The sequence below is a fragment of the Gossypium arboreum genome, chromosome 13, assembly GCF_025698485.1.
Source record: "Gossypium arboreum isolate Shixiya-1 chromosome 13, ASM2569848v2, whole genome shotgun sequence".
Taxonomy (NCBI): domain Eukaryota; kingdom Viridiplantae; phylum Streptophyta; class Magnoliopsida; order Malvales; family Malvaceae; genus Gossypium; species Gossypium arboreum.
In genome coordinates, this window is record NC_069082.1 from 10,938,123 (window position 1) to 11,082,301 (window position 144,179).

The 144,179-nt window shown below is 32.7% G+C and overlaps 8 protein-coding genes, 2 long non-coding RNA genes and 1 pseudogene across 16 annotated transcripts; 6 read left to right on the forward strand and 5 right to left on the reverse strand.

The window, feature by feature from the left end:
• Positions 1 to 35,086: 35,086 nt before the first annotated feature.
• Positions 35,087 to 35,867, forward strand: LOC108462222 (secreted RxLR effector protein 161-like). Its single transcript, XM_017762199.1, has 3 exons — positions 35,087 to 35,203; positions 35,338 to 35,452; positions 35,509 to 35,867. Exons 1-3 carry the CDS (start codon positions 35,087 to 35,089, stop codon positions 35,865 to 35,867), a joined length of 591 nt encoding a protein of 196 aa, XP_017617688.1.
• Positions 35,868 to 38,325: 2,458 nt separating this feature from the next.
• LOC108463091 (serine carboxypeptidase-like 34) lies at positions 38,326 to 42,455 on the reverse strand. The gene is made up of 10 exons (XM_017763035.2): positions 41,823 to 42,455; positions 40,521 to 40,628; positions 40,342 to 40,437; positions 40,161 to 40,253; positions 39,959 to 40,047; positions 39,479 to 39,772; positions 39,260 to 39,396; positions 39,071 to 39,163; positions 38,872 to 38,980; positions 38,326 to 38,725 (listed from the first exon to the last, which is right to left on the reverse strand). Exons 1-10 carry the CDS (start codon positions 42,127 to 42,129, stop codon positions 38,576 to 38,578), a joined length of 1,476 nt encoding a protein of 491 aa, XP_017618524.1. The 5' UTR covers positions 42,130 to 42,455; the 3' UTR covers positions 38,326 to 38,575.
• A 5,689-nt stretch (positions 42,456 to 48,144) lies between these two features.
• LOC108461374 (uncharacterized) lies at positions 48,145 to 51,194 on the reverse strand. Its single transcript, XM_017761208.2, has 4 exons — positions 50,924 to 51,194; positions 50,591 to 50,685; positions 49,905 to 50,161; positions 48,145 to 49,281 (listed from the first exon to the last, which is right to left on the reverse strand). The coding sequence occupies exons 1-4, from the start codon at positions 50,951 to 50,953 to the stop codon at positions 48,476 to 48,478; spliced, it is 1,188 nt and encodes a 395-aa protein (XP_017616697.1). The 5' UTR covers positions 50,954 to 51,194; the 3' UTR covers positions 48,145 to 48,475.
• A 15,018-nt stretch (positions 51,195 to 66,212) lies between these two features.
• Positions 66,213 to 69,351, forward strand: LOC108462223 (cytochrome P450 86B1-like; annotated as a pseudogene). Its single transcript, XR_001867930.2, has 2 exons — positions 66,213 to 67,580; positions 68,753 to 69,351. The product of XR_001867930.2 is annotated as a cytochrome P450 86B1-like (transcript).
• Positions 69,352 to 71,060: 1,709 nt separating this feature from the next.
• On the reverse strand, positions 71,061 to 73,628 carry LOC108461545 (uncharacterized). Of its 2 annotated transcripts, none has more exons than XM_017761413.2 (6): positions 73,239 to 73,628; positions 72,893 to 72,942; positions 72,338 to 72,435; positions 72,034 to 72,132; positions 71,565 to 71,737; positions 71,061 to 71,431 (listed from the first exon to the last, which is right to left on the reverse strand). In XM_017761413.2, exons 1-6 carry the CDS (start codon positions 73,401 to 73,403, stop codon positions 71,345 to 71,347), a joined length of 672 nt encoding a protein of 223 aa, XP_017616902.1. In that variant the 5' UTR covers positions 73,404 to 73,628; the 3' UTR covers positions 71,061 to 71,344. The 2 variants fall into 2 exon arrangements, with proteins under 2 accessions (XP_017616902.1, XP_017616901.1); XM_017761412.2 differs by having other exon boundaries at positions 71,565 to 71,752; positions 73,239 to 73,581.
• A 5,213-nt stretch (positions 73,629 to 78,841) lies between these two features.
• LOC108461779 (60S ribosomal protein L44) lies at positions 78,842 to 80,284 on the forward strand. Its single transcript, XM_017761711.2, has 4 exons — positions 78,842 to 78,987; positions 79,531 to 79,710; positions 79,897 to 79,971; positions 80,064 to 80,284. Exons 1-4 carry the CDS (start codon positions 78,985 to 78,987, stop codon positions 80,121 to 80,123), a joined length of 318 nt encoding a protein of 105 aa, XP_017617200.1. The 5' UTR covers positions 78,842 to 78,984; the 3' UTR covers positions 80,124 to 80,284.
• Positions 80,285 to 81,235: 951 nt separating this feature from the next.
• On the forward strand, positions 81,236 to 83,698 carry LOC108461647 (ATP-dependent Clp protease proteolytic subunit 2, mitochondrial-like). Of its 3 annotated transcripts, none has more exons than XM_053024111.1 (3): positions 81,236 to 81,973; positions 82,639 to 83,095; positions 83,557 to 83,698. In XM_053024111.1, the coding sequence occupies exons 1-2, from the start codon at positions 81,673 to 81,675 to the stop codon at positions 83,082 to 83,084; spliced, it is 747 nt and encodes a 248-aa protein (XP_052880071.1). In that variant the 5' UTR covers positions 81,236 to 81,672; the 3' UTR covers positions 83,085 to 83,095; positions 83,557 to 83,698. The 3 variants fall into 3 exon arrangements, with proteins under 3 accessions (XP_052880071.1, XP_017617037.1, XP_017617038.1); XM_017761549.2 differs by lacking the exon at positions 83,557 to 83,698 and adding an exon at positions 83,191 to 83,542 and having other exon boundaries at positions 81,245 to 81,973; XM_017761548.2 differs by having other exon boundaries at positions 81,244 to 81,973; positions 82,639 to 83,698.
• A 675-nt stretch (positions 83,699 to 84,373) lies between these two features.
• Positions 84,374 to 87,531, reverse strand: LOC108461802 (uncharacterized). Of its 2 annotated transcripts, none has more exons than XM_017761739.2 (3): positions 86,853 to 87,531; positions 86,570 to 86,700; positions 84,374 to 85,384 (listed from the first exon to the last, which is right to left on the reverse strand). In XM_017761739.2, exons 1-3 carry the CDS (start codon positions 87,072 to 87,074, stop codon positions 84,577 to 84,579), a joined length of 1,161 nt encoding a protein of 386 aa, XP_017617228.1. In that variant the 5' UTR covers positions 87,075 to 87,531; the 3' UTR covers positions 84,374 to 84,576. The 2 variants fall into 2 exon arrangements, with proteins under 2 accessions (XP_017617228.1, XP_017617227.1); XM_017761738.2 differs by having other exon boundaries at positions 84,374 to 85,387.
• LOC128286701 (uncharacterized) lies at positions 84,719 to 86,773 on the forward strand. The gene is made up of 3 exons (XR_008277323.1): positions 84,719 to 85,721; positions 85,823 to 85,884; positions 86,480 to 86,773. It is a non-coding gene; the product is annotated as an uncharacterized LOC128286701 (long non-coding RNA).
• Positions 87,532 to 102,939: 15,408 nt separating the features above from the next.
• Positions 102,940 to 109,701, reverse strand: LOC108461183 (nucleolin 1-like). Of its 2 annotated transcripts, none has more exons than XM_017760917.2 (25): positions 109,440 to 109,701; positions 109,280 to 109,325; positions 108,997 to 109,166; positions 108,617 to 108,745; positions 108,338 to 108,457; positions 108,130 to 108,249; positions 107,920 to 108,042; positions 107,709 to 107,831; positions 107,496 to 107,618; positions 107,140 to 107,262; positions 106,942 to 107,040; positions 106,741 to 106,857; positions 106,546 to 106,653; positions 106,368 to 106,472; positions 106,133 to 106,201; positions 105,634 to 105,702; positions 105,419 to 105,547; positions 105,250 to 105,330; positions 105,056 to 105,147; positions 104,866 to 104,983; positions 104,304 to 104,392; positions 104,097 to 104,187; positions 103,921 to 104,012; positions 103,476 to 103,783; positions 102,940 to 103,341 (listed from the first exon to the last, which is right to left on the reverse strand). In XM_017760917.2, the coding sequence occupies exons 1-25, from the start codon at positions 109,470 to 109,472 to the stop codon at positions 103,310 to 103,312; spliced, it is 2,709 nt and encodes a 902-aa protein (XP_017616406.1). In that variant the 5' UTR covers positions 109,473 to 109,701; the 3' UTR covers positions 102,940 to 103,309. The 2 variants fall into 2 exon arrangements, with proteins under 2 accessions (XP_017616406.1, XP_017616407.1); XM_017760918.2 differs by having other exon boundaries at positions 106,368 to 106,469; positions 109,440 to 109,700.
• Positions 109,702 to 142,288: 32,587 nt separating this feature from the next.
• LOC128286700 (uncharacterized) lies at positions 142,289 to 143,162 on the forward strand. Its single transcript, XR_008277322.1, has 2 exons — positions 142,289 to 142,330; positions 142,949 to 143,162. It is a non-coding gene; the product is annotated as an uncharacterized LOC128286700 (long non-coding RNA).
• The last annotated feature ends 1,017 nt before the right edge of the window (positions 143,163 to 144,179 follow it).

The following is a 144,179-nucleotide window of genomic DNA, read 5'->3' on the forward strand; positions in this document are numbered from 1 at the left end:
ATGCCTGGGTTAAGCATTGATATTGCGGTGCATCGCGTCCCTATAAAAGATGAGTGCAAGCTTGTTCAATAGAAGCTTCGAAAGATGAGACCCGATGTTACAGTAAAAATTATGGAAGAGGTCAGGAAGCAATTTGATGTTGGGTTCTTGCAAGTTGTTAATTACTCAAAATGGGTAGCCAACATTATCTCCGTCCCTAAGAAAGATAGGAAGGTGGGGATGTGTGTAGATTATAGAGACCTAAACAAGGCTAACCCAAAGGACAACTTCTCGCTGCCCCATATCGACACTTTGGTGGATAATACGGCAGTTTACTCACTATTCTCTTTCATGGATAATTTCTTGGGATACGATCAGATAAAGATGCATCCTAAAGACATGGAGAAGACCACATTCATAACTTTTGGGGAACTTTTTGCCACTCAGGTTGAAGCATGTGGGAGCAACGTATCAAAGAGAAATAGTAACCTTATTTCACGACATAATGCATAAGGAAATTGAGGTTTACATCGACGATATGATCGCAAAGTCCCGAACAAAAAAAAAGCACATACAGGTTTTGAGAAAATTGTTCTTGAAGCTGAGAAGGTTTCAGCTAAAGCTCAATCCAACAAAATGAACTTTTGGGGCTAGGTCAAGGAAGCTGCTCAGTTTCATAGTCAGCGAAAAGGAAATTGAGGTCGACCTTGGCAAAGTCAAGGCTATTCAACAATTGCCTTCGTTGCACACTCAGAAGGAAATTCGAGGTTTCCTGGGAAGATTAAATTATATTGCCCTGTTCATTTCACAACTAACTGAGAAATGTGACCTCATATTTCTCCTTCTCAAGAAACGTAACCCAGGTGTGTGGGATGATGAGTGCCAGAAGACCTTTGACAAAGTTAAACAATATTTGTCTAATTCTTCAATGTTAACGCCACCAACTCCTGTTAGGATATTGATATTGTATTTGACAGTATTTGATAATTCAATGAGATGTATGCTCGGCCAACACGATGAGACAGGAAAGAAAGAAAGGGCGATATATTACCTCAATAAGAAATTCACTAAGTGTGAAATGAGATACTCGCCAATTGAGAATCTATGTAGTGCTTTGGTTTGGACCACTCGAAGATTGAGGCAGTGCATGTTATACCATATGACTTGGTTAATATCGAAATTGGACCATTTAAAATATATGATGGAATCAATTACTTTGAGTGGAAGGATGGCCCGATAGTAAATTCTTCTTTCTGAATTCGATATAGTTTATGTGAACCGGACAGCTGTGAAAGGGAGTGCAATAGCAGATTTTCTAGCCAGTAGAGCTTTAGAAGATCATGAGCCTTTGAACTTCGATTTCCCTAATGAAGATCTGATATATATGGCAAATACCGAAGAAGACACTCCAGAAAATCTTCCTTGGAAATTGAATTTTGACGGGGCAACAAATGCCGTTGGTAATGGAATTGGGGCCATCCTGATATCCCCAAGTGGAGATCATTATCCATTTACTTGCAAATTGGATTTTGATTGCACAAATAATATGGCAGAATACGAAGCATGTATCATAGGAATCTGTGCAGCCATAGAGCATGACATCAAGGTGCTAGAGGTGTGTGGGGATTCTGCACTGGTGATCTATCAGCTCGAAGGCAAATGGGAAACAAGAGACCTAAAGTTGATCAACTATCGAGAGCTAGTTCTGGATTTAATTTAGGTGTTTGATGATGTCATTTTTCGTTACCTCCCGTGAGATAAAAATTAGATGGTTGATGTCTTAGCCATGTTAGCCTCTATGATCAGAGTAAATAAATGAGAGGATATGAAGTCGATCCAAATAAGTATTTTTGAGGCTCCAGCTCATTGCTACAATATCAACGAAGAAGAGGAGAGAGATTATTATCCTTGGTATCATGATATTCTATGATATGTGAAGTACCGTAAATACCCTGATCAGGCGACTGAAAATGATAAGAAAACATTAAGGAGGCTACCTAGTGACTATGTCTTAGACGGAGAGACCCTGTATAAAAGGAGGAAAGATTAGGTGCTGTTAAGATGTGTTGACGCTGTTGAAGCCAACGAAATCTTGGAAGAAGTCCACGAAGGTGTCTGTGGGATGCATGCTAATAAGTTCACAATGGCTAGGCAAATCATGAGATTCGGGTATTACTGGTCCACGATGGAAGGATATTGTATCAATTATTCCAAGAAATGCCATAAGTGTCAAATTTATGGAGATAAGATCCATGTGCCCCTTCATCTTTTTATGTTATGACTTCTCTGTGGCCTTTCTCAATGTAAGGCATGGACGTCATTGGGTCGATTTTGCCAAAGGCTTCTAATGGACATCGATTCATTTTTATAGTTATTGATTACTTCACCAAATGGGTAGAGGCTACTTCGTACGCCAAAGTCATAAAGTCGACAGTCAGCAAGTTCTTGAAGAAGGATATCATATGTCGATATGGCATGCCAGAAAGGATCATATTTGACAACGCGTTAAATTTAAATAATAGCGTGATAGTGGAAGTTTGTAGTTAGTTCAAGATCAAGTACCACAACTCGTCACCATATCGCCCGAAAATGAATGGGGCAATTGAGGCGGCTAATAAAAATATCAAGAAAATCATAGGGAAAATGACTGAGACCTATAGGGATTGGCATGAAAAGTTACCATTTACTCTCTTGGTCTATCGAACATCTGTTAAAACATCTACGGGAGCAACACCTTACTCATTGGTTTATGGGATGGAGGCAGTTTTGCCCATCGAAGTCGAAATTCCCTTTCTCCGGGTTTTATCAAAATTGAGGCAAGACGAAACAGAATGAATCCAGTTTCGGTATGATCAGCTGAACTTGATTGAGGAAAAGAGGTTAAAGGCTATCCATCATAGTCAAATGTACCAGAAGCAAATGATGCGAGCTTACAATAAAAAGGCTCGCCTCGGAGTATTCCATGAAGGGGACTTGGTATTGAAGCAGATTCTCCCTATGCAAAAAGATTTCAGGGGAAAATGGATGCCAAACTGGGAAGGACCCTATGTGGTAAATAAGGCTTTTTCTGGGGGGCATTGATATTAGCGGAAATGGACAGTAAAAGCCTTCCCAACCCAATAAATTCGGATTCAATCAAGAAGTACTTCACCTGAAAAGGGAAAGGCCAAGGCGAAAATATGCAAAGAACAATAAAAAAAAAGAGAAAATGAGAGGTCGATGTGAAAACCCGTAAAGGGCGCCTCGAGACCAAAGGGGTTTTGGATTGAAAACCCAAAAAAGGCAATTCAAATTTCGATTGAAGATGGGATATGTGATAATCTGCTATGCTAGAATTATCAAATAGGAAGTATGCTACGTCTTAGGGCATCAACAAAGTACTCTGAATTTCCTAGGTACATGTTAAGTTCAAAGTGGTCCTCAGAGAGCCTGTGCGGAAAAACTCAGACTGTGATATTTGGGGCACTTATTTGTTTTCTTCCTTACTTATTTTTGTATCCTGGCAATTTTTTGCTTTCTTGGGTTAATTCATTCTTTTCATATTTCATTCCTAATAAATTACATTTTTATCCATTCTTATAATCTTTTTCAAGCATTTCGTATTGAAATAATGATTAATGGACTAATAACACTTTTACAAAAGAAGTTCTGCATATTACTTTAAAAGCTTCTAAAAATATGCAAGAACATAAAGCAGGGCAATTATTTAGAAATCACTAGGCCTAAGGAGCGAAAATATTTGAGAAGAAAACTCCAGATTTTCTGTCAGTTGAACAAATACGTCAGGGATACAATCTAGACAAGTAGCAAGCAATAATAGCTCAAACGTTAAAAAGGGCATTCTCATGACATTCCGCATTTATACATATATCATTCATAGCACATCTAGTTAGAAGCATTTGATTCATTCTAATCATAGCATCCTAGTCATTAGGTATAAACATAGGCCTGTAAAATCGATTCTACAGGATGATGCAGCAAGTTTGGTTAAAGCAACAAATCTCTACTAGCCTTAACCCCCTAAGCAGTAGGGCAACAGGCTAAAAATTACAGATATTATCTCCCTAAGCAGTAATGGAGTAAATCAAAGACGATAAGCCTTAACCCCCTAAGTAGTAGGGTAACAAGCTGGAAATTACAGATATTATCTCTCTAAGCAGTAGTGGAGCAGATCGAGGACGGTAAGCCTTAACCCCCTAAGCAGTAAAGAAACAGGCTGGAAATCACAGATCTTATCTCTCTAAGCAGTAGTGGAGCAGATTGAAGACAGTGAGCCTTAACCCCCTAAGCAGTAGGGTAACAAGCTGGAAATTACAGATCTTATCTCCCTAAGCAGTAGCGGAGCAGATCGAAGACGGTAAGCCTTAACCCTCTAAGCAGTAGGGTAACAGGCTGAAAATACATATCTTATCTCCCTAAGCAGTAGTGGAGCAAATCGAGAACGGTAATCCTTAACCCCTTAAGCAGTAGGGAAACAGGTTGGAAATTACAGATCTTATCTTTCTAAATAGCTAAGCAGTAGGGAAACAGTTTGAAAATCACAGATCTTATCTCCATAAGCAGTAGTGGAGTAGATTGAAGACAGTGAGCCTTAACCCCCTAAGCAGTAGGGTAACAGGCTAGAAATTACATATCTTATCTCCTTAAGCAGTAGTGGAGCAGATCGAATACGGTAAGCCTTAACCCCTTAAGCAGTAGAGTAATAGGCTAAAAATTATAGATCTTATCTCCTTAAGCAGTAGTGGAGTAGATCAAGGACGGTAAGCCTTAACCCCCTAAGCAGTAGGGAAACAGGCTGAAAATGATAGACTACCCTATCTCCCTAAGCAGTAATGGAGTAAGTTGAAGACGGTGAGCCTTATCCCCCTAAGTAGTAAGGAAACAAGCTGAAGATTACAAATCATAAGCAGTAGCAGAGCAAATTGAAAACGAAATTCCTATACCCCTGAAGATGCAGTGGGTTAAGGCGAGGCTACCTGAAGAAAGGAAGCATCAATAGGTCAAGACTCAGCAAGACCGGATAAAATTAGCCCTTGTAAAATCTTTGCTCCATTCTTGTTACACGACAATAAGCAAAGAGAGGCAGTTGTAGGGCCCAATTTAGCCTGAGGACTGTAAATTAAAAAAATCAAATATAAAAGTCCAAAATTACAGCTTAAAAACTCAGGCCCAAAACCTTAAGCCCAACCTAACCAATTACCCAAACCCCTAAGCAAACCCCAACAGCCCAAAAAATAAAAACAAAAACCTTAGCATCCAAACACTTTCAGCCGCAGCAACCAAGGTAGACTCCAGGCACCTCACGTTGTACGCCTCTCCGCGTCGTGTGCTACTCCACCACGCCACATCAATGGCCCATCCGCGCACGTACCTTCAAACATATGAAAATAGAGTGTAAAATGGCTATAAAATCCAATATATGATTTTGTAAAAGGGACGGTTTTTTTTTACAGATTCACGATAGCAAAGAATACAAACACAAAAATCAGTAGCAATCAAAGATCGAGTCTCAGATTTAGAAGGTTGTTTTTCCAGTTTTTTTCCCTTTTTCACAGTCGCATTTTTTTTACAAACAAATTTTAAATAAAAACTGAGAAAGAGGGGCTTACCTAGGTTCACTCCATGGACCGTCAGCAGAGACGGAGGTGCATGAAGCACCAATGACCTCCATGGCAGCTCCTCAGAGCAGGGTCGAAACCTTAATAAAGGAATGGGGGAGTGTTTTCTTTTTAAAAAAAAAACTGAATGGCCAAATTAATTTTGGCAAAATTTTTTTTATTTATATCACCTACAAAACGGCACCGTTTTGTGCTTGAGGTTTAAGCGTTTAAACGACGCCGTTTTAGCCCCTAGGATCCCCGAGTTGACCTGACCCGGGGAGGATCCGCACGTTTTCTATTAATGGGGCATTTGCGCAATCAGTCCCTCCCTTCTGCGCTGTTATATGATTAGGTCTTTTACCCTTTTTTAATTTCGCCCAGAAATTTTGTGAAAGCTTCATTTTGGCCCGTGTTTAAATGCTGCGTTTAGGGATCTGGGGCAATTTTGTTTTCAATCCCCGCCCATTCGCGCGCGTTATGATTTAGCCCTTAGATTTGTTGTAATGTTCTATTTTATCCTTTTAGTTTAATTCTATTTCAATTGAGCTTTTTTCCATTTCAATATGTTTATATATTTTCTTTATTTTCCTTTATTTTCATTTTTTGATTTTTATTTCATTTGTCTTAAATTCTTTTTTATATTTTTATGTTTTAAAGACTATGTAATATTTAAATATTCTTATACATTTTTTTTGTATTTACACATAGTTTAGTTTTTATATAGATGTATTATTAGTGATATATTATTTTATGTAAATATTCTTCCTTTTAAAATCTGTTCATATATAATTTATTTCCTAAAACTGTATTTTATTGTTTTTATTATTTTATACACTTTTATAAACTTATATTCTAATATACCAATTCTTTATACTAAGTTGTTACATGTATTATTTCGTATATTATTTACTTTATAACATTTATTTTAAAATTCATTAGTACATTGTTATTTACTTTTATTTTTCTACTTATTTTAAATTTTTATGTCTATTATTTGCTTTAAACTCTTTGTATTGTTTGTATGGTAATATATTTTTCTTTCCTATTATTTATTTTATTTTATTTTAAAACCTGTTATATTTCATTTTGGAATTTTCTCTAAATTGACTTCTAATTCATTAGCTTTCGATTATTAATGTTTGTATTTATATGATATATGATATGTTAACGTACCTTAATTTGTTCTTCTATGTTTTTTTCGTATTATTTATTCTTGTAACATTATTGCCGCATACTTTTATCTCATGTTCAATACTATGCTCATATGTTTGTTGCATCATGATTTTAAATTCCAAATTTTCACCAACTTCAATTGTTTTTTTACCTTGAAACAAACCAAACAAAAGTGCTTGGAGACGGTTTCATAATTGCCTATTTGAAAACTCCTCAAAACAAGGTAATGTTTCGTGTTTGGAAATTCGAAAAATTGTGTCCTAAGATGCTGGGTTTCGAATTTTTCGTTGGCCAAATAACGGAATACCCTTTTAAGATTTCGTTGCGTGATTTGGAAATCATGAGATGATCTCAGTTTTTGGAGGCTTAAAATATCATGTCCTAACGTGCTGGATGTAATATTTTATTTCTTTGGAACGAGTGAATCTTAAAATCCAATTCGAGTTGTTCGCACATTTTTAAAAAGGGATCGTATTTTAACATTTTTCCTTCAAATTTTTAGACAATAGGACATTAATTAATCAATTGGTACCAATTTTGGGCGTTACGAGGGTGATAACCCTTCCTCGTGCATAACCGACTCCCGAACCCTTTTTTCTCGAATTTTGTAGACCCAAAATCATTGTTTTAATAAATCAAAATGTTTTATTAAAATGATCAATCTCAAGGTGATCCGATCACACCTCGAAAAAAGATTGGTGGAGACTCCGTTTTTTTTATTAGGTCGACTTCCGTTTTTCAAATAAAAAAATGGTATCGACATACTAATTTTTTGTTCTTCAAGAATTTTTCCCGATTTTATCGTTTGTTTCATCATTTCAATCTTGTATTAAGAAGAAAAACTATAACTGAACACTACACTGCACTAAAAAATTCTTAAAAAGTTCCCAACTACAAGCTAAAATTTTGCATTCATTGTAGAAATGGAAACTACAACTCGTATTTATAGATACCCCCAACTGATCAATAATATGATCTAAACCCGAAAAGTTAAGAAACGAGACGAAAACATAACATGAACATGATACCATACTCAACACAAATATATAAAAACTAACATTTAGGCAAAGAAAAAAGTAGTAGCCTCAACCAAGAACAAAGCAAAAAAGTAGGGAGAAACAAGCAACAATCACTATTTCAGTTCCCAAATCTGAAAAACAAGTGATTGTTTTGCTCCCAAATCTGAAAACATAAGGTTGAGAAAGAATTTAATTTAACTTTCAAGGATAAAAAAGTAAAATAATAAATAAAAGTATAAGTATTTTTGTCTGTTAAAAATACCCATTGTTTTATTAGGTTGGACTGATGTTAAAACCTCTGGTCAATTTTGAGGCTATCAGTGTGATTGAAATAAATTTCAACGTACTATTGATGATGATCCAAACAGACTATCAGTGAGGTTAATAACAATTATCTACCTCAATTGCACCACACTGGCATTAAATGCCAAACCAAAGGAAGCCTTAAGCAAGCCACATTCCTTAAAAATCAAACCTATTTTAGAGCAGATGGAGGAGCCACCATTCAGTCCAACAAAATTTATTCAACTTTATCCAAACGGGCATGATATAATTTTATAAAATCAAAATTAATAACTTCAAAACTTTTTAACTATTCCTCGTCAATTATAAATAACGATGTCACCAACAATTCAGCCAATAACTTTTAGATTTCTATGTATTTGGCATTTTGTATTTTTCTTTTTTAAATTCCTTCTCTCTCCGCTTTTTTTTATTTTTATATATATATTTAGACATTTAAGAGTGAATTTTTTTTTTCTAATATAAAAGAAAGATTAAACTAAAACAAAGAAAAATAAGGTCGCAGTACATTAGAAAGATAATCATGCAAAGATTGAAGGACTTCATTCGAAGGTTGCATGAATATAAACTGGTCCAAAAGTCTTGAGAACGTCATTTTTGTCAAACCATCCGCTACCTTGTTGCCCTATTTGAAAACATGTATTAACCAAACTGTCCAATCACGTTGGAGTAGCTCTTTAATGTTATGGATCAAAGATAAACTATGTTGTTCTTTTCTAGTTTCTTAAATTGCTTAAATAGTTTCTTTACCGTCTGTCTCAAGAATCATTTTCTTCAAGCCGAGACTCCACGCTATTAAGAGACCATCAAGCATACCTTAGAGTTCAGCCATGAACATCAAATAACTTCTAATATTTCTTGTGAAGCCTACAATCCGCACTCTAACTTGATCATGGATTATTCTACTTGAAGTAGCACTCCCTAAAAGCTGACACACAGCACCATCAATATTCATCTTTTTCCATCCATCATCTGGTAGTTTCCGTCTTTAATTTCTCACATCATGCATTATTGTTATTGCAAAAATGAAAGGTTGTAATTCTAAACAAAGATAGTATGGATTATCACCAAAAGCGCAAGATGAAATTGATAAAAATATATTGAAGCTTAATAGTAGTAGAAATCCAGTTCTAAACAAGCATCATGTAAATATTAAATAATAAATACTTCATTTTTCATTCATTTATGCGTTACACTATATAATTTAATTTTGCATCATACAAAAATAACTAGACTACACTTCAAGTCATTCTAAAATAGAGTTTATTTCATTTTAATTATTTTAATTTTTTAATTTAATCACTCTAATTAAAATAATTATTTGAACTAATTAATATTGTTAAAATTTTCATTAATTCACAAACGAAATACTGACATGACATTTTTCTAAAACTTTTGACTAAAACTTAAGATTTATTTTCCTTCTCTCTGAAATCGACCTTCTGAAGCACCGAACTTTTTTTTTTTTTTTTGGCTGAAGCGACTGGATTGTCTGTATTTATATTTATTTATGAAATTCTTATTTTCTAAAAGAAATCGCACTTCCTTTTTAGCCATCATTCCCACAGTTCAATAGAGCCAATTTAAACCTTGAATAAAAGCTCCATGAATTTGTACCAGATCCACCTAAATTGCTTCCTTTTATCTTTCCCACATATCATTCAATGGAGTATCTGGGGCTGGTAGGTCTCCAAACCTCTAAAATGTAAAATCGTTCATTTATATCTTTTAAAAATTTCAAAATTTTAAATTAATAAAAGTAGAATTACACTTTTAACATTTAAAAAAATAATTTAATTTAATTTTTAAAAATTATAAAAATATAAACTATTAAAAATTAAAATTTAATTTCCGCCCTCTTAAAAGTAAACTTTGGCTGCACCTTTGATTCTGCTACTTTGATAATTAAAAAAATGTCCAAAAATAAATTACTATTTAAATAAATATATTATATAAATATACTTATGAAAATACAAACAAGTTTTTCTTCATTGGGTTGATCCATAAACTACTGAAGGTGGAACTTTAAAAGTTTGTAAGATCAATACAATAATAAAGAAATGTGGGATATCCAAATCATTCATTCACTATCTGTTGCATTAGCTTCAGTTGTAGCAATTATGATATATTTGCTTTTTCGAAAATATGGAGATATGTGTCTTCCATTCACGAACCTTTGTATGTTAAATCTTGCACTGCTTCTGTTTGCAAGAAAATGTTGAAACCATTTAGCAGAAAGTTAGGGAGTTCTGATCATAGTTGAACAATCATCTTAGTTAAGTATGAATGTTGAACTGTAACCTCCTGCCCATTCATAGAAGAGAAAGAAATAATATTTTAAATTAATTACAAGGAGGTTTTTAAGCTTTAGTAAAAAAAAATTGTCAAACAATCATTTTAAATTGAAAAAAAAAAATAGCAGTAATATGTTCAAATAATTTATTAATGTGTCACATCAATAATAATAATAATATGTTAAAACAATTATTTTTAATTAAAATAACTAAATTTAAAAAAGTTACATTTAAGAAAATAACAACACGACTCTTGAGGTTTAATTTTGTGTGTACCGGTGTAACAATGTAACCTTCCAATCTTGGAGCTTGACTTTTGGGCTTATTTTGCCCTACATTACTCAGCATTATGTATTTTCTTGCTAAGTCCACTCCATTTTTATTATTGTATTCCATTGGTTCATACAAGGATGAATGGCCCCATTTCTAGTTTAGCCATTAACACTCCCAACAACACTCTTCCCCTTATCCCTTTTCGATCCATTATTTTTAGCTGCAACATCCTTATGTTCCGGATTTAACCTAGAGCTGGCCTCCTCCCGATTCTCTCCATTATTGTTGTTTGTCCTTGAATTAGTGCGATTTTTATCATCCAAATTTTCTATTTTGTTAAATTTAGAATTTCCAAAATCAATGACTCGGCTCCCGCTTACCAACTTTGCCCCATCCTTGTCGGTCGTCTTCTACGTTTCTCCACCACCATCCATGAACCAAAATTCTCTTTCTCTACATGTTGTTGTATTGTTGGTTCCGGTTCATTCGGCACCTCTTGTCCATTAGCCATCATTTTATCCGTTGTCGTGGCCATACATCTCTCCCTTGTATGTCCATAGTGTCCACAATTGTAGCAAATGTATGGGAGAGATTCGCACTCCACCCTTTGCGTATGGTTTTCCACACTGATCTTCGATACCAAAGGCCTAGTCAAATTGAAACACACTGCCAACCTAGCAAATTGACCTATCATCCGGTTTTTAGTATTATCATCAATCTTAACAATCCATCCAATAGATTCACCAATGGCCTTCAGAACACTCTTCTTATACATGCAACCCGAAAAGCGAACCCAAACCACCAACGTCGAAGGGAAAATCTCATATGTAGAGAACAAAGGAGTCCACGATTGAACTATAAGGTATTGCCCAAACACCACCTATCGTCCCTTGTTAGAATTAAGTGACCCAAATTCTTATTTAAATAAAATACGATGGAAAATAAAATAAAAGTAAAATCCATATAGAACTAGACTTCTTTTATTTTATTTTAGAATAAGGTTTTTAAACCTTATTAAACTCCATCTATTTTATATTGATTAGGATAAGGTGTTTCAATCCTACTAGAATATGGCTTTGCAAGCCTATAAATAGACATAGTCTATTCCTCTTGTATTTGAGTAAAAATTTTTCGACATAGTGAATTTTCTTCTCTCTCCCCGTGGTTTTTTTCCGAAAGGGTTTCCACGTAAAATTTATGTGTTCTTTATTTTTATTTATTTTATTCTATTTTATTTTTCACAAATTGGTATCGAGCTTAGGGTTATTCATCTCGATCACGGTAATGGCGTCTTTGAAGTATGAAATTTATTTGTTGGATCGCAACACCGATTTGCGTTGTGGCAAATTAAGATGCAAGCAATTCTTGCAGATGGATCTAGAGGATGCCCCGCTAGGATAGATAAGATGCCTTCGACATTAACAGATGAAGAGAAGAAGCGTAAGGATCGAAAGGCATTAACACAATTACATCGCATTTGTCCAACGAAATTTTGCAGGATGTGATGAAAGAGAAAAGCGCCATTGCATTATGGAAGAGGCTAGAACAAATATGTATGTCGAAAACTCTAACAAGCAAGTTGCATATGAAGCGGCGTCTTTATGCTCATCGTTTGGAGGAAGGTGCGTCGTACACGAACACTTAATGTTGTTTAAAGAAATTCTCTCAAACTTGGAGGCCATGGAGGTTCAAGATGATAAGGAAGATCTAGGGTTGATTCTACTTTGTTCGTTGCCCCGTCTTATTCAACCTTTAGAGACACGATTTTATATAGCGCGAGTCTCTCACGGTTGATGAGGTTTATGATTCTTTAACCTCGTATGATAAGATGAAGCATCTTGTGGTTAAACCCAACTCTCGGGAGAGGGTCTCATTGTTCGTGGGAGACAAGACCGGAATGTTGATGATGATCGTGGTAGAACACAGAACGGAATCCTCGTGGTAAATCTAAGGGTAGATCGAAATCTTCAAGCAGAGGTAAAACTTGCAACTTCGCAAGAAGAAAGGGCACATTAAATCTGAGTGCTATAAGCTACAAAATAAGATTAAAAGGGAGGCTGCGAATCGAAGGAAAACAACCGGAAAATTCGGTGAAGTTGATGTTGTAGAAGACTACAGCGATGGTGAACTTCTAGTTGCTTCATCAATGATTCTAAAGTAAGCGAGTGGATACTTGATTCAGTTTGCACCTTCCACATGAGTCCCAATCGGGATTGGTTTACAACTTATGAAACGAGATTCTGAAGGTGTTGTTTTGATGGGAAATAATGCTTCATGTAAAATCGCGGTGTTGGAACAATTAAAGTTAAGATGTTTGATGGAGTTGTCGAACACTTAGTGACGCGCGGCATGTTCCGAATTGAAAAGAAATTTAATTTCGTTGAGTACTCTTGATTCAAAAGTGCAGATACAATTTGAAAGTGGGGTTTTAAAGATTTCAAAGGGTCCTTGTTGTGATGAAAGGGCAAAGAAAGATTGCCAAGTTATATGTTTCTGTGGTTCTATCATTCATGGTGATGCAATTGTCGCTTCCTCTTCCTTGTCGATGATGATATTACTAAACTTTGGCATATCGCCTAGGGCATATGAGTGAGAATGGCATGGCGTAATTAAGCAAAGAGGACTTCTTAATGGGCAAGGAATTTGCAAACCGAATTTCTGTGAGCACCTTGTGTTTTGGGAAGCAAAGAGAGTTCGATTCACTAGAGGAATCCATAACACGAAGGAAACGTTGGAGTATATCCATTCGATCGTGTGGGGCCGCCCAGAGTGCCTTCGAGAGGTGGAGCTAATTATATGCTAACCTTTATTGATGATTTTCCGAGAAAAGTTTGGGCGTTCTTCCGAAGCGAGAAAAGCAATGTGTTTTCCACATTTAAGTCTTGGAAAATTATGATTGAAAAATGACGAAAAGCAGATAAAATACCTCCGTCATGCACAATGGCTTAGAGTTCATTCGATGAGTTTAATAGATTGTGCAAGTCGAAGGGATCATGAGACACTTGACGATTCGTCATACTCCACAAAAAGCGGCGTTGCGAACGAATGAACGAACGATCATGGAGAAGGTTCGATGTATGTTGTCAAATGCCAACTTACGAAGTCATTTTGGCGTAAGCGACCTCTCTGCATGTTTTTGATCAACCGATCTCCATCCGTTGCCATTGAGAAAAAGACTCCACAAGAGGTATGGTCCGGTAATCCCGCTAATTATTCGATTTAAAGATTTTTGGGTGTCTGCGTATGCTCATGTTGATAATGGAAAATTGGAACCGAGATCCATTAAATGCGTTTTTCTTGGTTATAAAGTGGTGTAAAAGGCTATAAGTTATGGTGTCCGAAAATAGAAAAGTTGTGATTAGCAGAGATGTTGTTTTGATGAAGCGCTATGCTACCTAACTTATCTCTTAAAGACTCTTCCAATAAAGAAAACCAAAAGCGGTGGAGCATCAGATTAATCTGAATCAACTCCTCAAGCCGTACAAAATTGAGAATAGAGTTGCTTCTTCACCGCAATACTCTATCGCCAAAAGCAGGACAAGAAGAGAAATTAAACCTCCAAAGAAGTATGCCGAGGTTGATCTAGTTGCTTATGCTTTAAATGTGGTGAAGATATAGATGCGAATCAAGAGCCATTTAATTATTACGAGGCGATTAACTGTGAAGACTCGAAAAGTGGATGTTTGCTATGCAAGAGGAGATGGAATCACTCCACAAAAAGCAGAACATGAGATCTTGTAAAACTTCCTAAAGGTAAAAAGGCATTCGTTGTAAATGAGTGTTTAAAAGAAAGAAGGGACTCAGGGAGTTGAAGAACCGGATATAAAGCAAGGCTTGTTGCAAAGGGTTACTGATCAAATTCGGAGTGGACTTCACAGATGTGTTCTCTCCAGTTGTTAAGCATAGTTCGATTCGAGCTTTGCTTGGTATTATGGCCATGCATGATTTGGAGCTTGAGCGGTTAGATGTAAAAGCGCATTTTGCATGGAGAACTTGAGGAAGATATTTACATGCAACAACCAGAGGGTTTTATAGTCTCGAAAAAGAGGACTATGTTTGCTTGTGAAAAAGTCCCTTTACGGTTTGAAACAGTCACCAAGACAATTGGTACAAGAGGTTTGATTCCTTTATGACTTCTCATGATTTCAAAAGAAGTAGTTTTGACAGTTGTGTCTACTTTAAGAAAAATGTTGATGGTTCTTTTGTGTATCTACTTCTTTATGTTGATGACATGTTGATAGCGAGAAAAGATAAAGAGAGATAAGAAAGGTTAAAGCCCAACTAAGTGAAGAATTTGAGATGAAAGATTTAGAACCAGCAAAGAAGATACTTGGTATGGAGATTCTCGAGATAGAAAAGCAAGTAAATTGTACCTAAGTCGGAAGGGTACATTGAGAAAGTTCTTTCGGAGTTCAATATGCAGAGTGCTAAGCACGTTAGTACTCCTTTAGCGACCCATTTCAGACTTTCATCGGCCTTATCTCCTCAATCAGATAATGAGATTGAGTACATGTCACATGTTCCATACTCTAGTGCGAGAGGATCTCTCATGTATGCTATGGTTTGTTCACGTCCGATTTATCATATGCATCGGTCGATTAGCGAGATACATGGCGAATCTGGTAAAGAACACTGGAAAGCGATTCGATGGATTTTAAGATACTTACGAGGCACTACTAATGTTTGCTTACAGTTTGGAAGAACTAAAGATGGAGTTATAGGGTATGTTGATGCTGATTTTGCTGGAGACCTTGATAGAAGAAGATCTCTCACGAGTTACGTCTTTACAATCGGAGGTTGTGTAATTAGTTGGAAAGCCACTTTGCAAACTACGATCGCTTTGTCTACCAATCAAGTTGAGTACATGGCGATTATCGAGGCTTGTAAAGAAGCTATTTGGTTGAAGGGACTATTTAGTGAACTCAATGAAGACCTTCAAATCAAGACAAGATTTTGTGACAATCAGTGCCATCTTTCTTACAAAAGATCAAATGTTTCATGAGAGAACAAAACACATTGATATTCGGTATCATTTTGTTCGTGATATTATTGCTCGTGGTGATATTGTTGTGAGCAAAATTAGCACTCATGAAATCCTGCAGATATGATGACTAAGTCACTTCCTATAACCAAGTTTGAGCATTGCTTAGACTTGGTTGGTGTTCATTGTTGAAGTTAAACCCTTAAGGGGTTTTTGGAAGAGGTGAAGAACTTGTTTATTGAAAGTTCGCGATGAAGAACTTGTTCATTGAGAATTTGTGTCAAGGTGGAGATTGTTAGAATTAAGTGACCCAAATTCTTATTTAAATAAAATACGATGGAAAATAAAATAAAAGTAAAATCCATATAGAACTAGACTTCTTTTATTTTATTTTAGAATAAGGTTTTAAACCTTATTAAACTCCATCTATTTTATATTGATTAGGATAAGGTGTTTCAATCCTACTAGAATATGGCTTTGCAAGCCTATAAATAGACATAGTCTATTCCTCTTGTATTTGAGTAAAATTTTTCGACATAGTGAATTTTCTTCTCTCCGCCTCGTGGTTTTTTTCCGAAAGGGTTTCCACGTAAAATTTATGTGTTCTTTATTTTATTTATTTTATTCTATTTTATTTTTCACATCCCTCAACAAGAACATTCGAATAATCATTCTCAGACATGAACTTCGCCATATAGTAATCATTCTCAAGATCCATTAGCTGGAAAGGTTTCGTGGGATTCCGTTGTGAATGAACCTTATTAGTCAACGCATGGAACCCACTCTTCCTCCCAAAAAGTTTCAAGATAACCGTTTTTTACATGCTCTCATCTAGTAGATTCCATACCCGGTCCAGAAAATGGATCAAAGGCATGACATTAACCACTCCTCTTATTACGTCCCCCTCATGTAGTTCTATATCATCATCCTCAAACGCCTTATTCTCATAAGTAGAAAAACCGTTTTCTTGTATCAACATATTTCTATAAGAAGTACGATTCTTCTCCACCCCTGCCTCAGTTACGCCACCTTCATCAGGTGGTTCATCCTCTCGTAATCATACCTTTTTGGTGGCACGACCACCTACTTGTGTTGCCTGAGGTTGGCTATTATTCCCAGCGTTGCTCACTACTAGTATTCTTTTTTATAAAAATCTATATAAACATATTTAAATTATTATATTTATAACATGATCCATATTTTTGTTGAAATAATTTAATAAGCTATGTTATTGTAGATTATATAAATGCATGACAGTTGTGAACTATGCTTCTTCGTATATTTCACAAACGGTGAAATAAATTGTTTTTAAATAATAAATTTGATTTAAATTACATTTTTTATCATAAATAAATGGGATTGAGAATGATTATAAACACCATGTTATCTATAAAGAAAGAAACTATGCTTAATTATAAGGAAAGATGAGTACCTTAGCAAGAAAAGAGCTCACGTGGAAGAAATGAATGGTGTCCGCTATAGAAACAGCGAGTAAGGCACCGTCAGTGAAAAGAGCAACAATATCAACCTTGCCGATGGGAAAGTCAACCAAACTCAGCTTTTCATCATAATTGGTGTTCCCAATTCCTTGAGTCTCTCTAACCACAATGACAACTTTATTTTTCTCCCCAACCAGGAACCTTACCCATTCACATCAAAAATGATTTTAATAAAAAAGAAATTGGTAAGAAATGGAATCCACCAGATATGTTAATAAAAAAACAACTTGCTAATAGGAAGATCGACAAAACTCAGCTCTTTAACACTAATTGGTATTCCTAATTCCCTAGTCTCCTTAATCACAATGACGATTTTATTTTTATCCGCCACCAAGAATCTTACCCATTCACATCAAAAAAATTTTTTATAAAAAGAAATAGATAAGAAATGGAAGCCACCAAACATTTTAATAAAAAACAAGTTGATAACGGGAAGGTTGACCAAACTCAACTCTTCAACCCTAAATGGTGTTCCCAATTCCTTAGTCTCCCTAATCACAATAACAACTTTATTTTTCTTCGCCACCAAATATCTTACTCATTCACATCAAAAACGATTTTAATAAGAATAACTAAGAAATGAAAGCCATCAAACATCTTAATAAAGAAAAAAAAAAGTAAACCATATATAGGATAAGGAAATGGATTGTTTAGATCATAACTACAATCTATTTCATATCTAACCGGCAAGAATCCACCATATTAATCAAAGAAGAAATATTTAATTTCTATTATATGTTACTCTTCACTTCATTGATTTCTTTTCTACTGACAATTTTCAAATTTCAACAAGTTGGGACGAGGGGAAGAAAAATTAGATTTTAAGTTTTATAGCCTAATAGCTTAACAAAGAAATGCTCAAATAACCCTTTTGCAGCTAATAGACAAATTTTCTAGTTATTTCAAACTTGAACATTGAATTAGGGCTAGACTTTTAAGATCATATATATAATATTACAAGTTACGACAGTAAATTAGAAAAAAAAATTGAGTATAGCCTCTTAATTCGACACTTAGCAATCCATATGAACGGCACCTATTAGCATTTAGCTATTAGACATAGTCATAATTTGTAACCCTTACATTTAGTGGAATTCATTCATTATAATAAAATAAACAAAATAAATAGTATACAAAGGAGAATATTCTAATAATTCACATAACCTTAAATTACGTTTACAAAATAAATTAAATAATAATGGCCAAAATTAGCTTAGGCTAAAGTTTTGATTAACAAGTGACACTCATGGTGATAAGCATAGTTAGCTTTCGTTAATTTTACATTATCACATAACATACTTTTAATGGAATAGTAATATATTTTTATACGGTTATGCAACATATGTCCATAATTTAATGGCATAATAATTTATTGCTATATTTTTAAAGGTTTAAATTACCCATAATTTTTGTTTTCAAATTTATTAATTCAATTAAATTAAAAGATATATAATCATTTGGGTAACACTTGCTAGTTGTATTATATGTTTCTTTTACTTTTACACTGTTCACCTTATATATATATTCTCTTGTTATTTTCCACCAATGTTTTACTAATTTTTCTCATGCTTTTGAATATGGTGATTTCAGCCGGTGTAAATGAACAATGTCAAACGGAATTGGACTTCAATGAAACTATGGAATTCAAGAGTTAGCAATGCCAACCAGAATTAAATGCAATCTGTGACCTTTTTTTTTCAGTCTTTCTTAAATTTAATTATTTTACTTATATTCTCAAAAGTATATTTTATAATTTTTTATTGATTTACATAGATTCGTGCAAATTGAATATTCATCTCCGAATACCAAAAAAAGAATGAAAAGTAGGTGTGCAATGGGGCGTTACAATTGCATCTTCATCGATCAAGTGCATATGAGAGGAAGGTTCATGAGGTGGAAGATCCACTTCTTGTTCGGCTGGATCACTAAGTTCCGTCACATTTGTGTTAGCATCCCTCTCCTCTTTCTCTTCTTCAATGTAACCTAATGCAAACCCAACTACTAAGGTTTTTTCGCTGTGGAAGTTCCCGCTCCAAACTTAAGTTCAAATCAAAATCCAACCCGCATGGATAAAGTGCTCCAAACATATCTACAACATGACTAGATGAAGCTGGAACATTAAGTAACATGTTCCCTTGCTCAACATCACCTAGCGGTGCATAAAAGCTCCACTGCATTATTCTCAAATGAGGAGTGTGTTGCCATCATCGTTTCAACATCATCTTCAACCAATTCAATCGGAGCATAAACAATTGGATATGTCATAAGCCTATAAAATAGAGTCCCACAACAAGCGACGATTTTCCTACTGATTCTTGCCTTCAGTTCTTCTATTTTGATGCTCTTATTGAACATCATTTTTGACAGGTGTCTCGAATTAAATACAGCATCGTTTTCAGTATAGTGAACTCATCTATTGTAATGTACCACAACATTGAATTTATAGTCCATTTTCTTAAACCAACCTGCACATTCAAAAAAATAACAAAACAATATAAAAACTGTATACAAATAACATTATCAACTCCAACAGTGCAAATTATTCAAATTAAAAAAAATTAAAAATGCAACTAAGAAAAGAAAACTTACTTCAACAAAACAAAAAGTAACTTACAAAGAAATGAACTTGTGAGAATATTTCTGGGGGAGAAATAGAGGTCTAACACCCCTAACCCGTCTCCATCTCTAGATTAGGGTTACGAAACATTACCGAATAATTGAAATAATATTTAACATCATAACATTAAATAAATTAATCTCATTAAAAACCTATCAAACATATTCATTTGGTCTTTAAATTGCGCCTTCGAGGCCCTAAAAATAGCTTAGAAGCAATTTGGGACTAATTTGAAACAAAACAAAAGATTTGGGAAAAAGTAGCAAAATTTGAAAATAGGGGCCACACAGCCGTGTGGCCAGGACGTGTGACATAGCCTAGGCCGTGTAATAATCAAACAAAGGGACACACGGTCGTGACCCAGCCCGTGTTTCAACCCATGTAACTCACTGAGTTGGGTTACACGGCTGTGTCACAGGCTGTCTGCCAGACCATGTAACTCTCTGACTTGCGACACATGGCTGTGTGCTAGGCCCTGTAACACACTGACTTGATACACTAATAATTAACAAATGACACACGTCTATGTGTGTCACACGGCCATGTGACAGCCCATTTCACAGGCCGTGTGATCCAGAATTTAACCCTAAAAATAAGTCATTTCAAGGCCAAAACACATCTAGCCATCCATCCCATTTGTGCACACATTCAATTGACCTAAGCATCATTCAAACACTTATAAACACGCCATTTCAAACATCCTATTTCATCTAACCAATATGCCATTTAAAGGCACCACAAATATACCAAAACATCATTAACCAAACAAATCAATATAACCATACTTTATGCACAAAACCTAGTTCATTTTTCTACCAAATGATATCATATATGACCATTTACATTCCATCACAAACATACCAAAAAGAATCTTATATACAAGCACTTAAGAATGGCCAAAATGACCTAACTTGTCAAAGCTCCAAAGTTCATCAAACCAAACATAAACTTCAAAAGTATATACATACCAAATCAAACATTAACACATTCATGAACTACCATTACAAAAGGTCCTATACATGCCATTTATAACCTTGGCCAAAATACTAAAAAACTACCGAAATGGTTGCTGGATAGTGTGATAGATCTCCGACAAGCTTCCAACTGATCGAGCTTCCGATAATCTATAAAATAAAAGAAAGTAAATACGTAAGCAATTAGTTCTTAGTAAACTTGTGTAAACTAAAACATAACTTATCATTTCTTTAGCACAAACTATAGAATAAGCATAATATCATTACCAAGACCAGAAGCTCAGTAAAATCCTATACAATAACCATCAAACTCACAAGTTAGTAAGTTCATCCATGATACATATGAGTTCAATTATATCATAAGTAGATTTCATAAGATACAACATTTAACTCATCAACATTTTCATAAGATCATGAACCATTTCATTTGTATAGATACCATGCCATTTCCTTTACTAACTCGTTGAGGAATCGAGAATTACATCAGATACTCAAGAATGCTGACACATAGTGTGCCTTTCCTTATAATTGTAACCTTTCTTTTTCAATAATGCTCATACAAGCTGTGCATGGGCCTACTCACACGAGCTGTGGGTCGGAATGTTGGCTACATAATGCTGCTCACATGAGCTATGGAAAATCTACAACAAATGCAGGACTTCAGCCATCGGTAGGACATTCAAGACCAACACTCGAAACATGAAATCCCTAATGACATGTCATTCTTATCCTAAGAATTCTTAAAGTTTAAACAGGATTCATTATCCGTTAATTACTTAAAACATAGATACATAAACATTTTCAAGCCCGTTTATATTAACACAATATAGTATGTGATCAATTTATCTATCATTAATACGATTATAATTCATATGAACTTACCTTGATAACTATGGTTGTAAAAGTGAAGTTGAAAATTCCTTGAATTAAGTCCGGTTGTTATTTATCTTGATCTAAATAGATAATTTCATTCAATTAAGTACTTCAGGTATTCAATTCAATTCAATCCATAATTCATATTTTATGTAAAAATTACAAAATTACCTCTAATATTTTAACTTTTCACAATTTAGTCCTTGAGCTCATAAATTGAAATTTAACCATTTTAACCTAAACCCATGTTAACCAATTCTACTAGGGACCTTGGTACAGCCCATAATTACTAACATTTCACAATAAAGCCCGTGGATTTATACTTTCAACAATTTAATCTCCATTTCAAAATTCATAAAAAATCATTTAACAAAACAAGTTTGTTTTACAACCAAGATTAATAATCTATCAAATAACTTCAAAACCTATTCAAAAAAAAACCATGGTAAGTCCCTCAACCTTTAACAATTTTGCAAATTAACCCCTGGGCTGGCTAGATTAAGCTAAAACAAACATAAAAACATAAAAATCATTAAAAACGAGATAAAAATCACCTACTATGCATCAAAAGGAGCTTGGCTGAATATTTCTTCCTTTCAGCAATGGAGATTTGGTTTTGAAACAACAAAAATGAAAAAGATGATGATTTTCACTTAATTAAGTTTATGTTTATTTACTAATTTACTATTTTATCCTTACCGTTAATTAAAATTTTCAATTAAACCTTGTCCATAATTATCTACTAACTTAATTATGGTATATTTACCATCTAAGTACATTAAATTTCCTTTCCATAGCCATTTACCCCTTTTAACTAATAGAAACCCACTTTTGCAACCTTTACAATTCAGTCCTTTTTACCTAATTAATCTTTTAAACTTTAAACTTTAAATTTTCTTAACGAAACTTTAATATGAGCTTCAAATAATCCCGTAGACATTAAATAAATATTAAAATAATAAATACTCGTCGAAATTGTGGTCTAAAATCACTATTTTTTACACCACTAAAATTGGGTTGCTATAAGAGGAGGTAGTCATATAGAATACATTGAGGTGTTTTCGTAATTTTATTCTCAATTTTGATATCTCAAAGTCTAAAATTGTCACTTGATCTAGCGATTTCATAAAAAATAATTTATTAAAGCACCATGTAGCGTGATGTTGTTGGGGATTGGAGTTTTGTTGAAATGAGCAAACCAAATAAAAGTTTTTAAAATTTGATTTTTTTTGCCAAATGGATACTTCAATTGAGTGCAAAAAATGATTTGATAGCGCCCTTAAACTTGTAAAAGTGAATTTTTAAAATAAAAATATTTTTTATATTAGAAATGACACATGTCAAAGCCAGGTGAAACTATCTTTTTTTATATCTCGAAACCATGCAAAGGGGAACTTTTAAAATAAAAAATATTTATATGATATAGAAATGACACATGTCAAAGCCGAGTGAAATTGTCTTTTCTTTCATATCTTGAAACCGCTATGTAAGGAGATACTTTTAAAAAAAATAGTTTTCTAATCAGAAATAACACGTATTGAAACTAGGTGAAACTGCCACATGACATGGATGTTTCACCCGATTTCAACATGTGTCCTACTATCACAAAAAATATTTTTTACCAAGAAATCATGAAAAATTATGTGAGAGAAAATTATAATATTTTTAAAATAATCTAAAACATGCCATATTTTTAAAACTACAATAATTTTAATAAATTGAAATAATTTACGAGTACAAAGTATAAAAATATCATAACAAATAATAAAATCTAACAAAAATAGAAAAAGAAAATTTAAGGTTTTATGTATTAATGATTTTCGAAGTTAGAGAACTTGAATAAGCTTGTTACGAGTTAAAAAAATGAAATCAAAGATGGTGCGTAGCATTTTAATGAAAACGGAGTATATAAGAGTTTTATTGAAACGGGGCATTTTTTAGCTAAGCCAATAACAGATAATCTGGCAGTAACCAACTTTCAAACGGTTTTCTTTTCTCTTTCCTTTTAAACATTTCTGTTGTAACCAACAAGGCATGAAATGAATATAGTACAAGTTTTGTTCCTACAATTTATCTTTTTTCTCTCTGTGTTTTCTCTCATCTTCGTCTCTCTCGATAGTTTTCTCTTTCATAGTTTGAACGCTAACAAAGGTATCAGAGCTTTTTTATCACGATAATCAGTGAATGAGTAACTACCCGCGTACAAAATGAGGTTCATTTGTTGCAGCAAGAGGTGGAAAAAATTTAGGCAGAGCTCTCCAAATTCGATGTTAAATTTGACGCAAAACTGGAAATCGACTGCATAGATTTAAGGATGAGTTTTCAGGAGAAATTAGATATGAACTTCATCATCATAAATCTGAGCTTCACGATTTTTTTACGCAATATTTTGGTAGTCCTTCTGTGCCAACTCTTGCTATTATTCAAGACCGAGGAAATGGTGTTTTGGGAAGACCACCCGCAGGGCTCCCTCCAAAAGAACCCCTTTAAGCTTCTCTACCCTCAGTAGTTCCTACTTAAGTAGGAGGGTCTTAAGAAAAGAGTTATAGAGCAGGGTGCCCTCGTTTTGATGGGACAGAATTAAAGCTTGGTGGTCTAAGTTGAAGTAATTTTTGAAATAGAAGCAGTTCCTAGGAATGACTGAGTTCATATCATAATGTTGAACATGGAGAGTCGAGTTCTTAATTGGCATCACTTTCATGCCCTAAAACATGGAGGGTTACACATGCTAGATTGACTAGGATATGCGATCAGTTTGCGAGAATGTTTTAGCTCAAGGAAGTTCAGAGACCATATGTCAGAACTAGTAACCTTAAGCAATAAGATTCTATGAAGCATTTTAATGATTTATTTGTAAGCCTGTTGAAATAGATAGACTTGCTTGAACAACATGCTTTAATTATTTTCATTAGTAATTTGAAACATGATGTTAGAAAATATTTACAGTTATTTAAGCCTCAAACCTTAGTTGATACTTTTCATTTAACCAATCAAGTGGAGGATATTTTGAACACTTCCTTGGGAGGGGGTTTTGGTCTGGCTCGAATGTTAAACAAAATGTTGCTTCAAGTAGAGTTGCTTCATTGGTTACATTTGGAGCTCCTATCACTGTTACTACGGGGTCTTTTAAAGGAACTAATGGCCCAGAGCATCCTCTAAAGGAATTAGTCCAGCTCTAATGATTGAAAGGAAACAAAAGGGGTTATGTTTTTGGTGCACAGCCAAGTACCATATTGGTCACAAATGTCTCAAAGGGCAATTATACCAAATGTTGTTGGAATCTTATTCTGATAGTTAAAAGTAGTTATATCAGGAACAGTTAAAAGGAGTTGTAGTAGATGGTAGGTGCTTAATGACTAGAGGAACATGTAGGAAAGTTAAGTGGGAGACTCAGGGTTTCTAGTTTGTCACAGATTTCATTTTGTTACCTCTAAAAAGGTATGATTTGGTCATTGGAATAAATAGCTACTCTCACTAGGACCCATCTCCTAGAATTTTGGGTCATTAACCTTGCAGTTCGATTTTGGTGAAAGATATTGCACCTTGCAAGGTATTCTTCCTGGTAGCATACATGTCATGTCAGCAGTTCAGTCTTCAATATCTTTTTCCACTGCTGATAAGCTCTTATGACCTTGCACAATGCTGATGACTTCAACTACCCCATTATTCATACAAGCAAATGGCCTTAGCTTCATGAAAACATACAAATACTTTTAGATGATTTTTCTGACATCTTTGGGATCCCTATAAGCCTGCCTCCAACAAGACCCTAGGACCATAAAATTCCCTTAAAGGATGAGAATGTTGTGATCAAAATACGACCTTATAGATACCCTACAATTTAGAAGGCTGAAATAGAAAAGGTTATTTAAGAAATGCTACACACTAGTGTGATTAGAGACAGTACAAGCTTTTTTGCTTCACCTATAGTTATGGTTTAAAAAAAGATGGTAGCTGGAAGCTTTGTGTAGACTACAAATAGCTCAACCAACTAACCATAAAAGATAAATTTTTCATTCCCATCATTGATGAGTTGTTGGATGAGCTAAGTCATGCAAGGGATTTCTTCAAGTTGGACCTCAAGTTAGGATAATAAGGATAAATTATGTTGATATCCACAAAACTGCCTTCAGAACACAATGAAGGCATTATGAGTTCTTGGTAATGCCTTTTGGGCTCACCAATGCCCCATCAAGTTTTCAAGCACTTATGAATGTCATCTTTATGCCCCTTTTGAGAAAAACAGTGTTAGTCTTCTTCTTTTTTTGACATTTTAGTATTTTTCAGCAAGCTAGGATGAATGCATAAAGCACTTTGGGGTGGTTTCCAAATCCTAAGGCAATACACAGTTTTTGTCAAGCAAAGCAAATGTTCATTTGGGATTGAACAAGTTGAGTATCTAGGCTATGTGATAGCACGAGGTATTGTAGCCATGAACAAAGGGAAAGTGGTATGTGTTGCGAATTAGCCTACACCCACATGTATTAAGGAATTGAGGAGTTTTTTAGGCCTCACTAGATACTATAGTCATTTCATCTGATATTATGGAATTTTGGCTAGACCACTTACCAATCTTCTTAAGAAAAATGCTTGGTAATGGGACAATCAAGCTACCATTACATTTCAGCAGCTGAAAGATGCTCTACATTTAGCACTTGTGTTAACCTTGCCTAACTTTTAGCTAGAATTTTGCGTGGACACTGATGCCTCTAGGTTTAGTGTGGCAGTTGTTCTCTAGCAACAAGGCAAACCAATAGCGTTTTTTAGCAATGGGTTGGGGGTTAAACATCAAGCATTGTCGATATATGAGAAAGAGATGTTAGTTGTATTGATGGCAGTGAGAAAATGGCATGCATATCTAGTGGAGAGGCACTTCAAGATTCGAACTGATTATCAAATCTTGAGGTTTTTATCAGACCAACAATCTATCACACCATTTTAGCAAAGGTGGGTTGCAAAAATGTTAGGTTATGACTATGAAGTTATTTACAAGGGTCGAGCAATTACTACAGTTGATGCCTCTTCGAGAAACAACTCTATTAAAACTGCTCAGGTTTGGCAAATGACTAGTGTTATTGTAACATCCAGAAATAGGGCCTAAATGGAATAGTGGTTGCGAAACCATAAATTTGAGGTTAAAAAAATTATTTTGATTACGTTTTAAGGTTTATTCATTGATTGAATAATTGTACGAAAATTTCATGAAGAAATTTTATGTATAAGTGCCTAATTTGATAATTAGGACTAAATTGTAAAATTAGCAAAATGTGTGTTCTAGATAATAAAGGGGATTTAATTGAAATTGGATCTTAAAGTGGAGGTCCTTATTTAGTAATTCGACCATTATATTTAAGTTTGGACAAAAATAGGCAAGAATAGGACAAATTTGAAAGAAAAGCCTTTAAGGGCATTTTGGTCATTTAGTAATTAAAAGAATTAAAAAGGGAAAATAAAGTCAAAATTGGTCCATCTTCTTCATGGAGGCCGAATACAACATGGGGGAAGCCATGTTTAGGGCTTCCAAGCTTTCCAAGCTCAATAGTAAGTCCGTTCTAGCCTCGTTTTTAATGTTCTTTACGTTTTTAGAGTTCCGGTAACTTGATTTAGCTTATTCTAGCAATAATTCATGCTAAGGTTCATATTTGGAAAAATACCCATAGGTTAAATGTGTTCATTTTGATGTTTTATGGTAGAATATGAAGCTTGAAATTATGTTAAACAACTTTTGCTAAGCGATTTTAAGTGAAAACGAGTAAAACGACATAATCGGTAAAAATACCTAATGTTCATAAGTACATGATAGAGTAAGAATTTGATGTTTCCATAGAAGGGAAAAATGTTCAGCATGTCATAAAACATAAGAAATATGGATAAATTTTAATTTCTGAGCCTAAGAGCAAAATCATAATTCTGCAAAGGTTTAGGGGCAAAATTGTAATTTTGCCAAAGTTTGAGTTACGGAATGTTTTGAATATTGCATTAATTCAATAAGTTAAATATGATGTTTTAGATCCCAGAAAGTGAGATTTGGACCTAAAACGGGAGAAAAACTGAAAATCGGGAAAGTTGGTAAAATGGTCGTTTTGGTATAGAGGTAAGTTTATATGTTTAATAAGCATTTAATTATGCATATTTGAATAATAAATTGATATTTTGGCCATAAATACTTTAGCATTGAGTTTAGAATATAATGATTAATGTTCGATAATAATTCGATATTGGAAAGAGAACTTGTATCATTTATATGTAAGACTATATTTTGTATTATGGCTTTGTATGATAACAAGAAAGTATTGACTAGCATAGTTTGATGAGAATAAATTAAGTTGATGATATGATGAGATTGAGAATGTAAGTATGTAAGTTGAGTAGCATTTTATTATTATGCAATTATTGTTATTAGTATTGTTATTATTGAGTTATGCGACTAACCTTGAGAATTTGAGCAAGTATGTTTCAGCTATGACTTGACAAGGCATTGATATCTCAAAGTCCATGGTTGTACCATGGCAATTAAGGAAGAATTGATGGAAAATTCCATGTTCATAACATGGCATTTAAGGAGGAATTGACGGTTAAGGATACCATGTAAGACCATGTCAAGACATGGCATTGGTAAGGCAAGGATCCCGTGTAAGACCAGGTCAAGACATGGCATCGGTATTGATTAAAGACTCTATGTAAGACCACATCAAGATGTGGCATTGGCACTAAGATAAGGATACCATGTAAGACCATGTTTGGAATATGGCATTTGGTAAGATAAGGATATCATGTAAGACCATGCCAAGGCACGGCATTGATAAGTTCTATAAGGCAAGGAAATCATGTAAGACCATGTCAAGACATGGCATTGATGAGTTACTATAAGGCAAAGGCCCAATGTAAGACCATGCCAAGGCATGGCATTGGTGAGTTCATAAGGCAAGGATACCACATAAGACCATGTCAAGACATGGCAATGGTAAGTTCAAAAAGGAAAAGGTTCCCGAGTAATCCAAAGAGTAAGTAAAAGAAACGACAAGGTGAGAACACGAAGAAAGAGTACAGGTATGCATTTAAGGCTTATTTAATATTGATATTGTAAGCAATTGAGATTATCAAGTATTAAGTAAGTGATGAGTTTTCAGTTATGCTTGTGACACTTTATGACATGATTGGCAATATGCCTATATTATGAAAGAGTACTCATGTGTTAAGTGAGATGTTGCAGGTATGTTAGCAAGCTATTAAGTAAGGTGTCTTTTTTATTCTGAGACTTTGGTAAGGTTACCAATGAGTAAGATGGGAAAGTAAGAACTAAACATTATTTAAGCAAATTATGACAGCATAGTAGTAAGCTAAATTGATTACTAATGCTTATTATTTTCCATGTGAACTTACTAAGCTTTATAAGCTTACTTCTTTCACTTTCCCATGTTTCAGAATACTTAAAAGCAAGCTCGGTTTGGAGGTCGTCGGAGATCACTTCACACTATTGACTATCAAGTTACCAAATGGGTATCTTCGTTTACAAACGTTCTAGTTTATGACATGTATAGGGACTTAGCCATTTTGTGTGTATGTCCTTATGATTGGATAAAGAATGGCATGTAAATATTTTATAATGATTAGCTATTGAAATGGCTAATGAAGAACATGTTTCGGTGTTATGTATGCCTAAATGGTAGTTAATACAAGGAAATCATTAAAAAGTGAAATTAGCATTAAAACAGTATTGAACAGCAGCAGTGATGTGAACTTGAAAAATCACCAAGAATAGTAGAAATAGAATTAAGTGATGAATAAGATATAGAATTAAATCTTATTGATTCTATTTTCATATGAAAAAACATAGTAAGTAAAAAAAGTGTATATTAAGAGATATTTGAATTTTAGTGAGACTGGGTTAGAGTGATTTCTAAATCCCCTATTTTAAATTTATAAATTCACTAAAAATTTTTCAAAAAGAATTAGGAGTTATAGTTTATATTTTTAGCTTTCTTAGTGAATCTACTTTCAAGAGAAATAAATGGCATGGTTATTTGAATTCTTTACAGGGAGAAAATTTATTCGTAGTGAGGAGAGGTCAGAGTAGTCGAATAGTGCAATAGGGGAAACTTTAACTAATAAAATGTACTAATTGGCTAAACTAAAAATTCTGGAAAAAAAATTAGTAAGGAGATATATGAGTCTAGTTTTAGGAAAATTTCACGAATTTAAATTTTGAGTTTTTTTACTCAAGTTATGATTTATTTAGTTACTATGATACAGGTAAGCAGTTTTATAAGGAATAATGAAATAAATTGTTTTGATTTGTCTAAGTATTCGGAAAATTTTTAATGTTCCTGGTTTGGTCCCAAACCGTTTCAATTGCATGTTTTAGGGTCTCGAGGGCCCTTTTTAGGGACATATTGAATGAATGTAAATAAATTAATTTTAAAACCAAATTTTATGCCCTGAATTAGTAAGTTAAGTCAGGTAACGCCTCATGCTCGACTCCGGCGACGGTCTCAGGTAAGGGGTGTTACAGTTACCATGATTTTTATTTACTAGGTAAGATACAAACACTTTACCAATCTGACTGCAGGCTTCAGAAACTCTGTGAAGAGGTTAAGAACAAATTTGCATCATCCTTAAAATACACCTGGGATGGAAGATTTTTTAGGAGAAAGGGAAAGATTATTGTAGGTAGTGATGGGGATCTTATGAGGGCCCTATTCTAACATTTTCATACAAGTGTAATTGGGGGACACTCGGGTGTACATGCCACCAGAAATTGCATAGCTTCAATCATCTACTGGAAGGGTATGACTAAAGATATGAAGCTTTGGATCAGGGAATGTTCACATGTCAGAAATGCAAGTCTGAGACTGTGGCCAAACTAGGCTTACAGCAACCATTGCCAATTCTAGACAGGGCATGGTCTTCAGTTAGCATGAACTTCATAGAGGGGCTCATTAAATCCAAAGGCAAAACTATAATACTGGTAGTAGTTGATAGGCTCACAAAATTTAGGCATTTTCTAGCTCTAGCACACCCTTACACGGTGATAACAGTGGCTCAAAAGTATGTCTCATATTTTTAAGTTGCATGGGCTACCTAACTCAATCATTTCAGATAAGGATAGAATTTTTATCAATAATTTTTTGCATGACTTATTCATGAGGGTGGGAACTAAAGTGCACTTGTCAACAGCCTATCACCTAAATTAGATGGGCAGACAGAGGTATTAAATAGATGTTTGGAGAGGTATCTTTGCTACGTGTCAAGAGAGTGTCCTGGTGACTAGCTTTAGTGGTTACCTTTGGCAGAGTGGTGGTACAATTTAACCCATCACTTAGCCATCCATAGCTCACTATGTGAGATGTCTATGGCCAACCTCTTCCACACCATAACCCTTATTTTGTTGGTGCCTCCAATAGTCATGGTTGATAGGAGCCTACAATAGAGAGAAGCTGCTAGAAAAATGCTGCAGTATCGTCTTAAACAAGCTCAAGATAGAATGAAACATCAGCCAAATAAGCACAAGAGTAAGAGGCAGTTCAACGTGGGGGATTTGGTCTACTTGAGGCTACAACCTTATAGGCAGCACTCAGTCAAGAAAAGATGGAACCAAAAACTATCCCTAAAGTATTTTGGACCATTTCCAGTGGAAGCTTGGATAGGGAAGGTAGCATGCAGGTTGTAGCTCCCTCTTGGGTCAAATGTACACCCTACTTTTCATGTGGGAATAGCTCCTACCCAAGACAGTCACCTGTAGTTGACAACAATGGTGCCTAGGCCAAAGAATCACTGAAGTTCTAGTAGAATGGGCTGATTCTTTTCTGGAGGACGGTACTTGGTAACCTCTCAAGCAATTGCAAAGCAAATATCTTCATTTTGATCCTTGGGGCCAAGAATCTCGACAGGGAAAGGGTAGTTGTTATGAGTTAAAAGATCAAATAAAAAATGTTGTATAGCATTTCAATGAAAACGAAGCGTATAAGAGTTTTATTGAAGTGGGGCATTTTTTAGCTAAACCAATAACGAACAGTCTAGCAATAACCAACTTTCAAACAGTTTTCTTTTCTCTTTCCTTTTGAGCATTTCCTTTGTAACCAGCAAGGCATGAAATGAATATGTTAAAGTTCACCACCAACTCAATTAGTGGCCTAAATCTTGGGCATATCAGCAGATGAAATATTCAAATTAGTTTCAATAAAGTTGTTAAATGGTTAGCTAAAATCATGGTTTAATATTTGATTGTGATTTTGCTTCTAAGTTATCCAATTTTTAGCTAAAGTTGTAGTTTCACCCTAGATAAAGGATGTAAATCAGTGAATAAAAAGAGTCTTAAGTTTTTATTTTTCATTGAGTCTTTTATATACAATTCATAAAGTGTTATTGAGTGAGTTTTTTTTGGTTTTTTTCCATAACAGATCTTCCCATTTAGTCTAACAGTGTGGTATCAGAGTCAGGTTCGTGAAGATAATCATGGTTGATTTTTCAATTTTTAGAGCAGTAAAAAAGCCTAATAACCAAAATTACAACACATGGACAACATGTATGAAGTCTTACTTGCAAGCTCAAGATGTATGGGACATTGTTAGCGGAGATGAGCCTTCACCATTGCCTCAAGAAGCTAACAGCTTAAAAAAGTGGAAGGCCAGTGCAGGTAAGGCTATATTTGCAATTAAAACCACTGTAGAGGAAGAAATGTTAGAGCATATCACAGATGCTGACACACCAAAATAGGCATGGGACATGTTAGAAGAACTTTTCTCACGAAAAAATTACACAAGGCTGTAACTCTTAGAAAATGAATTGTTATCAATGAAGTAAGGAGATTTAGCAATCAACCAGTACTTCACTAAGGTAAAAAATTTATGCCAGTGAGATTTCTGAACTTGATTCTAGTTCTTGTATTGCAGATTCTAGAATAAAAAGAATCATTATTCATGGATTGAGACCGGAGTACAGGAGTTTTGTTGCTGCAATTCAAGGATGGCTAACACAACCACCGCTTGCAGATTTTGTGAATTTGTTGTCAGGTTAAGAGGCTTTGGCAAAACAAATAGGTGGAGTCTTAATCAAAACTGAAGATGTGGCGTTTTTTAATGGAAAGAGCAAAGAAAAACCCAGGTATAATGTTAGAAGTAGACCAAGGAAAGATGATGGCAAATCAGAAAGTCGTCATGGGAGTTCTCAATTTGGAGAAATTCAAAAGCATAGCAACTACAACAACCGATTAAACCAGAGGAAAAAGTTTGATGGTGATTGCTATAATTGTGGCAAAAAAGGTCACATGGCCAAAGATTGTTGGTCCAAGAAGAAAGTTATTGAGAGTAATACAATAACATCTAAAGAAGATGTCCAGAGTTATGATGAGTGGGATGCTGAAACATCATTTACTGTGGAAGAAGAAGACTTGGCACTCGCAGTAACAACTTCCCAGAAGATTGACTACAAGAACAATTGGATTGTTGACTCTGGTTATTCTAATCACATGACTGGTGATCAAGAAAAGCTTTATCGTGTTGTGGTAACGGCTAACAACTCAAGGTTACCTATCACCAATGTTGGTAAGACAACTATCGTACCTTGATTTAGTTCTGATCCAATGTCAATTCAAGATGTTTATCGTGTACTTGGCATGAAGAAAAATTTATTATCTGTGGTACAATTAGCATCTATAGGCCACCATGTTTTGTTTAGTCCACAAGGTGTAAAGGTATTCGAAAATGTTAAAATTTCAAGAGTACCAACAATGGAAGGGAAGAGAATGGAATCTGTCTATGTGGTGTCGGGAGAAACTATTTATGTAGATAAAACAAAGAAGAATGAGATGATAGATTTGTCGCACGCAAGGCCTGGACACGTCAGCTATTACAAGCTGAAAGTTATGATGAAAAAGTCAATGTTAAAGGGTCTTCCTCAACTTGAAGTGTGAGATGATACTATTTGTGCAAGATGTCAATTCGGTAAGGCACATCAGCTGCTATATGAAAAATCAAAATACAAAGTAAAGGCTCCGTTACAGCTAGTTCATTCTAATGTATTTGGGTGTGTCAAGCAACCTTCAATTAGTGGGATGTGCTATATGGTGATTTTTATTGATGATTTCTCAGGGTATGTGTGGGTTTTTTTTATGAAAGAAAAATCAGAAACATTTGACAAGTTTAAAGAATTTAAAGAAGTAGTTGAAGCAGAGGTTGGTAGAAAAATTCAATTCTTACGCACAAATAATGACGGGGAGTACATATCAGATGAGTTTTCTACCTATGTAAGAAATAACAAGATTCATCATCAATTCACATGTGCCAACACGCCATAGCAAAACGGAGTTGCCAAAGGAAGAATCGATATCTTGTTGAGACGTGCCGGAGTATGTTTCATGCAAAAAATATACCTGAAAGATTTTAGGCGGAATGTATAAAGATCACTTCTTATGTCATTAATAAACTCCCAACACCAAAGCTTGGTTTCATCTCACCCTTTGAGGTATTATAGGATACTAAACCTGCTGTTGGTCTTTTTCGAGTTTTTAGGTGTATTTGCTATGTATTTGTTCCAGGTTATTTAATGAGTAAGTTTGATAAAAAAGCAATCTAGTGTATCTTCGTTGGATATGATAACCAAAAGAAAGGATGGAGGTGTTGTAACCCTGTGACTGACAAATGCTACACATCATGCAATGTAGTGTTTGATGAAACTTCTTCTTGGTGGAATCCACAACAAGTGAAGTTTCCAAATTCTGAAGTAAAAAAAGATCAACCCCAAGAGAAAATAGAGGAGCAGTTTCTTGAGATACAACCAAGTCCTACAGCTAATGATGAAATTGGAGACAATGAAGCTGTTGAGACAACAACAAATCCTTGGCGAAATGGTGTTCATCAGAGGCAGGAGGCCGAAATCAATCCAAAGGGTAAAGAAAATTCACAGCCACAACTTAGAAAATCAACCAGATTTCGTAGGCAAAATCTGAAATATGCTAATGTAGCTGTAGTGGACGAAAAACCTTTGGTCGAGCCAACAACTTATGAAGAAGCGACTCAAGATTCTGAGTGGGTAAAAGCAATAGAGGAAAAGATTGTTGCATTGAAACAAAATTAGACTTGGGAACTTATGTCACATCCACTAGATGTGAAACCCATATATTGTAAATGGGTTTATAAAATAAAGTATTGTCCTGGTAGATTAGTTGAGAGGTACAAGGCTCGATTAGTTGTAAGGGGATTTTCACAACAATATGGATTGGACTATGAAGAGACATTTAGTCCAGTGGCAAAGACTGTTACTATTCGAGTTCTTTTGGCTCTTGCTGCTAGCAAAGATTGGAAGCTGTGGCAAATGAATGTGAAGACCACTTTTTTGCATGAAGAGTTAAATCGTGAAGTTTACATGAATCAACCCATTGGATTTGAGTGGAATTCATCCTAGTTATGTTTGCAAGTTAAAGAATGCGTTATATGGGTTAAAACAATCGCCGAGAGCATGTTATGGTAAGATTGCTAAATTTTTAACTCAAGTTGGTTATATTATGGCTCATGCATATTCTAGTTTGTTTGTCAAAGTTAGTGAAGGGAAGTTGGCAATAGTGTTGGTATATGTAGACGATTTGATAATCACTAGAGATGATAGTGAAGAAATCCTCCAAGTTCGACAAAACTTGTCAGTCCACTTTCAAATAAAGGAACTTCGCCAACTTAAACACTTCTTGGGGCTAGAAATTGATCATACAAAAGAAGCATGTTTCTTTGTCAAGAGAAATATACAAAAGATTTGTTGTAGAAATTTGGAATGCTCAATTGTAAGACCATCACTATACCAGTGGAACCGAACACCAAGTTTTGTGCTTATGAAGGGAAAGACTTAGAAGATAGGTTGATGTATCAGCAACTTGCAGGTAGTCTCATTTTCCTAACTTTAACTCAACATGATATTTCTTATATTGTTGGGTAGCGAGTCGATATATGCAGAACCCCAAGAAACAACACTTGGAAACAGTTCGACGAGTTCTAAGATATGTGAAGGGTACTCTTAATTATGGTCTTCTATATAAGAAAGGTGAGGCTTGCAAACTAGTTGGTTATTGTGATGCTGACTATGCAAGGGATCACGATACACCATCAACCACTGGCTCTGTATTCAAGTTTGGTTCAGGGACAATTTCTTGGTGTAGTAAAAGACAACCAACTGTGTCCTTATTGACAACAGAGGCAGAATATAAAGCAGCAACTATGGCAACCCAAGAAAGTACATGGTTAGTGCAACTTATGGAAGATTTGCACCAAAAAATTGATTATGCAATACCCCTCTAGACTCTATTGTGACAACCATTCATCTATTCGTTTAGCAGAAAATCTTGTGTTTCATGCAAGGACCAAACATGTGGAGGTGCACTACCATTTTGTTAGGGAGAAGGTGTTACAAGGAGAAATTGAGTTGTCCTATGTCAAGACTGATAACCAAGTTGCAGACTTGTTCACGAAAGGCTTGAGTACAACTAAGTTGGAAAAGTTTTTCTCACAACTTAGGATTGTGAAAAGGTTTAGAGTTGTCGTTGAGGGGGAGTGTCAAAGTTCACCACCAACTCAATTAGTGGCCTAAAATCTTGGACATATTAGTAGATGAAATATTCAAATTAGTTTCAATAAAGTTGTTAAATGGTTAGCTAAAATCATGGTTTAATATTTGATTGTGATTTTGCTTCTGAGTTATCCTATTTTTAGCTAAAGTTGTTGTAGTTTCAGCCTATATAAAGGATGTAAATCAGTGAATAAAAAGTGTATTGAGTTTCGTTTTTCATTGTGTCTTTTGTATACAATTCAATAAGTATTATTGAGTGAGTTTCTTTTGATTTTTTTTCATAGCAAATCTTCCCATTTAGTCTAACAGAATATAGTACAAGTTCTCTTCCTATAATTTCTCTCTTTTCTCTCTATGTTTTCTCTCATCTTTTTCTCTCTCGATAGTTTTCTCTTTCGTATTTGGAACGTTAACAAAGCTTTGAACACCCAAAACGACATCGTTTTACCTTAACCCAATTCGACCCAACCCGTCCGGCTAGGATCCGCTTGTTTTTAAGTGGAAGGGTTATTTGCGCTTTTGGCCCTTCCGCTTTTTCATGGTTATGCAATCAAGTTTTTTTTTAATTTTAATTTTGGCCCTTTAATTTATTTCATTTCCAATTTAGTCCCCTTGAAGCTGTGCGTTTTGGAGGGAAAGGATTATTGCCCTCTTAGTCCCTCCATGTTATTCGCGTGTTCGAATATGTCCTCCTTTTTCCTTTTTATTCCAAATTTGCCCCAAATTTCTGTTTTTAAGTCCAATTTAGTTCTTTGTTTAATTATTTAGCTACTTTATTATTAAATTAATCAATTTTATTATTATTTTCTTTTACTATAATTATCATCATCATCATCATCATCATCATCATCATCATCATCATCATCATCATTACTATTGCTATTATTTTTATTACTATTATTATTACTATTTTTGTTATTATTATTATTACTATTGTATTATTACTATTATTTTATTTCCATCTATATTTATTTTCTTATTCTAGTACTATTATTATTTATCTAATTTTATTTATCTATTTATATTTACATTATTATTATATTTTATGTATTATATCTCTATTTATATTTATGTATTAGTATCTTTATTTTACTATTGCTATTTTTCTATATTATTATTATTAGCATTATATTTATTTTTTACTATTTTTATTATCTTTATTAACATTATTTCTATCATTTTTTACTATTATCATTATTATTACTTATTTTATTAAATATTTTCTTATTTATTTGCTTTTTATTTGTTTAAACTCTTTTATAGTTCATTTTTATTATTACTTTTGTTTTTAGCCTTGTCTTCATTTATCTTATTTTTATATCTTTGCTCATTTTATTATTGTCGCTCATATTATTGCATCTATTATTATATTGTTATGCGTATTAACACCGTGATTCGTGTTCACATTTTTAAATTGTGTTACATTAGTCCTTGCTCGATACATAAAATTTCATTTTTTTTAATAATAAACAATTTTTCGTAATTCAAGATTCGAAAAGTCGTTCCCTAACTTACAGTGTTTTGATTTTCTCGATAAATCCGAACATACGAATGTCTTTAAAAAAAATTTAAAAATAATCTCGGTATTAAGAAAAATTGTATTCTAACTTACAGAGTATGATTTCTTTCAAAAATTGAGAAAATCAAATATCTTTCAAAATAAATAATTTCGGTGTTTATTCTCGTTTTGGGGATTTAAGATATTGTGTCCTAACTTACGGAATATAATTCTTTTCCTCGATTAACGTGAAATACGCCATTTTATCAAAAAAATTTAAAATTTAATTAAATAATATTTTAACAAAAGATCATACTTTTAAAATCATATTTTAACAATTTTGGGCGTATCGAGGGTACTAACCCTTCCTCGTGCTTAACTGACTTTCGAACTCATTTTCTAGATTTTGTAGACTAAAAATCATCTTTTCAATAAATATAAATTTTTGTTAAAACGACTAAATTACTAAATGACTCAATCACACCTCATCAAAAAATATTAGTGACGACTCTTATTTTATCGTTTTCATTTTTAAAATAAAGTACCTCTTTTTTCGAAAAAAAAAAAAAAGGTTTCCACATAAGCAATTATAATCGAATGCAATCATCATCATCAATTCCAAAGGGTTCGTTGGATATTATAATCGAGACGCTGTTTTTAGTTCTAGAATACTATATAATATGCTTTCATGGTTTTCTTATAAAACAACTGAAAATGGCGATTTTTTTTTTAAATGACATTCCTACAATCCCAAGGAAGATGTCGGAAAAATAATAAAAACTAGGAGGATGGAGCTTTAATTCATTTCAAAATGTGCTTTCACTTTATGCAATGGATGAAACAATGCTGTACAAGTTTCATGCCAAGTAAACCCTTAACTAAAAAAGCTAATAAAAAAATATTTCTTCTAATTCAACCCAAAATAATGCATGCAATAATGACCTAAAATGGTTTGTGTGGCAGTTTCTTGTTGGCCAGGAAATGCTTAACCAGCTGAAGTGCCTGCTTTGGCTTGAAACTTGGAACTTGATGACCAGCTCCTCTAATGGTGACGAAGGTAAGCCCATCATACTCGATCATCCATCCACCAACCTGTGACATTTAAAAGGAAGTAAATTGAAAACCAGGAATTATTCCGATTCATTCATGTAATCATTTTTAAAGGGCGATAATCAGTAAGCATCGGTAAAGGCTATTTAAACTATATATTTTCACATGAAATAGCATAGCAGTAGCACCTGTTTGTTGTAGGTGTACCAAGCTGTCCATTCTTTACTGGTTTTTAATCCAAGCTTTTTGAGGGTTAATCTAGTTGCAGTGACTGGAATTCTCCCATCAGCATCTCCACTGCAAATAGGGGAGGAAAACGATAAACCAAAACTAAAGTTCTACCATGAAAGTTCATTTGTTTTCTCAAGATAATTGAGAAAATTTTACCTGAAAACCCATATGCGAATGCCTCCTGCTATAAGCTTTCTAATTGTAGGAAGCATAGATGCTGGTGAATCCCTCCAAATTGAGATCACATCACTGCAGACAAATAAAAAAACTCGAATTTAATGTATTTGTCCCAAGGTGGTTGATTAAAGTTGATATTTGGTAAATGGGAATGAATTTTGATAATACCTGCAATGAGTCCATGCATAGGACATATTGGTAACATTGGCATGAAGTGCTTTTTGAACATCTGGCCTATTGAAATAACTCTCTGTGTAGTCAGATGCACAAGGGTCGTATCCTGCTGGTGTTTTGTGCCATCCATCCTGCAGGAACCGGATTCGATATAAATTGGGGATATGTCACAAGCGGTTAACCCGGAGTTCAATTTAGAAGTTCGAAACTTACAAATTTGGACAGTATCTGAGGAGCAATGCCTTGAATTGTCCGGCGTTGTCTGCTACTGCTACTTTTGGAGTTGATAACACAAATAGGACTATACAAGCTGTACATGTCGATGATTCTGTATACGGCAAAGTAATCATCGAGGGCTTCGTTGCAATCCTGAGTTGAATTTTCACTACTAAAGTTGCATTTGACCTTAATATTGTTGTAGACTCTGTCAGAGATCACTGCATGATCCCATGCATAATCCACCATCCCTGTTTGATCCGTTTCATCATCCAACAATGTGTTCCCAATCTGTAAAGTTCATTATATGTTATTAATTATTTTATCTACTCTTTATTCTACAATCAAACAGTTCATTTTCCATTTGGACATAATCTATTTCAACCGGATTCTACGTATATTCTAAGATGCATACCCTCATTCGATACCCATCCGAGTTAATGACAGAAAAGAATGTTAGTGCAATTAAACCCTTACCATAATTCCCTTGATATTTATGTGATCTGACTTGGGAACATGCTTGTTTTTGTAAAAAATGACATCGGCTAGCTGTGGAACATAATGCCCTGAAATTTCATTAAAAACAGTACAAACATGGTTAATGAAGAAAGCTATGGAGCAACTGGATCAAATCAGAGGAAAATATAGTATTATGTAAGAGAAACATTGCCATTCATACCAGCATAGCTTTCTCCAGCAATGTAGAAATCATGGGACTTGAACTGTGGGAATCTTTTGAACCAGTTCACAAGAAATGCATAGGAATCCTTAGCTAAACATTCAAGAAAACAAGGAATAGTCAGAAAATTGAGATTTATCTTTAGAAGTTTTGTTGCATTAAAAGGGTTCTTTTTCTGCACCTGTAATTTCATCACCAAGTTCTTTGATGTCTCTGCTAGTGTTGGTATATGAAAACCCAACCCCAACAGGAGATTCAACAAACAGTAAGTTGGCAGCTGCATGGGAAAACAAAAAGAATTAAAAAAAATTGAAACAATACTCAAATTACATAGTCACACACACACACACACAGATATACCTTTGTTCCATCTATGAGGGTTGAGCTTTAGTGTTTGCTGGTCTTTCTTAGGGAAAAAAGGTCCCAGTTCCTCTGCCTGTCCATAACCAATTGATGAACACCCAGGACCTGCAATTTTAATTAATTTTAAGCTTTGGTAAAAGATGAACTGATTGTGGAAAGATAAAAGGAGTTATTTACACCTACAATAAATAGTTTCCGATTATTATATGGATTTTCTTTACCAGTATAGTATTTTCTCAAAATTACCATATTAAATAAATTTTACATTGTAATATATTTTAAATTATTTTCTTAATTATTGACTATGATATTTAATATAAATGTATTACTGTAAATTCAAAGTATTTAAGTCTATTTGATAGAAATGGTGATAGTGATGATTATTGTAAACTGACATATTTATATTAGTAAGGTTATACTTTGCGGGTAATAATGTACCAAAATTTATATGTATATAATGTTGTGAACATGTTTATAATAAAATAATATAAAATATTAGATGACTATGCATGAATTATTAGATTTTTTTTTTAGAAAAATGCCAAAAGATGACAATTTTGACCAATGTGAAGATAGCAAATAAGAAGATATTTCGTGTATCATGTAGTAATGGTCCAAGCGAAAGAAAGTTACGAGTCAGGTCATGGCCAAATCCATAGAGACTTGAAAAGGAGATGTGATAAAATCAATCATAAATGTAAAAGCCAATCCCAACATGAGCCTCATCCTTGGGAATTGGATAGCTAAATTATTGTCAAATTATTAGTTTAGTGTTTCTACGTCACTCAAATTTGAAATTATAGTAAACTCACTATATGAGTGAAATGCTTGTAACAAAATTATAAAAGAAAAATGCATATAAAAATTAAATGTTATTTTGATGGAAATGATAAAATTGAGATAACGAATATTTCTCTAGATTTTATTTAAAAATGTGATGAGATAAATATAGTTTAAAAACAATATTTGTTACTATGAGAAAATAAAAGGGTTTTGGTAATTTTATAACATGTTGAAAGCAGATTGTTAAATAAGAGTATAGTAAATGGTAGGGTCGCTCTAATTTTATAATGTCAATGATAAGTAGTTGTAAGTTACAAGCTTTCCAGCATTTTAATTAGAATGGAAATTGAGACCAATTCTCAAAATTGAATATAATAGAGGGACTAAAACCATAATTTAACTGTTAATTAGAGATAAAACGATATTCATTTGAAATCGAAAAGCAGCTCAACAGTCCCATCCCATGTTCTTGCACCCTCAAAGCAAAATAAGAAAGGATTTTAGTGTTAACTTTACCTCCGTTGAGCCAGAGAAGGAGAGGACGTTTCTGAGGTTCGCTCGTGGCTTCAAAAAACCAATAGAACAGTGCTCTTCCATGCTTCTCATTCACCGTAACGTACCCTGCATATTGCTTGAAACCCACAGTCGGCTGACCTAGAAGCTTGGTCACCCGGTCGGCTTCTTGCCGATCCAAAACACCGCCTCTCAGCCCATTGTCGCCTTGCCGAAATCCTTGATTACCAACACTCACTCTCCCTATACCCACGCTTACACTAAGCGAGAGCAAAACAAAAGTCAAAGAAACAGATGCATTGGAAGCCATTGGAGACCTACACTTGATTCCTTCCTCTCTTGGCCGGAAAACCGTACATATTATTTGCCTCTGGCGCGCAGCGTGAATATATATATGAAAGATTCATATTTTCAAGGAGGTTAGTCAAAGATTTTTTTTAATGAATGATTTTATTTTGATATGGTTTGATTCTTTTTCCCTTTTCCGGTAACTGAAGTGTATGATCTGTAAGTGAATAATTTGTTGCTTAGACGAAAATTTTGGAGATATTTTTGGAAAGCACCAAAATGGATGGGAGTGAAAAAGAGAGTCGAAATTTTGGTCAATTGCTTTGCATTGAAACATTTGACAGCTTTGTAGTCTATATATTAGGTCTAATTTTGTTTTAATCCCTCTATTATGTTGAAATTTTATATTTCATCCCCCCATCCTCTTTTTCTTCACATATCTATCATTCCAATACATACATACCAAATTATCTCATGCTCATAAAAAAATAATATTATAGTAAATACTTTTAAAAATAATTGTAATGAGTAAAGTAATCATTTTAAAAGTTGAGGGAATTAATGGGTTTGGATGTTATAGAATGAGTATATTTAATGGGTTTAGGTTAAACAATAAATAAATTATGGAGGGTGGTTTAATAATTACATCTTTTCATAATCTTTTATTTGATTGATTTTTACGCGACTCAATCATTGAATTTATTAAGATATTTAAACTTGTCATATATATAATTTTTAATTGATCTAATATTTTTGTGTATCGATTTTAAATATTATCTATATTAATATATATATATATATATATATATATAATAGTTAAAGAGTTTTTTCTTTTACATAAAACGAAAAGTTAAATTTTTAAATTTATATCAAATTTGATATGCATAATATATATGAATGGAGTATAAAATAGGATGGTTGCATTGTTAAAATATTAATCGTATAAAAGTTGTACAAGAGTATAAAACTAATTTAGTTTTACACTAGTGTAAGTGGATCTTATCTTATATATTTAGTATGTTTAGATAAAATCAGTTGACCTTTTATTGTGCAGAGTGAGTGAAAATCAATTATAATTGATTTAATTGACTCAATTGGTTAACTCGTTATCAATTTTATTGGTAATTGATTTAGTTATGGTTTAAGTTAAGCCGATTGGTTGCCAATTATTAAATATTTACAAATATATAGTTATATACCAATAATTGTATCATAATTAAATATTTAGAATATAGGTGTGCTTATAAAAATAACATCCAATTTAAAATTTGTATAGATACAACGTCGGTGAAAAAGCTTTTTGCATTAAGATATAAAAAATTATATCACAATAAAAATAAGATTTAATTTACAATTTGGTCCTGAAGTATACTCGTTTTTCACTTTGATACTTAAATTTTTTATCTCAATTTGATACCTAAAGCATACTTAGTTATATTTTTTTAGTCTATTTTTTGACAAACGTTAAAAAATCTTATAGCCAATCACAAAGCGTCATGTATGTATTTATGTAAAGAACAAAAATATTTTATTTTTCTAAATGTACATACACATTAAAAATATAAAAATGAAATAAATATATATTATTTAGAAAATACATAAATTATAAAATATAAAATTAAAATTAAAAAATGATAATTGAAAATATATTAGTTGAAATTAATAATATTATTACAAAAATGTAAAAAAATTGTAAAAAGATTAAAAGTAATTTTTATAAAATATATAATTATAAATTTCTAAAAGAGTATTTGAATTTCAATTTTTTTTTGCAATTACTTAAATTTTAAATATTTTTTATTTTTTCTAAAATTTATCAATTTTAAAAATTATTTTGACTTTTAAAGTTTAAAATTATATATTTTAGAATTTTATAAAATTATTTTTAAATTATTTTAAACTTTTTATATACTATATATGACTTCTTTTACATTTTTAATCAATATAATATATAATATTAAAATAATAATAATAAAAGAACACGAGGTGTATTCTAATAGTGTCACATGGTCAGTCAATGCTGGTCAACAATAGATAAACCAAAACACTATTTACTTTGACCGACCATTGACCGGTGTTGATTGGAGCATGTAACACCCCTTACCCGTATTCGTCGCTGGAATAGGGTAGGAGGCATTACCGGAGTTTACCGAATTAATTTTTCATTAATACGAGTTAAATACTATTCATTTACTAAAATATGTCATGGCGTCCTTTAGATGGGCCTCCAAAGCCCAAAACATACTTCGAGATCAAACTAGAATTAAATCGAAACCATAGGGAATTTTTCGCAAAATCCCAAAGTTTTTTTTTTTTTTGCTCAATATAACCCCTTTATAAATATCTAACCTTCCCTGCAAATTTTAAAACCAAGACCAATCCAACCAACCAATTCATTTCAATCAATTTGATACCAAATTATACTATTATTATAATTATACTATTTAACATATTCATCATTCTTTACTTTAATGTGTATTTCTTAAACAAATCTTAGTATTTATATAATCATCAAACCTTATACATGCCATATAAATCAAAAAGAAATTTACAAAAGCTACCGGAGATAATTTGGATAGTGTGATCCTCTATGTTGATCCGATCCTCCGTATACTTCCACGTCAATCTACAAGAGACATTGATTACACTCATGTAAGCTTATAGAAGCTTAGTAAGTTCATAGGCATAAAACATAAATCTTACCAAATATTTATACACTTATACAATATACACAATTATTAAGTTCACCTGTCAACCATAGCCATTGGTGAGTTCCCTTGTATAAACTTACTACTACTTATCCATTTCCTTTAATTCTTTTGGGCCCATTTGTCACATATCATTCTTTAACCAAATTAGGGAATGGTTACGGAAAATTGAGTACTTCACTTTCACTTTGCCATAGTATAATAACTTATCACCTTTTGAAGTCATAGTCCTGCCAAGTCTTACACTAATCACATTTATCACTTGTCACTGATCAGATAAGTGTAGCTAAAACTACTACTTATCACTTATCACTTATCACTTGTCACTGATCAGATAAGTGTAGCTAAAGCTACCACTTATCACTTGTCGCTTGTCGCTTGTCACTTATCACTGATCAGATAAGTGTAGTTGAGGCTACCACTTATCACTTGTCACTGATCAGAATTACTCAAATCCGACATTCCGCTCAATTTAATCATTTATTCGATTTTCGTGTTGTTATTTTATTCTCTATTTATCAATAAATATATTTCATCATACATATTACATTATATAATTCATAAAATTAACATATAATCATTAAACTTCAACCATATGAACTTACTCGGTCGATTTGCAAAATTTTTGAAAGTTCAGGACTAATCACTACTTTTTCTTTTCCTCGACTTGCTTGAGTTCTCGATCTATCATTGTAAAATCATTCACTTATCAGTATTGACTTCATCTTCAACCCGCTTATAAGTAATATTATTTATAATTTCATTATTTACTTATGTATATTCCAATGCTGCTCATCAGTGCCATAATCACTAAATTATTTTTATCTTTAGCTACAGAACTCCAAATTAGGATCCGCTAATTTTTCCTGAAACTAGACTCATATATCTTCTTATCATAAAATTTTTACAATTTTTGGTTTAGCCAATAAGTACAGTTTATTCTTTAAAATCACCCCTGTTCTGCTGTCTGACAATTCCGACCCTTTTTCACTAAAAATTAATTATCTCTTCGTACAGAATTCGGATGATGTCCATGTTTGTTTATATTGAAAATAAACTCATTAAGGATTTTAAAAATATAAATTTAAGTCCCTAATTATTTTTCCCCAATTTTTTATGATTTTCCAAAGTCAAAACAGGGGAACCCGAAATCATTCTGACATTGTCTCACAAAATCTATTATATCTCATGATCTACAATTCTGTTGTTTATACCGTTTCTTCTATGAGAAACTAGACTCAATAAGATTTAATTTAATGTTTTGTTCATCTTCTAATTCGATTTCTACAATTTATGGTGATTTTTCAAAGTTAGACTACTGCTGCTGTCCAAAACTGTTTTAGTGCAAATGTTGATTTCAATTTTTGCCTCAAATTTCACAGTTCATACAATTCAGTCCTTGCTCAATTAATCCCTCAATGAAGCTAATTTTTTTCCAATTAATGCTTTACCTAGACATTATAAGTTATTTCACAATTATTTAAATTCATAATTTCCACATAAAACCCTAACTTCAAACTCTTTCAACATTAGGTCCCAAACATTCACTTTCTATTCAATTCTTTCAATAAAATCAGCATATAAATAATTTAAAACTCTAATTCCATGCTAAATCATCATATACTTCCAACACATATTCATAAAAACTTCCAATTTCTTTCATAGAATCAAAAACTAATGAATTCAACAAGTTGACCTAGTTGTAAAAGTCATAAAAACACAAAAATTTCAAGAAATAATCAATAATTGAACTTACTTGCAGTAAAAATATGAAAAACCAGCTTAAGAAAACCCTTCTATGGTGCTTTTGCTGATGAGAATGCAGAAAAATAATGAGAGTTCTAGATAATTCCACTTTAGTCCTAGTTTATTAAGTAAATTTTGCAATATTCCAATTTTGCCCTTAATTCATCAATTTTCCTGCTTATTTCATGCACCTTGCCGTCCAGCCCAAATAGACCTTGGGTCTATTTGCCTTTTAAACCCTCTTTCTTTTATCATTTAAGCTATTTAATCATTTCCCATAATTTTACATTTGTTACAATTTAATACTTTTTATTCAATTAACTATCAAAATTTTAAAATTTCTTAACAAAACTTTAATACTAACTTATTAACACTCCATAAATATTTATAAAAATATTTATGGCTCGTTTTTAAATTTTCAAACTCTCGATATCTCATTTCCGATTCTAATTTTTAAAATTTTTATTTCTAGTACACTATTCGCTATTTCAAAATTTTCCTAACTTCACACTTAACTTATATTCACTAAATTATTAATATTTTCTACTCATTTGTTGGATTTAGTGATCTCGAATCACTGTTCGAAAACCACCTTGAAAATTTAGGCTATTACAAGCATTGACTGCCACGTGGCACTATTAGAATACACCATGTGTCCTTTTTATTTTTTAATATTAAATATATTATATTAATTAAAATGTAAGAAAAATAATATATAATATATATAAAAAGCTTTAAAAATTCTAAATTCTAAATATATAATTATAAATTTTAAAAATTAAAAATAATATATAAAATTGAAAATGTTATAAAAATTTAAAAAGTATTTTATAATACCTTTTTATAATTTTATAAAAATGGAAAGAAATTACATTTTTATAATTTTTACATTTTTTCATTTTGTAATAATATTATTAATGACAACTATTTTTTCAATTATCGTATTTTTAAAATTTTATTTTAAAATTTTTATAATTTATATTTTTTAGATTTTAAATATATTTTTCTGAATTTTTATATATTTATTTCTATTTTTATATTTTTGAAATATAATGTGTATATACATTTAATAAATGAACATCTTTATTTTTTACTGAAAGATGCCATGCCATGTAGTTGTAATTAGTTATAAGATTTTTTTAATGTATGTAAAAATGAACTAAAAATATAACCACAATGACTAAATTAACAGAAAAAAAATAAAGTATTCTAAAGTAACTAAAGGGACAATTTACCCTAAATACTACATAATCTAGTTATTTAATATAATTAATTTATAATAATTATAATATAATTTAGTTAATTATCTAGTAGATCAAAATGTATAAAAATATCTTAAAATCAAAATATCATTATTGTATAAAATTAATTTAAGTTTATCATGAACATGCATGTATGCAAAATTACAAGGTAAGTGAATTTTAATTACACCCAATTTCATTAAATATGATAACTAGCAAACATGCTACCGATGTCCAAATTTAATTATCAAATTGTTTTTTAATCACGTCCCTAGAACACATATTTGCAACATATTTTAACCTTTAAATATTTACTCAAAACAGACACATTCTTACAACATATTTTAACCTTCAAATATTTACTCACTCAAAACCAAGTATAGATGTAATATCATTCTAGTTGATATAAAAATTAACAATCGACTGGCTTACACGTTTCGAAATAAAAATCGAACTAACCAAATCACCTCGCCAACACCGCCATATAGACGGTAATGGCATGTTAATATGCTATATTGATGGCATACTTTTACAGAATCATTCAAAATCATATGTAGAAATAATTTATTGGAAAGGGGAAAAAACATGGAAAATTATCAAAACACTCATTAGTTTCTATGTCTACACCCTACACTGACTGCAATTTCCTTTTCAATACCTCATATCCCTGAATTTAGCTCCATCTCCGTCGATCCTCCTCTTCGTCGACGGGAGTATACCATGATGGTCTTCGTTTCGAGTTACTTAACCTGTAGTTCAACAACACTTCTTCATCACAAAGTGCTGTAGTAGCCACCAAAACAAGAGTCTTCAAAACCGGACCATTTGACTCGCTGTTTCTCGAACCCCATCTGAACCAAAAACTGCCGAATCTCCTCATGCTTACTTCTTCAGCGTTTCCAAATGATAAATTTGGAATGTAAGCTCTCATGTCTTTCTCAGTCAGCGGGAAGTCGTAAGGACAGATCATCACGTTTGGCACCGTATCTTTAGCAGGGTGATTGGCAAAATGTGCCAAGGCTAAAGGGTTCCTACGTTCCAAAACTTCACCATTCCCCACTCGCGAGCTCTCCAAAGGCTTGCTAAGCATTTTCCAAAACCGATCCGAGCCTTTCTCTGTTGCATCCGTGTTGAGCTTTGCATCTAGCATTTTCGAGCCATCCCATAATTCACGTGTTTCACCTCCGTAACCCCAAGGTTGGGCATTGATGACAGTCCCATCGTATCTCGTTATCAGATACGTGTTTTGTGCATCGACTCTTGGGTATCCAGGAATGTATCGGTAATAAGCCGGAGAATATATAACACCAGGGTATATGGCAATTACAGATCCAACAGTAGCTTCACCATTCAAAAATAAACCTTGTCCAGCTTCGCTGTGGGGTATTTGAGACTGTTTGACATCAAGAGTGTACCCAATGGAATCCTTCAACCTCTGTGAGAGTTCGGTGCGTTTTAATGGCCTTGTCTTGGGAACATCTGCACTGAAAAACCATCAATAGTTAAAACCAAGGACATCATCAACAGCAGGGCCCTCCTTTAATCACTACTATTATTAGTACAAAGTGGAAACTCAAGACCGATGACACATAGATTAAAGCCAAACAGATATCTCGAAGGCATGTACGATAGAAGCCAAACAACACATAAAAAGATTCATATTCGAAAAAACATGTTGCTATTTCATTTCATCTATGACAAATCATCAATGGTAAGAACCAAGGACATCATTGGGACATTTTTAATGGCCTCTGTGAGAGTTCGGTACATTTTAATGGCCTTATCTTAGGAGCATCTGGACTGAAAAACCATCAATAGTTAGAACCGAAAAGAACATCAGCAGCAGCATGGCCTTCCTCTAATCTCTGTTATACAAAGTGGAAACTCAAGACCAGCAGCATATACAATGGAAGTCAAACAACGGATATCCCAAAGGTATATATGTTCAAAGCCAAACAATAGATAAAAGATTAATATTCGAAAAAACTTGTTGCTATTTCATTTCATCTATGAGACGACAAATTTATCAACGATGATAAACTTCAGTTAAACTGTTTGTATTTCATATTATTACAACCAAAATAAACGAAAAATATACTCACCAGGATGGTTATTAGTTGGGCCGTTCCTCCCAATAGCAAAACTGAGCCCACTTCGGGAAGGAGTAGCTTTGGACTGAGATTCTTGCGGCTCGTTGACATTGAGAAGGATTGCATCCATTGCAGTGCAGAGGTTTTTAATTTGATTATGAATATTTTCCTGCACTTGCTTCTGTTGGTCGGCAAATGAGGCTTTACTAGCCATGTCGATGATATGCTCCGCATCAGCCTCATCCGCATTCTTTCCCAAACTATTGTAACTGAACATTGCACAAGCAACATTTTCAGGAAATCAAAATATTGAACTAAGAATAATGACAATGAATAGACTAGTCAATCAAGCAGGTTGGGTTGATTTTGAGTCGGGTCAACATGAGTTGGAACCAATTCAAAATTTAATATTTTCAAATCATTTCAAGTGCGTATCAGCTTCGGTTTGGTTCCTATCGTTTTAGGTTACAGTAAGTTTGCCAATCAGATTTCCAGGTCAAGTCATTTCAGGTTTTATCGAGTTTGACACTTGATTTGGGTCCTTTCAGGTTTCCGGTTCAAGTGATTTCAGCTTCGGGTTATTGACTTTTTATAATCAAATCAGACTGAGTAAGATTAATCAGGTTGGGTTTTCAGATAAAATTTGATACCTCTAATAATGAATGAGAGCATGGGTATGGATGTGGGAGACCACTAACCTGGTATACATAAAAAGGCGGTTAATGTCAACTTCAAACTGGAGTTTCCTTGGGTCCTTAGTAAATCTAGGGCTTCTTGCAAAGGTTCTCACAGCCTGGAACATCAATAGAAAAAAAAAAAAAAGAACATTTATTTGATGCATAAAAATGAACTGAGTTAAACTCCACCATTGGTTCATCAATACCCAATTTCACAAACGACATAAATCCGATGTTTGATATCACAACTGATGTGCAAAAAAAAAAAAGCATAATCTGTTCAGCTACTTGAGTTCCTAAAATGAAGAAAAAAATGAAAACATGGATGAAATGGAGAGAGAAAAGGGTAGTTACATCTTGGAATTTGTTGCGAAAAGAAGCCATTGAAAAAGCAGCTGCTAACAAGAACCCTAGTGAAAGTCTGAGACTTTTAAGCTTTGCTCAGCTTAGAGACGCGAAGGTGGAAGAATGTCGAATAGGGAAAGTCCATATTTCCCAATTTTGGGGACCTTTAGGTTTGTGCTCTGTTTGGGCTTGATTGAGTTTAAACTTAGGTTCCAATTCCATGGCTTTTCATCTCCTTTAAGGACCATCGGGCTTGCCTGAGGCTCAAAAGCAATGTTTTTACCATCGGATTGAAGTTAAATCACCGATTCTCGATTCTATCATTCATCCAATTTAATTAAATAAATTATTTTAAAATTAATTTAATAATTTCTTTTAATTCGTTCAATAAATTCATATCAATTCATGTTTAACTTCTTTTCTAAATTAATATACTAACTAATTTTTTATTTAATCGATCTAATCAAATTCTAACAATATTTTTAAAAATTTATTTTTAATCATTTTAATTAAAATTACAAAGATAATCATTGAATATAATTAAATTAGAATGACTTTTGAATAATATTCAAAAGATACAAAATTTAAGCTCAAATAAATCTAAATAGAATTAGTTATTTACATAAAATTAGCTAATTGGTTTGTTTTAATCTCTTTTTAAATTATTTTTGGAATTATATGTTTAATAATTTAGCCAGTTTATTTAAACTAATTTATTTTAAGATAAGTATTTAGAAATGAAAATAAATTAGTATTGATTAAGTGAAATTTTTCTATTAGTCATTTTACTATGCATAAGTTGCGAATTTAGTTTCTATACTCTAATTTGATCAATTTTAGTTTTTGCTCTTTTTTAAAATTTGAAATTTTAGTCCTGACTCGAATGGTAACAGTTCAATTTGTTAGGTCAAAAGTTTCTACTAATCTTCCAAATACCAACCAAATATTCATACAAATACATAAACTTTTAACTTTAAGACTCCAAATCAACTATAAGAACATATTCAAACAGAGTTTCTAACATTTGCATAAGATCACAACATGTACAACTTAACCCTTTGAAACATTTAGCTAAGTGTCCCTAGGTACATGTCACAAGACAAAAATGAACGAACTATACAAACTTTATTAAGTCGAAAACGACAGCCTGGATGCTAGCTTCAATTCTCGGGGCTTCAAGGGGTACCTAAACCTACACACGGAGAAAACAAACCATATACTGAGCAATAAGGCTCAGTAGTACATTTATGATTCAAGATATAAATATATAATCTAACATTAGCAATATGCTTTAAGACAAATCATGCATTTATGTCATCAATATCTAACCAAACCATATTCCAATTTGTCAATCATTCTTCAGTATCAATCTACATGCATAAGCATACTAATATGTCATCAACCAACCTATTCAACAATGCACAAATATGTGCAATTCCAATTTATTCACCAAACATACAATACATTTAAGAATCAAACACACATATTTATGTAATTATACCATATACTATTAACATCATACTATTCATGTTTCATGGCAATCATCTATTTACTTTGATTTCATACCATACAATTCATTTCTAGAGTTTATCGACTCATTCTTTTTTCGTTTAGGCCTATAGGGCTTGTTTCAGCCAATTTACATGTTAGATTACATGCTTTTCTCAATTTATAAACTATATATGTATGTACAATCAATTACATATCATTACCAATTTCATTTTCGACATTATATATCACATTCATCGTTTATAACCCCTATTAACTTGAATCGGACTCGAACGGATACTCGGATCATCCAACCAACTCACCAAACTAGCATCGAAGTGCATCATTAGATAAACTGAAGTAGGGGTAACTGGTACGTAAAGTACATGCTAGCTCATAAAACGCATACTGGCACATGAAGTGCATCCTAGCACACTAAGTGTGTACTGGCGCACAAAGCGCATACTGGAACAAGAGGTGCATCTTGGTGCATAAGCGCATAATCCCATACTCAATCCAATCCTATGGCATACTAACTATATCCGACTCAGCCCGACTAGTTAATATGGTATCAATATTCAATTCATTTTTATAATTTAGTACACATACCATTTCTCAATCATTTTCACTATCACAATCCAATTCTTTAACAAATCACATGTAATTCATATCATTCAATACATATTTTCACCCAATCCCATAACACATATCATATTTCAAGTAATTCATGATATTTTACATTTTATTCACTTTAGTCATTTATTTCGGCAATCCATATTCAAGCTCAACCCAATGGTTCAATTTATTACCATATACCTACCTTGAGATTCTCATATGCAAATAACATGAAACTGCAACCAATTAATACGGCCTTAAATCATAAATGAACAAACCGAGATTTCGTGCGTCATTCGTCGATGATTTTTGCTTTTTCTTTCCCTCTCGATAGTTTGTCTTGTTGTTAATTATGAGTAATCATAAAACATATCATACAATCAATTTCCTGCCAATTTAGAATCAAATACCAACTTACACAGATTTTTGTAATTTATTCAATTTAGTCCCTAAAACTGGGACAAGCATAACTTTCAATCTAGGACCTCGAATTAGAATCTGATTTCACCATGGCTCATTAGGGACTTTCTATTTTTTATCCTTGCCAATATGTTAGAATAGTTTTTTATTTAATTTGATTTGGTCCCTAATGTATGAAACTATAATTAAGCTTTGCAATTTAATCCTTTTCATAATTTAAGCTTAATTTCTAACAATTTCACACAAATTTCATTCAATTCTCAACAATGGAAACTTTCAAATCTTTTAACAGTTTTACAAATTAGTACATGGGCTAGTTAAATCAAGCTCTCATGATCTCAAATCTATAAAAATTAATGAAAAATAGCTAGGAACTTACCTAAAAATGGTGGTCGAATGTGTAAAGCTTTCAAAAGCTTTCTCCCATGGCTTTTAAGGTGGACAGTGGTGAATAGATGAAGAAGATGATGTTTAGCATCTTTTTTCACTATCTTAAGTATATATAGTTAGTTTAGTTTTAATTAAACTTAATTAATTTACTTAATCATAACTAATTAATCATTAATCATCAATTACTTTAATCTAATGGTAATTAACATCACATCCCACTATTCTCCATTTAAAGTTGGTCTATTAGCCATTTTAGTCCTTTGAATAATTATTATTTAAGTCCCTAAACCTTAATTTAATTAAAAATCTATAATGATTGAACTTTTACGATTTAGTGCCTGAGCCATAATTACTCACAATTTTGACTAAACCACTTAACCAAATTTCAAGTCATGTATACCCTAACTCTGTAAATATCCTTATTTAATATTTACAGACTCGATTTATGAAAAAATGTCTTGAAACTGCATTTTTCAACACCATTGAAAATCGGGTCATTACAATAGTAGTAGTGAATTAGCTTGAGTTGCTTCGTCAACGTAATGTGGAATCAAACATTCAGAACCAACGATCGAGTTGAGTGTGGGTTGTTGCATAAGGGCTGGAACATTGTCTTCTGCAAAAATATTAATTATGAGTCTTGCACGTGGATGGTTTGCATGGTTAACACAAACATTTCTAGGAATAAAAGAGAAATAGCCCTACTCTCAGGTGCATGAGGCGAGGCTTACAAAAGATGTAAATAATAACCCTCCACACAGACACATGGGGAAGACTTATGGAAGGTAAAAATAATGACACGGCTCTCAAACGTACGGGGAAAATTTAAAAAAGGTAATAAATTTATGTTAATGGTATTACCATTGACCATTATGGCATAAAGTTACATGAGGAATATAAAATAAGTTATATAGATAACAATTGTGAATAATGTGAAAAACTCAACTTACTTATATTGATAAATAAATAAAAAGTAATACATTCTCTAAGGGAAGGAGTAAAATGAATAACCATTGTAACATGTGTAATCATGCTAATTAGCACAAGCATTGTATTATATTATCAGAAGAGAAGTAGGGAAATATAAAAGCATGTATGATGAAATGTGTGTAATTCTATTATCCATTTGTGCAATACAAGGTTCATAAAATTGTTATCTTGTAAAGATAATGAAAATCATATTATTGAAAGTATAAAAAATGTAGGTTAGTACTAGAGGTGTTCATGGGTTAGGTCTAAGCATAATATTAACAAACTTTATACTTGCCTAAGCCCGACCTGACCCGCAATCTAGGTCTACAATGCCCAAACCAGCTCATATTTGCAAAAGGTTAAATCAAGCTCATTTTAGGTCCAGCCATATTATTTTTAATTTTTTTTTAAAATATTTATATTATGGGTCGGGTCAGGATAGGGCCTTGAATATTTAAGCTTGAGCCTGATTCATATTTTAAACAGGCTTTTTTTTTTTGCTGAAGCCAATTTTTAGGCCAAAATTTTTTGTCTAAATCCTTTCAAATTTCGAATGAACCTTTAAACCTGAACGAGTAACCTGATTCATAAACAAATCTAGTTAATACATGCAATCAGAGTGACTATGAAACTTGAAAAGTGCAAACATCACAGGAAAAAGAAAGTGTAAACATCAACATACGGAGACGTAAGGTCCTTTTTTTTTCTTCTTCTTTTTAAGAAATAAAAATAAGTTTAGGGGGCAGACAAACTCTTTTGCACTTCAGCTTAACTTGGGTCATGTATGAATGATTTAAATTGCATGTTATAATTGAATCTTTATTATATTATCAATTGTAGCATTAACTATCAATTTAGATATGATCTGAAGCCTAATGAAAATATAGGGATTAAATTTTAAATACATATTATTTAGACAATTTAGATATAATGTACTAAAATGACAAACAATATTATTAAAATTGACGAGAGCTATTCTTTTCTTTAACAAATCAAATCTAAATTATTCCATAAGATAAAATAGCGACGTGTTTAAAATTTCATTCAAATATTTAAATATGTCATACGTCATATTCAAACTAACAATTAAAACCTAAGTTAAAGAATAACCTTATAGAAAGACTTGATTGGTATCATACTACTACTTTGAAAACATAATTCAAACGTTTTGAAATTTTAATTTTAATTTAATTAGAATGAGATATATAATTTGAGACCATTAATGCAATTAAACCTCTATTTTATTTTAAATTATAAAATATGGACATTTAAAGGATTACATTAACTGATCATGTTTCAGATTTGGATGATGTAAGTTGATTAACATAGTGCAAATGATGGGTTGAGAGTTGGTTATTGAGCAAACAAGTACTTAGGCTTATAAGATAAAAGAAGAATTATAGGAGGCATAAGACCTTACACTTGATGCTTAAGGCATTGAATATAAGAGTTATAATAAATTTAAAAAATATTTTAACAAAATAGGTAGTTGTCATTAATTGTATGATAAATACATCTCTAGACCTTTTGTTTGATTTTATGATAAGTACTGTTTGTCACCTTGACAATTACTCATCACATTGTAAGTGTTTGTAATCACATGTGCAATCTTTTTTTTTATATTAGAAATAAAAGTTTGAAACCACAAATTCTTAGAAAAGTTCACAGTTTGATTTAGATTTAATTAAACTAAATTTAAAAATATGTTTGATGTTTCGAATATTTAGATAAAAATATTATGTTCGAGAAAAGGGTTTGAACAAAAATCTAATTTATTTAAATGTGGTGTGAATTTAAGTTTCAACATTCAAAGCTTGAGTCTAACTTAACAAAATAAGTTTATTAATGTTATAATATATTATCTTATGTTTAAGTCTAAAATTTTAATAAAATATAAATTGTGAAAAGTTAAATAAAAATAACATAATTTTTTAAAAATTAAATATTAATATTAATAGTTTATAAATATATGTAAATTTTAAAATATATATAATCTACATTTCATTTTAAATTAAATTTAAATACACATAAAACATATTAATATTATTGGTAAACTCAATCCGGTGGGGGCTTCTACATTCATTGATGTTTTCCGTTTTAGCTTTAAAGTTGGGATTTAGGATTTAAAACTAACAGTCCACGCGCACATCCATCTACCACGTGTAGTACTTGAACATGCATTATCACAACTGATTTAATTTGGCAGAAAAATATAATAATTACTAAAACAATATATATAACGCATTCAATATATATATATATATAATTATCCTGTATAAGTATTATGGTGGAAAAATTATAATTTTAGAAATTTTGATGTATATTTTCGATTGGTAAAAGTGAAGAATTAAATCATAAAATTATGGTTTTTTATTCTATTCTATGAGACCTTTACAACGGTATATCATATGCTTAAAATGGTTGTGTGATGAATGAGAAATTAATGTTCAAAGTAAGTTATTTGTGAATATTTGTTGAGGAAAAGAAAAGCTTAGATCTCACATTGGTTAAATACCAAGTATAAGATGTGTATATATATATTAGAACCCACTTGAAAATTGATTAAATAATTAAGTTTGAAATCTTATTTCGAATGCAGGGGGTTGTAGATTCAAACCCATTAAGGTTGGGATGTACTTGCAAGATGTGGGCAACTCGAAATGTTCAAACTGGTCGAATCCAAAATTGACTTGCAAATATTTTAGCCTAACGCTAAATTTATCCTTATTTTATTTTATTCCAATTAATTTGATTTGATTTTAATTAAATTGATTTAATTGCTCATTTAATGCAGATTTTGTATATTTATTCATGGATATTTCCAAAATTCTTCCATATTGAATGTCTATAAAAATCTAAGATTTCTTCATAATTTTTTATGCTATCACACTCTCTCACACCAAGTTTATTTTGCTCTCCAAAATTTTTTTATTTTCCTTTTCATATTTTTTAATGTTTCAGTGATAGAAAAAGACAATGTTTGTTTCTTGATAATTGCAGAGGTGCTACTGCTTCGATCATCATGTTGTTGTATCTCGGGAGATAATCGACCAACATTTCTCCAAGTATCGTAGGAGCAACTGAACTTGTTTTAAGGAAACTGTGTAAGACAAACATCAACATATAGTAAAACTCAATTCTTTTCGATTTCTGGTTTTCGTTATATTATTTATTGGTTTTTCGTATCTGATAATTTAAAGATAAATTATTTAATTTATATTTTATTTTAAATAAATATTTGTTTATTTATATTTATATATTTGTTCGCTAACGTGTTTTGTCCAACATATTATTATCATGTAGAGTGCGTTGAAAAGCATTATCCTCCTATTTTTAAGTTGGAAAGGAACTATAGGTAATTCTAGACATTATGCAAAAGAGCAAATATAATCATTACTTATGATGAAATTGTTCAAATATATATATAATTATATTAATTAATCATATATTATTTTTAAACACAATTTTATGTTTGAAATATATAATTTTAATCTTCATAAAATTTCTAGCAAATAAAAAATTTAAAAATTTAAACTCAAGAAAAGAAATAAAATTAATCTGACAATGAAAGAAAAAAAGTTAAAACCAAAAAATGTGGGTCTTTAAATAAGATAAATCTTGCATATATATATATATATATATAGGCTGTTTGGGCTGAATTTTTAAGGATCTAATAAAATTACTGGGTTAAATTCCATAATTTGTGCCTTATTTTCTAATAAATTAATTAAAATTACTGGGCATGACATATTTTGACCAAAACCTTTACGCACACATTCTATGTTAGTAAGTAATCGTTGTTTGGAAATGAGCCATAGGAAGAAACGCACTCGATGCGGTCTATGGTACTTCCAAACGCTTCTCCACCTTGTGTCTTGCGCGTTCTGTGTTCCTACTTTTAACATTTGATATGCACTCTTAACTGAAAAATCCCCATTCACTGTATCTATCCAAAAGATTTTATCCAGATCTGCTAGCAAATGTGGAGAGGGAATGGCTGCAATCTTTTTAACAATTTTATCTGGATGACATTCGCTAAAAGCCTCTAGGTTCCATGTTCCATTTTTGCCAAATTAGTCACTTTTTGTTTGTTTTATGTTACATTTTAGTCATTTATATTTCAAAATGTTATGTATTAGTCACTTACGTTATCATGTTGTAACATTTTAGTCATTGAGCGTTAATTGTCATTAACATTGTAACGGTAAGCTGACGTGGTATGTTAAATTATCATTTCAAACGAAATTTTTAGGTTAAATTTTAGCTCCAAACAAAAAAATATAGAGACCAATTGTATAATTTAATCTAAATTTTTTGTAACATCCTAAACCCGACCTGGACATTATGGTCGTGTCTGGAAGTATCACAAGGTAAGGGTTTTCAAAAACGGAATCGACATCATAAACCAATCACCTATCATGATCTGCGAACATTTAAAAATTACTGAAAACATTAATTAACTAGTTAATGCCAAAACTCTTATTTACAGCGGAAGCTTTATCCATTTAGGTTCGAAATCACAGTCGTATTTTTAGAAAAACTATTGTTGCATAAAAAAAACTGTCGTTTTTAATAAAACATTTAGCAAAATAATTAAATAGTCAATTATTCAAAAAATAACCAATTAAAAATCAAACAGTCCAGAGAGTCCCCAAAATTACAACTCTCAAAAGGAATTCCCAAAATAAGGATAAAACATAGAGTAATTTAAAACAGTTTAACAGAAGTGTGGTCACCGCTGAGTCTCTACTGCACCGATCTGCCTAAGACTGAAAATTACCTGGCAGAAAAACAAAAAGATGTGAGTTTATGAAAACTCAGTGTGTAACCCATCAGAATTAAGCATTGAAGTATACAAACACCATACACATAACCAGAAGCAGATTCAGACACGGATTCATGTCCTTTTTAGATACAATAGCAGAATTAGATACAGATACAGATATGAAAAATCCTACCCCCATCCTCTACACACCATCTCCGTCCATCCCATCACACCATGTGGGGTTGAAAACACCCACCCATCCCTACACACCACGTCGTGTCATTAAGACACATATCAGATAATATATGTAGTCAAGCTACTAGAATAAAGACTTTTAATACTGGTCAGAATACTTCCTTCTCATATACAAGTCCTACCCTAAAACAGATACAAATCATACATACAAAATCAACAGGTAGAACATGCTTATATAAATAGATAGCAGATACACATGGCATAGACATGCTCAGAACAGAACTTCAGTCTAACAGAACACATAGTTTTAGGGTTTAACAAGCCTTTACCGACCCTACAGTAGGTCCACAGTCGATTAGGACGACCCATGCGAACCTATGAAAAATTTTGGTATATTGGCCCATATGCCTGTGTGGTTTACCCGTGTGGGATTACACGCCCAACTTGGCCCAGCACGTGTGGCCCACACGGCTACACTCGAGCCACTACACGGCCATGTCTTGCGCACGGCCATGCCTTCGTCGATCACACGGTCGTGTCCTCACACACAGCCTACCACAGGGGCAACCACACGCCCGTGTGGCGTTGATAGTTTTGTTTTTCAGCTTTTGTAGAAGCCTCGTTTTCTGCGTTTCGGGTACACACTTGGTTCGATTTTGGTGCTAATGCAAACATGAGCCCTCTAAAACTGGTAACTAAAAGGAAATCCTTGATGCGTAATTCGCTGCAAAAGCACCAACAGATTCTCGTTCTTTACCTAGCCGAAAACAACAAATCAAAACCTTTATTAACACTTGGCCGAAAAGCGTTAAAATTAAGCAAAATGAAACTTACCAAACGAACACGACCAGGATTTGCACCAAAGAGAAATGAATTAAGAAAGCTGAAAAAGGTAGGAAGGAGAAGAAAATTTAATCAGAGGAGATGGGAAACAATAACGTCAAAAGGAAAAGGAGATTTTGGAAAAAAGAATAGAAATAAAATAAAATAGCAAGTATATCCCACAAATCCCCTAATTATCTCCACTAACCCACTACTCAGGTTTCCAACTACACTGAAACACTTGCGCAAAATCGAGCAAAAATACAACATCCATGCTCGCGCAGGGATTCAAGTACAAGTCCTCCAACACACAAACCCTCTTACCACTCAAACCAACATGCTCATTCTGATATGAAATTACAGGCAATTAAACATAAGCCCACTGAATAATGATAGGGCTTAATTCCAAAAATAACAAAAATTGCTAAAGGTAGGGCTTGAACTTGGGACCTCACAAACACACCCAAAACAATTAACCACTGAAGCAAATACTCATTTTGTGTTAAAATTTTACAGAAGCAAAAATAAGAAATTTGGGGCGTTACATTTTTTGTTTGAAATGATGGTTTAAATGCCTCAAAAGATATGCCAATAAAGCTTTCAAAAGCTTTCTCCCATGGCTTTTAGGGTGGAGGGTGGTGAATAGATGAAAAAGAAGATGTTTTATCATATTTTTTCATTATCTTAAGTATATATAGTTCGTTTAGTTTTAATTAAACTTAATTAATTAACTTAATCATAATTAATTAATCACTAATCATCAATTACTTTAATCTAATGGTAATTAACATCACATCCCACTATCCTCCATTTAAAGTTGGCCTATTAGCTATTTTTGTCCTTTGGATAATTGTTATTTAAGTCCCTAAACCTTAATTTAATTAAAAATTTATAGCGATTGAACTTTTACAATTTAGTGCCTAAGCCATAATTACTCACAATTTCGGCTAAACTGTTTAACCAAATTTCAATTCATGTATACCCTAACTCTATAAATATCCTTATTTAATATTTACAAACTCAATTTATGGAAAAAAAAAGGTCTTGAAACTACATTTTCCAACACCATTGAAAATCGGGTCATTACAATAATAGTAGTGAATTAGCTTGAGTTGCTTTGTCAACGTAATGTAGCATGACACATTCAGATTCAACGATCGAGTGAAGTGTGCAGTGTTGCATAAGGGCTAGAACATTGTCTTCCGCATAAATATTAATCATGAGTCTTGCACGTGGATGGTTTGTATGGTTAATACAAACATTTCTAGGAATAAAGGAGAAATAATCCTACTCTCAGGTGCATGAAAGGAGGCTTACAAAAGATGTAAATAATAACCCTCCTTCCAGACACATGAGAAAGACTTATGGAAGGTAAAAATAATGACACTACTATCAAACGCATGAGGAAGATTTACAAAAGGTAATAAATTTGAGTTAACGGTATTACCATTGACCATTATGGCATAAAGTTACATTAGGAATATAACATATGTTATATAGATAACAATTGTGGAGAATGTGAAAAACTCAACTTATATTGATAAATAAATAAAAAGTAATACATTCTCTAAGGGAAAGAGTAAAATGAATAACCCTTGGAACATGTTTAATCATGCTAATTAGCACGCTCATTGTATTATATTATCACAAGAGAAGTAGGGAAATATAAGAGCGTGTATGATGAAATACGTGTAATTCTATTATCCATTTGTGCAATATGAGGTTCATAAAATTGTTATCTTATAAAGATATTGAAAATCAAATTATTGAAAGTATAAAAAAATTTACTAGAGAAGGTTAGTATTAGAGGTGTTTATGGGTTGGGTCTAAGTATAATATTAGCATACTTTATGTTTGTCTAAACTCGACTTGACTCGAAATTTAATTCTACAATTTTGCCCAAACACATTCATATTTGCAAAAGACTAAATCAAGCTAATTTTAGGCCCGCCTATATTATTTTTTAATTTTTTTAAATATTTATATTATATTATTTTAATATTTAATAATTTTATACATTTTTATTTATTGAAAATTTTATATAGTCATCTTAACATTATTTTATTGTTTACATTAGAGTTGTATTATATATTTAGTATAGGTTTATTTTTTAATGTGTACTAAATTACATAATATATAAAAATAACATAATATAAAATATTATAAACTTAAAACGAGTCGGGTCAAGATGGGGCCTTAGATATTCAAGCTCGAGCCTGGTCCATATTTTAAACGGACATATTTTTTTTGTCCAAGTCAAATTTTCGGGTCAAATTTTTTTATTTAAACTCTCTTAAATTTTAGATAAACCTTCAAATCTAAACGAGTAACCTAACTTATAAACAGATTTAATTAATACTTGCAATCAAAGTGACTATGGAACTTGAAAAGTGCAAACATCAGATGTAAAAGAAATTGCAAACATCTAACATATGGAGACGTAAGGTCTTTCTTTTCTTTTTAAGAAATTAAATAAGTTTAGGGGCAAACAAAGTCTTTTGCCCTTCAGCTTAACTTGGGTCATGTATGTTTTTAAAATGCTATAATTAATTGTTAGTTTAGATATGGCACGAAGCATAATGAAAATATGGGAAATAAACTTTAAATATGTATACATATTATTTTGATAATTTAGATATGATGTACTTAAAATGAAAAATAATATTATTAAAATTTACGAGAGTTATTCTTTTTCCTTAATAAATTAAATCGAAATTATTTCATAAAATAGATAACTGACATGTTTAAAATTTCATATAAATATTTTAAATATGGCATACATCATATTTGAATTAACAATTAAAACTTAAGCTAACTTGATTGCTTCATACTAATCCTTTGAAAACATAATTAAAAGACCTTACACTTTGATGCTTAAGGTATTGAATATAAGAGTTATAATAAATTTAAAAATATTTTAACAAAATAGGTAGTTGTCATTAATTGTATGATAAATACATCTCTAGACCTTTTGTTTGATTTTATGATAAGTACTGTTTGTCACCTTTACAATTACTCATCACATGGTAAGTGTTTATAATCACATGTGCAATCTTTTTTTATATTAGAAATAAAAGTTTGTTTAAATATAGTGTAGACTCGAATTCCAACATTCAAAGCTCAAGTTTAACTTAACAAAATAAATTTGTTGATGTTATAATATATTATCTTATATTTAAGTCTAAATTTTAATAAAGTATAAATTATTAAAAGTTAAATAAAAATAACATAAATTCTTAAAAAATTCATATTTAAATTTAAATTAATAATTTATAAACATATGTAAATTTTAAAAAAAATGATCTACATTTCATTTTAAATCAAATTTAAATAAACATAAAATATATTATTATTATTATACATAAACTAAATCCCAACCTTCGATGGAGGCTTCAACTTTCATTGATGTTTTCCGTTTTAGCTTTAAAGTTAGGTTTCAAAACTAACAGTCCCACATGCACATCCAGTTTTGTTTTGTTTGAAATGATAATTTAAAATGTTATGTCAATTTATCATTATATCGTTAACGGTAATAAATGACTCAGTAATTAAAATGTTATAACACGTTAATATAAGTTGCAAAAATATAATATTTTAAATATAAATGAATAAAATATAACCTAAAGTAAACAAAAGTGACTATTTTGATAGTTTAATAAAAAAACCGAAAACTTCAAAAAAAATTGATTCAATTGATTATAATTTTTATATTTTTATTTAATTATATTTAAATCTTATTATTATATTATTTATAATATTGGCAGCCGCAGAGCTCTTAATCATGTAAATGGTAAAATCTATATTATTAATAAACATTTTAATTAAATTGGTATCACGGATTAGAGTGTGCTTAATATTACTTCTTAAATATATTTTTGGGACAAAAGTATTTCTAAACAAGTTGTTTTTTGAGTGAAAAAGTCCTTGCTAAAAATTGGTCTAAAAGTACTTTTGAAAATTATTTCTAAACTAAGCCTTAATAAGCTATCAATTTAGTTAAAGACACCAACTAGGTTATAAAATTATAAAAATATCTTTTCATAATTAAAATAAATTATATTATTTACGAGTATTTTAGTATTTTATTTTAACAAAACTAATAAAAATATGAATATGATGAGAGTTAAAATCGTCAATCAGATTAGTAAAGTCTTAAATTTATTACTTAACAAAAGTTCTATTTTAATGTACTTTATACATTTTATTTTATATGCATAATTTATTATCTCTACCATTATATATATTAATAATGCATTTGATTGAATTTGTAACTTAATTGAATACTATAATGATAAATAATTTAATTTTAATTTTTTTAATTTTAGTATGGCGCATATTTCATGTGTTATTATTAGTTAGTTTCAAACCATATGTTTCATGTTATTTTTAAACACGTTTGTGTTCTAAATTTATAGTTTCCACACGCATTTATAATTTCTTTGAAAAGTATAAGTTTAATTCCTTTAAAAATGAAAAGGTTAATAGTAAAATTATATTTTAACCATAAAAGAAGCGCCCTGTGATTTGATCAGAAATTTTTATCGTCATTTTAGGCTATTGAAGACGACGTATTACCCAATGGAACGGTGCAATCTATGCAATGGGAAGAACAGAATCCATTTGGGGAAAGGATTGCAGAGAATATAAACCAGAGTGATCGCTAAGAGATGGAAATTACATCAGCGAGTCAGCTTACAAGTTCTCTGCCTTCAACGGCGGTCCTCGCCTCTGTTTAGGCAAAGATTTCGCTTTTTACCATATTAAGAGCATGGGCTTATGGTGAATCTCATCAACTGCCACGAATCGGGGCTTTACGAGTACCTCAGATGAAAGAGATACGCTTCAATGGTGGATTTGATTTTCTTTTATTGAAGGTTTATTTACAAAATTAACCCCAAAACTAAGTTGTTTTTTTCACTTATGTTCTTAAAGGTTTTTTTTTTTTGGTCAAAAAAGTGTCTAAACTATCAATTTCTTCTTATTTTATTCAGGAAAGAGTATGAATTAATAACATGCGGCATGTCACGTTCTTATTGGCCAGAATTGAGCTTTAAGGTAAAATAATGTGAAATTAAAAGTTTAGGTATCACTTTTGATAAAAAAAATTTAATACTTAAATAAAAATTATACAGTTTGAGGATGAATTTTGCATAAACTTTTATAACTCTTCAACTCTGTATCTCTATTTTTTAGATATTTGAAAATCATATCATACTTATAACTTAATATAGTCACAAGTGTTGAAATGATAATAAGAAGATTATGATGAATAAAACTATCTTCAATATCTTGTTAACATCCACTGCTATCTTTTATAAACAAAAAAAAAACAAACTTTCCTAACCTCCTAACTGACTAACTAATTCCTTACACAAAGTATAAAGCTGTCGTTTAAATATGTCTAAATTCAAGTTATTTTAAATTTAAATTATTCAAATTTTGACAATTTATTTATTCTTATAAGATTATTTTGGATTACATTTATTTTATACTCTTTAAAATTAATTTTTAAAATTTATAACCACCTTTCTAACAGTATTATTTTCAAGGTTAAACCTCAATCTGATTTTGCCATTACATCCTACTCTTATTAATAGGTTTTAAGTTACTTCTAAATTACATGTTAGAGTTGGATAGACTCTTGTTGATCCTTTATCATCTTGTGGACAAGGCCACGTGCACGCCAATAAAAGGCATGCCTTAAAAAAGACGCAGTGTCTTTCGCCATGCAAAATCAGCTTAATAGTTATTCCATTTTCCTATCATCTCAAAACCATGACGATCAACCCTAATACCAACCTAACTTCCTCCGAATACGATGATAAATTTACCGGAATCTTTGTTTCTCGGTGGCTGTTTTTCTTACATCTTCATATCGTAGAGCTTATCCTTGCCCTTATCGTCTTCATTGCTATACATTACTTGAGGCAGAAACGACGTTATGGGCTCCCCGTATGGCCAGTTCTAGGCATGCTACCGACTTTGATATCCGGTCTCCGGTCCGATCTTTTTGAGCTGATTTCCCACATAGTTTGCCAGCAGAATGGAACTTTTTTGTTTATAGGTCCATGGTTTAGTAGCCTAAGTTTCGTGGTCACTGCCGATCCTAGGAATCTTGAGCATGTTCTCAAGACCAAGTTCTCCGTTTACCCCAAAGGACCATCTTTTCGCGAAAATGTTGGCGACCTCCTCGGCGATGGGATATTCAGTGCCGACGACGAAACTTGGTGACTTCAGAGGAAAGCGGCGAGCATCGAGTTTCACTCGGCTAAGTTCCGGCGGTTAACCACCGAGTCATTGGCGGAGCTCGTCCACGCTAGGCTGTTACCTATCTTAGAAAATGCCACAAACAAATCGATCCCCATAGAACTCCAAGATATCCTATTGAGATTAACGTTCGATAACGTTTGCATTATAGCCCTTGGGGTCGACCCTGGGTGCTTAATCCCCCAGTTGCCCAACATACCGTTCGCTAAAGCGTTCGAGGACGCGACGGAGGTGACGGCGCTCCGGCTTGTGACCCCAACATGGGTGTGGAAAACCATGAAGTGCCTTGATTTGGGGTCGGAAAAGAAGCTGAAAAAGTTGATAAAGGACGTCGATGAATTCGCCAAGAAAGTTATCGAAACGAGGAAGAAGGAGCTGTCAGAGTCAGCACGGCAAAGATCAGATTTGTTGACGGTGTTTATGACGTCAAAAGACGAGGAAGGGAAGCCATTTTCCGACAAGTTTTTGCGAGATATCTGCGTGAACTTCATACTGGCCGGCAGAGATACTTCAGCGGTGGCGTTGAGCTGGTTTTTTTGGTTGGTAGGAAAGAACCCGAGGGTGGAAGAAAAAATTGTAGCAGAGATTAGCGGAATTGTTGAGGAAAGGGAAGAGATAAAAAATGGCGAATTGGTATTTAAAGCGGAGGAGATAAAGAAGATGGATTACTTACAAGCTGCATTATCAGAGGCCCTCAGATTGTATCCTTCTGTACCTCTTGATCTCAAGGAGGTAATTTTTTTTCCCGAATTCGGTACCACCATGTTTGCTTCATACCCAGTTTTTTTACTTAAATTAAATACTAAAATTATATACATTAACCATTTTCCTTTAATTATAAACTTTAAAATTTTTGAAATAGTTTTGATTATCATCAATTTTTTATTCTGGCTTTTAAATTAGATTTTTAAGTAGTAGTATTTTGGATTTGAATGTAGGAAAATTTTGGTGACACTTGATTTGTTGGAGTAGCTGAGAAGCAATTAAATTAGGATTGATTGATAAATGCTATCAATATTAATTATTCGATTTTAAATTTATTATTATTATTTAATTATATTTAATTCTTATTATTAGAATTTTTTATATAATATTGGCAGGGCTATGGGCAGAGCTCTTAATCACTATATTATTAATAAATCTTTTGCTTAAATTGGTTTCATGAATTAGAGTATGTTTAGTATTAAGTATTTTTAAACAAACTGTTTTTTCTTTTTTAGAAAAAAGTGCTCCTCCCAAGTTAAAAACTGGGTTAAAAATATTTTTAAAAAGTATTTTTAAATTAGGCCTTAACATGCTATTAATTTAGCTAAGGTAAAAGTTATGAAAATATCTTTTTTAATTAAAATGTATTATATTATTTATGGGTATTTTAATATTTTTATTTAAAAACAATAAAAATATAAATATTATGAGATTTAAACGGTGTCAATTGTATTAGTAAATTCTTAAATTTACCGCTCAACAAAAGTTTCATTTTAATGCATTTTATATATTTTATTTTAACATTCACAATATATTATCTCTATCATTTATATATAAATATTAATAATGCATTTGATTGAGTTTGTAACTTAGGGTGAGTTTAGATGGGCAGTGCATTTACCTATTGTTAGTGTAAAAACAGTGGTGACGGTGAAATTAGATACCATAGTATGAAATAAAAAGTAAGCTAAATGCACCACACCGCCCATTCAAACCTACCATTAATTAAACACTATAATGATAAATAATTTAATGTTAATATCGTGCATATTTAATGTATTATTAATTAGTTTCAAATTATTTCTTTAATAATATTTTTAAATACATTTGTGTGCTAAAGTATATACACTTATTGGCCAGAGGTAAAATTATAAGTTTAGCGCCCTGTGATTTAATCAGTAATTTTGGTCATTATTCAGGCTGTTGAAGACAACGTATTACCCGATGGAACAGTGACAAAGACAGGAACGAAAGTAGTATATGCAATCTACGCAATGGGAAGAATAGAATCCATTTGGGGAAAAGATTGCAAAGAATATAAACCAGAGAGATGGCTAAGAGATGGCAATTACATGAGCGAGTCAGCTTACAAGTTCTCCGCCTTCAATGGCGGTCCTCGCCTCTGTTTAGGCAAAGATTTCGCTTTTTACCAGATGAAGTTCACCGCCGCCTCCATCCTATACCGCTACACCGTGAAGGTGGTGAAAGGTCATCTTGTTGCACCTAAAATTGCATTGACATTGTACATGAAGTATGGGCTTATGGTGAACCTCATCAACCGCCACGAATCGGGGCTCTACGAGTACCTCAAATGAAAGAGATACCCTTCAATGTTGGATTTGATTTTCTTTTATTGAAGGTTTATTTACAAAAGTAACCCCAAAACTAAATTGCTTTTTTTACTTATATTCTTAAATTTTTTTTTGTCAAAATAAAATATCTAAACTATCAATTTCTTCTTGTTTTATTCAAGAAAGAGTACGAATTAATAACATGCCGCATGTCATATTCTTATTGGCCAAAATTGGGCTTTTAAGGTAAAATAATGCAAAATTAAAAGTTTAGATATAACTTTTAATAAAAAAAACTTTAATAATTAAATAAAAATTATAGATCAATTTTGCATAAACTTTTATAACTATTCAACTATGTATCTCTTTTGTGTTATACTCAATCTTTTTAGATATTTCAAAATCATATCCATATATGTCAAAGTATAAAGCTTCACTTAGACGGGTCTAAATTCAAGCCACTTTAAATTTGGATTATTCAAATTTTGCGACTTGTTTTTTCTTATAAGATTATTTTGAATTACATCTATTTTATGCTCCTTTAAGACTAATTTTTTGAAGTTCATGATTGTCTCTCCTAATTAGGGGTAAACAAAATTCGATTCGACTCGAAAAAAATTGAAAAAAATTTAAATTTTGAACTAATCGAATTATTTGAGTCAACTCGAATTTTTTTTAAATTTCGAGTTCAAATCGAGTTTGGTTTTTAAATTCGAATAATCAAACTATAATATTTTATATTTTTATCCCAAACTCCCAAACATCTTTACTTTTCCTCAAAACTTGTGCTCCCCTCCCATCTCAACCCCCTTTTACCCCAAACCCCCTTTCCAATTTTTTTAAATACTTCCCCCTAAAATTTTACTCCCTCAACCCTTAAAACTTTTTATTTTTCCCCAAAACTTTTATTCCCCTCCTATCTCACCCCATTCTACTCCAAACCCATCCTCCCCCTCCATTTTCTGTTGAATATCACCCCCAAATTTTACTCCCACAAAATGTGTTAAAATTTTACGATGGTATCAATTTTATATTTTATCTTTAAAATAATTTTATTAAAAATAACATTTTTACATTTAATATATTTTTAATTTCAAAATACACAATGACAAAAATTAAAAGATAATTGAAGCAACTATGTAAGCAAAGAAGCTAACTTATATATAAAATATTAATAAATAAATTATGAGGGTATAAAATTAATAACAAATTTGATTACATTAGGTGACAATGATTACAAGGATCCAAAATCATTTTTTTTAAATTTAACTTGAACAAATATATTCGATTCAAATTTCATTTCACTTGGCTCGAGAAAATTTCAAATCGAATTAGAATGATAAAAACAGATTAATCAACTCGATTAACACAAAAATTTTTCATTCAATTTGATTTGATTGAACGCTAATCCTTACTCCTAATAATGTTATTTTCAAGATTTAAACCTAAATATATGTTTTACTATTGCATCCAACACTTATTAATAAATTTTAAGTTACTTTTAAATTACTTGTTCGGAGTTGCTTGGAGTCCCAGTTGGATAGACTCAAGTTGTTGATCCTTTATTAACAAGCTAGGCTGACATGGGATGATGATGATGAAGGTATATAACACAAATGCTACGATTTGGTCCTCCGAGCGTGTGTACATAATCAGTTTGATAGAATACCCTTTTTAGTGTGTTACGTTTCGGGTTCAAATGTGTGGAAGTGTATTTGAAAGTGACAAAACCTTGAGGAACTTGCAAGTACTCAAAAGAGAACAATTCCGAATTATGTACTCGAGGCTTGGCGGGGCGGGTCATGACAGTTAATGAAGCAAAATACATGGATTAGACTAATACATGCAGAGCTCCTGCAGAAAAACCTATCTATTTATCATCTAATGATATCAGGGCTTACAAAAAATGAACTAGTCAGCGGTGCTGTAAACCAACTTAAATCTTAATCATAACAAAGCACAGTGCAGAGTTATGATACATATTCTATAGAAGCATGAGACTTGTCATAATAGACATAGTAACACAAATCTTAGTCCAGGTATAGATCGTAGAAAATACGGAAATAGTATGCAGAAGTAACTTAGCCAACAACATGTCCTCAACAGTATCTCCATTTGAAAATTGAAATTATTCCCAACAAAACATTGTTTCATTATCAGAACCAGAGTTCGTAAGGTGATTGCTTAGTATATATCTAGGTGAAGGAAAATCACCTCATTTCAGGCCTTCCCATCCCACTCCGCGTAAAATTGTTTAAGGAATTCCTCCATGACCTTATGCCTTTTCTCGGCCCTCCTTAGCCCAGCCTGGAAGTTTCCATCAGTGCGCAAACTCAATAGCATAGTCAAAGTTAACAATACCACTGATACGCATATGTATGAATACCTAAAGTAATATAATACTCCGGTTATAAGGAAATTTTCTTGCATATCGGGGTACCTTAGTTTTCATCAAATCCTTTAACTTAAGAAGCTTCTCATGGAAATGGTTCACAGTAGTCTGCTCCTCTTTCTTCATGTACTGTTCCTTGGATAAGTCCAATCGTGGCTGGATAGCAGGATCGTGAAGCACGCTGTTTCTGTTTCCACCAAATGTAAAGCAGCGAGCGATTCCTAAACCGAAGAACTCTGGTTCAGCTCAAGACATCTTAGTCTTTTTTGCATGTTGAGCAAAGGGGATAAAAAAAAAAAGGTATAGATATCTTTATGTAATTGTAAGCAAGCATATTAGTAAGTACACCCTGCAGTGTCTTGTATAAACCACCCTACAGGCAAAAGAAATCTGAATCGATAACTCAAGCCAGCCAAGAATAAACAATGAAACTGTCTTGAGTTAGAGCTTATGAGATGTTTCCTTCGGAAGCTAACATAGAGATTGAATAAATTAACGTGAAGAACATGCAAATTACCTATGGCACCAATTGCATCGAGACGATCAGCATCTTGCACAACCCCAAATTCAGGGGTAAATTCCTGGTTCCCCACACCAGCAAGTTCGTCTTTAAAACCTGCAATAACCACAACGTCTATCATACTCGAATTTAAATATGAACTGAAAAAAGTACATAGAAAAGGGTACTTAGAAGCCTACTTGACATTCATTGTTTGTATAAGATTGACAATAAGATGTTTTAATGACTAAGAGACTAGAATTAAATTTAATAAAAACATAAATGGAAGAAATATTAGCCTGAGAAATAAACTCAAACTCACCCATTCCCTTTATGATGCTTAATATCTTTATCTTTTTGCTCTCAGCTATGCCTTCTTCCTCTAGAAAATTCTCAACTAGCTTCTCCTCAGACGGATCCCTGCATGCCAATGTAGAAGAACTCACACATTCATAGCAAATCAAATGAAAAACCATCTTTGGGTAGCAACCTTAATAACTTAACTAGAAGAAATGCAATAATGGACCACTGTATTTGAGAAAGACAACTCTTATGCCAAAGGCCAAATACGAGTGTTAATACGCCTGTCACCAGAAATCACCATCTCCAAGCAATTTTTGCATGCATGATTTCAATCAGAGAACAATGGCAATCCAATCCAATAAGACAAACAATCCAATTAGCATATGGTTTATTATAAAATTATTGAGACAACAAACAATTCACAAACTTTTGAAAATACTATATACAATCAAAGAAAACCACCCCTATTGAATTAGTACCAAGCAAATAGCTATTTACATTGTTTTCGTTCCTCTAACCAGAGCATGAACACTGGTTAATACATGGTTTTTGAACAAAAGGTTGAAATACAAACCTCAAGTATTTGTAATCACCTACATCATGAAGAAGTGCAGCTAGCTCCACCTGCCATGGAAACAAAACCAAAGGCAAACGAGAAATTTAGTAGGCAAGAACTTAGTACCTTCGCTTTTGGAAATAAACATTAGACCATGGAAACTTTCTAAGCTCCAATCATCAGTACAATATCAAATACCAATAATAATGAAAATAAAGAGCTGAATCTTCAATCAATTGCTCAGTTTTAGAGTCAGTAGTTTTAAAAGCTGGCATGCTTAAAGTAAAGGGTCAACTTGAATTGATTCTTTCAAACTACCCAAACACAGAGACAAGGGAAATAAATCAAATATGAAATGATTTACGATTTCCATGGAGTCAGGGTTGGAGGAGAGGCCTTCCTCTCGTGCGAGGGAGAGGGCAAGGTCTCTGACCCTCCACACGTGCGAGGCATCATGGGAGGCGTCGTTCCCTTTCATCGACGTCTCCACCAGCTGCTCCGCCCTTTTCACGGTGTCTCTGATGGCCATTGGCGTCGATTTTCCCCAACTAGCCTGTCTAAAGTGTTCGAAATGGAGTGAAGATCAGCCTCTTCTTGGTTCTTGTTACTCCACAGGCGATATACATAAAGAGAGAAACTTGATTTTGACTGATGGGCGGACATTTGGGGTAAATTCATTGCATAGTGAAGATGTGGGCCTCGCCGTCATGGTTATACGCTGTGTAGAGTTAGAAGTGCTGGAATTCAGTAAGACGTCAGCGATTATGAAAATTGAAAGATTAAATTAAATTATATTTTAAGTACCTGTACTCCTCGTACATTTAAAATATAATCCTTTTACTTTTATTTCAAAAAATTTAATCATTTATCTTTCAATTTAAAAATTCAAATCTAATTGTTAATACTATTAAAATATTTTCCTTAAATTCAAGTTCATTCCAATCTCATTCTTTTTATTACATGGTTAACAAGTGATATTTTCTTATTTCAAAATATCACACCATTGAATTTATATAGGAAAATTTTAACGTTGTTAACAATTAAATTTAATTTTATAAAATATGAAAAGTAAAGGAATTAATTTTCAAATACACAGGGATTTGGGGTCATATTTTAATCAAATTGTGCATCAACTAAATATAAATAAAGAGACTAAATTCCTAATACATAGATTTAGAGCATGTTTGGAGCTGTTGGTTTTAATAAAAAAATAGACTAATTAACTTTCTTAAAAATATCAATTTGTACCGGTTAGAATGGTTCGTTCTACCCAATTCTTGAATACGGATTTAAACATTGTACATCAATTGAGTTCATGAATAATGTTAAAAGTAAAATAATAAAATATTAACCTCAATTTAACAATTTTGTTGAAAAATTATTAAATAGTAAAAGAAGTAACTAACTTATAAAACAAACAAAAGAAAGAAAATAAAAGGTAAAAATAAATAAATATTTAAAATTTTCATACATGTTTAAAAATTTCATTTTATATCATCATAATGACTCGTTTTACCCAATTCTAAATATATAGATTAAAACATTGTGTATCAACAAATGCATAACTAATATATTAAAAAAGCACTATAATTTTTTTTTACCTTATAATAATAAATAATAAAAAGTTTAACCATTAAAATTAGCAACTTTAACTTTAAAATTTAAAAGTATAAAATTATTAAATATTAATAAAATTAAATAACTTGTAAAACAAACAAAAAAAAAGGACAAAATATTTAAAAACTTCAAGAATACGCGTATTGTATAAGATTTTTGTTTGTGAAATTTATAATGAGAATTTCATATTTGATTAATATTTTATATGTAAATTCATTTATGTAACATATATAAAAATATGCATATATTAAATATTTTTAAAATTATTGATAATTAAAATGGTATATCAAAAATAAATCGATACGAACATATATTAATTTCAAAAGAAAAATGATACATTTATTGGTGCATTCATATTGGGCTCGACTTAGAGAAGTGAACATTCAATCTGTAATAGCCTGAATTTTCAGTGGTGTCGGAATAGTGATTCGAGATCACTAAATCCGACAAATGAGTAGAAAATATTAATAATTTAGTGAATATAAGTTAAGTGTGAAGTCAGGAAAAATTTTGAAATAGCGAATAGTGTACTAGAAAAAAAAATTAAATTAGAATCGGAAACGAGATTTCAAGAGTCTGAAAATTTTTAAAACGAGCCATAAATATTTTTATAAATATTTATGGAGTGTTAATAAGTTAGTATTAAAGTTTCGTCAAGAAATTTTAAAGTTTCGATAATTAATTGAATAAAATGATTAAATTGTAACAAATGTAAAATTATGGGAAATGATTAAATAGCTTAAATGATAAAAGAGAGAGGGTTTAAAAGGAAAATAGACCCCAGGTCTATTTGGGCTGGACGGCAAGGTGCATGAAATCAGCAGGAAAATTGATGAATTAAGGGCAAAATTGGAATATTGCAAATTTTACTTAATAAACTAGGACTAAAGTGGAATTATCTAGAATTCTCATTATTTTTCTGTATTCTCATCAATAAAAACACCATAGAAGGGTTTTCTTAAGCTGTTTTTTCATATTTTTACTGCAAGTAAGTTCAATTCTTGATTATTTCTTGAAATTTCTGTGTTTTTATGACTTTTACAACTAGGTCCACTTGTTTAATTCATTAGTTTTTGATTCTATGAAAGAAATTGAAAGCTGATATGAATATGTGCTGGAATTATATGATGATTTAGCATGGAATTAGAGTTTTAAATTGTTTATATGCTGATTTTACTGAAAGAATTGAATAGAAAGTGAATGTTTGGGATCTAAAGGTGAAAAAGTTTGAAGTTAGGGTTTTATGTGAAAATTCTGAATTTAAATAATTGTGAAATAACTTATAATGTTAAGGTAAGGCATTAATTGGGAAGAATTAGCTTCATTGAGGGATTAATTGAGCAAGGACTGAATTGTATGAACTGTGAAATTTGGGGCAAAAATCGAAATCAACATTTGCACTAAAACAGTTTTGGACAGTAGCAGTAGTCTAATTTTGAAAAATCACCATAAATTTTAGAAATCGAATTAGAAGATGAAAAAAATATGAAATTAAAGCTTATTGAGTCTAGTTTCTCATAGAAGAAACGGTGTAAGCAACGGAATTGTAGATCATGACATATAATAGATTTTGTGAGACAATGTCAGAATGATTTCGGGATCCTCTGTTCTGACTTTGAAAAATCATAAAAAATTGGAGAAAAATAATTAGGGGCTTAAATTTATATTTTTAAAATCCTTAATGAGTCTATTTTCAATAGAAACAAACATGGACATCATCCGAATTCTGTACGAAGAGATAATTAATTTTTAGTGAAGAAGGGTCGGAATTACCAGACAGCAGAACAGGGGTGACTTTAAAGAATAAACTGTACTTATTGGCTAAACCAAAAATTCTAAAAATTTTATGATAAGAAGATATATGAGTCTAGTTTTAGATAAAATTAGCAGATCCTAATTTGGAATTCTGTAGCTAAATATAAAAATAATTTAGTGACTATGACACCAATGGACAGCATTGGAATATACATAAGTAAACAATTAAATTATAGATAATATTACTTATAAGCGGGTTGAAGATGAAGTCAATACTGATAAATGAATGATTTTACAATGATAGATCGAGAACCCGAAGCAAGTCGAGGAAAAGAAAAAGTAGCTGATTAGTCCCTGAATTTTCACAAATTTTATAAATCGACCCAGGTAAGTTCATATGGTTGAAGCTTAATGATTATATGTTAATTTTATGAATTATATAATGTATGATGAAATATATTTATTGATGAATAGAAAATAAAATAACAACCCGAAAATCGAATAAATGATCAAATTGAGTGGAATGTCGGATTTGAGTACTTCTGATCAGTGACAAGTGATAAGTGGTAGCCTCAGCTACACTTATCTGATCAGTGATAAGTGACAAATGATAAGTGGTAGCTTAGCTACTCTTATCTGATCAGTGACAAGTGATAAATGATAAGTGGTAACCTCAGCTACACTTATCTGATAAGTGATAAGTGACAAATGATAAGTGGTAGCTTAGCTACTCTTATCTGATCAGTGACAAGTGATAAGCGATAAGTGGTAGCCTCAGCTACACTTATCTGATCAGTGACAAGTGATAAATGTGATCAGTGTAAGACCGTGGCAGGACTATGATTTTAAAAAGTGATAAGTGATTATATGCAAGACCATAGTTATACTATGACAAAGTGAAAGTGAAGTGCTCAATTTTCCGTTACCATTCCCTAATTTGGTTAAAGAATGATATATGACAAATGGGCCCAAAAGAATTAATGAAAATGGATAAGTGGTAGTGAGTTTATACAGGGAACTCACCAATGACTGTGATTGACAGGTGAACTTAATAATTGTGTATATAGTATAAGTGTATAAATATTTGGTAAGATTTATGTTTTATCCCTATGAACTTACTAAGCTTTTATAAGCTTACTTGAGTGTATTCAATGTCTCTTGTAGATTGACGTGAAAGTATACGGAGGATCGGATCAACACAGAGGATCACACTATCCGATTATCTCCGTAGCTTTTGTAAATTTCCTTTTGATTTATATGGCATGTATAAGGCTTGGTGATTATATAAATATTAAGACTTGTTTAATGAATATACATTAAAGTAAAGAATGATGAGTATGTTAAATAGTATAATTATAATAGAAGTATAATTTTGTATTAAATTGATTGAAATGAATTGGTTGGTTAGATTGGTCTTAGTTTTAAAAATTACAGGGAAGGTTAGATATTTATAAAGGGGTTATATTGAGCAAAAAAAAAAATCTTATGGTTTCGATTTAATTCTAGTTTGGTCTCGAAGTATGTTTTGGGCTTTGGAGGCCCATCTAAAGGACACCATGACATGTTTTAGTAAATAAATAGTATTTAACTAGTATTAATGGAAAATTAATTCGGTAAACTCCAGTAATGCCTCCTACCCTATTCCGGCGATGAATATAGGTAAGGGGTGTTACACAATCGAATTGAATAAAATAAAATTTAAGTTATTCAAGTTGAATAATCTTATTATATTAACCAAATTCAATTTTAAAAATTTGTGAATTGAATTAAGTGAAATAAAATTCAAATTAAGTCGATTAGCATAAATTTGTTGAGTTAAATAAAAATAACTGTAACAATTTAAACTAAACCATTATTGGCAAATTGATTAAGTGTGGGTTTGGATGGGTAGTGCGGTGCAATACGTTTAGTTTATTTTTTGTCTCACGCTACAATATCTAATCACATCGTTACCGTTATTTTTTTTACTAACCGCAAGTAAATCACCCATCCAACTCACCCTAATTTTCTAGATGAGTTCAAACTTGAATAACTCGAACTACTTATTCTAGTTAATTCGATAACTTGAATAACTAAACTAACTTGAACTGATTAATTTAAATTCATTTTTTTTAAAAGTCGAATTGAATTTTGCTCATACCTAGACTTAAATTTTAAGTCGAAACAAGTTAATTGTATCCTCCAACTCGAAAAATCTTAATCAATTTAAACTCAACTTAACACAATCCGATTTAATCATAAATATTCAATATCCCAAACTCATCCACTCCAAATTCGAAGCAATTTAAATTGACTATAACTTTGCAATCACAAAAACCCAATCAATTTAAACTAAAAGTAAATTAAACTTGAAATATTTGGAACCAATACTCAAAATAATGTAAACTTCAAATAACTAAAACATATAATAATCCAAATTAAAAAATCTAAACCTCACGCTCAACTTCAAAATAATCCAAACCACAAATTAACTAAACTCAAAATTATTCAAACTCAAAAACTAATCCAAACTAAAATATATATATATTTTTTAAAATCTTAATTAACTAAACCCTAGAACAAATCCGACTGGCCTAATTCAAAGGTACAATTCACGTTATTTTTTTTAAGCCCAAAACCCAACCCTAAGAAGGGAGCCATTTAAAAACCCCAGTTAGGTTAAAATCATCAATTGGCTGCTTCCTACTTCACCATTTACACCGAAAAAGAGCTTGGGTCATCTCTCACCAGCCGCAACCATGGTACTCTATCTTTCTCTGCCTAATTCTTTCTCTTCTTTGATTGCTCTCATTTTTCTTTTGGGCTTATTTTGAATCTGGTTTAAATTCTCCCTTACAAAATGTTTTAATAGAATATGTTGTTCCTGCTTATGGTTATTAGTGTATAAGAACATTTGCGTAGTGGGATGTAGGACTTGGGATTTTTTTCCCTTTATTTTCCCATTTTACAGGAATCTATGCTGATTTTTTTTCGCCTATCTGCTTCTGGTTTAATATATTGCACAACTTTTAGGGTTTGCTACTGCAGTTTTTAATTTTATACGTTTAATGGTACTTATATTCAAGAAATCACCAGTGAAGATGCAGAATTTGTTATATTTTGATGAATTAGTGAATGTAGCCTAGGGTTTGATGAGATTACAAAGGGTAAATTTTGGTCATGGTGGTGCTGTTTTCTTGTGCTGTCAATGAAGTGTAATCTAGGTTTACATTTGAGGGAATGGTTGCTAAATTTATAACAATTTTCTTTTTTTTTTGAGCTTAGTTTGTGAATCGGTATTGCAGGTGAACGTACCTAAGACGAAGAAGACTTATTGCAAGAGCAAGGAGTGCAGGAAGCACACTTTGCACAAGGTTACACAGTATAAGAAGGGTAAGGATAGTTTGGCTGCTCAAGGGAAGCGACGTTACGATCGCAAACAATCAGGTTATGGTGGTCAGACCAAACCAGTCTTCCACAAGAAGGTAAATTTTTGTGTCACTTGTCATTTATTCCTTGAATGGATGTTAGACATACTTTTGAAAAAGATCACGAGTCTCATGTTGCATATTCCGGGATGTCTAGTTATCCATGTTGTCAATTTGATTAGTGCTATTTTCTCGAGAGTCCAAGCCTTTGCATATATATATGACCATGTATCTGTTGAACAGGCAAAGACCACCAAGAAGATTGTGCTACGGCTGCAATGCCAGGGTTGCAAGCATGTCTCACAGCATCCGATCAAGGTTGGTGCAGTGAGAACCCCCTTTACTGTGTTATTTTGTGGCTATCCATGTTGTTTCATGAGCTAACTTTTTGGTTGTTCTTTTGGTGGCAGAGGTGCAAGCACTTTGAAATTGGTGGAGACAAGAAGGGGAAAGGAACATCTCTTTTCTAGATGTGATGATATTCATGTCAAATTTTATGTTATGGGTTTTTACTTGGAACTTCAGGCAGAATGGAGTTTTGTTAAGTTTGATATTAGTATTCTAATGTTGTTTTTAAGAGGATATTGTGCTTTTTAAGGTTAATGGCATCGGTCACACTCATTGATAGCAATTGTCTAATTGGTTCTTGTTATATCAATATCTTGTGAGCTCGCATCACTTCCTTGAGATCTTGTAGGTCAACGCCCTTAACGAAGAAACTTATGAAATCAAGACCTCGCAAGCTTTGTATCATTGGGATCATGCATTTGACATGGATAAATTATCTGTCACTTGCATTATTCATTTTTTAGATGGCAAGATACTTAGTAGGTTAACTCTCTCTTGGCCCTCCTTTCGATCCAATACTTATTGGGTACTCATATTCCGATGATTCTAGTCTCTTTACTTTACTGCGCTTGCATACCTAAATCTATTTGAGTTTGTGCTTTAAAGAGATTTAGTAATATATATGTGTGAATTTAGGTAGACTTGAATGTTGAATGGATTGAGTTGATGTCAAAACGAGTTGAGATGATTGTGTCCTACTTTATTTGGATCCGATCAATAGGTTTTCTAAAATTTTTACTAGATCGAATCAGTTTTAGATTTGTGATAATAGTTGTTGGTTAATTTTGAGATTTTAAATTTCAACTTCGGCTTTCCAATATATTATATTTTTAAATTATTCCAAGTTTTATTTATTTGGATTATTTCGATTTCAAATGTTATTTGTATTGTTTTAAGTTTTTGGTAAATCAAATTGAATTTAGTTGGGTTTTAGATTTTGATCAAAATTGAGAAAATTATTAAAATAGTCATTTTATTTATTTAGATTATATTTTAGTTATTTATATTTTAATTGTTTATGTTGTTGTATTGTAATATTTTAGTTATTGAGTCGTTAATTGTCTTAAATTATTATTTTAAAAAAATTTAAGTTAATTTATATAATTGGTTATTGTGTTTTTTTTCATTCTCTTTACTTCTCCTTCTATTTTTCTTTTTATTAATATAAGTTTTTTATGTTTTATATTTGTTAAAATTAATTTACAAGTTTTAGCCTTAAAAGCATAATTTACCCATAAAAAAGAAAAGAAATAAACAATAGAGAGAGACTTGAAGCATGGTTGATAATTGAAAATTGGTATCATAAAATGGAAGAAATGAAGATGGATTAAATCATTAAAAAATTAGTAGAATCAAATAAAAATGGGTTAAAAACCATCTGATTGAAGAGATGGATTTAAGTTTGTATAAATATTTAGTTTTGTTGTTATATAATTTATAGAAGAGATTATTATGTTTATTATTTTTCTTAATTTTATATCTACTAAACCGAAAATCGGTTGTCTGGATCACGGAGCAGGATCTTACAACCTTACCTTGAAGTATAGTCCAGAAGGAAGGATCCTTTGTGAGTCTCGCTCACAAAAGTAGTTTGGTAATACCTCCCCCAATTCCAAGATTCTATCCCATATTCCCCCCTTCTCCAAAACCCGTACCCAGAGATCTGCAACCATGAGGGGCCTTATTTCAAGCACCAAACGCCTCATTTCTTCCGCTACCATGGCCTCCTTATCGCCTTCCGTCCACCGGAAATACAGCCTAATACCTATGGTGATCGAGCACTCTTCGCGTGGCGAGAGAGCTTACGACATATTCTCTCGTCTCCTCAAGGAAAGGATCGTCTGCATAAATGGATCCATCAACGACGACACTGCCCATGTCGTCGTTGCCCAGCTCCTCTTCCTCGAATCCGAAAACCCTTCCAAGCCCATCCATATGTACCTTAACTCTCCCGGCGGCCAAGTCACTGCAGGTACTTTGCATTTTTTTTTTCAGTTTTCTAATTCGAAAAATACCCAATTCTGCGCTGTTCTCAACAACCATAGTGACACTGTTTTGATTTAATTGTAGTTTTAGTCCCTTTACTATGCTGACATTTAGATTTAAATCTTTTACTTTAATTTGCTATAATTTTGATCCTTAGTGAGTTCAAATTGACAACACTTTAATTGCCATTTTCTTTTAAATGGTTTCAGCTGAATATAAATTTATTAATTGTCTAATTGTAATTTCAACTTTCTACTTTAGTTTGGGATATTTTGATACTTATGTCCAAATTGATAACACAGTTGTTACTGTCAAAGTGATTGAGATGAGTTTCTTTAAAAAATAGCTTTTAAGCATTCGGGCGCCTTTGTAAACCTATTATTTGTTAAATATAGGTGATTGGATTTTCGCTATGAATATTTTTTTATTAAACTTATTATTTGTTGAACGTAGTTGATTGGATTTTTATATTGACGTGACTGTGACCGAACCAAAAAAAATCTCTGTCATTACTTGAATGCGACTAAAGGTGTTGTTAATGTTGGCTTACTAAAAGTAGAGGACTAAATTATGTCAAAATAAACTAAAAAGATTAACTTCAAGTTTCAGCAGAGGGACTTAAATCATAATTGTACCTATTCATTTTTACAGGCCTTGCAATTTATGATACCATGCAATACATAAAGTCTCCAATCAACACAATCTGTTTGGGGCAAGCTGCATCTATGGCTTCTCTCCTTTTAGCTGCGGGTGCCAAGGGTGAAAGGCGGTCCCTCCCCCATGCCACCATCATGATTCATCAGCCTTCTGGTGGATACAGTGGGCAGGCTAAAGACTTGACCATTCACACTAAGCAGATCGTTCGTGTTTGGGATGCATTGAACGCTTTGTATTCCAAGCACACGGGGCAATCGGTCGATGTGATTCAGAAGAACATGGATAGGGATTATTTCATGACCCCCGAAGAAGCTAAAGAGTTTGGGTTAATTGATGAAGTTATTGATCGAAGGCCAATGGCTCTGGTCACTGATGCTGTTGCTAATGAAACCAAAGATAACCAAGACGACAAAGACACCAAAGACAAAGGTTCCAATTAGGATCGGAGCTGGTAAGCTCTTTCATGTGATTTCATTGTCTTAACTGTTCTTTGCCTAGCAGTTTTTCGGCTGTTGATTGATGTTATGCTTCTGGAATTGGTTTCAGAGAATTTAGGGAGGTAATCGGTTACTATTTCAATCGGTACTTTTACAAGATCAGATGAGATGCATATATAAAGTTTTGCTTGCGAAGGTTTTTGTTTGAGAATCATGTGCACTTAAGTGGAAATGTATATTCATTAGATGGATGGGCTTGATTTGCTTTTTGCCATGAAAAGGGGTTATCTTGGGTGAAAAAATAAGAATTCCTTCCACAGGATTAAAACATTCGTTGGTCTCGATTCTGAAAATATATTCAATCATAAATGCTAACAAGATTCTCGTTGTTGTATTGTTGTTTTGATTTTCTTTGTTCCTATTTAGGCTCTATACAAAAGAAATATGAAGCTTCATGTTGATTCTTTTTCCTCAGGTTTCATATAGTTTTATAGCTAAAGCTTAAATGTCTGTTCTTGTGCTGTCTATTTCTATCTGGACCTTTGGCTTGGAAATTCTTCAGACCCAAGTTGTAAACCATTATCTGCTAATTTTGGGACATTCATTGAATTTCAAAAGGCTCTTCTTATGAAAGAATTCTAAACATTTAAATTTAGAGTTGTTGATGAAAAGGTGGAGGTTCTTACTGTGGTGGTGAGAGCCTTTAAGCCTTTAGTGGCTAAACAGTGGTCGGATAATTTTGGAGGTTCTTGTCCTTGTTAAGGCTTTCCCCACATGGATCCCAATATGATGGGCAAAAATCCAATTTTTATTTATATTTAACTATAAAAATAAATATTGTGATATTTTAAATAATAAATAAGGTTTTTGATTTGAGACAATATGAATTTAATGGGTAATTAAGTAGAGATCCCTAGAGCTGAGATTGGGAGGTTCATACGTGATTTTCTTTCCATTGAGAGTTTTAAAAATGATGAAATTATTAATAAATATAATGATAAAATTGTTTTTTCAGTTCCCAAAATTTATGATTTAATTTAAGCCTCTTAAAACTTTTTCTGCATTCACCTGCTGGACGACTTTATTTCCTGTGATAATTTTCTAATCCGCAATAGAAGAGACTCCCACCATAAAATAAATATCCAGAAAGTAGATCATACATCTTAAAAGAGAATTACTTTTCTTCTCTCCTAAGCTTTTTCTGTGTCATCGTCAATTTTCATCGAATCAAAAATATATTGGAGTGATAACCATTTAGAAATTCAACTAATCGAATAAGAAGAAATACTGAATTGAAAACAATAAAAAAATTAAATTATTATTTAAATTTCAATTCATGAACTGTTTTTCTTTTTCCTTTTTGTCGTTCTTTATAAGGCCTTTCTTTTCCTTTCCTTAGTTCTTTCTATAATATTTACTCCTCAAAAGGCTAGCATGTAGCAGTTGGTTCAAGGTTGTTGTAAAGAAAAATGGCATTTCAGTTTTAAACGCTACGCTAATCAAGCGCCGCTTTGTTTTTACGAGCGGGCATGGGTTTCGTAAATCCATCAAAAATAGGTCTCTTGATGCCTGCAGTTGAAAGTGCTTGCAAATCAGGCTTCAAGCTCCATTTTGACGCTACCGGCCACAGAGATGAAAAACTACTACTACCACTATTGCTGCTGTTTTCCTGATGATCGTGCAAACAAGATGTGCTCGATGATTTCCTCACTTCCCCATATCCATTGACCATGCATTCTTCTCCTAAAATCGTTGCTGCCACGTTGAACCCGTCGACTGCCACGGAATTCATCCGGCTTCCTGCTTTTGATCTCAGTGCCAGCTGTTTTGCAGTTATCGCTGGAAACCCTGCGTTGCCAGTGTTATCTTCCTTCAATAGGCGGGCAGTAAAGTCAGCCTCGGATTTCTGCCGTCTTCTAATAAGTTTCTCATTGGATTTATTATCAGGTTCACCTTCTTTGCCCTCACCTGCAGACATGATATCTACCAGGATTTCACCATTCTCATCGTAAAATCCATTAGCTACACTTCTAGACTTCCGTTTAAGCATCGAAAGAGGGTTGGAAGAGGAGGGTTTAAGGAACAGACCATCTTCCAAATAATCAGCTTCACCCTTCCTGTATAGTGCCATTTCAAAACCTTCGGGCATGGTCTTTTTTTCTGTTGGTCTAAGGCCATAGTACCCTTGCAATGAGCTCATTGCCGGGGAGACCCTTCGAGGACTCTTCAATCTCAAAGACTGGAACGAGTCGAGCCAATCGACTGGCAAATTTTTTGCTGGGGATTCATTGGCACTGCTTTGCCTGCTGAGAGTTAAACCAATCATGAGCTCAACTGAAACAACTGAATAAAACAAGGGAATACAGAGATCAGACAAGCATCTCGCAGGATTTTAAAGGTGAGAGAAATCGTTTAGCCGATCCAAAGCTCTTAAACTACTGCTGTGCTGTGAGTCATCGGCAGACTAAAACGACACGACAGACCAGAAAACCCTCTGTAACCATTGTTGAGGCTCATAGGCAAAAAGTAATGCCTTTTCCACTGCCATTTCTACAGTACCACTTCTATTAGCAAAACCTTTCATTAGTCATGGATGGTACCAATAGAACAACCCAACACCAAAGATAATGCTAAGCAACGGTATTTTTTTTTTTTTTTTTTGTAAATCCTATGTTTCGAATTTGAATGAGCATCAACATCCGATCAACATACAGACAGTAATTTTTACATGCAAATTGCAGTTTGTTTGAGTGAGCAAATATTGTTGGATGAGGAAGCATCCCCCATCAATCCACACATGAAGGTAAAATACCTTGAAAAACTACAGAACTATTATGAACAACAATGGTAGTTGGAGAGAAAAAAAGATTTAATAAATCCTTAAATGTTGTTTACACAAATAGTTAGGCAATATTATGATAATGTGTTTAATAGAAGTTCTCTAAGATGAGAATTACTAAGATGTAATAAGCAAGAATACACTTAAGACTCTTACTACATTACAATATAAGTAACAAATAACAAGTGCGCCAATAGGTTAAGTTACCGAAAACCCGAAAATGACCATTCAAGTCATAATCAAAAGAGGGTACCAAAAAGACATATTATGTTGTATGCAACCATCTTAATGGAGTGAAGAGAAGTTCATAACTTAAGGGGTAATAAGCAAGAATGCACCTAATTACTTTATTATCAAAATGAACTAGCTTAAGATTCTTACTACATTACAACATAAGAAACAAGAGCATCAATAGGTTAAGTTATCCCCAAACCCCAAAATAACAATTCAAGTCATAACTCATAATCGTAAGAACACATGATTTACTGACTGTTAAAACAAACCCATAATCCCCCTTGAGTTTTTTTCGATTTCTTGACAAAACCTTTCTGAATTGCAGGCGATGCAACCATCTCAATGCAGGGAGCAAAGAGAGTTAAAAAATTTAAGGTAAAGTTCATAAACAAGTAATAAAGAAAAAACATAATACCCTGGTGTGGTGGAATCATTTGACAAGCAAGGTGATGGTGGATGCCGCCCTGGTAAAGGGATCTGGAGTGTCTTAAGAGCAAACATTTGAAGATCTGTAACCAGTCCATTCATCCTTTTTATGTCAGCTACCTGAATTATTTCAACAACAATAATTTTGTCATTTACCAATGATGACATAAATTAGATTTAATTCCTAATAAAACACGGGCCCAAAAGAAAATTTATTTGAGAATCCTGAATTTCGAATGCAAGAAAAGAAATGAAAGGACGAACATGGTTACCTCAACGCCGTACTTGATGGCGACGCCGGCGAGGGTATCGAACCGGGAAACGGGATGTTCAATGAAACCGGCGGACGGTATCGTTGAAGAGGGTAAATTTTGAATCTTATCCTTTTCTAATAGACTATAATCATTGCAAAAATGACTGTAATGGCCATTCATATCGTAACTGTACTGTTCAATTGTATTGATGCCATTCCGCCTCTCCCTTTCCATCAGCATTTCCCCCCGTTTTCCCTTTTTAAAAAAAAACCAAAAAAATCCCAATTTTTTTTACCCTAATCTAATCAGTCTCCTCCCTTTGACCTCTGAATTCTTGGGTTTTCTTCGGGGGGTTGAATTCAAAATTTAAAAAATCTGGAGCATTGAAACGAAGAAACCAAATTGAATCCAAATTTTTTGAAAAAAAAGAAGGAATATACGGTTTTTTTAAGTGAAAATGAAAATGAAAAAAAAAAAAAACGTAGATATATGGTGTGGGGGAAATCGTGAATAAGATTAGCAGTTAAACGGAACGGGGCATTGGTTCCAGTATTTCCGGGAAAATGGATGATGGATCCTCTACGCTGTTTTCATGAAAAAAAAAAACAAAAAATATAATAAAAAATAAAAAATAAAATAAAATAAAAAATTCTGGAGGGAAGCAGAGAAGGTCAAGGTAATGGAAGGAAGGTTAACTAAATATTTTATTATTTCAACACATTATTTATAAACTGAAAAATAATTATAATAACAAGGTTTAATTTTTCTCTCAATCCCTATACTTTTTACATATTTGAAATTTCATCTCTTTACTTTTTAATATCAAGAATTAATTCTTCAAGCACGACTTCGGTTACGTTGGATTATTAGACTAAATGAGTAAATCAAATATTAAAATTATAAAGTTATTATTTTCAGTAACTTTTTTTAAATGTCAAATAATTCAACTTAACGACTATAAATTGGACATCAAAATAGTAGAGAATTAAATTGATGGAATTAAAAGGAAAGAGATTAAATTCAAATATGGGTGAAAAGTACAGGGACTGATAATAGATTAGACCTAGTAATAATAACAACAAATATATAATTTAAAAACAACGTGCATTTGGCACTTTAGTTTTCTTTTTTAAGGAACGAGTAACAGGTGGGTTATACGTGTTACAGTAGGGATGTCCCCACCGAAACCTCGGCTCCTTTTGCCTACCCCGTTTTGTCGGTCGGCTCACTCGGCGGCTGTCTCTTTGTTTCTTTTTTGGTCTAATTCTGGTTTTAGTCCCTCTATGTCCTTGCTCTAATTTGACCTAACTTGGTGTCCTTGTTATTTGTTGTCTTCAAACTTGTGAAATTCAGTCTTTTTTGTTTTTATTTATAGTTCTGATTTAAATGTTAAGCTTGAATTGATGTATTATTAATGAATTTTGGTTAACTTGTAGAGGGAGGTAGGGATGACAAGATCTGAATTCATGTTATTTAGGGACTAAAAAAGAACTCCCAACTCCAATTCCGAACAAGTCTTACCACTTTTTGTTATTTTTGAATATGCAGTATGTTAATATTCAAAGTTTTATTTTAAAATTATATTTAAATTTAAAAATTTAAATTAACAGTATTATCAATTAGATTTTAACTTTTAAATCAGTCAAATAAAAGAGTAGACTCATGAAGTTAAAAATAAAATAATTATAATTTTTTAATAGTTTAGGGACTATGGGGAAAATTAGACCTAAATTTGGTCTTTTATCCCCCTTTTTTTTTTTTTTATTAACAAGACCTCAACTCTTATAATATTATTATTTGTATGTTGAAATTGATAACACTGCATGTAAACATTTTTAATGTGTGGCAAACTGATTAAATTCAAATTTGCAGCATGATAGGTGGATTAAAATCAAAATTAGACCTTTGTTTTTCATTCATTTTGTACAAAACAAAATTTTATTTATTTCATTCTTTCGTCTCATTTCACGAAAACGAAACGTCTCTCTAATTTTATTTTATTTTTACATTAATCTTTTATAGGTTTTATAATATTTGTTTTTTCTAGAATTATACAATACTTAAAACTATTTATAGCCATTCTCCAACTTTTAAATTGTTGGAAAAAATAGAATTTTGAAAGCATTGAGGCATATTCTTGATTAGTAAATGTGGAGATTTGAATCATAAAATTATAGTTTTATATTCTACCTCATGAAACATTTACAACAGTACATCATATGCTCAAAATGGTTGAGTGATGAATGAGAAATTGATACTTAAACTAAGTCACTTGTGAAATATTTTAGGAAAATAGAAAGCTTAATCACACATTGATTAGATATCAAGTTTGGAATATGTTTATATATATGAACCAACTTGATAGTTATTGAATGACTAAATCAATGTTGTCTTTCACGTGTAGGAGGGGGTGCAATTTTAAACTTATTGGGGTTGGGGGTGCATTTGCATGATATTGATGATGCAAAATGTCAAGCCCTTTTAGGCTTGCGGATATTTTAGCCTAATATTGAAATAAAGGCTTCTTAATTCATAGATGTTATTAGCTCAATTAGTCAAATTTTTCAAAAGTTCTTTTAATTTTTGAATTTTATTTAAAACCAAATAATATGCAAGAAAAGATATACAATAATGAGATGAGCACGGCATAGCATGACTACAGTGATCAATGACATGGGTGACACAAAATGTCAAGCCCTTTTAGGCTTGCGGATATTTTAGCCTAATATGTAATTTTATTTTCCTCAGTAGAACTTATCTCTTCAAATTCTGCTTGGAATTAAAAGGACAAATATTAAATTGAAGTTAATGGCTCATTAATTTCAGAAGTTAATGGCTCCTTAATTCACAGATGTTATTAGCTCCATTAGTCAAAATTTTCAAAAGTTCTTTTAATTTTTGAATTTTATTTAAAACCAAATAATATGCAGGAAAAGATATACAACAATGAGATAAGCACGGCAAAAGCACGACTACAGTGACCAACGACGTGGGCGATGCAAATGTCAAGCTCTTTTAGGCTTGCGGATATTTTAACCTAATATGTAATTTTATTTTCCTCAGCAGAGCTTATCTCTTCAAATTCTGCTTGGAATTAAAAGGACAAATATTAAATTGATGTTAATGGCTCATTTAATTCAGAAGTTAATGACTCCTTAATTCACAAATGTTATTAGCTCCATTAGTCAAAATTTCCAAAAGTTCTTTTAATTTTTGAATTTTATTTAAAACCAAATAGTCTGCAGGAAAAGATATACAACAATGAGATGAGCACGGCAGTAGCACGACTATAGTGATCAACGACATGAGTGATACAAAATGTCAAGCCCTTTTAGGCTTGCAAATATTTTAGCCTAATATGTAATTTTATTTTCCTTAGCAGAACTTATCTCTTCAAATTCTGCTTGGAATTAAAAGGACAAATATTAAATTGATGTTAATGGCTCCTTAATTCACAGATGTTATTAGCTCCATTAGTCAAAAATTCTAAAACCAAATAATTTGCAAGAAAAGATATACAACAATGGGATGAGCAGGGCAGTAGCACGACCACAATGATCAACGACATGGGCGATGCAAAATGTCAAGCTCTTTTAGGCTTGCGGATATTTTAGCCTAATATGTAATTTTATTTTTCTCAGCAAAGCTTATCTCTTCAAATTCTGCTTGGAATTAACAGAAAAATATTAAATTGAGGTTAATGGCTCATTTAATTTAGAAGTTAATGGCTCCTTAATTCACAAATGTTATTAGCTCCATTAGTCAAAATTTCCAAAAGTTATTTTAATTTTTGAATTTCACTTAAAACCAAATAATCTGCAGGAAAAGATATACAAATTGAAATTTCCAAAACTTTTAGATCTTTTCCCTGCATATTTCAAACCTATTTCCAGTGATAAAAGAAAGTAAGGTTACAATTCGTTGATCACTGTAGTATTGCTACTGTCGTGCTCATCTCATTGTTGTATCTTAGGAGACAATCAACCAATGTTTCTCCAGCACCAAAGGAGTAGCCGAATTTGTCTTAAGGAAACTGTGAAAATAGGCCTCAACTACTAGTCGATTTTTTTTGCCTACCTATGGGTATAAAATTTTCGATCCAATTTTTATTTCTAATATATATATATCTATATTGTTTTGGTTCGATCTTGTGATTTAAATAAATATTTTGCATCACTGTTTATTTCACTAACGTGTGTGCAACATAAACTGACAAGCAATCCGAGTGAGTGATTCAAATTCTAGAAGATATGTTAAGAGGTTGTTTTATCGAATTCCAGGGCACTTGGGAAGGACATTTACCCTTAGTCGAATTTGCCTACAACAATAGCTTCCAATCAAACATCCAAATGGCACCTTATGAGGCATTGTATAGTCGTAAATACTGAACACCTTTGTGTTGGATTGAACTAGGTGAAAGAAAAGTTTTAGGTCCCAAGGGTAGAATCAAAATGATTCAAGAAAGACTAAAGGTGACTTCTGATAAACATAAGTCGTATGCAGATGTAAAAAGAAAAGACATTAAGTACAATAACAACGACCAAGTCTTTCTGAAAGTATCCCCGTGGCGAAAGGTGTTAAGGTTCGGTTGAAAGTATCCCCATGGCGAAAAGTGTTAGGAGAATCAATCTAGTTGCTTACCAACTCAAATTTCCTCCTAAATTGGATTGAATTCATGATGTCTTCCACATCTCTATGTTGAGATGTTATCGTTCTGACCCTTCTCACATCGTTCCAATTGAAAAGATCGAGGAGCGATCGGATTTGTCTTTTGAAGAGGAACTTGTGCAAATTCTAGGATGTGATGTAAAGATTCTAAAAAGGAAGCAAATCCTTTTGGTTAAAGTCCTATAGTGAAACAAAGGAGTTGAGGAGGCTACATAGGAAACAGAAGACACGTTTTGTTAACAATATCCTCATCTATTCAAACTAGATAAATTTCGAGGAAAAAATTTCTTTAAGAAGGAGAGAACTGTGACACCCCAAAATACATAATGTTAAAAATTTAATTAATCACCAAGAAATGACTTAGTCTTGATGATTAGAGAAATCCTTCAGAAATCTTAGGTTTAAACCCCACTCTTCCCATTATTTTCCTTCTATTTTTTTTCAGCAACTAAAGAGCAAAATCCATCTAGTATACATATTAAATGTAGTAGAAAATAACCTAGATTGAGTAGTAGTCTAATGGTTAAACATCACCCCATTCTCCTTAATTCCTAAGTTCTATCCATGTCACTCTCCTTTTTTCTCTCATTTTCGGCAATATGGATAATTTACCAAAACAACCATCTAAATTTACTTAACTTAGCTATTTAATCCCCTTCCTAATCATAATAGAATTTTGGTTTCCCTTATCAACCTAAAGAATAATTGTTTCCCCATGTATCTTCCCATTTTCTTTTTCATCCTTTCTTTTTTGCAAATAATTTTTTTCCTTACTGAAAATTGTTTACACTCTCTCGAATCAAAGATCAATCCCGAGTGTGAATCGTTCTACCACCCATAGCAAATCTTACTATTGCTAACGCCGTTTCTCTCATCCAATTTTAGTAAGTCCGATTGTTTCTAATAGTAGAATTTGTAATTATCAAAATAGTATCGATCTACGTTAATCTTGAAACCCGATTTCCAAATCTTTCTTGATTCTTGTCGAATGTTTCAATAACGCCATCGATTCTTGAAATCAAATGCTAACTCTTGGTTATTGACATTTGAAAGACCAGATTTATGTACCTCAGACCAAATCTAAGTGTGAAAAAAGACATTCGTGAACCTAGAGACATATATGTGTTCTTTTACAAGTGAATTAGGGCAAAGTGTGCCTCGGAATAAGGCCACACGGTTAGCCACATGGGCGTGTGGACCACCCGGCCTCTCACACAACCATATCCCCTTAAAAGCCTAGGAATTTTGAATCTCACACGACCCAAAGCCTTCCACACGGCCGTGTCTCCCTTGTACCTTGATTTTGCAATTACCACATAGCCTCAGTTTGTTACACAGCTTGGTCACACGGTCGTGTAACCCTTCCACACAGCTTAAGGCATTGTACACGGCCTAGCCACATGATTATGTGTCCCTTGTAATTCAGATGTTACAGTTTTAACCCAGAATTTTATATTTTGATCAAATTAATCCCCGACTAGGTTCTGAACTAGTTTTAGTGAATTAAATTATGTGGTTAGGTCCCTGATATTATGAAGTATGTTAGATTCACTTATTGATCGAATTAATGTGATATTTATTTACTTTTATATATATATATATGTATGTATGAATTATGAACAATATATGTTACTATTGTATCTAAATACCTGTGACCATATGAACGACATGCTCTATATTACTATTAATCTAAATTCATGAAAAGCATGATTTTGCCACTAATTCACCATGTTTTAGTACATTAAATGCTACCACATGTGAATTGTATTAAATTTGCTACATTGCATTGCATGGAATAGGATGATATGATTGTAGGAAGTATTGACAGTATATCTGCATTTATGTTTTATGTGTACTGCAATGGCCCAAATTTCAGTGGTGTCGGAATAGTGATTTGAGATCACTAAATTCGACATGTGAGTTTAGATATTAGTAAGTAAAATTTAAATGTGGTTTTAGAAATATTTTTGAATTAGTGAAATTATGAATTAAAGGAAATTTATAGATTAAATAAGATAAAAATGAGGTATCGAGACATTGAATTTATAAACTGAGCCATAAATATTTCTAAAAATATTTATGGAGTGTTAATAAGTTAGTATTAAAGTTTCGTTAAGAAATTTTACAATTTTGATAGTTAATTGAAGAAAAAGGACCGAATTGAATAAAGTACAAAACTATGAAATATGATTAAATAGCTTAAGAGATTATAATAGAAGGAGTTAAAATGTAAATAGACCCAAATTAGATGGGTTGACAGCATTAGTGTGCAGGAAAAATAAAAATCAAGTGTGAACAAGGGGCAAAATTGGAAATAGGGTAAAAATTTAATTATAAAATATGATATATTAGGTAAATCTAGAGTTTTCTTCATTTTTCTTCATCCTCTCCAGAAAAAACACCATTTAAGGGTTATTTTAAGCTGGTCTCTCATATTTTTATTACATGTAAGCTCAATTCTTGATTATTTCTTGTAATTTTTGTGTTTTTGAGACTTTTACAACTAGGTCCATTTGTTTAATTCATTAGTTTTTTATTTCATGGGTAATTTTGAAAGTTTCCATTAATAAGTGCTAAAATTTTATGATGATTTATCATGGAATTTAGGTTTTAATTTTATTATATGATGATTTTATGAAGAGATTTTTGTAGAAATCAATTTTTATGATCTAATTGTGAAAGTTGTTGAAATTAGGGTTTTGTGATGAAATTTTTAGTGTTAAAGGATTTGAAGTAGTTTATAATCTCTTGCTGAAGTGTTATTTGAGAGGAATTAGCTCAATTGATGAATAATTTGAGCAGGGACTAAATTGTAAAAATTGAAAAGTTTGGTGTAATAGTGTAATTTTGAAATTTAAAGGGCATAAATTGTGAAGTAGAATAGAATTGAAATAGATGCTAATGAAGGAATGATTTTATAATTATAGATCAAGAAAACAAAGTGAAGCGTGGAAAGGAGAAATTGCAAGAATAGTCCCTGAATTTCTACGACTTTTGCAAATTAGCCCAGGTAAGTTCATATGGAAAAGTTCAATATTTTATTATGAAAATATTATGATTTCTAAGATATCTTATTGTAGACGAATACTATCAAATTGTATTAATTACTAAATAATGTTTAACTAAAAGGACAAACTAGTTGGAACAATGGTTTTGAGTGCTTTCATTTAATGACCATGATGAATTGACGGAAAAGATGTGATATGTGCGCCTGTATAAGACCATAGCTGGGCTATGGCATCAGTGCAATATGATACGTGTTCCCGTATAAGACCATAGTTGGGCTATGGCGTGGTGTGATGTGATAATGTGATCCCGTATAAGACCATATTTGGGATATGACATCGGTATTCTATGTGATCAGTGTAAGACCATGGCAGGGCTATGGCTTCGGTGTGTGATATGTGACTATGTGCAAGTCCATGGTTTTACCATGGCAATGTGATTGTGAAGTACTCAATTCCATTATTGTTCCCTAATTTGTCAATGGAAGTGAATGAGAAATGGGCCCAAAGGAGTTAAATTGTGAATAGAAACATGGAAATTATTCAAATGAGCTTATTAATGAATTTGTGATTTACAGAATGAATTAGTTAACTTAAAAGATATATGTTTGTATACCATGTTCGGTAAGATTTATATTTTATGCCTATGAGCTTACTAAACTTTTATAAGCTTACTTGTGTATGTTATTTGTTTTGTAGATTGATTTATATACAAACGGAGGATCGGATCTCCATCAAGGATGACACTATCCAGATTTAATCCGATAGATTTTGTTAAACAACTTTTTGATTTATATGGCATGTATAAGGGTTGATTTGATTATGTAATTGTAGGAACGATTAAGTATGCAAAGTAAGTTGAATGTGATCTTTTGTGTTTGAAAATGAAATATACATGTTTTGGCTTGAAATGATTGATTGGTTGGATTCTATTAGTGTGTAATTGTGTTTAAGTGCAGGAAATGGATGAAAGGGTGAGAAACGTGGCCTAAAACAGCCTATTTTCGTCCACACGGGTAGACACACGGGCATGTGTCTAGGCCGTGTATGACACACGGTAAGCCCACGGGCGTGTGATATGACCGTGTATCCCTTGAATCCTTAAATGTGAAGTCAGGATAGTACATGGGACAAAGACACGGCCGTGTGTATTAGTCGTGTGAAGGACACGGGTTTCAAGCATGGTCGTGTGTCAAAATCGTGTGAAAATGACTTAAAAATAGTGAAAAATTAGTGTACCACGCGGCCTAGTCACATGGGTATATGCCCAAACCGTGTGCCCCTCTGATACTTATAAAATTGCAAGTCATAATTCCACACGGGCTGGTCACACGGCCATGTGATCCCCACGGGCTGGCCACACGCCTTGTCCCAGGCCACACGGGCGTGTGCCCCTATCTCTAAGAAAAAATTTCTAAAGTTTCCAGTTTAATCCCGAACCACTTCTAAAGCATTTATTGGGCCCCGTAGGCCCATATTAGCGACTTTATAATGAAATTTGAAAAGAATTGATTTGAAATGCAAATTTTATGACTCGATTTTGTATAAATGATAGTGTATAAGTTCAGTAATGCCTCGTAACTCTATTTCGATTACGATTGCTGTTAGGGGTATTAAATTTAGTGGTATCAGAGCTTCGATTTAGTCGATTCTCGAAGTGTGTGTGATGTGTACAGTACTTAAAAATAAATGTCATATAAATCTGTGATAGTGTGACGTGTATGATCCGATCTAATCCTTACTTTTATTATAGATTATCTTCGATTTGAAAAGATGTCAGATAGACTAGAACAAATTGAGCAAGAAGAAGTTAACTGCAGAGTACAAATCTCTGAACAAGGAACAAGTAGTGAAGTTCCAATTTCATTGATGCGGGAACAATAACTCAAAAATATGATTTATGGATTTATGAATCAATGGTATAATGAGAATGTGCGAGAAAAAAATTAGGCTCAGCAACCTCCTTCCCCTATTTCAACAGCATTAGTACTCCCGGTTGCTCCTCCACCTCCCTCAACAATAGAATCCAATAAACATTCTCCGTTTGAAAAGGTCAGAAAACATGAGGCTGAAGAATTTCGGGGAAGAACAGATGATAATCCTGTCAAAGCTGAGTATTGGTTACAAAGTATAATGAGGGTTTTTAAACAAATGGCGTGCTCACCAGATGATTACTTAATATACGTTGTGTCATTATTGAAAGAAGAAGCTTATAACTTGTGGGAAACAATAGAAGCTGTGGTACCAGCTGAGAAAATCAATTGGGAATTTTTTCAGAATGAATTTAAGAAGAAATATGTTGGTAGAAGATATTTGGATAAGAAGAAAAGAGAATTTCTCGACTTGCGACAGGGAAACAAGTCAGTGGCTGAATATGAAAGAGAATTTATTTATCTGAGCAAATATGCACGAGATATTGTACCCACTGAGGAAGAAATGTGTATCAGATTTGAAGAAGGGCTAAATGATGAGATTAGAATGATGATAGAGGGCACTAAAATACGAGAATTCGTTGTTCTATCAGATCGTGCTCAAAAACTTGAAGAAGTATATAATAAAAAGATGCAACAAGATAGAAGGAATAAAGAATCTTTCAAAAGAAGTGCATCTAAGTCATTTTCTACTTTTCCAGCAAAGAAATCTAAAGAGGAATTTAGTCGAGCCACTTCAGCACCGAAAAGATCGGGAAAGAGTAGACCAAGACAATCTGATTACAAGGCGTCTGACAGACTTGTTGTTAGCATGGGTAGTTTACAAAATACTCAAAAGCCTAAATGCCAACATTGTGGAAGAAGTCACCCTGGTGAATGTTGAAATAAGTTAGGGGCTTGTTATAATTGTGGGGCCACTGATCACTTTATTTGTGACTGTCCCCAACTACAAGTAGAATGAGTTGAACAGAAGGAGAAACAGAAAATTCCTCCTCAAAAAGGAAGACACTCGTCGGGAAAAGATTCTGTGGGCTACTCGTTCAGGTATGAAAGATACTACTAGTCGATCAGAAGTTAGGGCCCTTGCTCGTAATTATGCCATTCGAGCAAGAGAAGAAGCGACTGCTCCAGACATAATTGCTGGTACTTTCTATCTTTATGATGTTCCTGTGTATGTTTTAATAGACCTTGGGTCTACGCATTCATATATTTGTACTATGTTAGTACCTGAAAAGAATTTATTTGTTGAGCCTACTGATTATGATGTACAAGTTACAAATCTGTTAGGCCAAAATGTGGTAGTTAATCTAATATGTCATGATTATCCACTTAAAGTTAAGGGTCATGAATTCCCCGCTGATTTGATGTTGTTACCCTTCCGAGAATTTAATATTATCTTGGGCATGGACTGGTTAACGAAACATGATGCGGTAGTGAATTGTCGAGAAAAACGAATCAGTTTGAAACGTCAGACATGTGATATTATTTTGGTTGAGTCTGGAAATTTGGGTCATACTGTTAGAATGATTTCATTTATTTCTGCTCAGAAATTATTGTGTAAAGGAAATGAGGCATATTTAGCCTATATTCTTGATACTCGAAATTCTGAATCAAAGTTAGAGTAATTACCGGTTGTGAATGAATTCATAGATGTATTTCCTAAAGAATTACCAAGTTTACCACCCAATAAAGAGGTTGAGTTTGTGATAGATGTATTTCCGTGAACAGCTCCCATATTAGTGACGCCGTATAGAATGGCTCCAGCAGAATTAAAAGAGTTGAAGACACAGTTACAAGAATTGTTGGAAAAAGGGTTTATCAGACCGAGTATGTCGCCATGGGGTGCACCTGTCTTATTTGTGAAAAAGAAGGACGGTTCATTAAGGCTGTGTATAGATTACAGGTAGTTGAATAAGGTAACGATTAAAAAATAAATATCCTTTGCCTCGTATTGATGATTTATTTGATCAGCTTAAGGATGTTGCGGTGTTTTCGAAAATAGATCTCAAATCTGGGTATTATCGGTTAAAGGTAAATGAATATGATGTGCCGAAAACAGCTTTTAGAACTCGATATGGTCATTATGAGTTCTTAGTTATGCCATTCGGTTTGACAAATTCTCCTGCTGGTTTAATGGATTTAATGAATCGAATTTTTCAGTCTTACCTGAATAGATTTGTGGTTGTGTTTATTGACGATATATTGATCTATTCAAAGATAGAATTCGAGTATGCTCAGCACTTAAGAATTGTACTACAGATTTTGAGGGAAAAACAGTTATATGCAAATTTTAGCAAATGTGAATTTTGGCTTCATGAAGTGGGATTTTTGGGTCACATTGTGTCGGCTAATGGTATACGAGTAGATCTGAGCAAGGTGTCAGCAGTGATTAATTGGAAAACTCTGAAGAATGTTATAGAAGTACGAAGTTTTCTTGGATTAGCTGGTTACTACCGCTGATTTGTGAAAAAATTTTCAATGATTGCTTCACCGATGACCCAATTACTATAGAAGAATGTTGAATTTGTATGGTCTAATGAGTGTCAACGAAGTTTTGATTAGTTGAAGAAAATGTTGACTAAGGCTCTAGTGTTAACTCAGCCTAAATCAGGTGTGCCGTATGCGGTATATAGTGATGCATCTTTGAATGGTTTAGGCTGTGTATTGATGCAGTCAAGAAAAGTTGTAGCATTTGCTTCTCGGCAATTGAAATTACATGAGAAGAACTACCCTACACATGATCTTGAGCTAGCTGCTATTGTTTTTGCTTTAAAAATCTAGAGACACTACCTATATAGGGAGAAATGTTATGTGTATACAGACCATAAAAGTCTAAAGTATTTAATGTCGCAGAAAGAGCTGAACTTGAGACAGAGGCGATGGCTAGAGCTATTGAAAGATTACGATCTTGTTATTGACTACCATTTAGGAAAGGCAAATGTAGTGGCAGATGCACTTAGTTGGAAATCGTTATTATTTGCTCTTCGAGAGTTAAATACTCATTTTTCTGTTAATGAAGATGGTTCTGTGGTAGCAAAATTAAAGGCAAAACTAGTATTCTTTCCTCGAATTCGGGAGTTACAAGATGAAGACCCGAAGTTAGTGTTGAAACGACAGATGATTCAAGACAACTTGAACTTAGAATACTCTATTGATGATAGTGGTATGTTATACTATCGCAATAGAATTTGTGTTCCAAATAATCCAGATTTGAAAAATGACATTTTATCAGAAGCTTATAGTAACATGTACTCGATTCATCCGAGCAATACGAAGATGTATTGTGATTTGAAGAAAATGTATTGGTGGCCTAGTATGAAGCGAGAAATTTGTGAATTTGTAGTGAAATGTTTGATTTGTCAGCAGGTAAAAGCAGAACATCAAGTGCCTACGGGTTTGTTACAGCCTGTAATGATTCCAGAATGTAAGTGGGAATATGTGATGATGGATTTTGTATCTGGGTTGCCGTGACTCCGAAGAAGAAAGATTCGATTCAGGTAAGGCATTTTTTGCCAGGGCCTGGCCCAAATTCACTACATGACAACATTTTTTTAATATTATTTTCTTATTGTTTTCTCTCTATTTTGCTACTATTTTACTATTATATTACTACTATTTTATTGTTATTGTTTGGATATTGTATAAAACTTATTTTATTGTTAATTTTTTTATTATTTTAAAGATATTTGTTAATTTTGTTATTATTTTAGAAACATTTGCTTGTTAAGTTGCATCTATTTTAGTGTTATTTAAGTATACATATTTTTTAAAATTTATTTTCAATTTGTTGAGAAATATTTATTTGATGTTTTAGTATTTTTGATGGTTTATATATATTTTAAAATTATATAAAAATAATATAAAAATTAATATGGGCGTAGTCGGGTCGTGTTTCGGGTTTTAACATTTTATTCGGTCGGGAACTGGGAAAAATTTTAAGCTCATTTTTCAGGCAAGGCCAGGCCTGGGCCTAGTAAATGAGCCTAAATTTTTAGTTGGACCTAGCAGAACCCCGGCCTAGCCCGGCCCATGCACACATCTATTTAAGGATTATTACTTTTACTTAAAAACTTTATTTTCTTTTGAACTAAAATTATATAATAATAAAAAGTTGACACATAATGACATAAATCAAACCTAAAACCGTAACTTTGAACAAGTCAATTAAACCACCCGCCCCGTATAATTTTATTTGGTTAAAATATCATTTCAGTCCTTATATTGTAACAAAGTTTAAAGTTTACTCCATATACCAAAAACTTCTTATTGGTAATTTCATCAAAACTTATTAATCATATGTCAGAGCAATCCAATCAACATTTGAAGTTAAAAAACTTTAATGGTAAATTACCAACCATGTTAATGATTAAACTAATATTTTACGGTAAACTCCATTCAATTCAATGATACTAAATTATTAGTAAATTTATATTTTGGTCATTCAACTTTAAAAAGTTATAAAATCGTCATTAAACTATTTGAAAGTTTTTTATTTAAGTTATTTTCATTACAGCGCCATTTTTATAGTTACACTACTACACAGATAGTATTTTTTTTCCTTTCAAAATGTCACATCAAATTTAACAGTGCTAAATTTTGAAATATGAAAAGTAGAGGATTAAATTCTAAATTTATGAAGTGTACAGTGACCTATGGTATATTTTAACCTATAATAAGTTCAAATTCTATTATTAACCATTATATGTAAGTTATGAAATTTAATTTTATACTCTAATTTGGTTAATTTTAGTGTATATACTTTTAATTTTAAAATTTAGAGTAGTTGATCAAATTTTACCATTAGTTTCATAGTATGCTTAAATTGTGGTTTTATTTTTTTACTTTTTGTAATTTGATATTTTTATTTATAATTGTTTAATTTTAAAGTTTCAGTGCTAACTCAAATAGGGAAATGGAGAAGGGCAGAGGTAGATATGACCAAATTCACCATTATAGATGTATAATCTTAAAAACTACTACCACTTCCATAATGTATCCATATCCCGTTTCAGCCCACCTTACTCCATTTCAATTTAATTTTTACTAACATTTGTAATATTTTAATTTTTCAAAGACAAATAAATATTTATAAATAATTCTTCAGAAAAATAATCATAAAATATATGAGTTTTTTTATAACACATTATTATAATTTTGCCCTTGTAATAGTTACATATACAAGAGTTAAATGGTAGCTTCATATGGTGAGACCGAGTGGAGCGGGCAAGCAATTATCATTATTGCTCCATAATTATTTTCTAATTAAAATATCCACCTCGTTCCTATATTCTCTTCTCAAAAAAAAAATCTACTCCAATCGAAACGGATCAATTTGAAATATATAGGAAGATTTTTAAACTCAAATGATAACAATTGAATCCATTAACTAAAACGATGAAGATTTTTGTAAATAATAAAAAATAATAAGAGTCATAACATTACTGTGATAATATATTTATTATATAAAATTATAAAAGTAATATAATATAATATAATAAATTTAATGATTATTTTTAGATGAGTGTTAAAATTTAAAATTAAAAAAAGGAAAGAAGTGTAGAAACCAAATCCTGATGTTAACATTTGTGCATTGCCTTTGTATAAAACTCAAATTAATGACTTCAAATCATGAATCAATAAACAGAAGCATATACAAAATAGCAGCCCCACAACGAAACAAGTAATAAGCTTTCCATGTGGATGCACATTCAATTGTGGGTTACTTAAAACATAACATCTCTTATTATTGCATTTCCAAATTAGAAAAGGGTGAGCTTCAATCAACAATATGTTTTGAAGAAAAATAAAAGAGTTAAAAGTATCTTACCCAATTTTTTTATTAATTTTATGATTTCTTTTAAATTTAAAAGGGTTTAATTGATTTTTGTAGTATGTTAAGGTTTTTTTTTTTACTTTTTGTCTTATTAGTTTAAAATTTTACTTTGGTTAAATTGAATAAATGTGTAAAAGTTAATAGCTAAATTTAATATTATATCTCATATACAAACGTCAAAACAAACATTTAAGGGTGTAATTTTAATGAAAATACTATTTTACTCACTCATATAACTTACATAGATTAATTTATTCATTTTCTTAATAAAAACTAAAATATAATAAAAGGTTTTGTGATACTTTCACCCTCCGGGTATGTTTTCATTATTAAAGTCTGCAAACTTACTTGATCATATGATTTTGAAGCAGACAAGTGAAACTTAAAACTATAATAATCAGAGTCAAAAGTGCTGGGTCGTAGTATTTTACAGAAAACCCAAAAATCAACAATTTTAAAGCACCATAATGACAAATCTGCTTTGCTTGTTTCAAGTAATTTTGAAATATAAGTCAGCCTTGCCATAACGATAAGTCACTTAAAGAATAGAATGTATGATATCCAAATCACTCAGCATTTTGTAATTAATAAACTTCCTTTTTGGTTAATTTATATGTAGATATTTATTTTTGTAATATAAAATGAATAACTAGAAAAATGAAGTTGAATTTTATACGCATGATGACAACTCCTTATGTTGTTCACAACTTAAATTAAAATCAAACCAAACAGAATGTATTTAAGTTCTTCCAGTTTCGTTGCACAGCCCCATTTTTACATGATGAAATTTGGTCTTAGAATTATTTGTTTCATCATTACCTAAACAATTATCAGCTTTATATTTCTATAACACAGCTCTCAAAAATAACTACATAGCCACACCTCCTGAGATTTCAAAAAATTCGACACCAATTAAGATAATAACAAAAATATGGTGGCCGCCCAAAACAATAATAATAATAATAATAATAATAATAATAATAATCTAGCACAAAAATAATTAATCGCCATAAGCAACCAGGTGGAAAGGCCTTTCAATTAATCGTCATCATTGAAAGTAGTCTTCTTTCCTGCATTACAAATAAACTCAATTAAAAGAAAAAAAAAAAAAGAGAAAGCATGAGATGATGCTAATCTATCTTCAAGCAAAACAAGCTGCGATATTAAGTAATGCAATAAAAATAAGTGGCAATAATAAAGTTACCTGTACCAGCAGCAGCAAGATTTGGTTTGTTAGGTGTTCCACGTCCTCCACCAAATCGACCACCCCCACGTCTACCACCACGACCCCCGCGGCCACCACCATCTCTTCCCCCGCTCCATCCACCACTCCTGCCACCTCCGTCCCTTCCCCCACTCCTGCCACCACCTCTTCCACCGCCAGGACCATCACGGAATTCACCTCTCGGCTTTGCCTCATCCACGGTCAAGGAATAGTTATTAAGTTCAGATCCATTAAGTTCTAAAGCTTTGTTGAAACTATCACCATCGTTGAAATCCAAATAAGCATAGCTGCAATCCATTGTTATAATAATCAGATATTTTGTACAACTAAAAGAGCTAAAAGCTGCAGCAGAGGCTTCAGCTTCTTATCTACAATCTCACACACACATATATATATCACTGAAGAGGAATTTTTTGATACAAACCCTCTCAGATAACCAGTTTCCCGGTCCACAGGTATCGCGACCCGAGAAATCTCGCCACAAGAACCAAAGTGCTCCTCCAATGATTGCTTAGCCTGCAAATGTATGGGACACAGAAGATTTGAGTGGAGGATGATTAGGGAGCAATAAAAGCTAATATTAAAAACAAAACACCCTACCTCGTCCTGGCTAAGAGATTGATTAAATCCTCTGACATATATTGTTCGAGTCTGACCCCTTCCACCTTTCTGGAATGAATTGTTACCATTGCTGTGATAAAAAGGTGCCAGAAAAAGGTTGAATGAATTGATCCGATAAATGGCAATGTAAGATTAAGTTTTCAAAAGTAAAATACGGAGTCAAGGGTTCAAGTAGTGAAAAATTACCCACTGCTTGGTGTATATGCACCCCTTTCACGAGCCAAATCAAGTCTAAGGGAACGATTCATCAAATATTCACCATTCAACTCTAAAGCCTGGAATGCAGGATGATGTTAGCTAATAGCTTTACAATTAATTACTTCATGATAGTTCTGTAATGTGTAAAAAGAATTTAACGAGGTTTGGTTACAATATTATACAACCATTAATAGAATATTTTCATCTGAATTACCATTTTACAAAAATCTAAATCTATTTGTTATTTAGTTTTCATTGATTAGATTTTTTTTACAGAAGGAATGCAAGGCTTATAGATTTCAATTCTAAATTTCAGCAGTTTTTCATGATTGAAATTCTAAGCTCATTAAACAAGACCTTATACTAATAGACTGACATGCTGCCTAGAATTATTCCACATATCACACTCAAAGCACATGCTTGACAAATCTATTTTTGTACACAGTTGACACAAAGACAGGTCGATTAATTACAAAAAAATATATATTGAGGTTAGTTTATAGATCAGACGTCCATGTCCAAATCCAAAACTCAAGACAAAGATATTTACCTTCTGTGCAGCCTCTGCAGTAGCAAATTCAACATGTCCATACCCCTTAAAGTTCCCTTCAAAATCAGTGGATAAACGAATATCCACGACCTCACCAGCATCTTTAAAGAAATTCTTTCTGCAGAATAAAATTGATCAAAAGAAAGTAAAAAAAAATACAAATTAAAAGGGCTGGAGAACCTAAACCTACATATTAGCTTGTTCTACTTGGAAAGGTAAGTTTCCAACGAACAGTGTCTTTGATCCTGTAGATTGAACTTGAGGAGTTGTGGGAGTTTGGGGCTGCAAAAAGAACCTCATTAGATTCCCACCTTATTGACAAAATGACACAAAGAAGCAATTGAGTTAAGATTTGAAAGGAACTGTGCTGAAATTGGCACTTACAGCTTTCTTCCCAGACTTCAAATCCTCCTGCTTGGTATTTTTCTGCGGTGTTGTAGCATCTACCATTTCTACATCAGTGTCCTGATTCCAATATACAAAATTTCATTAGAAAATCATCATATCAACCTTCAAAAAGTAAAAAGAAGAATACAGATTCCAAAGACCCAACCTTTCTCTTAGGAGTTTCTTCATCACTTTCCTCATCATCAGATGATGATTCTTCAGATTCCTCCTCTTCACTACTGCTTACTTTCTTAACAGCCTTGGCATCTTTTCCAGCATCTGAAACAACCTTAGACTGCAGCTTATAGAATTCGACAACTCAGTAAATCAATGCTAGGTAATAAAGGAACATCTAAACACAGATGATCTAGAAAATTAGACCTTTTTGGCAGCTACAGGTTGTTCATCCTCACTCTCATCAGAGCTATCATCTTCACTATCATCACTCTCCTGCAATGAGAGAAGGAAGGTTGGTAAGAAAAATAATCATATTTTGGTCATAGTTCAAACAATGTTGAGAGGCTTAGAAATAATGTTTATATATTTAAATCCCGGAATCAATTAATCCGTTGGAAAAATTAGAGTTGCTGAGCAAATCTCAGAAAATCATCACTGGCAAGAAAAAACACATGACAAAAGAAAAAAGACCAACCCAAAAATGCAAGCAAAGCATAGACAAATTATCATCCCCTTATCAATACTTAGCAAATACCAAAACAGGCAGTCTGATTAATGCACAAGAGAAAACAAGCTCATTAAATTAAGATAAAAATTCATTAGAAAAAAAAAATTGTAACATATCCAAGCTGGTATACATAATATTAGGAGTTGCACAAATGTAGGAGAGCAACTACAAGCACAAAACTGTAAGAGAAGAAACCTGTTCAGATTTTCTCCCAGCAGTGGGGGCTGGCCTTTTTGAACCAACAGGAACATTGTTTGTAGGAGCCTGCAGGATGATATTAATGCAGACGCAAATTAGTACAAGTTCAACGTCTAACAAAAAACACCATAATAGGAAAAACCTCCTTGGAGAAATTGTTAATTCTTTGTACTCAGGATCTTGTTAGAAAGAAATTTTCCACCAGACTATAGACAACAGGATTACCAATTACCTCATCCTCGGAGGAATCAGTGTCTTCGGAACTTTCAGAAGAATCTTCTTTCTTTGCAGTTTTCCCAGTAACAGGTTTCTTACCACCCTTTGCTTCATCTTTCTGCTAAAATTTATTCATTAACAATAAGAACAGAAAGTAAGAACTATAACCAATTTGATATACTAACAAATCACACCTCTTCTTCCTCAGAATCACTGTCATCAGAGGAGCTACTACTGGAATCCTCCATTTTCTTGGGTGTGGGAGCAGAAGCTTTCTTCACAACAGTGGCTTTCTTTACATCCTAGTCCAAGCAACAAAAGTAATAAAAAAATGCTGCCTGGAAACCAAAAAAACTGGAAAAGGAAACTTTAAGAATGATAAATCACACCTCTTCATCAGAATCCTCCTCAGAGCTGCTATCACTGGATGCAGTTTTACCCTTTGCAACTGCTGAAGGTACATTCTTCACAGCAGAAGCAGGTAAAGTAGCCTTCTGAGGAGGTTCCTGTACAAACAACAAAAAGGAATTCAATAATAATTAAAAAGGTTGGCACATTTATTGTGACATTGCAGACACTGCAACACTCACATCCTCTTCATCAGAAGAGATATCACTTTCTGAACTTTCACTAGTCCCTTTTTTTGGAACAGTGGTAGGTCCTTTCTTAGTGGCAGGTTTTGATTTTTCCTGTATATGCAAAAGGCCAATGCTTATATTAACAAACTATAATACAAGCTACCCAATTGAAATAAAAAAGCAAATACCATTCAACAATCCAGCACTTACTTCATTTTCATCTGAGCTGCTATCTTCATCTGAAGCATCAGAGCTGCTGGAGGACTCGCCTTTCTTAGCAGGTGCAGAGTCATTTTTAACAGCTGTCGCTACCTTTGTTTTTGCAACACGCTCCTAACCAAGATTTGACAACAAACATAAAAAATTAAGACCTTATTTAGGAATTCTTGCGTTCTGAACTGCTTTCAGCTTTTACTGTCTTAGCAGTTGGAACAGAACCATTTTTAGCAACTACAGGTTTTTTATTCTGAGCAGGAGCTTCCTGGATTGATTTTTTTTTTTTTTTTAAATGAACATTGACAATCATACAAAAGAAAAAGTTAATATAATATGAGCATAATACTTACTTCATCGGAGGATGAATCTTCCTCACTACTAGACTCTGAACTACTATCAGCCTTCACTGTCTTAGCAGCTAGTATAGAGCCACTTTTAGCAACTATGGGTTTTTTCTTCTGAGCAGGAACTTCCTGGAATAAAACAAACAATTGAACAATAACAATCATGCAAAAGAATATTCCCAACCATGATAATATTATAAGCATGAGTATAATACTCACTTCGTCAGAGGATGAACCTTCCTCACTACTAGACTCAGAACTACTATCAGCTTTCACAGCCTTAGCATCTGGAACAGATACAGTTTTAGTGGCTACAGATTTTTTATTCTGTGCAGTAGCTTCCTGGGATAAGACAAAATATTGAACATCAACAATCATGCAAAAGAATACTCCCAACCATACTAAAAATATAAGCATACATATTACTCACTTCATCAGAGGATGAGTCTTCTTCACTACTAGACTCAGAACTACTACCAGCTTTAACAGTCTTAGCAGCCAGAATAGAGCCAGTTTTTGCAGCTACAGGTTTTTTATTCTGAGCAGGAGCTTCCTGAAAAAAAAAAATTGAACATTAACAATTATACAAAAGAATGTCCAATTATGCGAATGTTTTAACTAGCAAGAGCATAATACTCACTTCATCAGAGGATGAATCTTCCTCACTACTTGAAGAACTGCTATCAGCTTTCACTGTCTTGGCAGCTGGAACACAGGCCTTTTTAGCAACTACAGGATTTTTCTTCTGAGCAGGAGCTTCCTGGATAAAACAAAATATTGAACATCAAAAATCATAGAAAAGAATATTACCAACCATGCTATATTACAAGCATGAGCATGATATTCACTTCGTCAGAGGATGAATCTTCCTCACTGCTAGACTCAGAACTACTATCATCTTTCACTGTCTTGGCAGCTGGAACAGGGCCATTTTTAGAAACAACAGGTTTTTTATTCTGAGGAGCTTCCTGGAATATTAAAAAAAAATTGAATATTAACGATTATACAAAGAATACGTCTTGACCATGCTAATATTATGATGCGCCTAGAAATCATTGATCAGGTAGTGTTACAGTTTTAACCCACCAATGAGCGTGTCATATTATAAGCATGAGCAGAATACTCACTTCGTCAGAAGATGAATCTTCCTCGCTACTAGACTCGGAAGAATTCGAACTGCTAGCTTGCTTTGCTTTCTTTGCAGGTACAGAGCCATTCTTGGTAGTAGCTGCCTGTTTTTTCAGCGGCAACGGTTCCTGAACCACAAAATAAAGTGACATTAAACACGCAAAGCAGGTTCAGATATGCCTTCTTATGCTTCATTTTTATTACTCTAAAAACGCATTACTCATACAATTAAGAGAATTAAGAGCTAACCGTCAAACATAATGCAAGGAAACAACACAAAACAGAACATGATATGAAAAGTGAATAATCAGCATAAATCGACAACACTAACAAATGTAAAATCATATAAGTAAATGGGATTAGTTTGTATTAGGCATACATCCTCGGAGTCAGAAGAATCGTCTGAAGAACTACTGGTTTCGTCTTTCTTCTTCGTTTGGGTCTTTGCTTCAACCTTCTTCTTTACAACAGCCTGTGCGACCCCATCGTTTTTCTTCTGCTTTTTCACAGTCACTTGTTTCTCAAGAGTTTCTTGAGCTTCTCTCTTTCCTATATAATCATAATAAGAAAAAAAAACCATAAATAAGCAGCTATCGAACCATGCAAAATAATCTAAATGCTTATCACATATGCTAAAAAAAAAAATTAGAAAATATACATACCTTTTTTCCCGGACTTGGGAGAAGCTACAGCAGGTGCCGCTTCAACCTATTGGAAAGAGAAGAAAAACACAAAAAGTTAAACCAAAATCAAAATTATTATTTTTTTTAAACGACGAAACAAACTGGAGAAAACTATTGAAGAGTGAAAGATGAAGACTACTTTGGGGATCGATTTTTTGCTTGATTTTCCCATGGCTACTGGAAAGAGATCCTAAAATCGGAGATTTGATCGTTTTGTTTTTGATATTGTTAGAGAAAAATTAGCGGGATGTGAAAAAGTAGAAAAAGATAAATTTTCGGGGTTTAGGGTTTTATTGAAGCAGCGAATTATATATCTTCGTTCAATTGTGCGCGCCGTGGAAGTGAAGGACTAATATAGCCCCACAAAAGAACCGAATCGGCACTAGAGATGAGTTCGGTCTAATTTCGTCCCACGTAAAACTATCATGAAATTTTCAGGATTAGTAGTTGCATTTGTTTTTTAATAAAAATTATTTATTTTACTGTTAAAAATTAATATAATTAATAAAATAATTTAATAATAACATATAAAATGCCACATATATTTATGTGAATATATAAAATTAATTTTAACAGAAAAATAAACAAAATTTTTAATAGAATAATTAATTTACTTTTTAATATAATGTAACCGAGAGATAAAATATAATTTAATTCTTAATATAGAGGCTTCCACGATCTTTTTATCTTTTATTTAATATTTTTCTATCAATAGTAATTATTTTTCTATTAATACGGTGTTTAACTGTAAATAATATATGTTATTATATATTATTTATAAATAATATTATTTATCGTGTATAATATCATATAATAAGGTACGCATTACAATCGCAACAAGTGGTAATTTCTATTTATTTTTTTAGTTTTTAATTATCTATTGAATTCTTTTTTAATAAAATGATATTATAGATAAATTATCTATTTTAAAATAAAAATGATTAAAAGTAATGATATATCATACAAAAACTATTAAAAAGAAAATATGAATTAATTAAGGAGAACTATCAAAATTATACATTAATTATCGTTTAATGTGCAATTGTATACATGAATTTTGATTTTGTAAAATTTTATATAAGAAATTTTGATTTGATCCAATTTTTATAAATTATTAACACAATTATTGATATAACATCATTTTATATTTATATATTGCATACATAAATAATTATATTTATTCAATATAAAAAAATTGGTGTATTTATTTATTTATTTAAATATGTATGATTAAATCAAAATTAAAGTTTTAAGTATACATTTGAACCACAATTGAAGTTTCACATGCATAATTGCACCAAATTAAAGTTCATGTATAATATTGAGATTTATCCCATTAATTAATTATAACATGTTAGAAACACAAACTAAATTTAAAGTAAATTAAATACATTAAAAAAACAATACTATTTAAAAATTGTATACAAATTATATATAAAATATTTCTTTTAATATTGTTAAAATTTAAAATATAATGAATTTATTTAATAGGTGAGTATTTGATATACTGGCAATGTATTTTTTTTTATTTCACAAGTAGCCTTAAAAAATTGTTACCTGTCTCTATACTCCTATAGAACACTTGTCAGCCCCTTGATCCTAATTGTGGTGTAACACCCCTCATCTGGTCCGATAACATATCTGAGTAAGAGATGTTACACTTAAGCACATAATCATCTTTTGAAATCACATCCATACACTTGCTTTATAACATTTTTATTATACATTTATAGTTCATATTTACACTACCAAAACCTAAATACATGTCATCTCTAAAGTCCATAAATTATATATATACCAAAAAGATCTTGATCTTGTAGCTTGGATTAGTGATGCGATCCAAGTTGAAGTAACAATCCTCATAAAGTAGTCCACGTACCTTCAATATGCTTTCATTCACCAAATTTAGTAAGCACTCAACCAGATTTAATAATACAATTTATATATATTATATATACAATTTAAATAATATTTTAATAACATTTATCCACAAAGTTTCTTTCACTAATATACTTAAACCTTAAATTCATTTTCAAAACATAAAATCATTTAAATTAACTTTATAACTTATAGTTTTTAATTTCACACGTATAGTCAGTAATCAACTTTCACATTCACATATCAAAAAAATTTCTTATATCACAAACATAACATAAACACTTAATTCACATGTAATGCTTTTACTTTCCCATGTCACTTTTGCTCTTAAAGGAGTTTCAATTAATCAGAGCACATGGTATTTCGATAAATTCTAGAGCTCCAGGCCAAAATAGAACTATTGTCCTTTAACAGGATTTTGATAACAGAACTCCAAAAAATATACAGAACTCTATTAAATACATTATATAGCTCATTTCTCCTCTCTTAATCTCTTCCGAACCTCCACAACACTAGCTCGAGTCCCATCCGAATCCCCAATCCCTTTCAACTTCCAAATCATCTCATTATCACATATCTTATATCCTCTAAGCTCACTAAGGCATTTATTCACATTACATTTTATTTGTTTATTTTAAATTATATGAACATATACATGATATTTTCATTTCACACATTCGCATATTCACTTTCATATAACATACTTGACATATCATATATATCACTTTGTATCACATTACTTAGTCACTTTGAATTACATAACCACATGTACTATGTCCTCACTTCATACATTAGTTCACTTGAACACTAACGTATCACATATTTACAATGCTTTACACTTTAGATTTTAATTCACTTTCATATAAGACTTTATTTTCATAAAACACTTTCTCTTAAATAGTCATTTCACTATTTTAGCACTTTAGTTCTTAAATTCATGAAAATTCAATAATTATTATATCACTCTACACTTCGTTACTATCACATAATAGTTCATTTAAGTCTTTAATTGTAATGACCCGGCTTCCAGTGGTATTGGAAATTACCATTCCAAAATGTCAATTCGTAATTTAATATTCATGAGGCTAATATAGGAATATAATAAAGTTTGGTCTAATAATCTTGTTTAATTAATAGTTAACTAAGGTACAAGTGTAATGATAATAAAGTCAATGGTACCGAAAATCCGATTTTGGGACCTATTTCCATAAATCAAGACCGTAAATATTTTTAATAAATATTTAGGTAAGTATATTCTATGCTATTTGAGTTTTTGATAGGTAATTTTATCGAATTATTAATTAATTAAGGTACAAAGATTAAATTGTAAAAGTTTAATTGCTAAAAAGTATTTATTTAGATCATAGTCAATGGACTTATGTGGGAATTAGACCACCATATTATTAATAGTGAGTATTAGTATAAAATTTAATTAATTTATAACATTTATATTAAAAATAAGATAAAACAAATCATGTAATAAAACTTTAAAGTGGAAAGAAAGAGAAGTTACTCTCATCTATCCCAAATAGCCGAATTCACTATATGAGACAAAGAAAGAAACATTCCACCATAAGGGTTTTGAAGTTTGGAGCTTTAATTGGTTAGTACATTTTAGTTATTTTCTTATACTTTTATATTTTTGAAATTTTGAGAGTTTAATTCAGTTGACTCGTATGTTATTTTTCTGTAAATGTTAAAATTTGGAAAGATGCCATTGATGAATCTTTGAAGTTTTAGGTATTAAATTGATAGACTTTAAGCTTAGAAGTGAAAAAGGACTAGATTGTGAAATTGTTTGATAGTTTTGTACAATAGGGATTAAAATGCATAAATTGAAAATTTTGTGTTAGAAATGAAAAATAGGAGGTCCAAATTGGACTATGATGAAATTGGGTTGAATATTTGAGTTTTAAAATTGAAAGTTAGGTTAGCCCCGGTTTCAGGGGCTAAACTGAATAAATTGTAAATGTTGTTTAAATTTGCAATTAAGTGTGAATTTGTTTGTATATTGATGATTTGATGTGTTTATATTAATCCATATCTAACGTCAACTTGAATTCCTCGAAAAAGAAAGGAAAAGGCAAAGTTGTCGGCGAATCAAAGTTTACAGTTTGTATTTTTATATCTCGAACCTCTTCAATTGTTGTATTTATGAACTCATTTACATGATAAGATCATAAGGCGAGTTATAAATGACAAATCAAGTGAAATAAATTTGATTTGATTGGTTGTTTGTGATAAGGATTAAATTGAATATATATCAAAAGTATTATAAATTATTAAAAATGTGAAATTGAATTCGTATTGAGATGATTTAAATGATGTCCGAAGGTTGTTAAATGGAAAATTTAATAGCTGGAAAATTTTGGTGTCTAATTGTATGCTTTGATGATATTTAAAGGTGTTTAAAATGATGATTGAAAGTGGTAAAGTTGCAGTTTTAATTGCTATGAAATTATGGTGTTTGAAGCTTAAACTTGGACATTTTAAATATCTAAATTTGCTGCTAATTAGTTTGGTCTGAAACAGGGTAAAAAAAAAATTAAGTGTCCCAACTAGTGTAATGCCCTATATAATTGTACCTGAATTTTTAATAATAACTTGTGTGATGATGTGTTATTATCGTACATATAAGACCATTTAAATGTTGGTTTTGAATTGAATAAATTATTGCAATTATGATTATTACTAAACAAATTGGAATGTATTATAATGTTGTTCTAATTTGCATTCTTAAATAATTGATAAAAATGTGTATTATATGGTTACTCGAAATTGCATGGTTAGAATGTAACACCCCATAACCGGTCCCATCATCAAACCTGAGCCATAAGGTGCTACAAGCAAAATATAGAACATTTGATTTTATTTCATAGTCCAAAATATCATCTCAATATCAATTAAATACATTGAATCATATATAGCATGCAACTCCATCAATTCCGGGTTAATGTCGAGCTTATAAAAGCTTAAAACTAACCCAATCGTAAACAAGGATCATTTTGAAACTAAAGCAAAATCTTGGGAAAAATATGAAAACATATAAACAAGCATGATTCAAGATCAAACATATAAACAAGCACCAAGTCGTACCAAAACCATTCAACCTAGCAATTGCATATCATTCTTTTACTAACTTATCTCAAGCATATTACCTTATCAATTTATAAGCAAAACACCAACCAAATCAACAAGATAACATTGCCATCATTTACATATACAAGCATATATACAAAGTTCTCAAAATGCTAACAAGATCAAAATTAAGAATTGTTTAACCAAAGACTCCTTAGGTACATGCCATGACCCAAAATAAACTATCACCAGCTCTTGAGTTCGGGATTGTAACAACCCGTTTTTCAATTGTGTCAGAAACAATGGTTTCGGGGCCACAATTCCAACGAGTGAGTCCGTTGATATTATTAATTAATATTTACGAGTTGAATTATAATGTTTTATTAAATTTTGATTTGAATTTTTTTAATTGAATGAAAAGTTAAATACAAGTAGCTTGTTCTTAAAGTCAAATGGTTTTGAAAAATGAGGTTTCGAGATATTGTTTCTATAAATCGAGCTCGTAAATATTTTAATTCAATATTTACAAAGTTATTATATTAGTGTGTCGAAGATGGTTTGGAAATTTTAATGATTTGATAGTTAATTATGAAAAAGAAAACTAAATCGTAAAAATAGTAAAAGTTGTTTATTATTATTATTAAATTTTGGTTGACAAAAAGGCTTAGATTAGAAGTTTTCAAAGGTTTGCATGGAAATTTAACCACTTTTATAATAAGTGGGACGGGGGGTGTTTATTTGTAAAATTTGTTATTTATAATATTAAATTAAGTTAAAATTAATTACAATAAAAATATTGAACATGAAAAAAATGGTTTTCATTCATTCATCTTCTTCCATTATCGAAAAACAAAAGAAACACCTCCATTAAAATAGCTTGAGGTTCGGTCAAACAAAAATGGATGTATTTAAGTTATTTATTTATTAGTTTTTTGTAAATTTTATGTTTTTAAGATCGTTGCAACTAGATCCAACTAACTCGTATTTTCGTTTTCAAAATTGTTAAAGTTTGTTAAAATTACCATTGATGATTTTTGGATGTTCTTGATATTAAATGAAAGATTTTGAAGCTTGGAAATGTTTTAGGAATATTTTGTTAAATGAATTTTGTTAGTTTTGCATTTAAGGATTGATATGTAAATTTGTTAAACATAGCATGAAATATTGTAATTTTTAAGTGATTAAAGCTTGTTTATAGATGGAATTAGAATTGATTATGTGTAATGGGGCTTAAATGTGAAACTTTTAATAGTCTCGACTTTAGGGCTAAATTAAATAAAGTGTAAAAGTGCAGGAAAACTTATAAAATGGAATTATAAGTCATATACATAAAATGAATATGACAATGTATTTTAATTTAATAAATTGAATTGAATTATTATATAGATGAAGGATTGAATCATACAGAGGAAAATTAGAAAAAATGGAAAATTACGAATAGTCCCTACAAAAAAATTACTTGTTGGTTGTATTAGGTAAGTTCATAGAATAGATATATGTTTATATGTTCATGTTATATGCTGTATGAATTAGTTAATTAAATTGTGGTTGAATTCTTAATATTGAATTGAGGATATTAACTGCTTACAGTTGAATGTAAGGTGAGTAAGATTTACGAAATGTGATGAATATATATATATATATATATATATATATATAAATAATTGTAATTTATACTGTTTTGAATTAGATTAAATTGACATGTGGTTGAATATTTAATACCAGATTGTAATTATAAATCATTTACGATTAATTATAATGTAATAAAATATTTAATTGGAAATCATTGAATGATTGTGAAATGTGAGTTATATGATCTTGGAATAAACGTAACAGATTTATTGCATGTGTATGGATATTATGGAAGTGCCTTTAATATATAAATGTTAAGAATTTTATTTAAATGCCCGTTTGAACGTAGTAAATGATTAGGATACGATTGACATGCTAATAGGGTTAGAACGCGCGCTTGTACGGGATTACACTTCAGTGCCTCTATTAGGATTTTGATGCTCTCAGGTGTGTTTTGGTGTACCTGAGTATCCAAATTACTTTGCTATAGTTGTAGCACCCCAAACTCGGCCCAGAAGTTATGGCCAGATCCGGCATGCCACATCAAAAACGTAAAAAAAAAAATTCCATTCTAAGTCCAGAAAATCGTACTTGATGTTCAAAAGATTAATTCATTAAGGGTTAAAGTGAATGGAAGTGTGCACTAGGTAGGAAACCGGAAAAGAGGTGGTGAGTCCATCGGATCGCTATACCAAGCTCCTTCGGATCCAATCCTAGACATGCATACCGCCATTGCCACACCTTAACGTCATGGATATTTCTAGGAAACCGATTTTGATTAAGTCATTTTTAGGAAAAGTGATTAATTTTGGAAAATACTTTCATTGCAGAAGCTTTGCTTGTTGTCGTATTATTTTGAAATCAATTGTTGTTTTTGAAAACGCGCCCTAAAGCTATCCAATTTCAACAGTTAAAATAAGTATTACCTATCTTAGTAATACATATTAAAAACCATCAAAAATAAATAAGCGGCCTTATTACATTTAAAAGCCCAAAACCTCAAACGTAATTAAAAGGATGTCCAGTTCACCAGAAGAAAATCAAACTTTCAGAACGGGTGGCCACTCCGAATTCCCTCACAGCTCCAAGCCCACTATGGTTGGGGATTTCTTGCGTGGATGAAAATAAAAAGGGTGAGTTTGGGGAAACTCAGTGTGTAAGGAAAACCCATTCAAAGCCCAAGTCAGCTCAAGCCCATTGGGCCTAAGCCCATTCAAGTAACAGTGGTACTGGGTCAGGGCCCTTTTCAGATTACAATAAACTGGGCCTTTGCCCCTTATTCAGATAACAGTATGGCCCATAGGCCCATTTCAAAATACATGCAACATCAGTAAACATATGCAAGCCCATTTGGGGAGACTACTCAACCCACCAACCACTACACTCCACCCGTACCAGCCATACACTCCACGTGGGGAATAGCTCAACCCACCCATTTAACACTCCACGATTCTGACCTTGCCGCTCGCTTAACGATAGAATTGAGGCAAAGCCTCCAGTACGTGGACAAGCCACTTTCAGTACTTCCTCCGTCAATATCCCAATCCCATGCATCAGATAATAACAACATGGCATGTAGTAAATAACATCAGTCAAACATGCATTTAGGTCAATTTAACCTTAAGGGTATTTCGGTAATTTATCTACTAGGGGTAAAACTGTAAATTTTCCACTTTTAAAGGTATTTCAGTAATTTATCTATTTTAGGGTTTTTCATGCATATTCCTACCTTTCACGTACTAATGTAATTACGCATCGAGGGTTCTTACCGAATTGGGCCCGATTGGCCCATCATTCCAATTTTGGCCCATTAAGCCCAAAAATATCGAGGGCACGTAAATCATGCACTTTGGTCCAAATTTTGCAGCTTACCAAAAACATTAATTGATTTACCTCACGAGCATTCGCTTTTCGCAAATCTACAAAATACCGATTTTCGGCATTTTGGCTTTTCGACTTTTGCCGATCTAGACTAAGAAAGAGGTGTTAGTTACACACATTTGCGACGATATCTTGTCGAGATCCACACACGAACCGCCTACAATTGGATTACTAACACGTTAATCTAACTATTCAAATACGAACTACGATTAACCCCTTACAATATTCGCCAACCACACCTACAGATCGAGTAAGCTTATAAGAAATCAATAAGCAACTCATTAATAAATTTTGTCGATGTTTACCACATAATCATAATTTCACTGCAAGCTGTCTTCCTGAGCAACAGTCACTAAATCATTTATAACTGGAGCTACGAAACTCCAAATCAAGTACCGTTAATTTTCCCTGAAAATAGACTCATATATCTTCTATCCATAAAATTTTCAAAATTTTTGGTTTAGCCAATCAATACCAGATTTTTCTCAAAGTTTCCCATGTTTCACTGTTTGACTAATCTGACCACCCTTCATTACGAATCAAATTTCTCATTGTACAGAATTCAAAATTTCTTCTAGTTTATTCCATTTGAAACTAGACTCATTAAGCTTTAATTACATAATTTATGCAGCTTCTAACTCATCTCCCACAATTTATGGTGATTTTCCAAAGTCACGTTACTGTTGCTGTCCCAAGCAGATTTATTACCAAATCACTCTTTCACACCTAACTTGCATGCTTGTTATTTAAACATGTATATCACCAATCAATCATCACATATCTATGATTTTACTTAAGTATAATCTCCATTTCATCATTTTAAAGCACAACATGTTAGCTGATTTTTCCCTTTAACATCTAAGGCACATGCATGCTCATTTGTTTGGCTCAACTTCACCTATCTTCCATTTTTCATCAAAAGAACATGAAACAACAACCATTTCCTTCATTTTAATTCATGACTAAATGCTCACAACACAACTAACAACCAAAATATGCTTCAAGAGTTAAGGTAGAATCAAGAAGAACTCATGAACCTCAAAATAGAAGCAAGGTACCAAGAACTTACCTTCAATATTCCTCCTCCTAATGACCGAATACTCAAGAGCTTTCTCCTCTCCTTTCTCTTCTCTAACTTTCAGCTATGATGAACAAATATGGACAAAACTTTGTTCTTTTCACCCCTTTTTCTTTTAATAAAACTTCATATTTCATCCATTTAATTCTTTAATACAAAAGACATGAAATTCTTATCATGAAACATTTACCTAACCCATTATCATGAAACATTTACCTAACCTATTATCATGGAACATTTACCTAACCTATTATCATGGAACATTTACCTAACCTATTATCAATTTGTATCAATTTGTACCATAAATTATGGATATCAAGTGCACATTTTGTCTACAACAACATGATGGCTGGCCACTTTATGTAAAATGGGAGGTTTGTCATGCAAATCCTCCTATTTTGCACTCCTATTTATTTGGCCACTTCAATTTAGCCTATAGCATTTTCAAACATTTTCACATAGGTTCTATTTCATAATTCCACCCCCTTTTTGTTATGGAACAAAAATTAACTAAAATTGTCGGGTTCTATCTTAAGTTTGGGCTTTCTAGAGGCCCACTAACATAATTAAACCTATGCCAACATTCACAGGATTCCCGAAAATTGGGGCGTTACAATAGTTCCTTGGGCCATCCATTGAAAGAAAATATATGTATTGAATTCATGAATTATTTAGAGATGATATGTTTATATGAATATTGAAATGTTAAATGATGAAATTGAATAAATAATGATTATGTGTTTAAAGGTTGTTTAAAGCGGTATGAAATATCTAGAAAGTTTATAGTTATAGGTATGAAACACCCGCTTTGTAAATGCGATATTGATGATAAAGTCATTTATTTAAAAGAAATGGAATATGAGAAGAAATCATATTAATTTTAGCTATATTCGTTTATTTAATTGAAAATTGAGGCAAGAGTTTTGTTTAAATACCTATGAACTTACTAAGCTTTATAAGCTTACTTTGTTTCTTTTCTTGTTTTCTGTAGTTGATGTTTTGCAGAACTAGGCAGTCGGATCAACATCAGGCTCACACTATCAAGCTTCAATCTCTGTAGATTCTGACTCATTTTAGCTTGGTTTTGTGGCATGTATATAGTTTATTTTGAGTTGATGGTTTGGAAGTACTAAGTTGAAGTTGGAATGTATTTTAATGGTAAGAATCTAATAGTAACTATGGTACGTTTGGGTCTTAGATTATGAGATGGTTGAGAAATAAATAAACTTGAATGAAATGCTTGATAAATGTGTTAGTTGATAGCTAAGGTATATGTGTTGGTTCCTGGATATGGTAAGTTTTGAATGTGTATTAAGATAGTGATATGTTTTAGTTTTATGTATGGATAATTTTAATAAAAGTTAAACCATGTTTCTGGTGATGAAAAGGTAAAGTTAGATGGTAGTTTGTTATTTGGGGTCCTATTTGGTGAATAGATGTGGAAATGGTCACTTTGGTTTTGGTAACTTATGGTTTTAGCATGAGTATGTTTACTGATCGCGTGATTTCGTGATAGGTTTTAAATATTTATAATTAATCGTTCTTGAAACTAACTATTATCGCGATGTAGGCAAGTGTACCTATCGAACAGTAGTATAGTTTTAGCAAGACCGGATTGTCGAACCCAAGGGAACTAAAAGTACTAGTAATGACTGTCTTTTTATTATCTAGCCTAAGAATAAAGAGGTTTTTGTTTTAACTAACTAATTATTTAAACTAAGAATTCACAGAGAATGGAATTGGGGAATTGCTTTTGGGAAAATCGATTGAATTAAGACAATACCTAAGGAAAAATCCACCTAGATTGTACTTGTTATTCTGGCCCTAAATCGGACGATTTATCATTTAACTTGTTCCGTAGAGATCCCTAAGTTATGTTATTATCCCAATTCAAGACTAATAACGTCTAATCCCTAGATTGAATAATTGAGACTTTTCTCTAATTAACACCTTAGGGTTGCATTAACTCGATCTATGGATCTCCTTATGAGGTTTCACCCTAATTCGGCAAAATCTTGTCACCCTATGTCTAGGCGCGCAAACAACTCCGCTTAATTATGACAAATGTACTCTTAGACAGGGTCTATTCCTCCTCTGAATAAGAGCTTATCTTGAATCAGTATTCTGGGATATCAAAACAAGAATTAAGAACACATAATTAAGAACAAGTTAAATATTTATCATACAATTCAGAAAATAATAACAAGATTCGTCTTAGTTTTCATTCCCCTTAGGTATTTAGGGGATTTAGTTCATAACTAAAAAGGAAAACATCTCAGAAGAATAACGAATACAAAACATAAAGAAAACCCAAAACTCCTGAAGGGAAATTAAGGAGAGATCTTCAATCTTGATGGTGAATCCAACTTTTGAAATGGATCAATTAGCTTCCTTGGAGTAATTCCTTACTCTCTATTCTGTGCCCCCTTTTCTTTCCTCCTCCAGGGTGTATTTATAGGCTTTAGGATGCCTAAGAGCCCTCAAAAGTGGCCTTTTCCGAATTGGACTCAACTTGGGCTCTACAAGGACACGCCCGTGTGACCCTCCCGTGTGCGATTATTTTAGGCTGTGTTCGAGCCTGTTAGAATGGAACGGGCGTGTGTTCTACTTGTGTGAGTCGTGCTTCGATTCTGCCAAATTGACACGGCCGTGTGGGCTGCCCGTGTGAGGAAGTCCAGGCCGTGTTGATTTCGTACTTTGGCCCATTTTCTTTGTTTTTGGCCCGTTTCTCGTTCTTTTCGCTCTCCTATTCTCTCCTAGGTATAAAACATGAAATTAAAGCATTAGGAGCATCGAATTCACCAATTCTAATGGGAAATCATCCATAAAATGCATTTAACATGGGGTAAAAATATGTATAAATTACGGTTTATCATTTACCTTTGGAAAGTAGTATAAATGAATGATTTTGGCCATATGATGTTTGAAATTTTATTGATGATTGTATGAAATTAACATGTTAAATATGTCTTGGTTTGAAAGAATGTTGTTTAAGATTAAGTTGTGGTCCGAATGAGGGCATACTGGTTAGGCACATAGGTTGATTGTGATTTGGTATAATTTTGACATGATTTGGCATACTTTTGATGTGTTTTGAGTAGTTGAATATATGATTTTTGGTAAGCTTGGGCCTTAAGTACACCATTGTTGAAAACCTTACATTTCAATGTATTATATAGCACACACGGTCTAACATATGACCGTGTGCCTCACATGGGCATGAGACACGGTTGTGTGCTCTGTTAAATTTTAATGATTTTAGGTCTACATGACATCAGTTAGATACATGATCTGAGAACACGCTCGTGTGTCTCCTCCTACACGGTCTTTGCCTTTGCAGACGGTTTAGCCACACGACCATGTCTCTACACCACATAGGCTGTGCCCTATCACGCAGCCTAGCAACACGGCTGTGTGACCCCTATTTTCAATTTTTACTTGAATTTTTGTAAAACTTTCAAAAGTCCTGATTTGATTTTGTGTTGAGTTCAGGCTTGATTAATGCCCGATTTTGATTTAAAATAACATCATACTTGAATGAAATTTCATTTTAATATATTTTTTTATTATTTATGTTGAATCTAAGATTTGGTTATATTTTATTATCATTTATTGATTGTAGTTACGTTATATTATAAATTGTTTAATCATTTATATCATTATATCGATTAAGATTGATGTTTGTATGTTTGATATAGGCCCTGATGTATTCATAATGTCTATGGTACATGTAATTAAAGCGAAATGATTTATGATTGGATTAAATGTTATAAAACGTGCTATAATGTTCCAGTAATTATTGTAGCATCCTGTAACTAAGGTCCAACGATCGGTCTATGTATAAGGTGTTACAGGGATTATCGCTGGTTGTTGAAGTTGACGGTTGACTCAAAGGTACCTAACTTATGCACGAAAAACAAAATCGTACACTGAGTATGATTCAATGGTATTTTTATTGTCTGAACATTAAAACATAACATAAAATATTTCAAATGTATAAGTTAAAAATGAATAATGAAATGTAAGTTACATATCACCTATGTCAATTCACATATTGCATTATACAACCTAACATATCTTACTATATGAATTCATAGCAAATCACTTCACATATCATTGCTCAACTCATTTCACTAATAAACATTCCATTTCATATTGTCATTTCATTTCATATTCAATTGCCTTCTAAATTTCCATAGTATACATTTAAGGATCATATACATCTTTATTCCATTCCATTTATATACCTTTATTTCGATTCCCATTTTTATTTCCCTATTAACTTGACTCAGACTCAAACAGATATGGCGAATCGAACCAACACACCAATTTGGCACCTAGTGCTTGATAGATAAATTCGTAATAATGAATTGTGCCTTACGCTGGTCGGTGAAACTGACAAATATATGTGTCTGGCACTGGTCGGTATAATTGAAAAATGGGATGCCCGACATTCCTTGATACGTAGTCGTAAAACCCTGAACTCTTCCTATCTTATGACAAGCCAATTATACCCACCCTGCCAAATAGTTAATAGGGTAACAAGTTCGATTCAACTTGTAAACCAATTCCTCAATTTCATCAATCAATCATCTATTCATATATAAACATTATTCATCTTCATACCAATTAAATTTCACGTATACTTGTAATTTTTATATTTTTGGAATTCCGGTACTTAGAGTTACCTGACCCATATTGTAAATTTTAGTATTGTTCAAGATTTTAGATGTTGAAATTATTGAATAGTTTAAGTATTAGAGATTAAATAGATAGATTTTTAAGTTAGAAATGAAAAAAGACTTAATTGTAGAATTAATTGTCAATTTTGAATAATAGGGACTAAATTGTGAAATTTTGAAATTAAGGGGTTGAATTGGAAAAGAGGAAGCTAAATGTGGTCTAAAGTGAAATCAGTATAAAAATATGAAGTTAATTGTGAATGTTAAAATTAGTCTCGGTTTAGGGACTAAATTGAAGAATAAGCAAAATATAGTGTGAAAATTGAAATTTAATGTGAAGTTGAAATGTGTAATATTAATGGGATTTGATTGTTTTATTCCATAGCTAACGTTGTACTAGAATCCTTGAGTAAAAATGGAAGGATAAAATCGATGCCGAATAGCTCGGAAATCACGGTTTGTGTTTTTATAATCCGAATTAAATAGTAAATTATTGCATATATAATTATTTGCATATGGTAAGCATTGAGGTGAGTACTTTGGTACTTTGGGATTGAATTAAATTCATAACTGAAATGAAATGGATTGATTTTGTATATTATGAAATATATTAATTATGAATATATGTGTAATGAGAAAAATGTGATTGTTATCAAATTGAATAAATGTGATGAGAGATATTCATGAAATTGAGACATTGGTTGTATTGAAAAGTGAAATGAATCCCTATTAACTGTATCGGGCTAAGTCAGATATAGATGGCATGCCATAGGATAGGAAGAGTTCAGGGATTACTTCAACCTTGAGTCGATGAGGCACTGGGTGCCAATTTGCTTCAGTTTAATTGATGAGACACTAGGTGTCAATTTATATAGTGTTGGGCGCAGTTATTATTTTGTATTTATCAGATGAGGAACTGGGTGCCAAATTGGTATGTTGGTTGGATCCGTGTATTCGTCTGAGTCAGTGTCATGTTAATAGGGCAAACTAAAATAATAATTTTATGTAATTGATATTGAAATGACAAAGATAATAATAAATATGATATGAGAAAATGTGGAAATGGCAAAGATGAGCAATGATTATGAAATGAGAAATGAAATATAAAATTATGAATTGAGATGTGAAACTTGAATGAATTCAAGTATTGATCAAAGATATGAATCATGTCATTGCATGAGTTGATGTATTTAAATTTTATATGAAATGCCATTGAATATGTGAAATCTTAGTAGATGTGAATAAGGAATGAGCAAGAATTATACTATTGAATTGAAACACATGAACATAACTTACTTGTTGCATTTTGCATTTTAAATACTTATATCAAGTTTATAGTATTCAGATTATAGAAATACCACTAAGTTTTACTCAACGATCGATTTTGTTTTCCGTGCATAGGCGAGGTACTATTCGAAGTATTTTCGACTCAGCATCAAATCACAAATCCTGAGCTCAAGTGTGGTGATATTTCATTTTGTAATGGCATGAACCTAGGGAGTGTTTTGTTGATATTATTTATAATATGTGGTTAACTTAGTTGCTAGTGAAATGATGGTTAAATGTGTATATAGTTGTTGTTGAGGCTATGTTGGTATGCTAGCCTAGTTTATATTTTGGTATGTGATAGTTTAAAGTTTGGTAGTTTAGCATAATGCTTGGTATGTACTTAGCTTCATATTTAGTAACTTTAGAAGTTTGAAAGTTAGTTCAAATATGGTAAGTGTAATGTAACGCCCCAAAATTTCTATTTTGGATTTCGTGAAAATGTGACATAAGTGTGTATCTGCTTCAGTGGTTAAGTGTTCTGGGTGTGTAGGAGAGGTCTCAAGTTCAAGCCTTGAATTGGGCAAATTTTGAAATTTGTAATGATTGAAGCTTTAGCATTGCTTAAAGGGTTTAAGTGGAGTTGTTTGTAAAATAATGTCAGAATGGGCCTGCTGGTTTGGTGGATAAATGGAATGTTGGTGTTAGGGAGGTCTTGTGTTCGAGTCTGTACTTGGGCATTATTTTTTTGCTGTTTATATCGTGGGGGTAGTTGGGATGGACTGGAATACTGAAGTAGTTGAAATAGATGTGGTTTAGTAGGAGCAAAATAGGAGATTCGAGAGTTACCTAGTTATTTTTCTTCTCTCCTGCAAAAAGTCTCTGTGGTTTCCTTCTTCATTTTTTTTCCTTTGCTGCCAAATTTTACCCTTCCTCTTGCTGAATCCACCTATTTCATTCTTTTCCCTTTTCAACTTGGTTTTCAATTCATCATATTGTGCAACATAGGATCACACTCGTTCGGTAAGTGTTAATGTGCTTTAAAATTTTTTATTTTTAAGTTATTAATTGGGGAACCTTTGTTTAACTGTATTGATAGTCGAAAATCGAGCATGAGGGGTTGTGTTGATGCCGAGTTATAGAGGGAAACGTCCGTAGTTTGTAAGGTAAGGGTTTTTCTGCTTGGAAGAGGAATTTTCCGTTTTGGGGTTAAATTTAAGCATTTAAATGACTACTTGAGTGAAATGTTGGTCAATAATATGTTCTGGAGTGCTTGTGGTGACTTTAGCTTCGAATTGAAACTAGGTGTGTACCTGAAACGCAGAAAATGGGATTTGGCGAAAAGCCGAAAAAGTTTACTGTCTAATGTGATCTCTGCATTGGTGGCGGAGAAACTGGTTCATAAGGGATGTGAGGTGTTCTTGGCCTATGTAAGTGTTTTCACTTCTAAAGACTCTACTGTAAAGGATATTCGCACTGTAAGAGATTTCCTGGAAATTTTTTCTGAGGAGCTCCCAAGTTTACCTCCGAATCCAGATGTGGAGTATGGGATTGAGCTTCTCTCTAGTACAGCTCCGGTGTCTATCGCTTCCTACCGAATGGCACCGAAGGAGCTTACGGAGCTTAAGGCTCAGATTCAGGAATTATTGGATCGTGGGTTCATTCGTCCCAGTGTGTCTTCGTAGGGAGCACCAATACTGTTTGTAAAGAAGAATGATGGATCCATGCGGATGTGTATCAACTACCGTTAGCTGAACAAGCTGACCAGTAAGAACAAGTATCCTCTTCTGAGGATTGATGATCTGTTTGACCAATTCGGTGGAGCTTCGATGCTCTCTAAGATTGACCTCTGATCTGGGTATCATCAGTTGAGAGTTAAGGAGGCCGATGTGTATAAGACAGCATTTAGGACTCGTTATGGTCATTACGAGTTCTTAGTAATGCCTTTTGGGCTGACCAATGCACCGACAGCTTTCATGGATTTGATGAATCGAGTGTTCCATCCTTATCTAGATCAGTTTGTGGTGGTATTTATCGATGATATATTGGTTTACTCGAGGATTGAGGATGAGCATGATAAGCACCTTCGAGTCGTTCTTCAGATTTTGAGGGAAAAATAGCATTATGCTAAGTTTAGTAAGTGCGAGTTTTGGCTGCGTGAGGTGACATTTCTGGGTCATGTAGGTTTTGTTGAGGGGATTCGAGTGGATTCTCAAAAGATTGAGGCTGTGTTGGATTGGAAGTAGCCTAAGACTGTATCTGAGATCTGCAGTTTTCTAGGACTGGCAGGGTATTATCGACCATTTGTAAGGGTTTTTCACTGATTGCAACACCTTTGACTAAGCTGCTACGTAAGGGGTTGTCGTTTAACTAGACTGATGCGTAGCAAGAGAGCTTTGAGAAGCTGAAGAATGTACTGACTGAGGCCCTTGTTCTAATACAACCAGAGTCTGGAAAGGAGTTCACCATTTATAGTGATGCATCACACGTCGGTTTGGGTTGTGTGTTAATGCAGGATGGTAAGGTGGTTGCGTATGCGTCTCGTCAGCTTAAGGCTCATGAGGCAAATTACCCAACGCATGATTTGGAGTTGGCCACTGTGGTATTTGCACTGAAAATCTGGAAGCATTATCTGTATGGTGAGAAGTGTATCATTTACACTAATTACAAAAGCCTCAAGTACCTTCTCACCCAAAAGGAGCTAAATCTTAGGCAGTGTAAATGGATCGAGCTGCTTAAGGATTATGACTGCACCATCAAGTGACATCTTGGCAAGGCCAATGTGGTGGTCGATACTTTGATTCGTAGGGCTACGACTAATTTGAGGGCGATGTTGGCTCACCTAAACTTATTTGATGATGGTGGTCTGCTAGCTGAGCCTCAAGTTAAACTGATGTGGATTGAGTAGATTAATAGTAAACAATTGGAGGATGAGTCTTTGGGTCTTCGGTTTTGATAGGTTGAGAGTGGTAGCATTACAGATTTTAGGTTGAACTCTGAGGGTATGTTGTGCTTCTGAGGACAGATATGTGTGCCGAATGATTCTAATTTGAGGCAGTCTATACTGAAAGAGGCGTATAGTAGCCCTTACGCTATGCACTTTAGTGGGAACAAGATGACCGAGATCTTCGAGAGTTATACTAGTGGCCAAGGTTGAAGCATGAGGTTACTGACTTCGTTGCTTGCTGTTTGACTTGTCAGTAGGTTAAGGCTGAGCATCAGTTACCTTCGGGTTTGCTGCAGCCGATTAAGATTCTCCTTTAGAAGTGGGAACGTATGACAATGGACTTCATTAGTGGGTTACACTTGACACCCACTAAGAAGGATCCGATTTGGGTCATCGTGGATCGGTTGACCAAGTCAGTGCACTTTATATTGGTTCGTACTGATTATTCTCTGCAGAAGCTGGTGAAACTTTATATTTTCAAGATAGTGAGACTGCATGGGGTATCGGTTTCTATTATCTCTGATAGGGATCCTCACTTAACGTCTCGATTTTGGGGGAAGTTGCATGAGGCTTGGGGTTCAAGATTAGACTTCAGTACTGCTTTCCATCCTCAGACAGATGGTCAATCTAATAAGGTGATTTAGATACTGGAGGATATGTTGAGGAGCTGTGTGATTGACTTTCAAGGCGGTTGGGAGGAGTATTTTCCATTGGCAGAGTTTGCTTACAATAATAGTTACCAGTCTAGTATACATATGGCACCTTATGAGGCACTCTATGGTTGTAAGTGTCGCACTCTTTTATGCTGGACTAAGTTGGGTGAGCGACGAGTTCTGGGTCCTGAACTGGTTTTTGATACTAAGGATAAGGTCAAATTGATACGGGATCGACTGAAAGCGGCATCAGATAGGCAAAAATCCTATGCAAATTTGAAGCGTGGCGATATTGAGTATTCTATTGGGGACTTCGTTTTTCTTAAGGTCTCCCCATAAAAGAAGGTATTGAGATATGGTTGTAAGGGCAAGTTGAGCCCTAGGTTTATTAGCCGTATACTGAAACGAGTGGGATCAGTTGCCTGCCAGTTAGAGCTACCTCCAGAGTTGGATCGGATTCACAATGTCTTTCACGTATCGATGTTAAGATACTACCGCTCTGATCCCACACATATTGTACCTATTGAGGAGCTCGAGGTTAGCCCAGATCTGACCTTCGAAAAGGAGCTGGTTCAGATATTGGACTGTGACGTAAAAGTTCTGAGGAGGAAGTCTATTCCATTGGTTAAAGTTTTATGGCGTAACCATAACACGGAGGAAGCTACGTGAGAGCCTGAGGATACGATGCGTCATAGTATCCGCACCTATTCTGATCAGGTAAATTTCGAGGACGAAATTTTCTTTTAGGGGGTAGAGTTGTAACGCCCCAAAATATCTATTTTGGCTTTCGTGAAAATGTGACATAAGTGTGTATCTGCTTCAGTGGTTAAGTGTTTTGGGTGTGTGCGAGAGGTCCCAAGTTTAAGCCTCGACTTGGGAAAATTTGAAATTTTTAATGATTGAAGCCTTAGCCTTGCTTAAAGGGTTTAAGTAGAGTTGTTTGTAAAATATTGTCAGAATGAGTCTGTTGGTCTGGTGGATAAGTGGAGTGTTGGTGTGAGGGAGGACTTGTGTTCGAGTCTGTACTTGGGCATTATTTTTTTGCTATTTATACCGTGGGGGTAGTTGGGATGGACTAGAATACTGAAGTAGTTGAAATGGATGTGGTTTAGTAGGAGCAAAATAGGGGATTCGAGAGTTACCTAGTTATTTTTCTCCTCTCCTACAAAAAGTCTCTGCTATTTCCTTCTTCATTTTTTTCCTTTGCCGCCAAATTTTTCCCACCCTCTTACTGAATCGACCTATTTCCTTCCTTTCCATTTTCAACTTGGTTTTCAATTCGTCATATTGCACAACATAGGATCACACTCGTTCGGCAAGTGTTAATGTGCTTTAAAAATTTCAATTTTTATGTTATTAATTGGGGAACCTTTGTTTAACTGTGTCGACAGCCGAAAATCAGGTGTGAGGGGCTGTGCTGGTGTCGAGTTATAGAGGGAAGCATCCGTAGTTCGTAAGGTAAGGGTTTTTCTACTTGGAATAGGACTTTTCCATTTTGGGGTTAAGTTTAATTCGAGCGCTTAAGTGACTAATTGAATGAAATGTTGGTCAATAATAGGTTCTGGAGTGCTCGTGGTGACTTTAGCTTCGAATCGAAACCAGGTGTGTACGTGAAACGCGAAAAACAAGATTCAGCGAAATACCGAAAAAGCTTACTGTCGACACCACACGGGCGTGTGGTCGCCAGTGTGATAGGCCGTGTAATAGGATACGGACGTGTGGTCGACGAGCTAGGCCGTGCGCGCATGAGACAACCGTGTGATGGCCAGGTAGGCCGTGTGCGAGACACGGGCTGCATTGATTTGGGTTGTGTGGACCACACGAGTGTATGGCCCTACACAAGTAAAATCGCACAAGCATGTGGGATTTAGGGCCAGGCCGTGTGATCCATACGACCAAGGCCAATTTAGGCCGTGTAGGCCACACAGGTGTGTGGGCCCACACAGGCTGGCCACATAGGCGTGTGAGCCTATCTTTCTGAAATATTTTGTAAGGTTGCACGGGTCGCCCTAGTTGACTGTGGACCTACTGTAGGGTTGGTAAGTTTTGCTTAGACCCCTAAATATGTGATCTGATTGTATGGTGTCTAACTGAGCATGATATCTATACTAAACTAAATGTATGTTCTGTTGTTAATTTATTTGCATGTCATTTATGGTATGTTGCATTGCATCGGGGGGGTTGATGATATTTGGAGGAAGTATTTGAAAGGCTCTTAAGCCTGTTATCTGGCAGCTCAGCTGCAATACTCTGATTATGTGCCACATTTCGATACAACATGGTGTGTAGGGATGGGTGGGTTGATTTAATCCTCACATGGTGTGTAGGGCTGGACGGAGATGGTGTGTAGAGGCTGGTGATAGGATTCTGATTACTGTATCTGCATTCTATATCTGATATGGGCCAATGCCCTAATATGGTTCTGAGATTGTATCTGAATGGGCTAAGGCCCAAATTGGTTTTGTAATAGGCTCAAGCCCGGACTGTAAATGACTGTATTTTAATGTCTAACTGTATGCATGACTTTTCCTAGGGATTACACACTGAGTTTGCGAAAACTCACCCATATCTGTTTAATCTGTTTAGGTAATCCCCAAACTTAGGTGAATCAGTGCAGCGGAGGACTTGACAATGACCACCTCTATTTCGTACTACATTAATTCAGTTTTTGAATTTACATTATTTTTGGGTATTTGTTGTGTAATTTTGGGACTTTGGAATGATTGTTTTGAATTTTGGGATTTTTAATTGCTTTATGGTTTTAGTAAGACTAAACGGTAAAAACTCAATTTTTTGCTAAAAACAAAGGTTTCTCGCAACTCAAACTATTTTCCAAAAATAAATGTTCCAAAGCTTTCGCAAAAAAGATACTATTTTAGACATAACAAAGAACGGGCATTTTACTACAAATTAAGTTAAAGTTTAACTAACTAGAACGATTTTAACTTGACAAAATCATTTTCAACTTCTATTCTATGTGACATCGCCAGATCCGGCCATAACGTCCAAGTAAGATTTGGGGTGTTACATGTGATATGAAAGAAAGTCTTGAATGTTTGATGTGTTGTTGATGTTTTTAAACATATAAAATGTGGTACCAATGAGGGTACATTGGTTGGGCATATTAGGTGATGAATTTGGTGTATTTTGGGCAAATTTATTCGTGTTTTGAATAGGTTAAATGATTGGTAAATGAGTTACTTAGTGCCCAAGTAAGTAGGGAATGATAAACTTGAGTTTTAAGGTACTTTTGGGTGCACATGGCCTGGCCACATGGGCATCACACATGGGCGTGTGACCCAAGTCAGAGAGTTACAAGGCCTGGCCACACGGGTTTGTGACCCCTAAAATCAAAATTTTTGTAATTATTTCCTAAACTTCTAGAATTGTTTTAAATTAATCCCTACCTATTTTTAAACTACTTTTAGGATCCTGTAGACTCGTAATAGAGGCTGTAAGAGTAACTTTTAGTCTGAATTGAGGTAGATTAACAAACCTATATTAAGTGCATTCCACTAACATCATCGGAGATAAATTAAAAAGATAATCATAGACGTAGTATGGACTAATACTCTGATGCTAATAATTGGAATAGTCTTGTATGTATCCGAATTTTAACATTCTAGAAGGGATAAGTAGGGATAAGAGTGTAAACAGTGGAAGACTAAGTTTAGTAATGTATAAATAGTGATAAGAGTGCAGACAGTGAGAGACCAAGTTTAGAAATGCATAGCATAATTTATTATTCAAATGTATAAGAATCTAGCATAAAAGTATTAGATTGTCATGACCTTCCCCTACATATTATAATGTTATTAATTAGTCTATATGTTGATTGTGATTGAATTAATTGTTTTATTTGTTAGTAATGCTCGTGACCCTAATTGACAACGGAAAGGGGTTAAGGGTGTTACTGGAATGATGGAAATGTACAAGTGTACACAATTGCAACAATAAATAAAGTGACAAGTAAATGTCAAGTTATCGTACCTTCAGAGACTGTGAAAAAAATTATTTATGAATGCAATTAAAAACACTTTGGTGAAGAAAAATATTTTGATTTGAGGAGGTGATTAAAAGCTAAGTAAAATAAATAAAGAGAAAATAAAGGTTCCAATGCACGATTTCAAAAGATGATTTTAATCAAGATGAAAAAACTGTGTTAGATTAATTACATTTCTGAACTTAGAATTACTAAACTCATGTTCATGTTGTTACAAATAAATTCACGGCAACTTGTTATGTTGTTAACTTATGAACATACTCACCTACAAAAATCCATTTATCTCTTTACTATATCTCTATATCAATTCAACCGATTAGACAAATTTTAATAAGCAAATGTGTTAATGCACATACATACTTATGAAATTAAAAATAATCTCTTGTACATATCTCTATGCCAATTCAAACAATTAATTCAATCTCATAACCACATAAAAGATTACGTGAGATAACAATGTATTCCTACCTTGAAACAATTTAATCATAATAATCTTGCAAATTATGCAAGGCTAATGTATCGTTAGATACCATTGCTAATTTAACCCCAACTACTTTAGATGATTAAACATGTACTGATTAAGTATCGTGTCAATTAATTACAATTTCAATCCGTTTAAATAATTAATTCATTATTTACCTTACAATTGTAATGTAAGAATAACTTAGTCATTGTTTTACTTAATTAAACATCTTACCAAGGCCTATAACAACATAAACACATTATTAAATTAAGTGGACAAAATGCAATCAACCTAACACGAATTAAATTTGAGTCATTTTAATTAAATTAAACATATAACCATCACAATTATTCATATACATGTTCATAACAACAATAATAAAATTAAAAAAATAAGGAACAAGAATCAAATCTGGTGTTTCTTCGAAGCTTAACTAATTTGCTCTGCTCTTCTTTCTCCGCTTGTTCATGTTCAACCGAGATTCCATGAACACTTGAATGCTACTCCAAATGGTGGTTGAAGGACTCTTTTTCAAGAGGTGAAATCGACAAGGGAATGAGGAAGAAAATGAAGAGCAACAAAAGGGGATTGAAGAGAGAAAATGGGAGAAAAGTGAAAGGATAAGAGGTTTTGAGATGTGTTTGAAATGATCAGCCAATGGGGGTTTTTATAGGTTGAGTAGGCTATTAAAAATAGCAAAAATCAGCAGCCATAGAGTCCCCCCATGGCTGGCCACACATGTGGCAAGTTTGAAGGTTTCAAACTTGCTATTTTAAGGTAGGAGCAAATCTAGGAAGGCATGATAAGTGGAGGGGTCTGAATGCAAATTCAATGATTCTTCAAGGGTTGTTTTGCAAGCCAAATAATCAGCCAAACAAGCTGATTGGGTCAGCATGTGGGACAATTTTTGTAACGCCTTGAATTTGGGCCTAGAAGGAATAGGCCTTGAGTATGGGAACAGCTAGGAGGCTGCACGTAAGTATTTAGTTGTACAAGAAAATGACACAAACGCGTGTTTGTTTCAGTGGTTAAGTATTCTGGGAAGTATCTGAGAAGTCTTGGGTTCAAACTTGGGCTTTAGTAAAAATTTTAATTTTACGTGAATAGGGCCCTTGGTTCTAGATAGTAGGCTTCTTTAATTAAATTAGGTAATAGTTGACACAAATGAGCTTGTCGTCCTGTGGTAAGTGGCGTGTGGTAGTTGCTGGAGGTCTGAGGTTCAAGTCATAGCAATGTAATAAAGTATTTATTTTGCTACTCTTGCCGTGTATGTAATGCCCCGAACCCGAGACCGTCGCCAGAGTCGAGCACGAGGTGTTAACGGACTTAATTCATTAATTAAACAGCTCAAACAATTTATTTTAGAACTTCCAGACAAGCTGGCTAATTGCGTCACAGTCACTTAAAAATTTATATCTCGAGTTAAAAAACTCAAAATCCAATTCTGTAAATTTTCTCTAAAACTAAACTCATATATCTATCAACTAAATTTTTTATATAATTTTTGGTCGGGCCAAATAGTACAGTTTATTAGTTAAAGTCTCCCCTATTTCAGGGTTCAACTACTCTGACCCCTGTGTATTTTGAATTACATATCTCCCTGTACAGAGTTTAAATTATTATGCCGTTTATTTCCCATAAAACTAGACTCAATAAGGAATCTGTACATGTAAATCATGACTTCTAATTATCTTTGTACAATTTTTGGTGAATTTCCAAATTCAAAATAGGGGATCCAGAAATCGCTCTGGCCCTGTTTCACAAAAATTTAAATATCTCATAAAATATAACTCATATCCTGTTTTGTTCCATCCATATGAAAATAGACTCATCAAGATTTAATTTTATATCTTATTCACTATCTAAATCCATTTCTACTATTTTTAGTGATTTTCCATATTCACATCATTATTGCTGTCCGATACTGTTTTAAAGCTAATTTCACCTTTTTCATGATTTCCATGGAATAACTAGCATTTAGGCATACATAACACCAGACATGTCCTTAATTAGCCATTCCAACAGCTAATCATTATCAAGCATTTACATACCATTCATTAGCCATATCATAAGATCATACACACAAAATGGCTACGATGCTATACATGCCATGCTCAAAATGAAACGACTAGCTATACCAAAATAATCCTCGTGATAGTGTGCCCGGACCTCCGACATACTTTACGATCCCCGAGTTAGCTTGAAAAAACTATAAAAAGAAGGAAAATAAAGGGGGTAAGCATTAAGCTTAGTAAGTTTGCATGCAAATAAATAACAACATTCATAAGAATTATCTTACTACTTGGCATGATACTACTTAATGCAACTTCATTAATTGTCATAGACATATTTTAAACTTCTTCACTTACTCACTTACTTAAATAGTTACTTACTTAATCAAATTTATTAATATATTTCACTTACCTTTTTCCTTATCAAGCATACATGAACATTATGTACTTACCTTTGCTCTTCCAGCATGAACTTGTCTTACCTTTTTAGTATAACTCGTCTTACCTTACCTTACCTTGATATTCTCTTTAAATTTTCCCATTGAACCACTTGGAATACTAAGGATACGCGGGTACCTTACCATTGCCATGACTTGTCATGGTCTTACATGGTATCCTTTTGAAACTTACCATTGCCATGTCTTGACATGGTCTTACATGGTATCCTTGCCTTATGAACTCACCAATGCCATGCCTTGGCATGGTCTTACATGGGACCTTTGCCTTATAGTAACTTATCAATGCCATGTCTTGACATGGTCTTACATGATTTCCTTGACTTAAAAACCTTACCAATTGCCATGCCTTGGCATGGTCTTACATCGTATCCTTAAACCCTAATGTCATGACATTTGTATCCTACACATTCCTAAGGTTCAATCGGGACTTTTTGAAATTACTTCTCCGTCAATTCATGCTTGAGTCTTCTTTGAATAATTTCATAAATAAATATACACATGCTGAAAATTAAAAAAATTAACATAAAATAATAGAATATTGCATTTATTTTCCGCAAACTTACCTCGAAACAAAATACGATCAACTATATCGATTTAGTCCACTATCTTTTTCTTTCCCCGGTCTAACTCCAGATTTTGTTCTTTTTGATCTATAATAAAAAAATTTAGCTTATTTAATACTCACATTTATTAAAACAGTCCTTGACCCAAAATTTAGCAAAATTATATTTTTGCCCCTAAACTTTTACATATTTACACTTTTTCCCCAAGGCTCAGAATTTAAACTTCATCCTATTTTCTTATGTTTTATGACATGCTGATCATTTTTCCCTTCCATGACAACATCAAATTCTCACTCTAACATGTACTTATGACTATTAGGTATTTTTACCGATTAAGCCCTTTTACTTGTTTTCACTTAAAACCGAGTAGCAAAAGTTGTCTAACATAATTTAAAACCTCATATTCTATCATAAAACACCAAAATACACAAATTTCACCTATGGTTATTTTTCCAAATATGAACCCTAGGTTGAATTATTGCTAGAATAAGCTTAATCAAGTTACCGGGACTCCAAAAACGTAAAGAACATTAAAAACGGGGCTTGGAATCATTTACTATGGAGCTTGGAAGCTTGGAACAAATCCTAGATATGGAGAAACCTTGAAATTTCGGCCTAATGAAGAAGATGGACAAAAATTGGCTTTTAATTTTGTTTTTAATTCATTTTAATAACTAAATGACCAAAATGCCCTTAATTAAAAACTATGGTGTTTTATTTTCCTTTAGGTTTTTTTGTCCAAACTAGTATAATGGTCTAATTACTATCCAAGGGCCTCCACTTTAAAAACCCATTACTCACAAGTACTTAATACCTTTGTGAACTAGGACACACATTTTACAACTTTTGCAATATAGTCCTAAATATCAAATTGGACCCTCTATCGATAAAATTTCTAAACGAAATTTTCACACAATCATGCAATCATGCCATAGACCTTAAAATGATAATAAAATAAATTTTTATACCTAAGATTTGTGGTTTCGCAACCACTATTCTATTTAGGCCCTATTTCGGGATGTTACAGTGTAAGAAGCAGATGTGGTTTGAGACTCTGTTGAGTGGAGTTTGACTTGGTCAGGGAGTGTTATGTGGAGGAAATCAAGGAGAGGATTGGGGAGGAAATAAATGAGAGGATTATGCAGAGACTTTAGGAGAAAAAGAAGGAATTTGAGTGTTTGAAGGTGTAGTGTCGAAATTGGACTGTAGACACACAAAATTTTCGCTGAGGTTGTTTTTCCCAAAAACTTAAGGCTTGTCAACTCTTTTTGTTCTTCCTTTCTTTTCTTCTTACGGGTTTTTTGGCAATTGGGGTTTTTTCTTTTGTTTCTGAAGTCGACTTGTGCTGTTTGGAAGTACCTTTTTGGTCATAGTTGACGCAAATTTACTTCTTTCACCAAAACTTCTTGTCTACGGTTTTCTTCTCCTGTGCACCTTTTCTCAAACGGCTTCCTTCTTGGCCGAATATCTATGGTCTGCTTACCTCTTTGCCTCTTTTGATTTTAGCCTGTGGTGACCGATCCATTCTTTTTTTTTTCTTCCTCCTTCTCTTCAGTGCAACTTAATCTTTGTTGGCCGAATAGTGCTTCTGCATTGACCCTTGTGAACCGATTCTTGCTTTTTTCCTTCTCTATTGATGTTGGTGGTAAGTGTTGTGTTTTTGGATGTAGTCTCTGTTCATTCTTTTCTCTTCTGCCGTATCTATGGTTCTCTTTTAACCTTTTCTTTCTGATTGACGTTGTTATGGGAGTGGTGGCGCTAGTTTTGCCTCGTCGTAGTGGCTATATTGTGGAGATTGTGAATCAATTATTTTCTATCCCTTAGAATCGATTTCACAATTATCTTTGGTAAGTGTTATTGTTGGTTCAATTATTTATGCGAATTTCCTAATAGAGGATAATGGAATTCCGGTCTGAATGCAGTCGATCTGTAGAAATATATAATCGATCTTCGGTGGCTTCTAAGGGGTGAGGAACCTTAAGTGCCCGAGCAAGGTAAGTGTCGAATCATGATTTGGATAAGTACTATTAAGGGGTTAGTTACCCATTTGTTAAAGGCCTAATGTTGGGGATAAGGTTGAATATAGGTTGGTGTTCAAGGGAACTACGCTTTTTTCGCAAGCAGGTGTGTATTCACACACAGAATAGACTGTAGAACAGCAAAAACTGAAAAGTCGAAAAGCCAAAGGCTAAAAGAATGACTTTTTGGCCATATGGGTGTGCGAACACACATGTGGTAGGCCAAGCCCATGAATCGTGGGTGTAAGACTGTAGAGGCCACCATGGGTGTTCCCTTGGGTTTGGGCCGTTTTAGGCCATGATGGGCCGAAATGGGCCATGTGGGCCCAACGGGCTTATGGGCTCTACACGAATATATTCCACTATACATGTAATTACTGGACCGGGCTGTGTAGTTCGCACGGTCGTGGTAATTTTTGGGCTTGATGGGCCACACGGATGTGTGGGCCTACTTGGGCTGCAGAATGGGCCTTGAGCCCATTTACACTGTTAGGATCTTAATGTCACGATACAAACGTACTCAATTCTTGCATTTTTTTCCTAATTTGCATTTTCCACATTTATTCTTTCATTAACAAAATTTTCACAATCCCATAAAAAATTCATATATAATAACACATTATATCATTCAATCATTCACAAATAAACATCAAAATTCAACCATATGAATTTAGCCGGCTGATTTTAGAGGATATTGAAATTTAGGGACTATTCCGCAACTTTTTCTTTTCCTCGTTCTTCTTTCAATTCTTGATCTATAATATAAAATATTTCCACTCATTAGCATTTATTTAATTTCTATTTCACTTCACAATTTATGCTTTTTAACTTTCAAAATTGCACTTTTACCCCAAAATTTATAGTTTTTACAATTTAGTCCCTACTCAATTCACCCGTCAATTGGACTAATTTTTCTCAATTATCACTTTATTTTATCATTATAAACTATTTCAAAACCTTTGATATTCTGAATTTCAACACCAACTTTCAATTCATAACTCTTTCACAATTAGGTCCTAAATACCATTTTCTATGAAAATCACTTAATAAAACCACCTTAATATGAAATTAGAACTTAAATTTCATAATAATTCATCATAAAATTCCCGTGCCCATCAAGGGTAACTTCCAATTTCACCCATAAAATCAAAAACTAATGAATTCTATAAGTGGACCTAATTGTAAAAGTCATAAAAACATAAAAATTATCAAGAAAAAGCAAGAATTAAACTCACATGATGTAAAAATATGAAAAACCAGCTTTCTCCAGACCTTCTATGGCGTTTTGGCTGAGAAAATATGATGAGATCTCTAGAATTTTCAAATTTGTCTTTATTTTATATGTTAAAATTGTAAAATTTCCAATTTTGCCCTTATTTCCCTTATTTTTCTGCTGATTTTCTTGCCCTTTCTGTCCATTCTGTTCACTTTTAGGCTTAATTTCCCTTAAATCCTCTTTATTTTAACACTTGAGCTATTTAATCTTTCTAGCAAATTTTGCATTTGTTACAATTTAGTTCTTTTTATTTAATTGACTACCCAAACGTTAAAATTTCTCAACCAAACTTTAATACTAACTAAATGACACTCCATAAATATTTATAAAATATTTATGGCTCGGTTTTCAAATTTGAGGTCTCGAAACCTCATTTTTTTAACCGTTTGACCTAATAAATTCTTTTAATTCACTAAATTCACCAATTCACAAATTCTTCTAAATTCTTACTTGACTCATAAATGTTAAATTACTATCTTGTTCAATCTTACTTGTCGGATTTAGTAATCTCAAATCACCATTTTCGACACCACTAAAAATTAGGTCGTTACAGTTAAGGTTACACAAGTCACTCGAGGCGACTGTAGACCTTCTGATTGGTTGATAAGATTACCTAGACCCCTAAGGCAGGTAAAATGACCAAAATACCCCTATAGGGTATGTCGAAACCATTTTTAAAGAGTTTTGAAAAAATGGGAATCGACTTTTAAAACGAAAGTTTGGAGTCGCCACCAATCTTTTTTGATTTAGGTGTGATCGGATCACCTTGAGGTTGATCATTTTAATAAAACATTTGATTTATTAAAATAATAATTTTAAGTCTACAAAAGTTGAGAAAAAGGGTGTCGGTTACGCACAAGGAAGGGTTAGCACCCTCGTAGCACCCAAAATTGGTACCAATTGATTATTTAATGTCCTATCGTTGAAGACTTAAAGAAAAATTGCCAAAATACGATTCCTTTAAAAATGTGTGATCACTCGAATTGGATTTCAAGATTCACTCGTTTCAAAGAAATAAAATACCACATCCAACACGTTAGGACATGATATTTTAAGCCTCCAAAAATTGAGATCGCCTCAAAATTTCCCAAAACACGCAACGAACTCTTAAAAGGGTACTCCGTTATTTGACAAAACGGAAAAAACGAAACCCAACACGTTAGGGCACGATTTCCCGAATTTCCCAGACACGAAACATTGCCTTGTTTTGAAAAAGTTTCCCAAATAAGCAATTATAAAATTGGCTCAAAATATATTCGCTTGGGTTACTTTAGGTTAAAAAGCAGTAATATGACATGGATAGATAATGAGAAAAATACAAAGGATTAGGATAAATGTAAAAGCGACATAATATATATTAAAAAATCAATATTCACATTTGAAAGCTAACGAATTAAAAGCAAATTTAAAGAAATTCCAAGCAAATTAACACAGACAATATGTGGCAAGTTTTAAAACTAACAAACAAATAAGTGACATAGAAGAAATGCAATTTGGAATTATCAATATGCAAACAACCAAACATATATACAAATCTTAAAGTAGCATACATGAAAGTTCAAAATAGATAAAAATAATTAAATAAAAATCATATATGAAATAATAATATTTGAATGAAATTTCAAAAGACATAATGTATATATAAAGAAAAGTGAGTAACACATAACATAGCATTTGTCAATCTAAATAAATAATATACATGAAATGAAAATTTTATATATAAAAACAAAGATACTAGCTCATGAAAGTATTCAAAATAAATATAATATACCATTTAAAATAGGATCCTTGGAAGAAGATATACATACATAAAATAATATAAAATCAATAATATATATATGCATATAAAGAGAAAAAAAAAAAAATTAAAGAAAATATTTACATAAAATAATAGGAAATCAATAATGCATACTTAGAGTAAAAAGTATAAGTTATGTATATACATGTATAATGGTATTGAATTGGACATCTATAGATCTTTAAATATAGGAATTTATGAAATAAAGAAAACTTAATATAAATAAAATAATAAATACTAATAATATATAAAAGTGTTTGGGATAAACGTATATATATGTATATTAAGGTAGAAAATAAATGTCATATAAATCCCTAAGGTATAAAACTATATAAAAGAATTTTAAATCCAATAAGTCATATAATAAATCAAAGTAAAAAAAAAAAACCTTACCTAAATATAATTAATTAAAAGACAAGTACATAATAAAATAATATATGAAAAGATGAATAGTAAAAAAAGTAAACTTAATTGAAAAAAAGATGAATAGTAAAAAAAGTAAACTTAATTGAAAAAAAGTTAAAATCAAAGGATAATTAATAAATAAAATAAACCATGGAAAATGAAATAAGGATCGTAGCGCAATGCGCTCAAATGTGCAGGGACCAAAAACGAAATTATTCCTAGCTTCAAAACGCAACATTTCAACGCGGACTAAAGTGAACAGATGCGCCAATTTTAGGGGAAAAATTTTAAAAAACAAAGAACATAGGAAAGATCAAATTGAATGCAAGCGCGAAGGAGAGGGACTGATTGCGCCAATTCCCCATTTTGAGCCAAAAGGCATGGGTCTAGCACCAAACGGTGCTGTTTTATTTTGCTATCAAAATCACTTTTTTGTTTTGAACATCATTTTCACCTTTGCATCTTTTAAAAAAAAACCTAAAAACTTTCAAAGGCTCTCTCATTTCTCTTCCCATTTTCATCGGACGCCGCCTCCATCAAAGATCCCACGTGCCATGGTCGTCGACGGCACGAGCACGACTCCGGTAAAACCCTTCCTCCCTCTCTTATACTTCGTATTTGTATTAAATCCGAATGAAAGGAGGAGAAAGAAATGAAAAAATAAAGACAAAAATAGATTATAAGAAAAATCACCTTTCCAGTATTCTCTTGTGTGCTTTCTATTGATTTTTTGAATGTATTTTGTATACAACTTGTGTTCTATCTCTTTGAGAAAAAGGAAAAAGAAAGGAAAAAAACCCCCCACCATTATTATTCAGGCTCTTTATAGCTAAAAAATACAACCAACTTCTCTACTGTTTTTGCTATCTCCTCACAGGTATGGTGACGTGGGGTAGTCGTGGGCGTCTTAGACGAGAGAGTAGCGCATTTGCAGTCGGAGGGGCAACGATGGCGCTTGAAACCGACTTGACTGCAGTGGCTAAAGCATTTAGGACTAAGGTTTTCTGCTTGGGTAGTGTTTTTTAATTTGGGCTTGATTGAATTGGGTTTGAGGGTTGGTATTTGGGATTGGGCCAGTGTAGTATTTGGGCTGGGCAAAATTTGGGCCCTATAGGGTAAAATGACTATTTTACCCCTCGAAGGTAAATGACTGATTTGTGCTATGATTTGACTGTACCGAGTATGACATTCTGCATACACGTATGATTTATAACATATCATTCTGCATGGGGATTGGGATACTGTTATGGAGCAAGTGTATCAGTCTTGATATGGTCGCATGTGTCGCGCAAGACGCATCGTGGACCTCTTGATGGCTTTAGCTCGACTTGGCGACTTTGCTGCGATACTATCTTGGCGACTTTGTTGCGATTTTGGTGTGTTGGCTGGGTGGGTCGACTTTGTCCCCACATGGTGTGTTGGTCGCAATGAATGGTGTGTTGGCTGGATTGGGATGGGTTGTATTATTGTGTTGCATTGTTACTGTATTGGGCTAAGGCCCACTCTGTACTATTTCTGAATAGGGCTCAGGCCCAGATTGTGATGTTCACTGTTTGTTTATTATTTGAATTACACACTGAGTTTTCGTAAACTCACCCAACTGTTTATACTGTACAGGTAATCCTTAGGCGGATCGGTGCTGTGAGGGACTTGGAGATGGCCACACTACTACTCCTGTTTTCTTTTATTTGGCGTTTATTTGCTATTAGATTTCAGTTTGGGTTTTGAATTATGTAATAAGGCCTCTCTAAATTTTCCAGCTTTTAATTTGGGTTTTTTTTTTGTTTATTATGATTTATATCTAATAAAAGTAGAACGTAGTTTTCAAAAACGATAACTATTTTCAAAACACTACGTTTTTGCGACACTTGAGAAATGCTTCTGCAACAAATGAAGTTTTAAAAGTAATAACAATTTAAGATGAATAACGAATAGCTATAATGATTTGAGTTCTAACAAAGAGGCTTTAAATTTCCAAACGAGTTTTCATCAGTAAGAGTAAGTTTTTGAAACACTGCAATATGACACCGCCAGATTCAGCCATAACGTCTAGGCCCGATTTGGGGTGTTACAGTTTTGGGCTGCCCAGTGCTCGGTTGGATCGATTTTCTCGGTTCAGCTCAACTGGACCTATTTTCATAATTAATTAATAATAATTTATTTAACCCAAAATAATTTGGATTAAAATTAAATTTAATTACATTATGAATAATATTCATAATTTGGATTGTCCTTGCATGAAAAATTAATTTGCCTCGATGCTTCAAAAACCACTTCTCAGTTTTGTGCTTCTAGTAGTGTCTGCCGAGCCAATTTTCGTCCTTTGTGCAAATCATCAAAATTAATCAAGATTTATTATAAAATTAATTAAAATTTAACATGTTAATAATTTAAGTACAATTTACTTATTTTATAATTATTATATATTTTTCGACAAGAATTACTATGAATTTGCATGAATTTGAGTTAAAAAGGTCTTGAAAAAGTGTGTATATTTTCGTATTTCTAGTTACACCGGGCCGATGTTAGCTACAGGTTAAAACAAACATATAAAATCATATTTATGTCATGCTAATTTTGAAGGATGATATGGTTTTTGGATATAGCTGTGTATATATTATTGTTAATTGAGATTATCTGGATCATGTATGTATATATATAAAGAGAGTTGGTTGAATTTTTTGAAGGTGCTTGGTAGAATAATCATGAGTAATTTTGGGAAGAATTAAATGTAAAAGAAGTTGAGTTTTGTATGCAATTGGCTTGTTTGTGATGTTATGAATGTGGTTTGAGTTGTTAGAAATGAAATGACCATAAATTGAATAGAATGGTATGAATTGTTATAAGG

What these genes read in the sequence shown, in the direction of transcription:
- LOC108461647 (XM_053024111.1), top strand. Translation starts at nt 81,673, where the DNA reads ATGAGGGGCCTTATTTCAAGCACCAAACGCCTCATTTCTTCCGCTACC. An exon ending in CGGCGGCCAAGTCACTGCAG is followed by an intron (nt 81,974 to 82,638) that starts GTACTTTGCATT and finishes TCATTTTTACAG; the next exon opens with GCCTTGCAATTTATGATACC.
- LOC108461779 (XM_017761711.2), top strand. An exon ending in AACCAGTCTTCCACAAGAAG is followed by an intron (nt 79,711 to 79,896) that starts GTAAATTTTTGT and finishes TCTGTTGAACAG; the next exon opens with GCAAAGACCACCAAGAAGAT. An exon ending in TCTCACAGCATCCGATCAAG is followed by an intron (nt 79,972 to 80,063) that starts GTTGGTGCAGTG and finishes TTTTGGTGGCAG; the next exon opens with AGGTGCAAGCACTTTGAAAT.
- LOC108461545 (XM_017761412.2), bottom strand. Translation starts at nt 73,403, where the DNA reads ATGGCCATCAGAGACACCGTGAAAAGGGCGGAGCAGCTGGTGGAGACG. An exon ending in AAGCATCATAAAGGGAATGG is followed by an intron (nt 72,133 to 72,337) that starts GTGAGTTTGAGT and finishes TGGTTATTGCAG; the next exon opens with GTTTTAAAGACGAACTTGCT. An exon ending in CGATGCAATTGGTGCCATAG is followed by an intron (nt 71,753 to 72,033) that starts GTAATTTGCATG and finishes GAGCTGAACCAG; the next exon opens with AGTTCTTCGGTTTAGGAATC.
- LOC108463091 (XM_017763035.2), bottom strand. Translation starts at nt 42,129, where the DNA reads ATGGCTTCCAATGCATCTGTTTCTTTGACTTTTGTTTTGCTCTCGCTT. An exon ending in CCCTCATAGATGGAACAAAG is followed by an intron (nt 40,438 to 40,520) that starts GTATATCTGTGT and finishes TTTCCCATGCAG; the next exon opens with CTGCCAACTTACTGTTTGTT. An exon ending in ATTCGCATATGGGTTTTCAG is followed by an intron (nt 38,981 to 39,070) that starts GTAAAATTTTCT and finishes CCCTATTTGCAG; the next exon opens with TGGAGATGCTGATGGGAGAA.
- LOC108462222 (XM_017762199.1), top strand. Translation starts at nt 35,087, where the DNA reads ATGGCTCATGCATATTCTAGTTTGTTTGTCAAAGTTAGTGAAGGGAAG. An exon ending in ATAGTGAAGAAATCCTCCAA is followed by an intron (nt 35,204 to 35,337) that starts GTTCGACAAAAC and finishes GATTTGTTGTAG; the next exon opens with AAATTTGGAATGCTCAATTG. An exon ending in GATGTATCAGCAACTTGCAG is followed by an intron (nt 35,453 to 35,508) that starts GTAGTCTCATTT and finishes ATTGTTGGGTAG; the next exon opens with CGAGTCGATATATGCAGAAC.
- LOC108461374 (XM_017761208.2), bottom strand. Translation starts at nt 50,953, where the DNA reads ATGGCTTCTTTTCGCAACAAATTCCAAGAT. An exon ending in TTCGCAACAAATTCCAAGAT is followed by an intron (nt 50,686 to 50,923) that starts GTAACTACCCTT and finishes TTGATGTTCCAG; the next exon opens with GCTGTGAGAACCTTTGCAAG. An exon ending in CCCAACTAATAACCATCCTG is followed by an intron (nt 49,282 to 49,904) that starts GTGAGTATATTT and finishes TTTTCAGTGCAG; the next exon opens with ATGTTCCCAAGACAAGGCCA.
- LOC108461802 (XM_017761738.2), bottom strand. Translation starts at nt 87,074, where the DNA reads ATGCTGATGGAAAGGGAGAGGCGGAATGGCATCAATACAATTGAACAG. An exon ending in CCATCAAGTACGGCGTTGAG is followed by an intron (nt 86,701 to 86,852) that starts GTAACCATGTTC and finishes GAAATAATTCAG; the next exon opens with GTAGCTGACATAAAAAGGAT. An exon ending in AATGATTCCACCACACCAGG is followed by an intron (nt 85,388 to 86,569) that starts GTATTATGTTTT and finishes TTTAACTCTCAG; the next exon opens with CAGGCAAAGCAGTGCCAATG.
- LOC108461183 (XM_017760917.2), bottom strand. Translation starts at nt 109,472, where the DNA reads ATGGGAAAATCAAGCAAAAAATCGATCCCCAAA. An exon ending in CTGCAGAGGCTGCACAGAAG is followed by an intron (nt 104,393 to 104,865) that starts GTAAATATCTTT and finishes CCTGCATTCCAG; the next exon opens with GCTTTAGAGTTGAATGGTGA. An exon ending in TCTTGCTGCTGCTGGTACAG is followed by an intron (nt 103,342 to 103,475) that starts GTAACTTTATTA and finishes TTTGTAATGCAG; the next exon opens with GAAAGAAGACTACTTTCAAT.